Here is a 144179-nt window from a genome sequence, read left to right on the forward strand (position 1 = left end):
CTCTTCTTCTCTGCTTGGTCTAGCAGGCTCCTTCCAGCTCTTCTCCATTGGCCCATTGACAGCATTGTGAAGTCAGGGAGCAGGGAGACAGATGCCTCTCTGCCTGGTTGCAGCTCTCTGTCCCAAAGGTCAGCACCTCTCTCTCGGGAAGATGCGCACCTGGTGGGCCTGGGACTGAAGCAAATAGTGGCAACGGTGGCACCCCCCCACATCTTGGGAATGGTTTGGGGGGGGAGTGTCTATAAGGGGACCCACTGTCGCATCCTTTAACTTACTCCCCCTCCTCTAATAAATCTGTTTGGGTCCATGACTGGTTGGGGCCCCAAATTGCTGTTGGGCCCCATACTGCTGTACCCCTTGATGGCTGCCCTGTCTGTACCAACCACATATTGCTAAATACATCCAATATTATTTTTTCCTAGAAGCTAGATGAGCACCTTATATCAGGTGACTGAATGGGGGAGACCAATGTTTATTTCTCTTATTCATCAATAAAACTAAAATAAGCAACCTGGCCTTTAATAAGCAGTCTGGAATACATTGCTTTAAAATTTTATGGACAGACGTTGCGATGACATTGAGCTGCAGTGCGGAACACTTCTCCAATCTAAATAACTTGTTGTCAGCATGGTGATCCAATCTGAGATCTCTAGTGCCGGGTTCAAGGTAAGTCTGTTTATTTTCCAATCGTTTTTGCTGAAATTTGGATTTTCTTTTTAGGGCTTGTCGATGTCGGCTTACTGGTAATCATGAAAACGATTACCACCGATTGCAACTTACTAAAGTACAGCAAGAACACTTTAACTGATTCCTACTTTATTTATTGCTCTGTCCCTGCAGATCCTAGAGACCACCAGCTTCAGACAGTATGCAATAGACACTGACACTTCAGTGTAATGTACTGACTAATAAATACTGCAATACATGATTTAAATTATAGCAATCAACTATGCTAATTGCAACCGAAAATTGCATGTTCACCAAGTACATAAAAAACATTCCAAACTAATAAATATCACAAGATCATGAACAGCAACTTCATGCACACTACATAAATCTGCCACCACATATTAATTGCATCCTGTAATTTTTTACAATCTGGCATTCAGGAACATTCACTCATCCCCTTGCATTTACCACACCACAACTATCCAACTCTCTGATCCTGTTTCTGTGGCTTGGGCCATAAATGTCAGATACATTTATTTTGTTACTTTCTTTGATAGAATCCCATTGCTACCTAACATTGCAACATTCAAATGTATTTAATTTGCCACATATTAAAAGATGTGTTTTGGTTATACTTCTCCTTACAGTAAAATGTAGTCTTGTTAGAACCTGATTTTTTCTTATGAAGAAACTGCTATAGAAAGGAAATTCAATATATTACTAACAAGACAAACAACAACTGCATAGTATTAAATATCTGTAAAAAAAATGTGTGTATAAGATACATATTTTCAGTTTTTCATATGAATATGGCAAATTTAAAAAGCATATTAAGCATGTTGCTTGCTTAAAAAAATACACACTTTGATTGAAAGAAAAATGTTATGTTATGTAATACAAGAGTATGAAACATATGTTGCTCAAAAGTCACTGAATGATAATGTTATGCAAGACTTGCCATTTGTTCTGATGTTTTGGCTACTGTTTTGCGATCGCTAATTTATCAGGTTACTTTATTTCAGCAATTGGCAACAAGTGGCCCAAAGACCGCCAGCAACCCAGCAGGTACAGTATGATGAAAAAGGGGGGGGAGAGAGGCACAGTATGATGAAAAAGGGGGGGAGAGAGGCACAGTATGATGAAAAAGGGGGGGAGAGAGGCACAGTATGATGAAAAAGGGGGGGAGAGAGGCACAGTATGATGAAAAAGGGGGAGGGAGAGAGGCACAGTATGATTAAAAAGGGGGGGAGAGAGGCACAGTATGATGAAAAAGGGGGGGAGAGAGGCACAGTATGATGAAAAAGGGGGAGGGAGAGAGGCACAGTATGATTTAAAAGGGGGGGAGAGAGGCACAGTATGATTAAAAAGGGGGGGGGAGAACAGAATGCGGTGTCAGCGCTGTAGTGAGCTGTTAAGGGGGTCCGCCCACATGAGTGAAATGGGGTGAAGTTTTTGCCCTGGTGTTCTGGTGGAGGACATTGGCCCAGTGGTGTGGTCCCTCGCTGATGCTGCTAAATCCCACTGAAGGGGCTCCAGACCTGGACACTACTGCCCTGCACCGAGGTTAGTGGTGAGACACACCAAGCGGTGGCCCACTCCCCATACGGTTGGAGCGTTAACTCCTCTGCACACCTCTGCCATAAAGCTGTTATCCCTATCCTGAGGAGCTGCATTATTCATTCTCTACATAGGGGCGGCCTTATTTTCTACCATACACCATCTACCAACAGAGACCCCTAGTGGTCAACCAATACTGGTACAACGCAGACCTCATTTATACAACAGACCTCACCTATTAATCTAGGAGGAACAGTGGCAAAATATATGACCCTTCAACCCATTGACTTTCCAATCCTTTGCTGCACGCAATCTGCTTCTGTATCAATCCTTATGGAGCATGTTTGATTTGTAATGGATCCGCCACCTATGTGGCTCTACATGTGATTATCTCCATTTCTACAGTCATTCTGCTTCAGCGGTCATCTGCCTTGCCCATCTGTTAAAGCTGAACTACTTGTCATCATGCCTACTAAGAAGAATAAGCCCAACATTCTGGCACCTCCAATTCGTTTTCAACCAAAAGTTCCCTCTAAGACCGGATCTTCCCCATCTGGTATGGATTGGCCCCAAAAGGCAGTGACCCCAGAGGCTGCTGCCCTCCCATCTCCTACGCTTCTATCTGCTGCAGACTCGGAGGTTGGGCTGGATGCTCCACTCACCGCCCGTACTTTGCATCAGATGCTGTCTGTACTGAGAACAGACCTGTTTAATGAACTACGGGTGGCGTTGGGTGGAGTAAAAACAGATATTGTGGAGCTGGAAGGCCGCACTGATCACCTGGAGTCTAAAATGGAGGAATTGATTGCTTCACATAATGAACTGCGCACATCTCATGATGAACTACAAAGCGAAGTTTCCTTTTGGAAAGACAAGGCGACTGACCTTGAGGACCGCTCACGTAGGAATAATATCAAAATAAGAGGTATCCCAGAATCTGTTTCGAACCCTGACCTTCAGAATTACGTTATGTCTTTCTTCCGGAAATTACTGCCCTCAGCAGATGATAAAGATCTCCTGATTGATCGCATCCACCGTCTGCCCCATCCTATTTCAGTGGTAGACAACCAACCAAGGGACACTCTCCTTTAAGTTCACTTCTTTACCACCAAGGAGGCTTTCCTCCTAGCTGTATGGAATGACGACAACGCGATCATACTTGGAGATCTACAATTATTCCAGGACCTTTCTTTGATGACCATCAACAAAAGGCGTTTCTTACAACCAATTACAACAGCTTTACGGGCCATTGCCATCTCCTATCGTTGGGGCTTTCCGGTTAAACTGTTGATTCATCGTAACGGATCTACATATGGTTTTTCACAGAACAGTCCTTTTATTAAATGAAATTGTCACAGTGGGAAACAAACCTGGGGAATCAGATGCTTACAAGAACTGCCAATGTCATACAATTAAGTTACAGTTACCTCCAACTGAGCTTTAAGTTGCCGTAAACTTGGCTCCCATAGCCTCCCCCCTGAACTTTTTCTAAATATTGTTCAATGATACAAATTCCAAAAAATTTCTTAATGTACTTTGAGCAACATATTTACATCTTGTGTGAAAACAAATTCAGTGGACACATGCTTTGTGTGGAATTTCTGAATACAATCCCTTTATTACTTCAACATCCAAAAATCTTCTAAACACAGTTCTATTGTCTTGCATATAGGATGTCAAATTTACCACAAATTGTTTTAATATGACACCAATAAGATATTTTCTGTCACACTGCCATTTGTTTCCAATGAGATTTGCTAAAAATTTGTATTCTATTTAGGTATAGTGTATACTACGGCAATAGCTGAAAGCATTCTTTATCTGCCAGATTACAGTTAAAGTAATTTTCATACATCTCTGAAGAATAATATCTTTAATTTTAAAAAAACAGGATAACATAATTGTAGTCATGGAAAGCAGGCACCTTATATAGAGCCTCATACTAAACCTGAAAAAAGACTTAAACTTCGATGAACCCATCTGTGACTGGATCACGGATAGATAACTTTTGGTATAAATTTATTTAAAGGAAATAGCGCAGGGTGTTTATATAAATTGCCAATGCACTTATTTTTAATATTGTGTATATTTTGAGATAGGAAATCTGTATTTCTGAGACCAGGGTAGAAAATGTGTTTTTTCTGTTGAGCCTTCCTAGAGGAAATGCATTATGTCTGATGTATATATCTGATACAATGAGGCTTTGTTTAGAAGGTCTGCTGTGTATTGTGATGTGGGGAAATGACTTGTTAGAAGTTTATACCTTTCGTTGCTAATTTCACAGATAAGTGTAAATATTGTTAGCTTTGTAATGAATGTAAATCTATGTTTTGGTAAACAGGGTTACATCCTTATTCTAAAAATAGCCTGTGTCCAAATCTGTATAACACACCGCTCTCCGGGTATCTCCATATGAGCCTTAGCACACCTACACTCACCTTAATTCTCCTCATTGTGCAGGCTGTCAGCTGCAGTTTTCACCTGTGCTATGCTTCACCTGTGTTCTGGCCTGTCTAGCCATTGGTCGGTACCTCTTTACAAGGCTCACCACCTCACCTTTTCACTGCTGGTTCTATGAGTCCTCACCTGGCCTGAAACAGTTTCCTACTCTCCGTTGTATCTACCCCTGCTATCTACTCTGCATGCACCGCGACCTCCGTTGATCTGTTCCACATCCACGTGGTAATAGCTGTGGCTCACCGTCTGCTGCATAACCTGGATACCACTGATCTCTGCTCACCTGTTTCACTCGTTAGTGGTAATCACTGTGATCAACGCCTGCTACCTAATCTGCATGCTCCGCTGACCTTCGCTGATCTGTTCCACATCCATGTGGTAATGGCTGTGGCTCACCGTCTGCTGTATACCTGGATACCGCTGATCTCTGCTCACCTGTTCCATTCGTTAGTGGCATTTGCTTTTATCTACGCCCGCTATCTATTCTGCATGCACCGCTGACCTCCGCTGATCCATTCCACTCCCCAGTGGCATAGCAATGGTTCATCGTCTGCTGTATACTCTCTACTCCATTAAGCTTTGCATACATGCTCCACTCCTTAGGTGTAATTGCTGTGATCATAGTCTACTATTAGACTTTATATCTCTGAATTCTGCCTAGCCACCTCATCGTGGATTACCCTGTTCAGGCACATCATCTCCTCCTCTCTGGTGTTCTACTAAGACTCTTGTAAGCTGCCCTTCACTGGGTTTACTCCTCAGTGTCAAATTGCCTCTTTAAACCACCTCTCTGTTCTGTCTCACTGGGAACTCCCCTAGAGGGCCTCGACCTGCAGGGTGGAAGCCGCTGAAGCCCAAATCTCCTTGCGCGGATCCTTGGTGAATACCTTCCACTCTGTTAGACTCCGCGCCTCAGGGGAAGTCTAGCCAATACCAGCTGAGACAGCAGTATCTCATTTATCCTTCGTGTACAAATCTGACAATCTGTATAAAATGCACTTGTACACTGAATGTATCTTTCTGATTTCATCTGACCTGAATGCTGGTACCTTGAACCAGTGTTTGAGCAAATAAACATCACTTCCTTCATAGACATGCTTGAAAATATCTTCCATGCTGAAAATCCCCTGTGACCTATAGATTACACCCAAACTCTAATCCGTTCTCCGGCTGATTCTGAGGTTGGACCCAGCTCTCCAGTACAACCTCTCTGCCTACTACCCATGCAGCCCTGGTCAGTGTGATAGGCCAGGGAGTATCCATCCACAGCAACCCTGATCCATAGTAAGAGGTCGGGAGTACCAGCCCAGGTACACCAGCAATGCGGTAGCTAGCAGCGTCAGTTACCCAGAAGGAACGTGGTTCTGAGTGCCATAAAAGGAGCTCAGTGGTGGCAGCAGGCTCCTCCCACTGCGGAAGGAGGAGCATATTCGGAATAACGAAATGGGACGGTGGCAAAGTAAGCCCAACCGGTTCCTAGCAACAACAGACATAGGCAGTATAGGCGGTCCATCCTGTCACACCATCTATATTACAAATGGCTAACCCTATATGCCCTACAATTAAATGTTTATTACAATCATTACTAGTCAATGGTGATGATGATGACGAGCAGATCCAATTCTATTGTATCCAACAGATGTGAAACTCCAATTGACTTGTAATTTCCCCTCAGGTCTAAAAGCAAGACAGAAAGTCACTCTCCCATAATGTTGAATCTCGCAAATATATATATACAAAGTTTATGAAATTCCCTCCATGTGACAGCCATCATTTTCTGTTGGGAAATGCAGTAAAGAACCCAGAGTCTGAAGCACTCTAAGTGAGCAGTAGATAGCAGTAATTAATTACCAAATATTAACTTAATGGGGGTCACAGCTCTATAGTTTGGAAGTGAAAAGTTGTAGATAACAGATTTGTCCCTCTTTCTGTCACTTCAAAGTACAGAAGAAGGTTGTACTGTCTGCCACTGTACAATGAAAAGGGATACCATATAAATAGCTGCTTTTACAAAAAAAGTAATTTTATTTCAGCTGTGGTGTCTGTTAGTATCTTTGACATTTTTAGCCTTTTTCAAACAGCCTATAAAGTTTAATAGTAAATACAGAATATATAATTAATAAGCGCAAGCAGAAAAGAACATTATGGGAGAACAGACTGACGGATAGAGAGTACTTCTGCAGAGCACATAAAAGTGGAATAAACATTTATGATTGTAAGGTTGTCATCTGTTGTGCATTCTGCTTCTTATCAGACCTGGTATGCACTGTGTCTCCCTCCGAGTGCTGATTAAAAGGCTGAACTTTATAAGTTTACACCAGTCCTGCACTCCTTGCCAGTGATAGTGTTACATGCTAGCTTCCTGGTACCTGAATCTATGTTCTCCTGACCTTGCATCAGTAGTTCCTAGCTCTGCATTCATTTGTTTCCTGGTTTCTGATACCTGACTTTGCATCCTATAGTCTGTTGACTCCTGATACCGGGCTATGCACCTGTGAGCTATTAATATAGCTCTACACAGTATTCACAGGCATGGACTGCTGTAACTATCATTTGCTCACTCTGTAGGGCTTAACAGTGAAAAGCCATCAACTCAAATGGCACATGGAACTGTCACTCCTATTTATTTTGCAAATGCTGCTCCTGCCAAATAAAACAAAGTTATAATAAGAATAATAATCCCACTGATGATGACTCTCCATAACACACCCATGTCAAGATTATTATGACATCTATTCAGGCTTAAAATACATGCCCATATATTTTCCTGACTCTACAAAGACCTAATCTGAAGTACTCTATCTTGAATGGTGGAAATTTTTTTTAATGATAATAGAGAAATTAACACCAAAGATTGAACAGTTGAATAACTGGAGGAAAAAAGTATATTTGTAGGCCCTTGTAACGGTTTTGGCTATGGTCAACTCAAGCTCACTGCCCTCTAGTGTGTACTCAGAGTGCTCTGTAAGTGCTCAGCACACTCTTTTGAAAAATATAGACATTCCGGAATTCATCAAAATGAATTACAGCTTGTTTTATGAAAACCATTGACTACAAATTGATAAAGAATCTGTAATGATTAGCTAGTAGCAGCTAGATCGCACATGGGATCTAGCCCATATGAACTATATTAATGCAATGTATTAATTGATAAAATTAATTGAGGTGCTTGTTTTTCTTTATTTTCTTTTTTTATTTAAATCCTACATTTAAATGGCAGTCATATCAATAACGATGATGACAACTGGCCTCTCGACTATATCATGATGCATTTAAAGTGCAGTACATGCTTTAATCATAGAGACACATTTAATATACTATGCTGAGTCCAACATATCTTAAGTTACGGACAACTCAGAATAAGACACATAATTGTGTCTTTTTTTAAACGCATTTTACGCAACAAATGCGACCAACTAAACATCTGGTCCTAAATATCATCACTATAATATATGTAATAAAATAAAAAAAAACACTATATAATTTAGAAACAAAAACAGCTCCAAATAACATGATTTTTTTTTTATTTTTATTTTTTTTAAGAGATTTTCATCATTTACCATCAAGTTCAAATTTTGCGTGGAATCCAAAGCCAAAAAGCAGCCTGGTTTTGCTTAAACCTAAAACTAAATCCAACACCAAACATGATGGTGGTTTTAGAATGTAAGCAAAACAATGGTTTGGTTCACCCTTGTCTACATACTAGATCACTTTAACTTGAGTATATTCCCTGCTTTCTTTGTCCAGTAATTAAATTAAAGCCTATATATCCCTTCTGTTCTGTTCAACCTTATTTCCACCACATTTATAATTTATCTTTTTGAACAAGATATTCAATACAAATAAATATAGATCTTTAACTATCAAATATCTATCTCCACCTGCAACTGGTAAAAATGAGAGGACTTTTGACAGCAGTGATACACGCATCTCTCTATAGCAACAATTGGTGATCCTAAAATAATAATACCTTGGTAGAATATAAATGACCTGCCATGCCCCATGATTTGCCATTACCAAAGCCACAAACATGTTTTAAGCTGTTTAAAGATTTTCGTGAATAGCTTGAATCTCCTAAAATGACAACTGTATACATTTAGGTAATGTAACTTTTATTAAGTTAGATAATTATGAATTTTTTTAAAAGAATGTTTTAATGTAATTTTAGAAATGCAAGTATATTTATACTTAAATGTAATATGTGGCAGCAGGGTATGTTGTGTTGTATTGTTTGTTTATTTATTATAAAAAAAAAATGCTTTATTTTAGGTCACCATTAAATATGTATTAAATTAAACGATCTTTACTAGAGAGGAGTGAAATTTCACAGAAATTGAGTTATGCAGTGGAACAGACCATATCGCACAGGTGGCATTATGCACTGAATTTGTTCATTTTAATTTGGCTAACATTAATTAGAGTTTAAAGTCTACAATGACAATCAATTTATTCTGCTATATGGTGTGGTTGGTGTACAGGGAGCACTTAAGGTCAGAATCCCACTGTGCAAAATGTTTGCAGTCAAGTGAATAATGAGGGGAATATTTAGCGGAACAGTTTTTAACCCTTTGCACATCTTTATTCTCTCATATATATGGCAGCATGTTGAAATATTAACCCCTTCAACACTGAGCTTTTTCTCAGCCCTGTGCTGAGCCTATTTTGGCAATTTCCAATCTGTTTATGGAATGCCCACACTATACATACTGTGTTTATTTAGAAGTCTTTGATTTTTCAGAAAAAAACATAAGTTTGCTTATGCCTCCTGACACGGTAAAGAAAGTCTACCCAATATGGGTTGATAGAAAGTTAACTAGAAGCAATGTGTGCAGCACAGTGGCTTAGTGGTTAGCACTTCTGCCTCACATCGCTGGGATCATGAGTTCAATTCCCGACCATGGCCTTATCTGTGTGGAGTTTGTATGTTCTCCCCGTGTTTGTGTGGGTTTCCTCCCACACTCCAAAAACATACTGGTAGGTTAATTGGATGCTATCAAAATTGACCCTAGTCTCTCTCTGTCTGTGTGTGTGTATATTAGGGAATTTAGACTGTAAGCTCCAATGGGGCAGGTACTGATGTGAATGAGTTCTCTGTACAGCGCTGCGGAATCAGCGGCGCTATATAAATAAATGATGATGTATGTATTTTTTTCCCCAAACACCACCAAGAAATAATTCTTGGTTTTTGCTTTGGCATCTATCCACCATTCCAAAGCAGCAAAAAGCAGTAGGTTTTTATAATAAAATATGCACTTGAAAAAGATATTGCATTTGTATCCAAGCAATGCATACCATTTGGAAAACTACACAACCTACAACAGCAAATTAGGGGTTGCTTACCTTTCTAACCCAAGACTGGAATGCACAGTTTTTTTTCAGAAGGTGGCGCAGTTGTGGAAATATTTGGTGAGATTTTTTTATTTATTTTTTTAAACAGCAGATGAGTGCATTATATAGGTCATAGAGTCATAGATAAATGAAAAAAAGGTTGGCAAAGGCATAATATTTGACAAAATAAGCAATAAACTGCATGAAGTGAGCATACCCTGAGTTTTTTGAAGTCAGGGTGTGGGAGATCTGGATATTATAGTAGGTTAATTGGCTGCTGTCAAAATTGACCCTACTCTGCATGTGTGTTATGGAATTAAGACTGTAAGCTCTATTGGGGGGCGGGGACTGATGTGAGTGTGTTCTCTGTACAGTGCTGCAGAATTAGTGGTGCTATATAAAAAAAATGATGATGATGATGATAATAACTCCAATCCCCATCTCTAGATTCTAAACACTTTCTGTAGTGTAGGGTGTTATTGTCTGGTGATCACCAGACAATAACTACTAAGAGGGCACATCATTTGAAAAAGAGAATTAAACCCTTTCAAGCGAGGACTCCACATAGTTTCTTGGAGTCAGGGGCCGGGAGATCTGAGCATTACAACGCTTCTACCCCTCTCCTGAGCTGTTCAATGTTTCCTGTAGTTTAGGGTGTTATTTTATAGTGATCACATATGATCACCGCAAAATAACTATTAAGGGTCCACATCATTTGAAAGAGAGTATTTGAACTCTTTCAAATGAGTGTGCTCCTGAGTTTATTGAAGCAAGGATAGAGGAGATTTTGATATTATAACCCCTATCATTAGATTTCTTAATGCTTTCTGTAATGTAGAGTGTTCCAGTCTAGTGATTGCCAGAATTTTCATAATTTGAAAGAGGGGAGTGTCTTCTTTTATAGTAGGGGTCCCCTTAGTTTCTTGGAGCTAGGATAGGTGAGATATAGGCAATAAAACACCCTCCCCATCCCTGGGCTACTTAATGTTTTATGTAGATCACAAGTGATCACCAAACAATCCATAATAATGGGTCACATTGTTTGAAAAAGGGGGCTCCTCTCTTTCATATGAGAGTAACTTTGAATTTAATGAAGCCAGAACGATGGGAGATCTGGACATTGTAAGAGTAATCTCCTTCCCCATCCCTGGACGTCTTAATGCTTTCTGTAATAAAGAGTGTTATTGTCTGTTGATGACAAATGTTCACCAGAGAATAACTTATAAGTGGTCAAATTGTTTGAAAGAGTGGACTCCTCATTCAATCACTTGTGCCTCCGAGTCTTTAGATTCCAGTGTAGGAACAATCAGGCACTTTTAATGCCAATTCCCTGGTTCTTCAGATTTTTCGGTAGTGTCCTGGCTGAGCGCCACACACTCTGTGATGTCAGCGCGCACTAGTGTGAACCCCATAACTGCTAAGGATAAGTCTTGCTTTTACCACTTTAAGGGTATATATGGAGAATGAGTCCCACTTGTCCTAAGCACTAAAAGGTTTAATAAACTTTACAAATACTATTCTGGGACAATGACTGGCTTTTAAAAAGTGCAACAGTTTTTGCAGTATTAGTAGGGGAGTGTAAATATGATTTGGATAAGATGCAAAGCAATTGATTTATAAAATAATGTTGGTTTAGAACTGTGTTAAGTAATATATCAGCAAATTATTTGTATTGGATTTAGCCGATTAAAGTATTTCCTGAACAAGGACAAAAATAAAACATCACAACAATAAAATTCTATAGAAGGGAAGAGGTAGCTTCCAAAATCAGCAAAGGAAATTTGTTTTAAGATAAGCTGCAAATCATACAAATGATTGATGAAAAAAATGTATTAACAGTACATTACACATATAATACACTGGAAAAGCCTTTGTAGGTGGTTTTAAAGAGCCCAACTTCCACTGTTCTATGTAGTAGAAGTACAAAGTTATCACTCAAACTCGTATTTCCATTACTAGCCTAAATCACAGCAATAAAAGAAACGGTCATATATCATATCACAGAGCCAATATTTGGCTTTCCATGGTCTATTTATTTATATTCGCTTGAGCAAAATAAGATATAAAAATGATTAATGAATAAAAAAATGTAAATAAAAAATAGTTCTGATTACAATACAGCAACTAACCATCATTCCTTCTCTTCTCTTTTCATCTCCAGGTATGTCCAGCTTCTACTACTCAGAACTACATTAATTTGTGTATCTCATCTCTGCAACTGTATGTTTAAAAAGTATGTGTGTTTATAGGAAATTGTTATCAGTTCTAACTTAGGTTGGCCAGAGTCTTTTATTGATGCCTAATTTATGATAGGTATCTGGCCTCCTCTAGCCTATTCAACAAATGTTTTCTTTTCCTTTGATTAGCTGACCAATTAGCACAGCTGTAATGTATTCCTAAATTAGCCTGACTACATCTTAGCTTCAGTCTATGGGGTGACGTATGTGGAGTGAGACGTTTGTGTGTTTTCTACACTAAGTGGGTTTTCTCACAAAGTGTATGAAAATGCACAGTTAGACAATACAGGTGGACAAACATTGGACTACATTGGATTACTTCCAGGAATAAGTTACATCTGCCAGTCTATTTCTGCAATACTTGTCTCTCTATACGGAACACTGCAAAGAGGTAATTCTTTAAAATCCCCAAACTTTTTGGCTTTTACTCTTTTCTCAACATATTCAACAAATTGCTTTTCTTGGTCTCTTTTCATGGCATTATCTTTAGGACTGTGTCATCTTTCACCCCTCCACCAACACAAACATTTGTCCGCATTGCACCTTCATTACTCCACTCACCTCTAGTTAACACCCATGAACTGTTGTCCTATTTATTATCTCTAACAAGTACAGGCTCCACCTGTCGTCAGAAAATAAAAGGTCACACATCTTACAATCCCCTTACCTATCTTTCTCTCTCTTTGCTTCTATTAGCCGGTGATATATCACCTAATCCAGGTCCCCTACACACATATACATCAGACCACTACCGCTCTATAGCAAACCTCAAACACATCACCTGTTTCCCCTCTCTTCCAAAGTCCTTTAAATGTGCCCTTTGGAATGCACGCTCTGTTTGTAACAAACTTACCTCCATTCATGATCTCTTCCTCTCAAAAAAACTCAACCTTCTGGCAACAGAAACATGGCTCATGTAATCAGACACTGCCTCACCTGCAGCCCTTTCACATGGTGGCCTCCATCTCACCCATACCTCCAGACCTGAAGGCAGACAAAGAGGTGGGGTTGGATTACTTCTCTCCCCACAGTGCATGTTCACAGTTCTACCAAATGTCCCATTACTCACATTCACATATTTTGAAGTACATGCTATTCGCATTTTTAATCCATTTTCTCTACGTGTTGCGGTGATCTATGGTCCCCCTGGAGCACACCAACAATTTATTGAGGATTACCCTGCATGGCTCCCTCACTTCTTATCTTCAGACATCCCCACCCTCATCCTGGGTCATTTCAATATCCCCATTGATAACCCACCTTCCAAAGTTGCTTCCAAACTGCTCTCTCTAACCTCCACACTTGACCTCTCCCAGTGGATTGAATCACCTACTCATCAGGATGGCCATTGCTTTGATCTTGTTTTCTCTAGACTATGCTCAATTTCTAATTTTCTTAACACACCCTTCCCCCTCTTGGATCATTACCTTATCAGCTACACGCTCACCCCCACTGCTCTAACCTCTCTACGGGCTAACGCTACCAAGTCTCCTCATACCCGCAGAAATCTTAATTCTATTAATCTTCAACAATTTTTCACCTCTCTCCAACACCTTCTTTCCCCTATCTCTACATTCTCTTCCCCTGAGATGGCAGTACCTCATTTTCACCAAACCTCAGCAACAGCCCTTGATCAAGTGGCTCCAGCGACACTACATATTACACGTCGACTTCGACGTCAGACATGGCACACTACAAAATCTTCAAAAACTTTCCCGTAAAGCAGAACGTTACTGGCGTAAATCTCGCACCTCTAATGACTTCTTCACATATACTTCTACCGCTCCTATCGAAATGCTCTGGACACTGCAAAACAAACAAACATACTTCAAATCTCTTATCTATGCTCAGACTTCTAACCCCAATCGAATTTTTAACACATTTAAATCTCTTCTCAATCCTCCCACCCCAAACCCTCCGTCTACTATCAGTGCCCAGGATCTTGCTTCCAACTTCAAGGACAAGATTAATAAGATCAGACTAGAAATGGTATCCTCTTCCTCGACAAGCAATCAGCTCAAATCCTTCCCACTACCCTCTGACACTCTCTCTTCATTTGACCCCACAAATGAAGAGGAAATTTCTACTCTCTTCTTATCTTCCTACTCTACCTCCTGTCCTCTTGATCCTATTCCCTCGCAAATTGGTAAATTCCTGTCTCCTGTGCTCATTTCACCTCTAAATAAAATCTGTAATCTCTCGCTCTCTACTGGCATCTTTCCATCACTATACAAACACGCAGTGGTTACTCCTATTCTAAAAAAAACAAGATTCCGACCCAAACTCTCTCTCAAATTACCGTCCCATCTCTCAGCTGCCGTGCCCCTCCAAGCTTCTAGAGAGACTTGCCTACACTCGCCTCACACGATTCCTTTTCGCAAACAACCTGTTTGATCCTCTTCAGTCTGGCTTTCGTTCTGAACACTCCACAGAGATTGCGTTGACTAAGGTTGTCAATGATCTGATCACTGCTAAAACTAAACACCATTATTCTCTCCTAATTCTCCTGGATCTCTCGACTGCATTTGACCGTTGTCCACTCTCTTCTCATACAAACGCTGCAATCCCTAGGTCTTCAAGACACTGTTCTATCCTGGTTCTCATCTTACCTTTCTAATCACTCTTTCACTGTTAATTTCTCTGGGACTACATTTGCTCCGCTTCTTTTATCTGTTGGAGTACCGCAAGGCTCAGTGCTAGGTCCTCTGCTGTTCTCTATCTATACCGCTTCTCTTGGAAATCTAATAAGTTCCTTTGGATTTCAGTATCATCTCTATGCGGATGATACCCAAATTTATCTTTCTTCTCCTGATCTCTCGACATTTGTGTTGTCCCATGTAACTGACTGTCTTTCTGCCATTTCATCTTGGATGTCCTCTCGCCAATTCAAATGTAATCTTTCTAAAACAGAGTTAATAATAGTCCCACCCACCAACAAGAGCATACCTGACATTTCTATCTCTGTTGATAACATAACCATAAATCCCACCCCACAAGCTCGCTGCCTAGGTGTAATCCTTGACTCACACCTATTCTTTGTTCCCCACATTGACTCTATATCTAAATCATGTTACATACATCTCAAAAACATTTCCAGAATTCGCACATATCTCATGCAAGACACTGCAAAAACCTTAATTCATGCACTTATCTCCCGCATTGACTATTGCAATTCCCTCCTTACTGGTCTTCCCCAAAACAAACTCAAACCCCTACAATCTATTTTGCATGCTGCGGCAAGATTGATTTTCCTTGCAAATTGTTATTCCTCTGTTGAATCACTCTGTATGTCTCTACACTGGTTGCCTGTTTTCTACCGAATCCAATATAAAATACTTTTACTAACCTACAAGGCCATCAACAAGGCTGCACCAACATACATCTCCTCTCTTCTCTCAAAATATCTCCCAACTCGGCAACTCCATCTGCAAAAGATCTGCGTCTCTCATCCACACTCATTACGTCCTCTCATTCCTGGTTACAGGACTTTTTTTGGGCTGCACCCACTCTATGGAATTCTCTCCCTCGCACAATAAGACTCTCCTCTGGTCTACAAACTTTCAAGCGTTCTCTGAAAACCCACCTCTTCAGACAAGCTTATAATATTCCTGAACCACCCTCTTAACCTCACTACATTACCCTATTACCATCTGTTACACAATTTCACACAAGACAACTACCCTCTGACCAACATTGTTGTGGGACAGGATCATTTAGCTTATGAGTCACTTTTACCTTTGCAGTCTGGCTGGGCCAAAATGCAAAATGTAGACTTAACCTCATGTGTCAAACTCCCAGTGTCCTATAGATTGTAAGCTTGCGAGCAGGGCCTTCTCACCTCTTTTTCTGTTTTACCCAGTTTGTTTATTAGTTTACTATGTTTGTCCCCAATTGTAAAGCGCTACAGAATATGTTGGCGCTATATAAATAAATGATGATGATAATGATGAATACTAAATTATTAGACACTTTTATAAATCACTATCTATCAAAGGCTACTGCTGTGATGGGGAGACCCCCAGAGGGTAAATTGAGGTTATAATGGTGCAATGTTAGGGATACAGATATTTACATATTGGGCATAGACTATATTGGTCGCAAGCTCATACAATGCAATGAATATACACATCGATGTAATGGATGGCAGAATCAAGGCTCTCACCTCTCCCAATGGTCTGGCAAGTTGATTGTTGGCAGAGACTATTGTTGACCCAGAGGGGTGGGGGGAAAGGTAGCTGGAGAGCAGAGTTAGAAGTGAAGGAAACAGGAGGAGAGATGGCCCTGCTCAAGGGAGCGTACAATCTAAGGGGAGGGGTAGACAGACAGAGAGACACAGGGATGAGAGGGAGAGAAGGGGGAACGGGGGCAGAGTCAGGGGAGGGGGAAGAGGCAGAAAAAGGTAGGAAGTTAAGTGGGAAACTGGAAGGCTTTGAGAAAGAGGTGGGTTTTTAGAGCCCGTTTGAAACTGGACAGATTAGGGGATGTTCTGATGGAGGGAGGGAGCTTGTTCCAGTGGAGGGGGGCAACTTTCTGTTATAATGATCTAATTGAAATATGAAGATATGCCTCCTTGAGGCCTACAGAAGTGAGAAAATTCTCTAATTCACTTTTCCCTCCTGTCTCTATACCTATTCTTTTGCTCCAACTTTACTGTACTAGCTTTGCGAAGTGCTTTTGGAATCTGGGCATTATTCGTATTTTGTTCTGTACTGTCTTACCCTGTATGCTTTACTGTTTGTATTCTGTACAGCGGTGTGGAAATGTTGTGTCACCTTACAAATAAAGGATAATAATAATAATAATAATAATACATAAATCATACTTCCATAATATTTTGAATGGATTCGATCAATTCCATTTTGACAAACATGAACTCTGACAATGACATTCTGATGCACGGTTGTCATTTCTTGTTGGGTATTTTGAAGAGGTGATTTCTTAAAAGCGTTCCTTGTTGCTAATTTCAGGAATTCCAATGCATAATGTATACTGCTATGAAGGAGGAGAAGGAAATCAAATTTTCTTATGATTGACAATAAATATCCCAGTTGTTGAGGTCCGTCGCGCTGAAAAATTGTGCGCCTGCCTCCCAACTTTATGTCCACAGAACAATTAACTGAGAAAACAGCCTGAACTATTTGCTTTTCTGTTACCGGAAAACATGTCTCAAGATGCCTGCTAGACCTTCTTCCAGATCTATATTGTTTTTCTTTCTTTAGTCCTTATGTGGACTAATTCCAATCAGACTTCCTGAGTAGAATCTTCTATTAGATAAGAGAGGAAAAAGCAAAGTTTCTAGAAAATAAGGTGCACAGAAACCTCTAATAGTAATTATATATGTACTGAGGCCATAAACGTAGAATCTTCTATTACCTATATCTTGTGGTAATCAGACCAATCTGCCACCTGATAATTGTGAAATAAGTTTTAGATAGCAATCTATTCTTTGAGTGAGTTCCCGCTATCCGGTGCTATAGCCACAGGGCATGCCAAATTGCAAAATTTGAAGCCATAGCTCTATCTGAAATTACAATACAATCCACTGACACTTCACACAAATTCTGTTGTTCATTGTATGGACTGAACTGTTTTTAACAATTCACTCCTTTTAACAGGTTCTTCTCGAGGTCATTACGCCATGTCTATAATACATACAGTATATCTAAAATAATTTGCTTCTTTTAATAGGCATGTGGTCCTCCAGGACATACTAAAAATAGATGCATCTATTTTTGGAGTATAGCCCACAACTTGGATTCCTCTGAAGGAAATGGCTATATGCAATGTAACCTTGTCATATTAAAGGGATGTCTATTAGGGTCAGGATCTATCATTCTTCTATAACAATATATTTCATTGTTTTATAAAGAGGAAAAGCATAATTATTTTTGCTAGAGCCAATAAACAGCATAACATGTAATGCCTGTTATTTTGCGACCTCTTCAATTCCCATAACTTTATAGCATGATTTAAGTAAACCACCAACTGTTCTGAATCCCAGTGCATTCACGAAGAGCAACGGAAGTGTAAAGCAAAGTGTCTTTATTCAGGTAAATACACAAACAAAGATAACTCAGATCCACTGATAAGAACAGGTTCCTAAGGAGACTGTATAGTATAAATGGCAGGAACAGGTATTATAAAAGTTTTACCCCATATTTTATGTAAGGTTGTCTATACCATATTTTATATTTTACTTTGTCCTAGCTTATGCGATTGTATTATTTTTAATAGAAAGAAATGATAATTTCCAAAGATGCTGAAAATTTGGCCTGGTATTGCTTAGGGAGCTCATACTTTTTTTATGTGATTGTACCTGTCTACACATTATACCCACAAAGATTGTGTCAACTGTGGTGGTGGAAAAATGTTACCCCTGATAATAGGGGATGAGCAGGTCTGGGTCCTCCTTGCTGAATGTGAGCAGGAACATTAACTGATGACTTGTGTGTAAATGTCCCGGAGATCAAGATGCGTCAAGCAGGCATTGTTCATTTGTGTTCTTTCACTCAAGCTGGAACAATTTCCAAACATAGTTATCATGGCACAAATAATATTCTTTGGATCAGCAATGACAGATATCTGCCATGGTCCTGATGTCCTGTGCTGTTGTGTCCTATTCTCCACGCTTTCCCACTGTTTTCTAAAATCTGTTCCTACCCTAGAATCCTGGTTCCTTCCTCTTTTTGTATTCCCTCTAATTCCTATCTACTTATTGCTTTATCTTTGCTTCGTTTTAAATATTATTTATTTGTCTTCTTTCTATATAAACTGTTCACTTTTTCTCTTATTTCTGTCTTCGACACGCTTCTTATCAGTACACACTACTCTCCTATCTATTTTTTACTTTTTCACTTTTTATATAATTCTGTAAAGTACTTTCACTAAACTGGCATCAGGGGTTTATACTGTATCAAATTAACAGACAAGAGCACTAATGTCTATTAAAAGACAATTCGCTCTAGTGCAAATTCTCTGGAGGAGAAAACTAACAAACTTTGCTGAGTGTTAGACAGGGGGGTGAGTGTGATACGCTTGGAATTCCTGAGATCGTGGACAGCTAGCCTCTTCCCAAGTGTCTTAACCTATCCCCAGTCCTCCTGGAAAATGAAATCATTAGGGATAGAGTGCATAAGGCCTTGACAGCGGAGCCCTAACACAATGAAAACCAAAAGCGATGTGATAGTGCATCTACACTATTACAGAAACAAAGATTGAATTAGGACTGTCACGAGAGAGCATCCAACAGTGGGGCTTTCATTTTTTTTTAATAACAGTTTTTTGAAAACTCACTATAACACAATTTCTTAAGTAAAAGATAAAAAGTCACAAAGTATTCATTACATATTTACTACAATTGAGAATCTATTTGCCAAATTTACTCTCGGGTAATACAATAGTTTGTAATTGTAAACAGTTTGAATGTTATGCTTATTATATTAGTTTTAAACGTCATGTAAGCTTGAAACTGTGAGTTTTGATTTTCATGGAAATAAACAAAAAACTTGGCGGATGTCAAATCAGTAATCTTATATCGTACTTGTCCTGTGAAAGCAGGTTTTAATTTGTGACTTGATTGTTCCAGGCAGTGTTTCAACAAAACACTCCCAAATCATAAATAATTCTTCAACTCTTTGTTCTCTATGTAAGGCTGCTTCTAGCCAGTCCAGTTTGAAAATGTAGAATACCTGCTCCTTAAACAATGACAAAGATGTTGATTTTATCTGGATCCATTGTTGAAGAACGTATTTTTTGGCAGCTGCGGATATAATCTCCAATCTGGAGAACAGGGGTACAAAATGTAACAATTCTGCGGTAGTACAAGCTCTAACGTGAAGCCAGATTTATTTCTATTGCAAGCCAGTCCCATAGACAGTGATATAGCAATGCTAATATGTTTGTTCATTTAGTGGTGTCTGATATACCAATGGTTTGACACCTAGATGGAGAGAGGTACCCTCTGTAAAAATGTCTATATACCATCTCTCTATATGCTGTGGCTGTTAGTATTTGAATTTAATGTGGCAACGCTATTATTGAGCTATGTTGGAGTTGGCAGAAATGTTCTTGCCCGTGTTATCCTTGTTTTATTTTCCCTTGAGAATATAGACGTTCATAAAGTTTAATAGAAAAGAGAAAAGGCCTTAAGATAACGTTTTTTTGGAGCTAGAGTCGTCAGCATTCATCAATATGTTAAAGTAATACCCATGAGGTATAACCTTAACATATTGCTGAATGTATCACTAGGTTTAGAGGACTTACCTGATGCGGTACACAATTGGTCTAGTATCCCCAATAGATTGTCTGATATTTACATTTGTATTTCACCTTTGGGTAAATTAAAAAATGGAATTAGATCCAGATTTGGCATATTTTTTTGTTCTATAGCCATATTAGTATATCGGTCTTGTCTGTTAATCCAATTTTTAATACAACAACATATTGCTGCTTGGATGGACAAGTCAATGTTTGGGAAGTTTGTACCCTCTTCCATTCTATTTTTTTTGTAAAAATTTTAAGGCTGATTTAGGTATTGTTGCCGTTCCAGATAATTTGCCTGAAAGCAGCAGTTGAAATTTTTCCATCTCTTTTTGTTAGCATGATTGGGAGCGTTTGTAGTGGGTAAAGAATTTTAGGAAATGTGACCATTTTTATAACGTTGGCCATGCGTAAGTATGACCGTTGTAGAAGATACTATTTTCTGTCATAAATGGTTCTAGAATTGCAGACATATTTAAGAGATACAAGTTAAGCATGTTTTTAGGGATTTTTACCCCTAGACACAGGATGCTTTGTGTAGTCTACTACAGGTCAAATGATTAACACCGTCTGGGTTTTCTCTCGTCTCCCATGGACAGGGCTATAGATTTTCTCATTGTTTATTGTCAAACCTGAAATTTCCCAATATTGCAGTAGCATTATCTGGCCCAGAAATTCTATGCGGGCTGCCAGTGGAATCAACAGCAGAAGAGGGGAGTTTGTAGCTACCATCTGGACTGAGAACAACACACAAACCTATTGGATATGGACTCTTTACGGTTTCACCTGGAAAGCTGCTTTTATAACTTGGCCAAAACAGCGTACTTGACAATCTAGATGTTTACGTTTTGCAGATGCTTGACACTATGGCAACTCTGCTTATAACGAATACATAGCAAATACTGTTTTATGAACACTAGGATGCTGTAAGCCCCATTTGCAATTGTCCTAGTGATTATTTTATTGCATGTTTGTTATTTAAGCTATTGTTTTTACAGTCGGATCTGCATTCTGTAAATAAATATACTATTGTATCTTCCATCTCTCCTTGTCTCTGTGATTCACAGAACCCAAAAGGTACCTGGGAATATCTCGTGAGTCCAGACTTTATCCCCTGGTTTCCTGACAGCATGACTCTTGTTAGGATACCATAAACAGTTCATATTGTATTTGACATACTGTGAGCAGGCGCTATACCCATGTGCCCCAGGATAATTCAGATCAATATACCGGCTCATAAAATAGAGCTCTTTCATCTATTAATTTATCCTTTGCTTATATATGGGAGAGTGACTATAATTCTTTAGTGTGCTTAAATAAATTCATCTCCACTATGAGACCTACCAAGCAGAGAGTAACTGACAGGTCTTCATTAAATATTTTTAAAGCGTTCAAGTCTTTCTTAAAAAAAAAAAAAAAAAAAAAGTACAAATATCTGGGCAACCCCATATATAGTGGAGTAATGTGTCCACTCAGTATTGAGCTTAAGATAATTATTTATTGCTATTAATTTCATTAGTAATTTGCCTCATTTTAAAACAATTAGGATTAAGTTTCCAGAATATGTCTGGTTTAGCCCTGCCCATGTTAAATTTTAGCATTATTAGAGGGCGATCATAAGTCCCTTCAGGAATTTTGTTACCCGTTAGTCTCGGCACTATAGCCAGGTCTATTCTTGGAAGTAAGCAGCACAGACCTGGAGGAGGGGTGGAGGTAAATATCTACAAACATCTAGAAAATCTTAAGATCTCAACACTGGATCTAGAACTCCTTATTTATTTTTTGTACCAGCTTTAAAGAATCTATACAATTGGTCATCTAAAGTAGAGTTAAAGTCACTGGTAATAATAATGGGCAAAGGTAGAAACTATGCTAGTTTTATATACAGTTATGTAATGAATACTATGAATGGTAGAGGGTGGTATATAGTCACCATAAACAAATTCTACAGCTGTATGGCACACTACACAACAATGTATTGCCCATTATACTTGGTCTTCGTCTAACTGAAAAAGCAGGTATGACCAGAACCGATGAGCAGCCCCCCACATAGTTTGAATATGTGGAATAATCCAGTTCTTTTTAAGGTCTAAATAATTCTTGCCAGTTATAGGTGTTTCTTGTAAGATTAGTAAGTTAATGTGATTTATTTATAAAGAAAAAGGAGAAAACAACGGGACTCTTAAAATTATTTTTTAACCTTCTAACATTCCATGAAAAGGAACAGATTATTTACTGTTAATTCATTTCATTTTGAGAGACTCCCTGGAATCCATAAGTATGGGTAGCCTCCTTCCACTGGTTAAAGAATGGTAACAAAAAAACAACACACCCAGATGGTATAGAAGGTAGCTTACTTCTGAAAAAATATAAACACAACAATACAAGCATGGGTGGAAAAATTGAGCTTCCATGGAGTCTCTTGAAGAAAAGGAAGTAACAGGAAATAGTCTGTTCTTTTCTCCTTTGGACTCCATGACAGCCATAACTATAGGTTGTACCAAAAAGATATACAAAAGAGAGTGCTACATAATAAACAAACTCAGCCAAATATGTTGCAATTAAAGATTTATTTGGCAGCTGAACTAAAAACATCTCTTGCAAACTGAACATCTGAAGTGGATAAGATATCCAGATGATAAAGAATGGCTTCTATGATCCAATTGGAGATAGTTTGGGCCCAGAAGAGGACATGTTCCCTCTAAGCAGTTGGCAGCACAAGGAGCTCTTCTGTCTTCTAGATTCCTTCTGTCCTAGACAGAAGTATGGAGATTGTTTTCACTAGATCCATGGAATGTAGTACTCTCTCATTTTCACCATTTGGATGTAGATGAAAAGATGGCAGCACTACTTTTTGATTAATGTGGAATCTAGATGCCAGCCTCGGTATAAATTCTAGATTGGCTCAGAGTACCAATTTATCCAAATACATATTGAGATAAGGATCCTTGCACCCTAATGTTTATAATTCTCCCACTCTGCGAACAGATGTAATTTCTATGTCATTCATCACAAAGACTTTCTGCTGAGGTTCAAAAGACTAAAAAGGTCGAAAGCAGCCACAAAGTGTCTTATGGATGAACAAATCCTCTTTATTGCCAGGAAAAATCTCATAATCAAATCTTATGATGCTAACTTGGTATCCAAAAATATGCTCAAAGCTGATACCTGTAAACTAAGAGTGAATGCTGCCAGGCCTTTGCTGAGTCCATCATGGAGGTGGTTCAGGACCAGCAGAATCATGGCTGCTACTGGATTGAATCTGGTGCTGCACCAGGAAGCAAACTCCTTCAAGAATCTGTAATAGATATCTAAAACAAACCTTCTTTCTTGCCTGTATTAAAGGTACTGATCACCTCTTCTGACGATCCTTTTGTACTGGTTCTGCTCAATCTCCACACCATCAAAGGCTGAAACTGAATGCAGAATTGGATCCTGGCACAATAGATATGGACAAAGATGTATAGGTCAAAGCTATTCTCTGACCTTTTCCCAGGCCATTGGAAACTACGGACAGCGAGGTCAGAATGGAAAATTGCACTAAACTCTGCCTTTACCTTTTGGACTATTCTTAGCATGTGAGTGATCAGTGGAAATGGAGGGAAGACATACCCCATCTGGACTGCACAATTTTCAATTCAGATTGGAATTAAAGTGTTGAACCGCTTTCAAAGGTGCTTTTATTTCCAAAATGTTTAAATGAATACATTTCTCGATTTAAAAACCACTTGCGTTGCACTACTTGGACCTTGAAGGTGAACTACCCAACCTTTATGACTGGCATTTGTTGTTTGAATCATCCATTATGGTTCCAGCAGTGACATTTGTTTTGTTCTTAAGTTTAGGCTTAGTCACTAACTGGGTGACTGTCTGGTGAATCTAGAGAGGACAATAACCTGGTCCAGAGAGACCTTCTTGTAGCTCCATTTCCTTAAGAGCTCCAACTGAAGATCTCTGCTATGCCATTTTGCCCATGCGATTATTCCTATGGTGGATGAGAACATCCCCACCAATTTCACGCTCTTTTTTTTTCATTGAGACTTGCCCTCTTCTGGGCCCAAACTATCTGGACACCCAAGACGCCCAAGTCTTTTGTGATGCGTTAAGATGACCTTTCAGCTTGTTCATAACCCTGCCATGCAGATTGTGAAACTATTACTTGAGCAGTCTTGAAATGGACACTAATTTTTGAACTGCTCAAACCAAAAATGTCTCCAAATAAGACCATATCTTGATCACTTTTTTCCATAGCTCCTTTATAAGAGTTACTATTACCTTGTTGATATCCGCAGATAGGCCAATCAACCAAGACACACCACTCAACAGAGGGGGAAGTGGAGATAAAAGAAAACAACTAAAAGACGGGGGGATCGTAGTGTCCCCCAGATGGACTCAGAGAAAAAGATTTATCGTAAGTATAAATCCCGTTTTCTCTTTCATCCATCTGGGGGACACTCCTTAACCATGGGGGCTTACAAAAGCAATCCCTCTGAAGGGTGGGACCGCTCTGATCTCCTTGCACGTAGAACACTACGGCCAAAGGAGGCGTCCCCAGACGCAAATATATTAAATTGGTAAAATTTTGTAAAGGTATGGACCGAGGACCAGGTGGCTGCCCTGCACAGCTGGTCCGCCGTGGCTCCATTACGAGCCGCCCAAGACGCCCCAACCGACCGGGTAGAATGGGCAACAATACAGTTCGGCACAGGGAGATTAATACGGACATAAGCCTACCTGATAGTCAGGGTAAGCCATCTGGCAATAGTTTGCTTAGATGCTGGCCATCCCCGTTTGGAAAAGTCAAACAATACAAATAGAGAATCTGTCTTCCGTATCTTTGCAGATCTCTTAACATATATACGTAATGCCCTCACTACGTTCAAATATTTATTTGTCTTTGTTCCAGGAGTCTGAGGCTCCTCTCTGAATACTGGAACAACTATATCCTGATTAATATGAAAACCTGAGACCACCTTAGGGAGAAAGGACGGAACAGTCCTTAAAACTGCTCTATCCTCATGAAAAACCAGATAAGGTTCCTTGCAGGATAAAGCTCCCAGCTCCGAGACCCTTCTGGCCGAGGCGATAGCAAGCAGGAAGACTGTCTTCCATGTCAAGAACCGCCACTCTGCTGAGAGTAGAGGTTCAAAAGGGAGGCTCCTGCAACATGCTAAGGACCAGATTAAGATCCCAAGGCTCCGCAGGATGCACGTAGGGCGGCTGGATGTGAAGCACTCCCTGTAGAAAGGTCTTAACATCCGGAAGATCCGCCAGCCGCCTGTGGAAATACACTGACAAAGCAGATACCTGAACTTTTAAGGTTCCAAGTTTAAGCCCCGCCTCTAAACCACACTGTAAGAAGGCGAGAAATCTAGCCAGACTAAAGGTTTTAGAATTGTAAGACTTCTTCTTACACCACACATATACATACATACTAATATATATATATATATATATGCCAAATACAGTGGTAAATTCTGGCTGAAACTGGCTTCCTGGCATTCAGGAGAGTGCCTATTACACCCCCCGAGAACCCTCTCGCTCTCCACAGACTGGATTCTAAGGCCCTGCCATTAAATACAGCTGAGTCAGCCTCTGACGCAAGAACTGTCCCAGGGTCAGCCGATCTCTTCACAGCCTTACTGGCAGTACCAGAAAGACTGGACGATCCTCTGGACTGACTCTCCATGGGACCCTGTGGGGCAGGTTTTACCTGCAGCCCCAAGGCCTTGCTAGGACGTCCACTACCAGTGGATCCCTTGTTCTTGCGCAGAACTCCGGGACTTCCCTGTCTCTTGTTCAGTTTTTGTCCAGCAACCACCAGCTGAGGACCTACCTCCTCCACTGGTACCTCAAACACAGGAATGCTCCTCTGGGGTGGAACCCTGCACAGGGTAAGGTCGCGAAAGATGTCACTATCTTTCCCAGCAACTTCAAAGACCTGGCTACTGACAGCCTCTTGTCTGACAGGATCCTGCCTGTCCACTCCATATAGGACCTCAACTTGTCCTGTGGAGACAACATTCTGCTGCATACTAAGTCCCTCACTAGTCTCAAGAAAGTCATTCTTAGACAAGGGATTCTCTGTGACCCTTTCAGACTCCAGAAGTTCGGTCATAGACTGAACAACCCGTCTGGCCTTAGCACCCCGAATGGGTGTGACAAACCTTTTCCCTTACTGGAAATTCTAAGCCTGTATAGCTTCGTTTAAACGAAGCAAATCGACAGCCCTGAGCTCTTTCTGATTTGACAGAAGCCAGCGAGGTAATTTTTTTCAAAACCTGAGGCGAGCTGGTCCCATGAATTCTATCACGATATTCTGGGCCTACTCGTCTACCAAGGACCCGGTCTGCTGCTGGACACACCCAAGCAGCCGTCCTCCCACCCCACCCTCTATAACCAGAGGTGGGTGGTAGTCATGCTGCTGGTCTATCCGGCAGCTTGGCAGAAGAAGCTCTCCGCTCCACAGGGGCAAAGGATGACCTTCCTCTATGGGACTGTCTCCTGGATTCCACGGCCCCTGGATTGGTAGTCTGGCCTCTGCCAGACCTGCCCCCGTAAGGAGGCTGTCTGAAAGAACTAAACCTAGGCCTAGCCCTAGGTCTTGGAGTATTTACAGGCAAGGACGACTTCTTGCCCCCTGAAGCCTGTAAAATCCAAGAGTCTAATTCTGGACCAAATAGCATCCCACCCGTATACGGGATGGATTCTAATGATCTTTTAGACTCTGAATCCGCATTCCAAGTCCTTAACCATAACGCCCTTCTAGCTACTACAGCTGTAGCTGAAATAAACGAAGCTATGGAGGCCGAATTATGGGCCGCTTCATATACATAGCCTGCTGCCTCCCTTAGCTGCATGGCCAGAGGCAGTAACTCTGAATCCTGCAAGGCAGACTAACTGCCCTGCCCAGACTTCCATGGCCCTAGCTACCCAGGTAGAGGACAATGCTGGCCTGAGGCTAGTACCGGTGGTCAATAAGATCGACTTCAGCAGGGATTCTAATTTCTTGTCAGTCGCGTCCTGTAAGGTCGCTGACCCGGGTACAGGTAGTGTAGTCTGACGAACCAATCTCGCCACAGGTGCATCCACCTTTGCCACCTGTTCCCAACGGGTCATATCCTCCTCCTGAAGGGGATACAATACGCCAAACTTCCTTGGCATAGAGAACCTCTTATCTGGATATTTTCAAGAGGCCTCTACAATATCCCTCAACTCAGCTGAGGGAGGGAACCTGACCACCTGCTTAGAAGCCTTCTTAAAGAGCGAGCGGTCCAAGGACTTAGTCTCCTCTACGTCAGCAAACCCCAGGGTCTGACGAACTGCTCTTACCAGATCGTCCATACCCTGGTGCCTAGTTTCCTTCTGACTCTATAATGGACATCTGAATCGTCCAACAATTCCCCCTCCTCCTCTGAGGAACTCTGAGTCTGACACTGACACTGACCACAGCGCTTTAGCTGTTTGTCTACGTCTTTTAACACTACGCTTGTGTCTGGGGTTCTCCAGTAGATGGGTAAGCCGGTCCAGGCCTTTAGCCACCGCTGACCAACCCACCTCTCCTATCTGGGAAACCCCCGGGAGGGCTGGGGAGGAAAATAAACCGACCCCTGGGGAAAATGACTCATCTGTCATTCCTTCTGTTATACCCTGAGAAGCCACTGATGTAGATGGGATCTCAACTGGTTTAGATAACAGACTTACAAGGGTATTAACTCCCTGTGTTAAGGCAGCCGCCCACTCATCAGGATCTACCGTTATGGTGGAGGTGTCTATAGGCTGTTTCACAGGAGCCACAGTGCAGGCCGCACAGAGCCCCCTCCTGATCCAGGCGTTCACTTGTTAATTTAACATTACATTTTGAACAGACATTATGTTTGGTACGTGTTGTTTTGCTTTTATCTGCCATCACAAGATAAGAAAAACTGAATCACGTTTCAAAATTCACAAACACTTAACCTAATCTGTATTTTCTGATAATTTGGAGATTTAACATATCATAGTATTTCTAAATAAGACAAGGCTTGGAAAACTACAGTTTTCTCATAAACAACAGTTCTCTCAACACATCATTGTCTTATAATATACATGTCTACACATACACAGAAGAAAACAAAGTGATACTTAGCGGGGAAGATATGTGTCAACAGTGCACTTCTCTTCAAATGACTGCTGCAACTGTCCTCCTTTTGAAGCTTGGCGCCAAAAGGGATCTTCCACGCGCTCACTCAGCAGGGGGGGGGGGGGGGAGAAGCGGTGTTCCTCAAACACATTCCCCTTCCACTGGCTCTCCTTCTGTGTTATTTACTTTAACAGCGTTTTGCCCTTTCTGTTATATTAGGGAAAAACCTGTTAAAATGTGTTCCCCGCTAGCGCTATCAATAGCGCGCCATCCTCAAGAATTCATTGCCATCCCATGGGAGGAGGAACTTGGTATACTCCAACTGGCTTCCGGGGAACCTCAGCAGTAAAGGCGCTTCCTGCCTAATGGCAGCGCCCGTCCTGCATCAGCGGGGAGAGTCTCTTGCCAACTGCTTCCCGCTGTGAGAAGCGTTTCACCCTCTCTGTCAGTGGGGCCCCCCCCCCCCCCGACAGACGCTTCTCCCACAAGTCAGCTCCGTTGTGCACGGAGCCTCTCGTCGCTATCAAAAGAAAAAAACTGCCAAAGAAAAGGAAAAACCTATTACCAGTGAACTCTGTTCACTGTCTCTCTGGAGCTCTTCAGGTGCGACCTTCTTCCAAGGGCACCCAATTCTAACTGAGGTATGTGGGGAATTGGCGGGGGTGATATGCTGTCAGCTGAAAAAAGTTAACTCTTTGGGTGCCAGACTCCTCCCCCCGACTCAACCCCCATGGTTAAGGAGTGTCCCCCAAATGGATGAAAGAGAAAGTGCCATTCTACCCCCTAGTGGCATACTGGTATACTTCTTTGGTCTTAAAGACTACCTAGCAGAGGTCTGCATATTCTGTTTCCGATAATGCTACCTGACTTAATTCCTCACATCTCTAAAGCTTTGATTAGACCTTCTATTCTATTGCAAGTGGTTAGACGTAGGCCCAAAAGGACTTTATATAACAGTGTCCAATTTATCACCAATGAGCAGGGCTTCTGTAAATGGTAGACTTGACAGGCTCTTTTTTGATTGAGCATCCGCTGCCCAAGGGGGCAGCAAGAGGGCTCTTCTAGCTACCGATGTTGAGGCCATTGTCCTGGGTGAGAAAACTGTATCCAGATATGCCTCTTTATATAATCTCAATGCTTTTTAACATACGCTGTCTACTTGCTTTCTCTTGGACATCTGTATAAAGTGCCTCACCCCACAATCTAAGAGTTCGGACTACTGAGACCATGGCCACTGCAGACTTCAGTGCAATCCCAGAGGAAACACGAGATTTATTTTTTTTTAAACAACTTTCCATCTTCCTATCCATGGGGGTCTCTAAAAGGGCCCCCATCTTTAATAGGAATCATAGTTCTAGAAAATAAACTTGCCATTGAAGCATCAATCTTTGGTGCTACACAACATTTCTGGAAAAAAAAAAAAAAGGGAAAATACAATCCAAACTATTAAGCTGATGCTTATCCACCTTTATCCATCCCTTCATTACCATATCCTTTATCACATGGAATAATGGAGAAACTCTACCTTTAATATTCCACCATTCAAAGAGGGACTTCCATTCAAGCGCCTTCTGCTGGCAATAACAATCTAGTGTGAAATTCAAATTAATGCAGGGATCTCCAAGAAAGAAAAAAAACACTTACTCACAGGAAAAACAAACAACCTGCACTACCTATGCTAGAGACAGGAAAAGAAAGGGGAAGAGGAAGAGCTACTTTACATACTGGAATGGGGTGTGTTTTTTGTTACCTGTTTCTACCTAACCAAGGAAAGGAAGCTACCCATAGTTATGACTGCCAAGGCTTCTGAAGGAGAAAGATTGATACAGAAGTCATGTTAGGCCACCATTTCAAAGAATGTGTCTCTTTCTCAGACAGGGCCTTTAATAAGCCACATTAACCAGGCCACTGGCCTCTGAGGACGTTTAATATTTCTTTTGCCTTTAGTTTTCTATGGGAACCCCACCACTGGCCAGTATAAAATACAAAAACAAACACTTTCCTGAAATTGCAGTGATATACATGGCACATTCGACAATAAGTTGTTTGATAATTAAGCATAACAATGTGGTTAATAACATTAAGAACCAGTAAACAATTTCCCATTGCAACACCCTTAACCCATCCAGCATCTCTTCACCCAATCTGGAAATAGACTTCTGTAAAGCTACATTTATATCTTCTCACAGATCGCAGTCTGGCTTGGAGCCACCAAGTTAACATGAAAAGTACCTTTTACATGGTTGTATTCAAGTTCATGGTGAGAAATATGGTCACTGCTCACCTTAGTCAGTGTGAGGAAATGAAGGGCTAAACAACATGTTGTTAAAAAGCCCCTGTCATGTACCTTAACCTACATGTGATTGACATATTGCTAGTTGGTACCATGTACCTGCTTATATTCCATGAGGAACATTTATCAGGGAATTATGTATATTTTAAAAAAGAATGTTTAAATTAAGCCCGGTTGGTGAAATGTCCCAAAATACATGTTACTACACTGTACCACTGGGAGTGGGAATTTGTCCAGGATAATGAGATTAGATGGACATTTCAACATACTCTTTGGATTAGGTCAGAGAACTAGCCATTGCTCAATCAAGCACATGTCACCAGGGTGTCCTTTCAACCATTGTGTAAGGGATAGGAAATCCTCCCGCTATCATAGAACTTCTTTGGCCAAATTATGTCTGGCAACATAGCTGGCTGCGTGTCTTGGTGCCGTCTGCTCTGAGGCTTCTCACAGTGCTGTCCAGTCCGAGTGGTTTGCCCAGTCCAGGCTTTCCGTCAGGTGTGCCCAGCTTGCAGTCCCAGCCCAGAAGCCTCTTTCAAGTCATCAGATCCTCCTCCAGTCTTCTTTGATGGAGACATCAAAAAGTTTATTACGGTATTTCAACTTTTCATGAAACAGTTTCAAGAATCTCCAGATTACTTTGCCGACCAATTTAATCAAGTGGGTTCAATAATCATGAGTTATAGAGTGGAGCCACAGAATTGGGCCTTCTCTGTATTCAGAGATGCCAGCACTGACATGTAGCCAAGTCAGTGCTGGCATCTTCAGCCTTAGAAGCTTTATGGTAGCATCACCAGTATCAATAAGTGTATTGTTCTTTATCACAAACGATCAGACCTTTATGTCGTCTAATTGTGGCAGACTTTTATATCGTAAAAAAAAAATGTGGATGATCAAAGCTCTGCGTCAAACCCCATAGTCTGCCCCAGAACCTCCTTTATCAATAACAATTAATCAAGGAAGGTTTGAATCCAGGTTTGGTTATAGTTTTGACTGAATCCCAAGGTTTCTTTTTTTATTCACATATGACTTATAAAAAGTTATGCATTTCAGGAGCTATTATTTCAAATAAGATCTAATAATCACTTAAGTCTGTCTTGTTATACTATAACATGCAAATTGCAGTTCAGTTTTCGATCACTACTCAGTTGATACTTTGAAAGGATTTGTTGCATCCTTATTAAATAAAATGGTAAGTCTTGACTATTAGATACCCAAACTGTTTCTCACTGCCTATGAGCAAAGCAACTGGTGTCAGTTACTCAAACTGTGTAAGTTGTTTTGCTTGCTGCTAGAAAATCGAAACTGAAGCTTCCAAGGTTAAAATCATATCAACTACTATGTCATCATCAGCTATTTATATAGCGTTACTAATTCTGCAGCGCTGTACAGAGAACTCATTCACATCAGTCCTCCCTCATTGGAGCTTACAGTCTAAATTCCCCAACATACACACAGACAGAGGGAGACTAAGGTTGACTTTTAATAGCAGTTAATTAACCTTCTAGCATGTTTATGGAGTGTGGGAAGAAACTGGAGCACCGGGAATCAAACTCATGACACCAGTGCTGTGAGGCAGAAGTGCCCCACTTAGTAGCATATGTATGATGCAAACATTGTAAAACGTTCCACTGAAAGGTCCAAAATCAGTTTTGTGTACCAGGGTCACAAATGTTGGCATTTTCAACATTGGGCTTTATTATATTTTATTGCATAAACCAAAATCTGCTCAAGTTTTGCCCAGCTCAATAAATATGTGTTTCTGGAATTACATTAAACCTAAAAAAAAAATTGCATTGTTTTCTTAACCACTTTGCTGTGATCTTAATACATCATCTTTACCTCGAGGAATAAATACAAGTTTAGTAATTCTCATTTTTTTGGCTGGTTGTATACTGTACTAAGTTATCCATCAATTAATGTAATCGCCAGGTCACCTGCAAATTTTGCAGCAGGATTTTGTGCAGAAAGAACTTTAACCAAGTGGTTCACTACAACCCAGTGAAGCCTTACTGCAACCTCTTGTACTTGCCATGATCAGTTCAGACATTTATTACGTGACAATTAAAATAACAGCAACAAGCACTTATTTAGCCTAATAATGCTTATGCAGTGCCAGGGAAGTTCTGTTGTTGCCCAACTGAAAGGGAAATAACAGGATATCCTCATTGACATTACATACACAGAAACACCTACAAGGCACCTGCAGTTCTTGGGCAATGAACCAAATATGGGCTTCTACCCAACCAGTGAGGTAATGTCTACAAAAGGTGGAATTTAATTTGAGACGAGTTCAGTAGAAAGCACATCTATAGATAGAAGAAAACAAATGGCTATTAAACAATGGGTATTGAATTTAGCAATTTTGGCATTTTTTTTTTATTATTTTTTTTTACAAAACTGTAAATACAAATTAAGTGTTTATTTGATGGAATCACTTTACTAATTATGCTTTTACTACCAAAAGTACATACAATATATATATATATCGTCTAGTTCATTTACTTATACATTTTGAAACAATTTACACCATAAAACATGAGTCTGCATGTCTCAGGAAATTTATGTTAAATGTTATACTGTCAAAACATTTCCAAAGAACCATCAGGAAATCAGGATGTTTTCCTACTGTAACAATTGTACTATTAATCTTTGCATCTTGGCAGCAATGTATGGAAAAATTCCAAATTTATATATTTCCTACTGCATTTTTAAGCCGGGCCTCTCCGTTTTCACTTCATAGGAAACTGGTGAAGGCATTGACGAATGGGGTGTCCATTGGGGGACCCTAAATTCAGTTTAAAAATGCCACAAATAAGATAATTTGGGCCACCTGGCTAATTAACCAAGTTCCTTCAATGTAATATTATTTAGACGGATCCTAAAATTGCAGACTGTTTGGGGAACGGATAAGTGGTTTCACTTCCAGTTATGCTTTACAAGAAGTGTGATGTTAACTTACATATATAACCAAATATGTTGAAGACCATGAATTCTGAGGTCATCATTTAAAAATCGAAGTGTTCTGCGGTCATTACTGCAAGCTTCATTATGAAAATCTGTAGTGTAAATTATTAGATATTCAAGGTCACCTTGAATTTCTGTGACCTTACTGAAGAACTCTACTGTAAATTATAGGCCTAGCACAGGTCAAATGCACAAAGCCTATGTCTATTATGGATATATTCTGTTGCATCTTTGTTATGACCTTTTCGGCATATATTGAATGTGTGTGTGTGTGTCTTCTTTATTGTGTGTGTGTGTGTGTGTCTTCTTTATTGTGTGTGTGTGTGTGTGTGTGTGTGTGTGTGTGTGTGTGTGTGTGTCTTCTTTATTGTGTGTGTGTGTGTGTGTGTGTGTCTTCTTTATTGTGTGTGTGTGTGTGTGTGTGTGTGTGTGTGTGTGTGTGTGTGTCTTCTTTATTGTGTGTGTGTGTGTGTGTGTGTGTGTCTTCTTTATTGTGTGTGTGTGTGTGTGTGTGTGTGTGTGTGTGTGTGTGTGTGTGTGTGTGTGTGTGTGTGTGTGTGTGTGTGTGTGTGTATATCTTCTTTTCAATGTCCCTCCTAGTCCCAGCACCCAATGGTCATACTCACCCCTTTTGCACACTGTTCTTTCAAAAAAGCTGAAATTGTTGAATACAAAACATAGTACTGAAAACACATTACGTAGAACTGAATACATTTTCTGAGAAAACAAGGCAAGGCTATTATTACAGTTAATCCAATTTTAACTAAAGGAAATCAATGCCATGAGGCTGTGTTTTAGCCATCACACCAAAGAGCTGTTGGGAACAATGTTTAGCACTTAAAATATCCTGTCTATCCCAGGTGTGTACATAGCATGAGTAATGCTTTAAGTCTCACATTAGTCTGTAGAATGCGGTATCTAAATTTCACACTCATGAAATTAGATTATGCTTCACAGAATGAATATTAATGGAAGCGTGCCCAAACATACATAGTTTCATAACCAATACCCTGTTTAGGTGTATAATCTTTCAGCACAGATCATCTGCCTGTGGACAGATATTTGTCTTATGAATTTACTTGTGCCTTAAGTTTAGGGAGAATGAGAACATAACTTTCTTAAGAGATACATTTTGTTCCATGGAAGGATTAAAATAGATAGTTGAACATGCTCAAACAAGTTGATTAACATATCAACAAATGTAATAAAAGGCAAATGTACTTCTTATGCTTGTATTACATCAAGCTTCAGGTGGTTTTAGAGTTCATAATTTTAGCTTCCTGGATTTTACACCACTCTTAATGCAATATAGGGGTAGACTCCTGCCAGAAAAATAGTTTGAATGATGGAAACAGTATATATTTTCAAATTTAGAGTAGAGTAGAGATGAGAGAGACTGTCATAATTCAGCGCACGTTGGATTTAATGTCATATAGAATAAAGCTGTGGGTTAGAGTGCAGATATAACTTCTGCAAAACGTGAAATCTTTTGCAGCCAAATATTTCAGTGGACAGTTTTGAAAATTCCACTTAACTCCAATTCAAAATACACATCTCAAAGTATTACTAAACATCAGAAAATGTTTGCAACATTTAAACAGGATTCACAGCAATAGTAATTCCAGGTCATTAAACTAATCTAATAAAACAAAAAAAATCAAAAACATTGTTAAATGAAATGGTTTGCATTTTATTAATATGTACAGTCTTAATTTTTTCGACAAGTCATCCATGCAAAATCATTTAAAATGAATCTATTTACACATTAAAATAAAAAATTCAGGTAACAACTAACATAGAAAAGTTGGAAGCATTCACAAAAAAAGGTTTTCTTTTCCAGAATGAAAACATAGTTCAATATTACTTACATGTTCAGTGTCAGTATTACAAATATTTACATATAAAGAAATAATCAAAATCAACCAGTCAAAATCACTAAAAAGACCAATTAGCAAATAAAACCTAAAAAAAAAAAAAATTATGCAGACACAAATCGCAATGAAACAGGACTGCCTGCTACTCCGTAAGCATGATATGCTCTTATTCTGCAGCATTTAATGTGTATAAAATGACACCTCACTTTTAGGGGCACATTCAATTGGCCATGTTACTGTCAAAAGTAATGCGGCCTCCGCACTATTACTGTTACTACGGTAATAGTGCACATAATTACTGTTACTATGGTAATAGTGCGCATAATTACCGTTAGCACGGTAATTTCAACGCTGGGTTTTTGTTTGCGGCTCCCTGAGCCGCAAGCAGAAATCAATGTTGTAAAGTTTTACTGGCAATGATGCACATAATTTTCCTTCTCTGTTTTATGTTCTCTATCAGTACCTTTATATACCTTATCAGTTTCCCTGTTGCATACTTTGAAGTATATTCAAAGAACCCTGTGTGTGGCTTTTGTATCATGAAAATTATAACAAGCCATATTCATTTTTTTCTTATGTAAACAGCAAATACCAGGAGGGAGAGGGAGAGAGGGAGAGAGGGAGAGAGGGAGAGAGGGAGAGAGGGAGAGAGGGAGAGAGGGAGAGAGGGAGAGAGGGAGAGAGGGAGAGAGGGAGAGAGGGAGAGAGGGAGAGAGGGAGAGAGGGAGAGAGGGAGAGAGGGAGAGAGGGAGAGAGGGAGAGAGGGAGAGAGGGAGAGAGGGAGAGAGGGAGAGAGAGAGAGAGAGAGAGAGAGAGAGAGCTAATTCATTTATATAGCTTCCCTGGTTAAGTTAAACTTTTAAAAGAGCACATGAAGCCACAATAGAATATTAATAAAAAGGATATATATTTTTGAGCTGAATAATATACATGAAATAACTGGAGTGTTTATGCATAACCAAATATTTTCACCCCCTTCTTGTAGATTAAGAAGCGGGTGCTTTTACAAGTACACAGAGCTTGGTTGACCGTTTCCAGAAATGCAGAACGGATGGACTCCTACAGTAAATATTACAGTAACTCATGCTGTTTGGCCTGAATGAGAATCCATCACGATACTGTCCTAAAGGAGTTTCAGTCTGTATTGGAATGGTAATATACATGTAAAGCTATGCATACCTTAGTGATGGGGATTTTCATTGCAGTGCGCTTTTACAATGATAATCTAGTGTACTGGTATTGCATGTTTAAACATGAGAAACAGGTTGTGCCAAGTTCAAAAGTTATAAAAGCAGAGTTAACATCTTAAAATGCAAATGGTGGGAAGGGCACCCTTGACTTCTTTAGCTATTTCAAGGTGCTTTCATGCATTTAATAACACGTGAAAAGCACACAAAGTAGACAGGTGAGAATAGGCCCTTAACATTACATTTGCACCTTAAGAAAAAAAAGTATTGCCTAAAAATGTATTGCTCCATTGACTTGTAGAAATATAGTAGTTCTACAAGTCAATGGAGCAAATTGGACATCAGTCAGAACCTTACTGGCTAATGCAGCAAAAACAAAGAAGTTAGAATTTACAGCACTTAAGCATCAGACAGCGCTTCTGCTTTTGTACAACATAATATAATAAATAGACAACCTTAACAATTGAACGCTTAAAATAATTTATACTTTTACCAGAGATAGGTGGCTAATAGTTATCAGATTATTATGCCTGGGCCAAAGTTGCATATTTCTTTACAATGTAGGTACTACTAATACAACCTATTTATCTGTTCTATGTTTCCTAGGTGGAGAAATGTACACACAGTTAAAAAAAAAAGTGTAAACATTAACATTTATATAACCATAAACATTGCCTTCGGTACTGTAAGGTACTATTCAATTTTAATTGCAATAGATCTTAGTCTATCAAAACATGGTTAAAAGCCATAGCTATTTTAACAACATGCAAATGGTCTGGTCTCTGGTTACTATGGAATACGACTTGTAATTATTGTATGAATTTTGTATCTAACAATTTGCTGAATACCGTGTAGTATTGGAGTATTAAGAGGTAGTAGGAAAAGCTTCAACATTGGACATGTAATTCTTAATATGGCTTTAGTAATATTTTCATCTAAGTACAGAACAATTTAAATACTATAGTATTAATGTGCCATACGAACAAACTGTCAAAACCTCAACATGTTTTCAATGAATAGTATGGTTTCTCTTCTGCCCAAACATACTTCATAACAAATTTAAGCTATACTGATATGGAGTGTTAAAGAAGTGCATCCAGTTTATTTTTCTACAAGAACCTCCACTCTCCAGCCTCAATGTTTAGGGGACTTTTAAATATTCATGCTGCTGACACTATGGCGATGACTGCAGCTGACTGCACAACTGTGATGGAAGGCAGAGTAAATATTTTATGAACAATGATGATTCTGACATGGAACCCCCTAGTTCTGCTAGTAGGCATTATAAAAGGTTAATCTAGAGAATTCATTCTGGGTGGACAGCGCTCAACTTCATCACCTGACATACAAGCCTAAACATTATGGGCCTGATGCATGTTTTTATATATAAAAACGCACATGAAACTTTAGTGTAGTTCTGACCACATTCAATACAAAGCAGATCTCAAGATGCTTTTCAATTCGAACCTGGGTGTAAGTACACTCTGCCTAAACAGTACTTGCCCTACATAGACAGAGAACAGACTGCAGAATACACACAAGTCTACTTGCCATAAAAGGACATAACAATGCAAAAAAATTATATTGTAAAATATATGAATAACTCCTAACTGTATAATCATTCAATAAAAATATGATTTTTTTTAACATTAAATGCATAAACATGCTTTTAAAGCGTAATGTACATACAGTGCCTTTTTATAGTTGCTTACTTGCACACACATGTTCTGTGCTATCTGGTGGAATGAATGAATGTGTGTGGTTTTTGAAACAAAGACTATGCAGTGACAGTCATCAGTATCATTTGGCATTTACAACTGTCCTATAACAGGTGCAAATAATACACCCAAAACCAAGTGTACTTACAAGAAACTCAGGACTTGAATCTGCCCCATCTGCGCTGGAACGCCCTCGGCACGCCCTTACTGTACATGGCCTACGTTAGTCCGGCACCCTCGCCTCCCCCGTTCAGCCCCTTAAGTCGTAGACTGTTGGAAGTGTCAGACATGAATTGCATGCAGTTGTGTTTACTGGTGCATGGTCCAGTTCTAAGCATGCACAGAGCTATTTCACGCAGGATACGCTACGCAAATGGACGTACATCCGAACATGAATCAGGCCCTATGTCACAAAAATAATTTGGTTGACTCAACAGGAAGCTGCTACTTTGTCACTCTTGAATGCAACATTTTAACTACATTTTTCTACTCCTCCTCTTTCAAATAAGTTTATATGGAAGTCTGTTCATGCATCACAATTTCCCGTCCCAGTTTGGCAGGAGCCTTGAATTATTAGTCTGTGCTGTCTGAGGACCCTGCTGCTTCCAGCATGTTGGAGGCCCCCCGATTGCCTTCTTTACCCTTCACACATCATGGCACGGTCCCTGTCATTTGAGCGCTGTCCTCACTAAATCACAAGTGATCAAGTCATTGTCTCCCTCAAGATCAGTAACACTCATCTACCAACATACTTTGTTGGTGTGAACACGCTCATACACATTGAAGGACAGACGATAAATATGGCTTAGAATATGATGATTTGCCAACACAACCTAAAACAGTTGCATATTGGTTTGAACATATATGGTGTCAAAATCTGAACTGGTTGCTTTTGTTAGATTTACAACCCTGCAAACAGAGCAATGGCAGGTTGGCCATTTAAATAGACATATAAAGGAAATTAAGTGTAAAGCAGAGCTGTAATTTGTCGAGATCTTTGCTTGCAATTAAAATGCACCTTTGAAATGTAGCCTGTAATCTTGTGATTATAAGGACAGACATTTGGAGCCGGCAACAATCCAGCATAGACAATAACAAAAAAAAAATAAAAAAAAAAATATCTTAAGACTTTTAAGCCCAGTTTCATAACTCAGTCCAAGTAAAACCATTGGGAATATATTAAAAAAACAAAAACAAAACAAAAAAAAAAACCAACCCCATGAGCTACAGTCAGGTGTTTTTTGGTCAACATAATGAACATTAACGCTCATGTTTATCACATTTATCAATAGAAGGGAGGGTCTTGCAACACTTTAAAAAAAAAAAAAAAAATAGCATTAAATACAAATGCTTCATAGGAATCTCTTTAAAAATACTGTTGTGGACATTGTGACCTTGATTATGATTGAAATCAACAAGAAAAAATTATAGCTTCAAATGCTATTTCAATGTATACACAAACCAGTCTCTCTTCCTGAACTACAATCAAGACAAAAAAATAAAATAAAAATATATCTAGGTCAGTGGTTCCCAAACTGTGCGCCTAGGCTCCCTGGGGTCCCTTGGAGATCTCACAGGGGTGCCTCGCCAGGGCCAGTGGTAAGTAAGGTGGGGGACTACTTGGTAATTATTTTGGTTTAGGGGTGCCTTGAAACATTTTTGGAGACCCTAAGGGTGCCTTGAACTGAAAAAGTTTGGAATCCACTGATCTAGGCATTGTTGCCATCACTTCATCATAATATTGTTGTTATATTACATGAAATAGATTCTGTATTAGATTTAGGTCAATGGCAGAGATTAAACTTTTGCAGTTTAAAGCATGACTTCACATTCACAGCCGCCCTAATCATAATAGAAGTCAGAAAGGAGAGGGAGTGATAGCTTTGTACATTTCTTAGGAACAACTGCATAGATTATTTTCTTCTGACTAATCTGCCAATGCCTGGGAAATAAAAATAAGTTAGGAAATGAATTGTCTGAAGGTGCAATATGGTCAGTATATTATGAAATTAAAACACACATTTTAAAGACACTTGCTCTTTTAAACCTAAAACAGGATAAAAATGAGTAAAACTAAAATCATGCTGTGTGTTTAATGTCTGGGCTAAGGTCAGGCAAACAGAAGCATAATTACAGTTTGAAAAAAAACACCCCATCAGTTACCTTGCAAATATATAATGCAGTACACAAAAGGTGTAATCAGAGGCATTCTACAACATAACTGGAATTCTAAGCGCTGCGATTCTAGCAAAGCAAGAACACAATACTCAGCACCTCAGAACAATGAGTACATATCGAAAGGCAGTTGCACTGAATGTTTTGCCATCACCTTTACCTCGTAATGCAAACCATTCAAACAAACACCCCCCTCACTAACAGCACCACAGGGTTCTTGTGTCTAGGATCACCAGAATTTAGGGGCTTAAAGTGGGTTTGCAGTTGACTTACTACTTTTACCAAATCTGCATTACTGCTCCACCTCGATGCCAAAGGTGCAGCTCCATGCAGACGTTAGTCTTACAGCCTTGGCTGAAAACCAGGTGTGGTGTTTTGGAGGGTGATGATGGGTCGTGTGGAAGGACCAATGAGAAGCCGTAATCATTGACATTTACACTTTTTACTGGTCCTTCTGCGGACACCCTCACTCTACATCCATTTTAAAGTGGTGAGAAAAAGTGTAAAATACTGTTCCTATATTGACTTCATTTAACTTCTGTCCCCCAAATACAAGTTCTACAAGAGAATTTTAACTTCTTAATGTTTTACCTTCCGAATGCATTCCAAGTTCCAGAATCCGTGATGTTATACAAGGAGTTGGTTCGTTTTAAGAACAGACAGATGGAATTTGCTGGCACTATCTAAATAAATGTTGATGATGAGGAGGACGACAGACAACCTGAAGTAGTGCTCACATAGAGTGGTCCTTGCCATCCATCACAAAGCAAAACGTTTTTCAGGTGATTAAATATGTGTTATAAAATGTATTTTTCCCCAGCAAAGATCAAGTCTTTCAATATGCTATTTTAGTTTAAAATTAATCATAAAAACATAAACAAAAACAACTCAGTACTATTTACAAACCCAGTGCTCAGTAAGCAACATAACCACAATAAAAGTAACATAATACAAAGTAAATTACAAATATGTGAAACCCTGTTAATTTGTCGACATTACAAAACTGACATCAAAGCCTCAATTCACTTTGCAGAAATTCTGATTCTAGAAAGGTCAGTTACACAGGCACTTCACATGTAAACAGTCTAAAACTGAAAAAAGGGGTATTTTGGCACCAACTTAGACTATAAAAATAATACTTAAAAAAATTACAAATATATACAAAATATAAAATCCAGAGAAATTAGGCCAGTTTCATTTCATAGCAGTCACTAAAATCACAAAATAAAAATACTGAAGATGCCAAAAGTATACAAATTACCATAAGTGCAATAAATAAGGACCTCAAACTGATCATTATTAAACTGATTTCACTGGTTAAAAATAAACTACAAGCACTAGCATGGATTATGTACACTGTTCCAATACTCTATTACATTGGTAGCTTAAAATTAAAAATATTAAAACGTGGCAGCTGTATCCCTTCCCAAAACAGTGTGTTTAAGAACATATTATATATTTACATAAAACACATATGCAGGAAAAGATACATATGCAGTCTGTGGCATTTTACAGCTACAAATATGTAAAGATTGGTTGAGAAATGGATGGTGGAAAAAAAACAAAACAAAAAACAAAAAAAAAGGTACTGCAATTCACTTCAATTAGTGAAAAAACAGTAGCTGTGCACAGTTCCCTTTTAGGGTTAACAAGACTTTAGAGAAATAAGTCTCAGTGGTGAATTCACTGTTGAGGCTTCAGATTGAGTAGTAACGTCCGTGCTTGCTGTAGGCTTTTCATGGTGGTTTTACACTGAAGAAAGCTGTGAAGCTCTCAGGAAGGGCAATTCTAACAGCGCCTGTATTGTGACACCAACTTTCACCAGCCCCCTCTCTTCTAAGATGTGGTGAGGCAAACAGAGTCTGTCCTGGAAGACAAAAAGGAGGCATGTTGTCATGTTCTAGAACTCCACCATTGAACAATACAATAAAGACAGAAATGTATTAACTAGAAAACGTAAAAAGTAGGCAGACACACTAAGCACAAGGATACAATAAAAAAGCAAAAACAAAATTATTACTGATGTTCTCCATATTTAAAGGTTTCAGTGATCACATAAAGAAGCTGATTGGGGGATGAGAAACGCTGGAGAATGATGTTATTTCAATTCTGCAGAAGACAGATTAGGAGAAAGCCTGACACACTGACTAGAGGACAAGGTGCGAGAGCTGCTGGCCATTAGAGGAGAGGAGATCAAAAAACAGATCACAGGCACTATAAAGGATGCAACAGTGTACTATAATATAGCAAAAATACTAACAGTGTGGGCTAAAGCGCAGCCAGCAACTTGTGGTAAATAAATAAAAGTCACTTCAAAAACAATGCTCCAAAGTGCATGACAACAAGTGGACAGAGTGGTGCTGCCTGTATGGAATGCCAATTTTATGAAAAATGTAACATGGTGTTTGGCAACTCTGCCCTGGCAAATCCCATCGCATGGTGATCATCAAGCTGTCGTGATGCTCAAAGTCCAACAGCTGAAAGCAGTCATTCAAGCGTGCTATCACCGATGTCTAGCGATGATTCACTGGAAGAACATGGTGATTTGGAGTGTTCAAATGTCAACAGGGAAATCATGAATATGTCAGCAAAGGAATTGGCAGACCCAGAACCTTTTGCCAGCTGCACAACCTTCACCAGAAACCAGAGCGTTGTAAGAGACAACTGCTGCCAGCGACACAACCTTCGATATTGACCCCAACATTGTGTTCAAACAGTAAGTTTATTAATTTTAACATTTTTAAAGTAATTGGAAAAAATTTCTGAAAGTTTTAAAATTACATGTGTGTCTAAACTGTATATTTGTATATTTTTTTTTTACATGCTATAATATTCTGACCTTTTGGAAAAAACACGCACTTTGTGATATATATTGGTACATACGGAGTAATATGTACCCTTTAAAAAAGTCTTACACACTTTGAATAAAAATATCTTGTTTTGGTAACCCTTTGTCTGCTCTACTTGATTATTGATGACAGATTGGCGGTACAAATGAGTTCTGCAGAGGTATTTGTATGTTCTCCCTCACAAGTTGTAGAATCCACAGACAGCACATATAGTTCAGAGTCCTGTACGTTCCACTCTGGTAGAAACTCTTTACGGATTTCACAAATATTGTGTAAAATACAACAAGCAGCAACTACATGGGGCACAAGTTTGGTATCAATGTAATTTCTCTTCAAAAAACACCGCCAACGTCCTTTCAATCGTCCAAAGGCATTTTCAACCACCATCCGAGCAGTGCTGAGGGTATGGGTTAAGCAAATTTGTTCCACAGAAAGTTGATGGTTGATGAAGGACTTCACACAGGACCACCACCACAAAGGGTAAGCTGCATCCCCGATGATGTGTACTGGGATCTCCACCCCATTCAAGGTCTTGGATTTCTGCCTCATGTTTTAGCCAATCAAAGCACCTCTTGTGATGGGTGACACTTATTGGCAGGCCAGACCTGGGTTCAGTATGAACGGCGTTGACCTGAGAAATTTCCGGGTCCTAGGTGTAGTGTGAACGGGGTCTCTGAGCGGGGATATTCAGAGAATCTGCAAAAACCCAGCTTGAAAAAACCCGAAATATTGCCAGGACGGCAGTATGAAAGTAGTATCACAGAGAAGCACAGCTCATCAGACCCCGCTCAAACTGCACCTTGGACCCGGGAAACTCCTGGGTCGACTCTGCTCATACTGAACCTGTGTCTGCCCTGGCAATAAGTGTGCGTGATCACAAGAGGAGCTTTGACTGGCTGATCCCCCCCTCCCCCGCCCAATCAGCTCCTTTCTGCGAGACACCCGGGTCAACCCGTTCACACTGGCAGCTAAAAATCCTGGGTCCAATTCCTGTGTCATTAGAACCGGGTAGATGCAGGGACCCCCGTTCACACTGAGCCATGGATCATCAGGGCGAGCCCCAGCAATATCCCGAGTTTTTAGGTCAGTGTGAACGTGGCATCAGTAGGGAATTGACATGAGACATATACATATCTCATAGTTTGTTAAAGGTTACAACACAACATTTACCAGTTATTTTTCCAAGCATTTTGCAAAAAAATTAAATAAAAATGCAAGTATATTGTTCTCTCTTTATAACCCCACTTATTACAGTTTATAATAATGTATGAACGTTAGCTTTGACGGTGTTTTAAGATGGACACAACTTGGTAGACTGCACATTGCCTGAGTTTGAGTAAAGAGCAAAAAACTCACATGTGGAACTCCAAGTTTCTTACACGCCTCAAGGAAGTTTTCAACATTGCGCCTGCATTTTGCCATGCTGAGTTTAGGCTGAAAAACAATGAAGACCACATGAAATGTGTTGGACATGCACGTATGACATTATTTCTGTTAGCAAATGGCTTTCCAGAAAAATTAACATTAAGAGGCGTTCTCTACCTAAAGTGTTTAGTTTACCTATTCTACCTCCTTATACCATCTGTAATTGCCTTATAACAAACTGCAAATCTCTATATAGGACTCCAAAAACTATTCAGCACACAGAGAACAAGCAACTTCAAAAATAAAATATAATATCAATACTACAATGCATTAACTTGCAGTGTTCAGTTTTAAACACACTGAAGATTCAGACAGAGTAGAACATCAGTTTTCTTATACATATGGTTAGAGGATAAAGTCCTATTAGAAAAAAAATTAATAGATGCCAGATCTACTATCTCAAGACGCAAGAAATCAACTGTGTTAAAATATTAAAAATAATTACATGTACAGTTGTGAATGCAAATAAGTTTTATACAACTGACATTCCACTACCTTACACATATCTTTCTACATAGCCTTAATGTTTCGTGCCACGGAATGATGATACTGGTCTGATTCACCAGCGAGGTTTCGGAATCTTTAGCTTACACATTCAGTATTAAAAAGTATAAAAGTGCAGTGAATTCTAGACACACAACTGGAGTCAGGGCACATCCTGTCATACCAGTGGGAAAGGAGAAGAGGGTCACAGGTCAGTCTTGCCAGTTGTTGGAATAAGAGACAGCATTATTATTATTATTATTATTATTATTATTATCATCGTTTATTTGTTAGGCGCCACAAGGTTTCCGCAGCGCCGAACATGGTACAAACAGTAGACTATACAGGGTAAAACAGTACAGGACAATAAACACAAAGTACCAGTACTTCAGAAACTCCAAGCAGGCAGATACAGTAGAGACGGAGCAGAAGAACAGGTATGGAGACAGGAGGGAAGAGGGCCCTGCTCATTCGAGCTTACATCCTAAGGGAGGGTAAACAAAGTCAGGCACAAAAGGGAGCCAGTGAAGCAACGGGGAGAGAGGAAAGGAGCCAGGGGAGAAACAGAAGGGTGAGTGGTTAAGTGGATGGTTGGTAGGCCTTAAGGAACAGGTGAGTTTTAAGTGCCCGCTTGAAGGAGCACAGATTGGGTGAGAGACGAATGGAGCGAGGGAGGTCGTTCCAGTGAAGGGGTGCAGCACGGGAGAAGTCTTGGATTCTAGAGTGGGAAGAGGTGATCAGAGTGGAGGAGAGGCGGCGATCATTGGCCGAGCGCAGGGAGCGGGCAGGAGTGTGAATGGAGAGGAGGCTAGAGATGTAAGGGGCAGTAGACTGAGAGAGAGCCTTGTAAGTGGTGGTGAGGAGTTTGAAAAGGATTCTGTAGGGGAAGGGGAGCCAGTGTAAGGAAAGACAGAGAGGGGAGGCAGAGGAGGAGCGGCGTGAGAGGAAGATGAGTCTTGCAGCCGCATTGAGTATAGAGCGGAGGGGGGAGAGACGGGAGTGGGGGAGGCCAGTAAGGAGGAGGTTGCAGTAGTCGAGACGGGAGATGATGAGGGCATGGATGATAGTTTTGGTGGCATCTTGAGAGAGGAAGGGACGGATGCGGGCAATGTTACGGAGTTGGAAGCGACAGGCTTGGGCAAGGGATTGAATGTGGGGGGCAAAAGAGAGAGAGGAGTCGAGAGTGACACCTAGGCAGCGGAGTTGGGTGACAGAGGAGATAGTGGAGTTGTTAACAACGATAGAGAGGTCATGGTGAGAAGGGAGCCTGGGTGGGGGAAAGACAATGAGTTCGGTTTTGGAGATGTTAATTTTAAGAAAGCGAGAGGACATCCAGGATGAGATGGCTGAGAGGCAGTCAGTTACACGAGAGAGGAGGGAGGAGGAAAGATCAGGAGAAGAGATGTAGAGTTGAATATCATCAGCATATAGGTGATACTGAAGACCGAAAGAGGAGATGAGAGTCCCAAGGGAGGAAGTATAGAGCGAAAAGAGTAAAGGGCCAAGAACAGAGCCCTGAGGGACTCCAACAGGGAGAGGGGAGGGGGTGGAGGAAGAACCAGACGTGGATACGGAGAAGGAGCGATTAGCAAGGTATGAGGTGAACCAGGCATGGATAGAGCCAGAGAGGCCGAGTGATAGAAGAGTTTGCAGTAGGAGGGGATGGTCCACGGTGTCGAAGGCTGCGGAGAGGTCAAGGAGGATGAGTATGGAGTAGTGACCCTTGGATTTGGCTGATAGGAGATCATCGGTAACTTTAGCCAGGGCTGTTTCAGTGGAGTGGAGGGGGCGGTAGCCGGATTGGAGAGGGTCAAGGAGGGAGTTGTCAGAGAGGTGTCTGGTGAGGCGGCTGCAGACAATCCGCTCAAGTAATTTGGAGGCATATGGGAGAAGAGAGATAGGGCGGTAGTTAGCAAGAGAGGTGGGGTCAAGATTGGGTTTCTTAAGGATAGGGGAGATAAGAGCATGTTTGAATGAGGATGGGACAACGCCAGAGGAGAGTGATAGGTTGAAGAGGTGTGCGAGGTAGGAGCAGGCAGTAGGAGAGAGAGAGCGAAGGAGGTGGGAGGGGATGGGATCAAGAGGACAGGTAGAGGGTGGAGAGGAAAGAATAAGGGAGCGAACTTCTTCACCTGATGTGGGGATGAAGGAGGACCACAGCTGGTTAATGGCGGGAGGTGAAGCGGTGATGGGGGGAGAGTGGTGGGAGGAGGAGATGTTGCGTCTGATGGCTTCAATTTTGGAGGAGAAAAAGGAGGCGAAGTCAGACGCAGAGAGGGAAGGCGGGACAGTGGGAGGGGGGGGGAGAGGAGGGAGTTGAATGTGGCAAAGAGGCGGCGGGGGTTGGAGGACTGAGAAGAGATGAGCGACTTGAAGAAGGATTGTTTAGCGAGGGACAGGGCAGAGCAGAAAGAGGAGAGGATGAATTTGAAGTGAAGGAAGTCAGCCAGGGAACGAGATTTCCTCCAGAGGCGTTCAGCTGTACGAGAGCACTTTTGGAGGGAGCGGGTGAGTTTGGAGTGCCAGGGTTGGGGAGTAAGGCGACGACGGCGGATAGAAGAGGCCGGGGCGACGGTGTCCAGGGCAGTAGTGAGGGATTGGTTGTAGAGAGAGGACGCCTGATCTGGGCAGGCCAGAGAGGGAAGGGGTGATAGGAGAGTTTCAAGGGTATACATTATAGGGTATACAAATATTCATAAGCCATCATAAAGACTAGAGAGAATATGGCATAACTGAATTTAAAAATTACAAAATGGGCCCTTAATTAGGTGGTCACCAAGAAGCTTATGGCAACTCTGACATCAGTCACCCATGGTAAGGAAGGGGAGAAACTGTTCATGGGACAACAACAACAACACAAAGCCTGTATCTTATGGAAAGGTGGTAAAAAGAAAACCAAGAGTTTCCCCATGAAGCATTTTTGGAGACTCCCATACCAAGAAGATTCTACAGTTTGATGAGGCCAATATTTTGGCCTCAATACTAGGCACCAGGCTAACACTGTGCATCGTCCAAAGAGGACTATCCCTTCTATTAACTATGGTGGCGGGAGCATAATGCTATAGGGATACTTCTCTGCTTCAGAGGCTGAAAACTTGTCAAAATAGAAGAAAAATGGATGAAACAAGATATAGATACATCTTAGAAGAAAACTTGCTGAAGTCTGCAAGATACCCAAGACATGCAGGAGGACAAAGACCCAAGAGCATACAGCAAAAGCCACATTAGAATGGCTTAAATCCACAAACAAAAATCACAATGTCCCTAAGTGGTCCACTCTAAGTTTAGAAATTATTTGTTTTAAGAATATTACTATTCACCAACAGCCCCCATCCAACCTTATAGAAATTGAGCAACATTGCAAAGAATGAGTAAAAACTGCTGTGTTCAGGAGTACAAAGCTGGTATAGATTTACTCACCGACTCATCGTTAATGCAGCCAAAAGGTGCTTCTACCAAGTATTACAACAAGTTGGACTGAATACTCATGTAATCAAATGATGTGTTTTTTCTATTATTAATAAAGAAATTGGAGTCTGGGGGAAAGTGTGATCAGGTGCCTGCTCCCAGCCTTTCCCTTTGTCAGGGGGGAAACAATTAATTTTCGCTCTTTAAATCTCTTATCTTGGTCAACTTATCCACTCCATCAGCCTCCAATATCACCTGTATGTCGATGACACTCTAATCTACCTTTCCTCCCCTGACCTCTCTCCTCTTCCTCTTGTGTCCAACTGCCTCTCGCCATTTCCACTTGGATAGCTGGACACTACCTCAAGCTCAACATATCAAAAACTGAGCTCATCATCTTTCCACCGCCCAATGTCACATTCCCACCTCCCTTCTCCACTGTTCCCTATGCATGCTGCCTGTGGGACTCCGCCCACACAATAAGCCTCTTGCTCAATCCTGTCACCTACACCATTGCAATATTGTCTAGATTCACCCTTTCATCTTCCTGGATGCCACAAGGCCATCTGCCCAGAGTCTGGTCATCTCCAGTCTTGATTATTGCAATCTCCTCCCCTTTCACTTGCATGTCCCCATTGCATTCTGTCCTGAATGTGACATCACAACTAATTTTTCTCTCCCACTGTGCTTCTCTTCTCCAGAAATAACTCTAGACTTTAAAGCCCTCTTTAACACCTCCCCCTTCTACAACTGCAACCTTGTCAAGAAAATCTTCCCTACTCACTCACTTCCTTCTGTTAATTAGCGTCACCTCTGCTATCACCACCTCACTCTTCCGCCTACAGAACTTTGCCAGCAATGCTACCCACTTTTGGAGCTTCTTGCCCCGCCTGACCAGACTCAACCCAACCACCAATCACTGAAGAGCTCCTGCAAAACTCACCTTTTTACTCTTTCCTACCCCCTGTCCAATCCTTACACAATTCCCTCCTCATGCTCCACCTGCCCCTTCCACTCCATTCCCTCCACTTGTTACAATGCCCCCCATCCTAAACAACTCCCTCCTCTCACTACATCTATTGTTTCCATTGCTTCCCTCTATGTCCCATCTCCTTTTTCTCTTTGTAAGGTGTCCTTCGTTCTTGTTGTAGCTTCTAATTTAGTTCTCTCTTCTGCCCCTTAATTATTTGTATTTTTTTCCTGTTCATAGTTTGTGGGTTGTACAGATATGTGGATTTTGTGGCTCCTTACAGACACACTATTTGACTAGGATAAACCAAATAAGAAAACTGGAGTTTTACAGACAGACACTGTATAAAACAATTTGTTTTAATCATGTCAACATTCTAAACATGCTTTGAAAATTATTATTTTTATTTCTGATACTTGCAATTTCATCTCTCAACCACTTCTCTATGTATAAACACAAGACAACTGAAGATCAACATTTTTTCTCTTTTTTTTTTTGCACTGGAGCATAAATGTGAAAATATTGTGTGTTTTTGTTGTCTGTGTTTTTAATTAAATATAATACATTATTATGGGAATCAGTGAGTTTGCGTACACAAAGCAGGCAGCCATGAGTGGTATCATCTACCTACCCCTCCTCCCCATCTGCAATGGTGTAGATAGAGGTGAAGGTAGGCATGTGAAGGCCTAGAAAAAAATTAAATTATTTTTCCAAATAACTTTAAAGAAAATTTGTGGGGGAAAAACATTAAAAAAAAATAAATAAAAAAAATGGACATATGCTCAATGCAATTTTCACCCATTCTTTGCAATGTTGCCTGAGTTTCATCAGGTTGGATGGGTCTGTTGTTGATTATTATTATTTTGGGTGTAAGCGAGGAAGAAAGTCTTAAGCAATACTCTTTAGAAAAAGAAATACCATTTTTAAGACAAGCTATTCATATATTGCCAACCATTAGTTCCCCAAAATGTTTTCTAAGGAACAATTATGTAACAGCTGTCAGATCTAAAGCCTTACAATTGTGTATGTCTCGCTTCTTTAGAAATTAGAAGCAAGACACTTCTTGTCCCACTGTCTGATGAACAATGTAGCTCCTCACAAATTACTGATACTAATGCCCAAAGGATAGCGAAGACATAAATCTAAAGGCTTTGAAATTAAAACCTCCGACCCCTTGAGCTCGATATCCAGAGGTACAGAAGCATTTACAAAGGAACTGAAACTATATGGCTATATTTAAAGACTAAGACTTTAATTTTCTTTGAATTCAGCATAATAAACTATTTTATTGCACTAATATATATATATATATATTCTCCATCCTATGTAGTTCAGCCTACAATGTCTACATGACTGAAATTTTGAGAAATAATCCAATCTTAGCAGTGATCCAATATCTTCAGGGGAGTGAAGTTATTCATAGATAACATAGGCTTCTACCCTAGTCCAATATGTTAAAGGTCACACACAAAGCAACGATCAATGCGTAAAGTGAGTGGTCTATGAGAAAAGCAATGATACATTTTACAATGTCTAAATATTCCTACACAAGATATGTAGTATTCTTGATATACAGGTCAGTGTACTAAAACTAAAAAGTAATCACCCAAGTGTTCTTGATAAGCCCTGCTGCTTGTACCTTCACTCAATATCAAAGTTCACAGGAGAAATTTATCTAATTCAAACTGTGCAACAGTTCACAAGTAGTGCTTGGAGAACTCCATGCTTCCTCGCCATGTGTCAAATGGATGCAGGGAGAGAGACTGACAGGAGGATTCAGACTCCTTCACCACACGCTCCGGGAGTGAAGCCGAGAACGCCGACCTACATTGTTCTATTTCAAAGGTCTACTAAACAAGCTAATGTGACTACACCAAGTGTGTTTATAACATTAGACGTTTTAGATAATTCAACCATACATACTGTTTCTATGTCACATGTGACTGGCACAAGCTCTGAATGAATGCTACATGGGAGAATTTTTCCCTGTGACCAGGGAACACTTGTTCATCTGACTGTGGGATAGAGAACACCTGCATCAATATGACACATTGCTGAGGAAACAGTGAGTGTCTCTAAGCTCATCTTGTGAACCATTACACATTTCTAACTAGATACATTTCTCCTGTGAACTTTAGGTTAATATTCTAAAGGAAAATCAGAATGAACTGTTTGAAGTATTTCCTTGTAAAGACTGCTGAGACTAAACAGACTGAACAAACACTGGCCAAAGATAAAAACAGCTGGACTTCTTGAGAACAGATGAATGGTGTTCATAGTTTGTGGGTTGCACAGATATGTGGATTTTGTGGCTCTAAACGAATTCTTTAGTTTTAGGACACTGTCACATGTATATCAAGAATACTGTCTGCCTTGTGTAGGAAAAGTTAGACATTTTAAAGATTAGCATTAAGTTTCCCTCACAGACCACTTACTTTATGAATTATTTAGTGTTCTGCATCTGACCTCTAACATATTGAGCTAAGGCTGTATTTAAAGTAGGACACTTCCCGTACACCGGGGTTTATTGGTAACAGTTCAAGGAGTTTTACATCATATAAAAGGACAGAGTTCAGGTCTTTAAACCTGCAGGACAACCATGCATCCAATACCAAGTCTTCACAAGATATAAGTTAGTGTTTATCTATACAAGTTAGCCATCGAATTTTGTTTTTCATACTCCGCAAAATGGTGCGACCAATTTCTTAAATATGGAAACATTTTTACAGTGCAAGTTCCGAGGTTAAAAAACAAACATACATGTGATTTACAGATACTCTCAAATTAAATATTCATACTCAAATGGTACTAGGATGAAAAAAAACCTCATCCTTTATGGGTGCAAGTGAGAGGGTAGATCATGATGGTGAAAATGGAAGCAGAACTGTCCAACACTGATACAAAATTCCTGGTTCCACTACACCAGCATTACAAAGGTTTGCCCCAACAATTTCCTCAAGATACCAAACATTGCAATCAACTGCATACAAGAAATATTGTAAGAAGACACCTAAAAAGGTAAGGGAAAAATTGGCCATGCTCTAGCAATAGCAATTAATTCTTCTGGGGCGCCGCTGTCAACAACTGAAAAGCTTCCCGCCAAAGATCATTTTCAATTATCAAGACCATCATACGGTTTGCCCATCAGATACTCTAAGAGCAAGCCACTTTCAGAGTCAGAATAAGTGTAATCCAATCTGACCAAGAAAAGGAATAATCCCAATGAAGCCATATGTCTTATAGATGGCCAGACAAATGTGCACAGGGAAGGAATAAAACTTTGTAACCCCTGGGCAAGTTTTTTTTATAGAGGAATTGAAGTAGGAGAGAACAAGCATATTGTAAAATATATCAGTAGTAAGTATGTGCAGTCCTAGAGAATATTAAGACTTGTAAAGTGGTAACTGAACGCAAGTAACAAACACAGCATGGCATATTAGCATGAATATCCACATACTGCAACAATAAGATCTGCACCCAATGTACTAAGCCTGCATTTTTAGAGACAAAAAAATGCAAAGAATAAAATCTTAGCCCTCAAAGTCTACTGAAACCAGATGGGGACAGGGAAAGTTTACAAACACAGTTCTTGATGAGGGTATCTTCTGTGTCAGCTGCAAAACTCCCTGAAGATTCTAAAGCCAATTTAATCAGCATTTACTGCATCTGACAGTGTGCTCCTCACAGACATTTCTCATCATATTGCCCAGATAAAATCAGCTGCTGCCCAGTATTTAAGTCTATCTCCACTACAAGTACACAAGGGGACTCTAAATCCTTTATTAACAAAATCTCTCTCATAACATGGCAGCAAGGTCTTTGCCTAACACAGCCAGTCATGTTCTGGAACAGGCCTTGCCAACCTGTAGCCCTCCAGGTGTTGTGAAACTACAAGTCCCAGCATACCTTGAAAGGTACAGGATGGCTATCTGCTGGCAAAGCATGCTGGGGCTTGTGGTTTCACAACACCTGGAGAGCTACAGGTATGTTCTGGAATAATGATCGTCATATATAATTTCAGTTTGCTTTACAGTAGTAGCTCGTATCAATCAGAGCAAACATTACGTTTCCAGACTTCTTAAATCTGGCGATAATGAAGAATAAGAAACAGTAACTAGGTATTACATATTTTTCAATTTCTTCTAAAGTGCACTTTAAAAAATAAAATAAAATGAGTGGCTTTCCAGAAACACTACATCACTACAATAGACAAGGGGTGGGCATTTTGTGGATATCTCACATGATTAAGTTTTAAATGGGTTCAGTATTTCAGAAAATCACACCATATTTGCTAGTGTAAAGACAAACAGGCAGAACATAAATGGACTAAAAAACAAATAAAAACAAAGTTGTAAGTGTTGTTAATTTAAATGGCTAAGGCACAATATGTCTACAACTATTTACAAGGCGGGAGCTACTTCAACGGAGGTCTGCAAAGACATACTTTGTGGGAGATTCAATGGAATGTGCCGCTGGACATCACAGCAATGTCCAGCTGCGCACACTGCCATCTATTACAGTAAGGAATCTTCGCTCATTTTTCTGTGCATCTCTATGGGTAGTGAGGGAAAATGAGCAAAGATTTCATGCAGGACATCGGCTCGATATGTCTGCGTGGACCGTTCTGAAGACACATCGCACTGAATTGAACCTTCTCCTTGATAAATGTGTGTAAGCTGTGATTGCTCTCACTAAACAATAAAGGAAGGAAAACCTACATGGACATGGTAATCTATACCCTGCATATTAATGTTACATTTATCTAATGTAATATAAAATGATAAATGTTGAAAATGATTATATTATAGGTCATTACCTATATTCTATGACCGTGCTATACTCTGCTGGCAGAGCTAACATTTCTGCAGATGTAACATGGCTTTACCCATAATCCTTTTATTCCATGCCAGTCTTATTGAGAGGTGATAATCTTCTCAGAACAAAAAGACTAATGGTAAAGAATGTGTGACCAGTTCCAGAAAAGAATGAAGAAATGTCAGTAAGAAAGAAAGAGGTGTCAGATACAACAGTTTAAACTGCAACTCCTCAGAGAATTACATTTTCCAGGGACTTTCTATTTCTATTTTTGTGACCATTGGGTACAACACAGGCTTAGATCTGTGCATTTGATACTTCTAATTTTATCTACAAATCAGATCAACAGTAGGGCATCCGAATCAACCTCAAAGCTAAAATTCCCTGAACTTGGTAGTTCCCACTTAAATCTGCTCATAGCCTGCACAGAAACAAAGCCTATTTTATATGTCTAATCATCTGTAATTGGCACATCTAGGAAGAGAACATGGGAGGTTACATGGCTTTTAAACATCATGTTCAAGTCTAAATTCTAAAAAACAAAACCCGGAATCAAACCCATCAATTACAATTCCAATGCTGTAAAATGGAGGACGACACATCATTCTATTTCATCATATAAAGTAATGATCCTTCAACCCCACATGCAATATATGTTGCTTGAATCTCACTGTCTGGTGATCAGTAAACTGGAAAAAGCTCATTTATGTGCAGACAAGCATAACATACAGAACCCCAGCAGCGGATAACTAATACACTATGTAGAGCCCTAACATCTCAAAACCAATGATTCATCCACAGCTAATGACCAAAACGCTCCTGCAGAGCAAATGGTCACAATAGTCTTGCTCTCTGCGCACATTAACGACCATTTAAATCATTTCTGGATACACAGTCAAACCCACAGTTTACATTGCCTCAGTAGTTCATCTTTTAGTATGTAAAGTTACACAATATTGTACATACACCATGTAGGATAGAATAGGTTTGCTCAGACAGGGTAAAGACGGATATAGTTTTTTCTTTTCTCATAAGTAAAATGTTATTTTACTGGTCAGATGGGGCATTTCATAAAAAGTTTAAACATTCTGGATCCAATGGTTTCACACGCAAAAAGTATAACTGTGGTCAACTGCAAATTCCCTCCAGTGTTTTCCTTGTGTAACTTGCAGTTCTAAGCAATTTTAGAATGTTGTCTCACTACACTTTCCTGGAACGCACATTAAAATGATACCCGTTCCCCGGAAACCATGCTGCAATCGTTGGAACTGGGGTGCCAGTAGGTCTAAATTGTAAGAAAATATTTTTAGAAACCCAACCCCCTGCAAACTGAGTTCAGTGGCATAGAAACAAAAATAATATCATTAGCAATAAAAATGCTGAAACTAGGGAGTTTTTGCTTTTTATTTAGTTTATTTAGTTTAGCTGCTTAATATAAAACAAAATAAAAAAAAAAATAAAACCTGAAAGATCTCAAAGTTGATTCAGTGTCAACATTTCCAAGAAACAGCTGCAGAAGACAGAGTAAAGGCTAGGTTACTTTACTTGGAAAAAAGCCACACTTAAGACCATTGTTTGATGGAAACAAAATGATTGTGTCTGGTAAAAGGGACAAGTGACTATCTAAAGTCTACATTAAAAATAGTATACTTCTCAATACCATTTGTTCTTATTTCCATTGCAATATGTTTATATATGATTACTGTTTGAATTTCTCTAATTTCAGTGCCTCTCCCCCTCCCCCTTTTATCTTTGACCCTTCTTTTGGTGGCTCTTGTACTTCTCCCCCCAATTCTGTCCCTCCTACTATAAACAACAAAATTCGGAGGAAACTTCTTGGGTATTCATGTTTTACTGTTTATTGTATTCAATGTTCTTGTTTCCTAAAGAATTTAAAAAAAAAAAAAAAAAAAAAAAGTAGTACACTTAAGCCTTAGTTCTTGTTAATGACTACATGCATGCTTTTTTGAGAAATGCTACTGACTTCTCAGAACACTGGGGAGAAGAGGAATTTATAAAATATATTAGGTCTTAGTTTATTAGCACTAAATCTAAACACAGACGTATATTTATACAATCGTACCAAGCAGTACTTGCTTTCATTGTATACAATTACCAGTTTGTGCTGTGCATAGAAAGGTATTAAATCTCAGACAACTAAATACTATTGGATTGCTTTAACCACACATACATGGCAATTTCATACCAGTTCCCTCCTCTTATGGGGGTCAATTAAACTCCACGTTTTCATATGTGAAAATAGAACACATTAACTGTACGCCACACTATTCTTCACCTTTTTGCACTATCGTGATGAAAAAAAAAAAAAAGGGAAGACCAACACCAGGCTAGACAGACTGTGCCGGACACACCAACATGGAAACTCGGAGTGGTGTTCCCATGATAGAACCAGCAACTGCATAGACAGCGTAGGGCTAGAGCCTCTATGGATAGGAGGCAGCAATAAACAGCATGCTCCCTCTCTCCTACAGCCTACCAGCAGTCACAATATAATGGCCCATAGTCCCTAAAACTTTTATCTGTTATACCACAATAAAAAAAAAAAAACAACAACAACCACCAAAACAACCACAACGTAAAAATATACACTTTCAAATCAATTTAAATAAAACATTCCCCAAACACTTGACTACCACTTTTTAATAAATTAAAATCATCGTGAACCACTATTACAAAAACTGAATAATTTCCCATTGTATTAAAGGCTGCTGACTGTGCCCTAGAGTAACCAAGAGTTTAAATAGCCACTCAGCCCATCACAAGTGTTTCTCACATTTGCCACTTGTGGTTGGATAGCTGCTAATGGAAGTCCTAGTCAATGGAAAACTTTTTGACTTTCTTTCTATGGAGGAAATGCTACTAGCTATATTGTGGAACTACATATAGCAGCATGCACTGGTAGCTATGCTGCTGGTTCATGTCAGTCCAGCCAATGTTGAACATGCAGTTCCACAGTAAATAGCAGTTCAGCAATAGTTAAGTAAACAGCTGGTGAATCAGTGCTGCTCACAGTTGGATACCAAACCGAGTTTCTCTTCAAACTTTTCTGTTACTACCTCCCCTACTATCTCCCTATGAGACCTTCAAGCAGGCAATTCCATTGCAATGGAAGAAAAATAAGTGTGACACTTTGAGTGCATATTTAGTGCAAGTTTATATAAATGAAAAAAGTAGATTTTTTTTTTTTTAACTGAACAACAAACTTTGCAGAGGAATTCTTATTTCTTCCACCCAAGTTTGTAATGTTTAAAGTTATTCTAATTCATATTTTAAATCACATCACAATGAATGAAAAGACATTAGTTGGACAGCTTGTAAACTAGACATGCAAATGACATTAGGCTCCTAAAAACGTCCACAATGCATTCACCTCAATGGAAAGGATGTGCTGAGCTGTCCAACTGGTACAACTTGATGAGCCAACAAGGTCTACTCCATCTGTTAACCACCAAGTCCATCATACAAGTTAATCAAATATGTAAATCATTGTGTAACATTCCACACATGTATAAATTATGACAAAATGATACATTGTAATTGAATAACTACACTGTGTTCGGATACCACTTTAGGTTCTTAAAGACTCCCTGTCATGTCCACCTTTGGACATCAGCCCTAGATAGAAACTGTACATAAATGCAGAGTATATTCTAACTCCATGTACAAGATAAAGGGTAAAATGATTCCCCACTAATCTCATTCTAATTTTAGTTGCTATCCCACTCCTTCAAGAAGGTAATTATAGAAACCTCACTGTGATAACAATAACTAGGAAGAACCATAGTAATAATTGCAGAGACAAAAACACCTTACCACTGCTGGTGATGGAACGTGAATGCTGCCAACTGAGCGGGGTCGTATATGATTAGCGAGATGGCATAAAACTACCCCATCCATTAGTGCTGCCCCAATGTCATCTGGCAAAATCACCTTCAGTCTGGACTCAAGATTCTGTGGAAATATTAAATATTGCATTTTCTTTTATTTATTTATTACACAGCACCAGAAAGCAAAATGAATAAGAGGCACTTAAAGATATCTGTTTATAGCCATTACATACTATGAAGATGCATCAGGGGGGAAAAAAAAAAAAATCTCTCATTGATCATTCCAATAATTATACAGAATTTTTTTTTTATGCGATAAATCATAAATATTGCTGTCCAGCAAACACACAAATATTATCTCACTGTAGGCTCTATCAGGGGTCTTTACAAATATGCAGCACCAAGACATTCAGCAGCCCAGTACAATCCAGAAGAATAGAATATATAACAGACAATAACCACAGAACATAAAATGAAACCATGGGGAAGAGGGTATTGCTTGCTACATATTACAATATAGGAGGTAATGGAGCAATAACACACAAATGCTTGATTTGTAAAAATTGACCAGCCAGCATTTGTCGAGTGCTCAGTAGGCTGCATGAAATGGTCATTCAGCTACTTTCTAGGCAAGAGTAAAATGCATTAGAGAAACAAATATGGAGTTAATGGTTTTGGACAGAGTAAAGATGTAGTGAAGAAAAGACAGGAGTTGAAAAAGTGAAATTGCATGTAACCTGTGAAAACAAGTATCAAAGCGAGTGAGGGGTCCTACGTGCAATGAGAAACAGCTGTGCGTGCAAAAGGAGTACAATACATCATAATTTGGGAGCATGCAGTCCTTAAAATGCACTTGCAGAGAGATAAAAAAATAAAATAGGTATGTGACAAGTCTCAATATGCCTTTGAGCTACAGTTTAGCACAACACCAATGTAATGGAAACAAAGAAACACAAATCACAAATTCAGAATATCCAATAATGTGATGTTGACTGAAGTGTGCGTGTGCGTGTGTGTAGGGGGGGGGGGGCACAATTCTGGATGAGGCTCAGTGTTGTTTCGACGCGCTCATTTCCTGACACTACAATCTCAGAACATCCCGAAGTTTCTGGCATTTCTAAGGGATGCAAGGAACAGTTGAAAATTGCCAAAGATACATTGTTGCGAGTGTCTTTGTGGACCGTTCCAAAGGCACTTTGCCACAACTGAATTCCCTCCAACAGTAATAGAAGCTAATATTCCACTTCAATGTACATGGAAACCATTTAAAACAGATGAAAATCTACAGAAAGGTGTAGGTCTACTGAAAATTGTGAAATTGCATTTATGAAAGATAAGCAACAGTAATAATCAACCATTTATTTATATAGTGCCAGCAAATAGCGCTTTACAACTGGAGACAAACACAGTAACAAACAATATTGGGTGATACAAGAGGTAACAAGGCTTTGCTCGCAAACTTACAATCTGTGTGAACATTTCGAGAAAAATAATGAAGTGTAAGAGATTCACGTATAAAAGTATTAAGCAAAACTGTTCTACCTTAAAAAGAAAAGTTTGCATTATTTGAATACAACATATTAAAACAGTCATGAACTAAATGTGTTGATGCAAAATTTGCTGAAACAAGCACAAAATAAGCTGCATTTTCATTAAGTTTCTGTTTATTATAACCTATCAGTCAAGTGTTATTAAAATAATTAGACATTTTTCATTTTAAGATTTCCTTGAAACACATTATACTTGCTTCAGGGCACTGTCATTTAATGCACAGACAGACACGAATTCTGGAGAATTAACAAGTTCCCTTCTCGCCTCTTTTTAATAGTACACGTTTACAGGGTGGGAAGTAAATTCTGAAATAAGGGGATATTATCTGTATAAATGCAGAGCTTCCTCTGTTTGACAGTAAAGCTAAAACTCCTGAAACTAGTAGTAGATTTCACATACCACAGAAAACTTTAGGCCACTTACCCACTGACGCTATAATAGTGAAAACGTGAGAAAGATTGGCATGTCAAATGCAAATGTGCTAATCGCGTTTTCAATAGCATTTGGAGCTCACTGCTGGGATCCACAGCTTCTTACCAGAGATACATGTATGAGGATAGAACAGGACGCTAGTTACAGCAGCAGTGGGTATGGGGATTCTAGAAACAACCTCATGCCCCTTTCCACGCGTTTTACTTGCATTAAAAACACAAGTAAACAGGACTTTGTTAAATGCTAGCGAGTATGAGGCCTTAGGAGCGGTGTGTTTGTTAACAGCTATCTTCTGATAGACTCCAATCTCCTCAGCTGTCACTACTACTATTTTTTTAAAAAGTGGGGAATTATATAATAAAATGTGCATACCATGTATTTTCATTTATTAATTCTTGTTTAAATGAGGAACAGAAAAAAGTTAAGTTAAGTATATCTCTGGAATGGTAGTACTATGTAATTGCTCAGTATAAAAATGATATAGTCTATCATTTATAAAAGGTAGGAACTATAATATACAAATAAATTGGCAAATTAGCCTCAATAATCACTTATTTTCCTTGAAAAACTCTATGACTCCACTAACAAATGGCTTAGTCCTTAATTCACCGAGTAGACACAGGGACAAAAGTGGATATTCCTTTAAAAATGTATATATAGTGCAACTGTTCCTTCATTCATTGTCTGAGCTAATTCTCAAGCGGTTTTTGATCAACAGATAACATGGGAGCGAATATTTGGGCTGTCATATTCAAGGAAATGAAATTATTGTGAGTATAATCTATTTCCTCCTCAGACTCCATGGCTGCCCTAATGAATGGGATTGTACCCAAGCGATAAGCTTGAACGTCAGCCATTTAAGTGAAACTTCATTTAAGGGTTCAAAAGGTTCTGATACTAAACCCTCCAAAACAAGATTAAGATCTCAAAGTGCCACAAAATATTTGACGCAAAGGACATAATAATTTTGTTGTTTTTAAGAATCTCCTCACTGATGTCAATCTTGTGTCCAGAAACACGGATCTGCACCTTTAATGTACTAAAGTTCAGGACCTTCTGTAAGCCTTCTTGAAAGAAATCCAGCACAGAAGGTATGATAGCGATCACCGAATTGGTCAATCTGGATTTGAAGTATAAATGTTTTCCAAACCATGTAATACACTATGGAAGCATTTCTCTTTCTTGCTTGTAATACCACAATCAGCGTGTCAGAGATGACTTTACTCTTGAGCAACAGCTTAATCTTCACCCCATCAAGGAGTGAGTCTCTGGATTCTGGTGAAAAATAGGCCCTTGCTGCAGAAGAAAAAGTAGTAAATACCCTGCTCACAAATTGCAAGAGGTCTGCCGCCTCTTATAGCTTAATAAAAATAAAACCCAGAAATATGCAATTGTGAAATAGCGACCACACAACAGAAGTCAATATAAATGATTAGACCATATTTATTGGCTACTAGAAAATATGACAATGTAAAATCTAAAAAAAAATCCTAAACAGATCACATATGAATCGTAAAATGTGAAGCAAAAAACGTAACATATGTAGAAAATCCCATGAGAAGATCTGTATGTATATCAAAGCGTCAGTCCATAACTGAAATGGCCATGTATAAATCGCTGATTCCAAGCAAAGACAGAATAATAGTAATAATTAATCCGAATGTATGCACACTTCTCAAGTGTTCAAGATGTTCATCAATAGTGTGCTTAATGGAAATGCAGGCGCTTGGGTATAATATCTTTGCCCAATGGATAAAATCACACAGTCATAATCCCAATATACTGAGAGCATCAGCACAATGTGTGGTAGAAAGACACATCCGTTTATGCTCAAGATCTGCTGGTACCTTACTGAATTCCTCTTGAACTGTACCGCTGGAGTACATCGTGTGGAGCTGTAAAGGTCTCTGATGAAATCGCAGTGTGCAATGAAACGCAGCAGACTGGATTTTCTGTGACCCATGTAGTACATCATTCATCATTATCTGGAAGTCAAGGTCATTAGCTTATATTTTGTCATTGTAGAGTGGTTTTTACAGATGGCTGCCACCTTTGATCCAATTGCATTACTGCGAGCCACGGCTCCAAGAAGAAAATGGAACTTCTGTACGTGGGTATACTTACCTGGGGAATTCATTTCACAGTGCACCAACTGCTGATTTGGCGAGGACTGCTTCGTTGTGGTGCTCCACACAGTATACTCCAGCGGGACAGTTTAAAAGGAATTTGGTAAGATACCAGCAGATCTTGGGCATAAACGGATGTGTCTTTCTACCCCACATTGTGCTGGTGCTCTCAGTATATTGGGATTAGGACTGTGATTTTATCCATTGGGCAAAGATATTATACCCAAGCGCCTACATTTCCATTAAGCACACTATTGATGAACATCTTGACCACTTGAGCAGTGTGCATACAATCAGATCAATTATTACTATTCTGTCTTTGCTTGGAATCAGCGATTTATACATGGCCATTTCAGTTATGGACCGACGCTTTGATATACATACAGATCTTCTCATGGGATTTTCTACATATGTTGTTGCATGTTTTGCTTCACATTATACGATTCATATGTAATTTGTTTAGGATTTTTTTTTTAGACTTTACAATTTATCATATTTTCTAGTAACCAAAAAATATGGTCTCATCATTTATATTGACTTCTGCAGTGTGGTCACTGTTACACGATTGCATATTTCTTAGTTTTATTTCTTGTTGCAGAAGATCTGGCCAAAGTGATAGATGAGCAGGTTCTTCTAGGAGCATCTCCTATGCTGCTGTCAACCCCGGCTGGTGAAGCCAGAATGGAAGAACTGCTATTACTTCTACTGACTTGATCTTCAGTGTGCCTAGAATGAGAGGAATAGGAGAGAACACATACCCCCCCCCCCCAGTCTGAAGTTACAAAATTTTGTCCGAGCACCCGTTCCAACTGCTCTAGTCTTTGTGACAGGAGTAGAATCACTGTCTTTGTCATCAAATCTATCGGAGGGGCCACATACTTCTCCATCAACTGTTTAAACAACTTATTGTCTAACGCCCACTCCCCTGGGTGGATTTGATGCCAATTCAGATAAACTGACACTTTGCTGTCCTTGCCTGTTTTACGTGAAGAGCTGAAAGATCACAGATTGTTTTCTGCCCATGATCGGATGGTTGATACCCTTGTTTTACTGTAGGGGTCTCCTTATCGGCTTATGAATGCAACTATCATCCAGTTGTCTGAGAGAATTTTTTTAGAGGTTTGTGTTGTATTTCATGCTACAATGCCCCTGCTTGCATAATATTTGCCTGCAGATTCTTTTAAGTATTATTAATCTGTTTACTCAGAATCTCCAGTATCTTGGAAAAAAAATGTCCTGGCTTCCTCATTAGTTTAACCACCTTCACCATCAGATGATTCATCCCTAATGGAAACAAACATACAGATCTGCATAAAGAAAACTCTTGTATTCTATCCAAGTCTTAACCCTGGTCCTTTTAACCCCCTGATATGCTTGAAGGTCTTCTTTTGAAACAAAATATTTAAATCTTCCAGTTAATCAACTCTTTATATTGCTTTGGGGGACTCACTGAATTTTCTATATGAGGAATACAGTACACACAAAGCTTCTTTATATCATTAGCTAAGTCCTTATCGCATGCTCTACAAATGCGATTAGGAGTCTTGCTAGTCTAGTCCTCTTCACTTCTACAGGCTCTGAAAAAGTACTGGGAAAAGTGAATAAGAAAACGAATTATCCTAATTCCATGAACACCCCCCTAGATAGCAGTTTTAGGTAAACTGGCATCTTTCAGCTTTTTTCGGGGCTAGCTCCAGATCCATGTTGCAGATTGTGTACCAGGACTCAATGATGCACTTGTCAAACTTCACTCATGGTGTACAAGTGCTTAACCAAAAAAGACGTAAGGTGCTTAGGATCACGATACTTGATGACGCACCGGCTAACAGTGTTCTTTTCAATTTCCTCTATATTACACAGAGCTTTAACCACATTTACTACCTAATTATAGTAAAGAGCGAGGAGCCACACCTCCCTTACTGTGCATTGTAAGCATATCAGGAGTTTTGTTACCATATAAAGAGCATGGGAAAACATGCAGAGTACTTTTATACAGGTCACGGAACACCAAAGTTACTTCTATTATCCTAAGATTACATACTATTCTTAACACACGAGTAGTCGTTTTAAACACAAGTAATTATGTTTTTGTATACTTTGTTTTTTGTTTTGTTTTTTTAATTGTGTGTATATTTTGGAACGAGATAAAGGAAAGCAGTCAGCCTGTCACAAAGCTGTGCCCTGTGAGTCGATTGATAGTGAATACATAAATCTTTTATAGAATCTAAGGACGAGGTGTCCGAACTCAGTCCTCAAGGGCTGCCAACAGGTCATGTTTTCTGAATTCCTTTCTGTAGAAACAGGTGGGAGAATTACTGTCCCAGCCAATAATTCACCCGCGCATGATTAAATAAAACCTGAAAACATGACCTGTTGGTATTCCTTGAGGACCGAGTTTGGGACACATCTGAACTAAGGAGTCAGGAGAGTAAATAGGTTAATTTAATTTGTAGAGGCAATAGCTATGGTTATGTCATTGTGACTTGAGCACAAGGCTAAACACAAACTTTTAAACAAGCTTCACAAGCTGTAAAAATAAAGCACAAACTGATTGCTAAAAATCATTGTGTACAGGTGCTGCCCCATGCCATGTTCTCTTTATTTGCTTAATTCATTTTAAATTACTTGTTATACTGACCTTGGGGCGTTATGTAGGTATACAAATGAAGCACAACTCCCAAATCAGTAGAAGAATAATTGCATATGTGTATGTATAACTTTCTTGCCTTCCAGCTTAGCATATGACACGTGCTATTTTGGATATGTTTGGTGCCAAGTCTTCTTGTTGATACTACGTTTCTTCCTCCTAAGGAGAATTGTCCTACTATTTAATACGTGACAGAATGCTGCCTGGGGGGGGGAGCACTGGGGAAAGGTCAGAGCTGATGCTGGGTGTATCTGTGATTGTAAACTTGTCATGACATGGACGAGGTATGCTGCTATACAGCCACCATTGTGAAAATATTGACTTTGACAAACTGCAACAACATAAATAATCAAAAGATAAGCTTGACTTTCACAGCTGTTTATAAATGGATTCTAACAACTCATAACACCAACGCTGGTGCACAATTATAATTTTGAGGGGAAAATTAAAGTCTGAAAGACAGAGTATTTGATAAACGATGGCCTAAGCAGACTCATAGTATAATATGCATACATTTCATTTAACAGGGCAGAAACCATCTTGACAATGTTCTTATAAATCCCACATACATTACGCAGTAGTTTTATCTGCTCTCTTTCTTCTCTCAGATGCTCCATTTTTCTTCTCATTGTGAACCCTGGATCTAATGACCCGTATTCCTGCCGAGAGGAGCGGCTAAAAGCTGTAATGAAAAAGCCAGTTACCACTCTGTTCACCTGGGAAAGCTTTGTAACAAGAATCAACTGATTTTCCAATCTAACTCTCGAAAAGCGCTTATTTTTAAAACAAATTTCAAACACTTCTTTTCTGAATGCAAACGTATGGGTCTTGCATATGCATATACATTGCTGCCAACACTGCTGTTCATGAGCAGAAGCTTATTATATTCTATCCCTGCACCTGTTCTGGGTATGGCTCCAATTATTGTATCTGTCCCTCCTTCAACCTAGCTGAAGAAACCATGTTCAGTGTTTGTGATGGAATTGAAAAAACACTGCCATTTGGACTATGTGATTATTGCCAAACTCCTTGTAGTGCCGTTTGATAATCACAATAATGACACACAGTTGTATAGTCAGGCAATACATTGAGTTATGTTGGTTCTGTCTTATGAACTAGCATTACTCTAAGCCCTACAATATGGATGGAAACATTTACTGCTTTTACCCCCAATTTCTAATTTATGGATCACCATCTGTGATTTAGAATAATGTTTTAAGGGTCTCCATGATAGTCACATGAAGTTAAAATACAAAAACCTAAACTTGATCTCAACATGTTGAATATTTGAATACTTTTTTCAAACTATGTATTCCCCATCTAATAGGAGTGTGCCTAACAATTCTGCTGCTCAAGTCATGGTGCTTTTCTCATGCCGCGGATTTGTACATAAGTTGTGGGCACTTGGCATTTTTACCTTATCAGTAATCTAAAGGACATCAATTCAGACATTTTTAAACTAATAAATATTGATTTTTAAAACCACGACTATCACCCGCAACATCTGGCAAACAGAAAGGATTCTGTATAGCTCTATGGGAGAGGCATGGTAGGATTTCTTCTCCCCACGCTGCAGACTCGCAGCACAATATTTCTTGGCAACGGCTGGCTTTAGGTAATGGGGGAAGTGCTGGCCAATGGAACCCAACAATTTACTATGTGGGAGGGGTAAGTGATTAACAAAAACTTGTCCAAAAGTGAATTTGTCCTCTAATCGGCTAACCAAATGGGAGCATGGATATTATTGAAATCAAGAAGTACTACAGAATTACGAGTACAATGGGTGACCTTCTCGGCTGACTCTTATGTCCAATGGAAAAAAGTCAGCATATTTGAATACATGGGGTAAATGTATTAAGCTCCAGGTTCTTCAACACCCGCGAGAAAGACGTCTTCGGCGTTTAAATTTAAAGCGGCGCTGCCTTGTAAAGGGAAATTTAAATTTAAAGCGGCGCTGCCTTGTAAAGGGAAACTTCCCTTTACAAGGCAGCCCCGCTTTAAATTTAAACGCCGAAGACGCCGAACTCGCGGGTGTTGAAGAACCCGGAGCTTAATACATTTATCCCATGGTGGGGAAAATATTGTATGCATTCCAACACAGAAACAGGGAGCAGCCTCTAGCATAAAACACTAACCTCCCCAGGCAAACACTTTAATGAGAATAGAAGCAGCATGCTATGAATACATTATATGGGCAGCATGGTGGCTTAGTGTTTAGAAGTGATTACTCCTGCCTCACAGCACCAGGATCATGAGTTCAATTCCCGATCTGTGAGGAGATTGTATGTTCTCCCAGTGTTTGCGTGGGTTTCCTGCCACGTTCCAAAAACATACTAGCAAGTTAATTGGCTGCTATTAAATTGTTAGTCGTGTGTGTGTGTGTGTGTGTGTGTGTTAGGAAATTTAGACTGTAGGCTCCAATGGGGAAGGGAGTGATGCGAGTGATTTCTCTGTACAGCAATGCAGAATTAGTGGTACTATATAAATAGCTGATTATTATGATGATGATGATGATGATGATGATGGGGAAACTATCCAAGCAACCAAAAATAAAAAAACATAAAAAAGTAAATGTACACATAAAAGATATAATACAGATACTATACTAGCACAATTTCTAAAGCTATTGGTGAACTGTTCCTGTGAAAGTTTAAATGAATGCAAACCATTGTTGTCTTTCTTTTCTGCTTATGAAGCACAAAGTTATGAGCAATTTACAATTGTAGTTTCACGGACATGTTCACGGATTTCCACTAGGAATTCCTAAGGTCATAATCAAAATTCTTTGTAAAAATGCTTACCTGACCTTGGCTTCAATCCAAATGGTGTTGGAGAATTACTATGTGACCTTTCACAATCCTAATGTTTAAGAAGAAAAAAAAAAAAAAACAGCAAATGAAAGTTTTACAATGGAAACAATTCTTAAACATTGAGATAACAGGGCTTAACAGTTTGACAACATATGTTGTAAACAAAGGGTCTGCCCAAATGGTGGTGTGTGGAAAAGGTGTGAACCTCCGTGGCTTTTGAGCATGGCAAGTGATCTCTGAAGACTTTTACATTACAAGATTGCAGGATGGGTCCCACTGAAAAAGTATTTCAAGCTTACCAATGTTTAATATCACTGAGCTTCAAAATATAAAAGCCTGACAAATACAAGATCAAGTGGAGTGTTCTGACTTATTTGCATATAGGACTCGAGACGTTTGTTATGTCAATCTTTCCATATCGGTTTTAAATGATTTATGCATCACTATGCAGAGAGATAGTGGAAGGAAGAGATTCCCACTAAAGACAGTCAGTGGCTTCCGGCTTGCCATCATTCCTTTTCTCATATCACAATAGAGCCCGTCACATAGAGCCCGGTGTTTGCTAAAATAATCACGCAACATGATCGACTCTGTACCTCCCGCAAGATCAGCAAAGATTTCCTGAAATACTGTATTCTGTTGTGAATAGTTTGATGATCTGGCTACATGTTGCTCAATCCCTGTTCACTTCAAAACTAGGACATTTAATGTCAAATTTATTTTAATATGTTGAGCATTAGTGTATTTGCTGCTGCAGTCCACTCAATGTATGCCAAATGTCCGAGACCAACATAACCATGTGGTTTTATCAGAGCATGATTGATTCTAGTTGGAAACAGTTGTATAGATGGCCCTCCTCAAGTGTATGTGTCACAAATTAGTGTCCTGTCTCTTGCAGTGGCCTCATGACCACAAGTCCAGTGCATGTGACAGTCACTCAGTCCTGACATATGCACCAGAGAAGATTCTGAAAAGAACACGGACTGACATCAACAATTTGGAAACGAAAATAAACCACGGAACATAACATACATTGAAGAGAAATGAAAAGGGAAAAGAAAAAACACGAGATGTACCTCTGATGATACAGGAGATGAGGGTGACACATTTGCACTATCACTGTTTTGCTAAAATGAAATTAGACAAAACACAATTACCACAAGGTAGTAAGTCTATATATTTTACATTTAGAAATCAATAATTTCATAAGGCAAACATTAAAATGCCCCAAATGAATTACCTACTACTCTAGGATAGACCACGTGGTAAAGGTTAAGCATTCACTTGGCCAATTATATTGGAGACCATTACATTACTGCACTGCCTTAAAGAGCAATCCAGAAAATATATCATTTTAACATACAACATTGACCATCCCTATCTACCATATTTTTTGCTATTTTGGGTGAGAGTGTTGTGTCAGATTCTAACATAACCTTTAATGGGACAGCACCCTCTTTAACATTCCCAACTCAGTTACCAACAGTTGGACAAGATCGTCTGAAGCAGAGTTGTGGGGGTGTTCTGCAGAATCGTAAGGGCTCCTAGCAAGGGACCTACACAAATATTCTAGTAGGTGGAAAGTGGGCTTTTGGGGATGGGGCAATTACATTTTAGTTGGAATTACCCTTTCACTAACTCTTAAATTATTATTTATGTGCAGATAAACCAAGCATAAAAGATAAAACTATTTTGTGATTTATTTTTAATGTTTACAAGGGTATTAAAGGAACCAGTTTAAACACATTTGGAGACTTATAAGCACATCCCACAACACTACAAAAATACAAGAGGCAGCTACATAAATATGTATAGGCATATCCTATAAAAAAAGTACACATGAACTACTGTTCCCATAAAGCCACATAGTAAATAGGTAAGCCAGTATTTAGCACATGAATTTAGTATGACTAATACACACTATGGAGGCAGACAATTTGCAGCCTAAACTAGCATGCAGCCTACAATTGGCCAGAACCTGCGACATCATTTAGGCACTGTCTGACTAATATTCATAAGGCTGAAGAATACTCACAAGGTGCTAGTCCCCAATGAATTGATGTGCAAACAAAAAATTAGGATAAAACAAAATAAATACATAAAAAAAACAAAAACAAAACTAGGGTATAAGGACAAACTAATGCCGCTATCAAGCATTGAACTCCATTTTGACCGAAGTTGATGTTTAACACTATGCACTTGTTATGCTTTTATGGCTGCCTATATACAGTCAGATCCAACAGATTGACCCAAACACTAGATTCATAGTCTGCCAGCCGTGTGGCCAAATTAGACACATTCGTTTAAGTACTGCAGGGCCCAATCAATCAATGTGGATGTATGGTAGCTGCAATTGGACATTGTGTTCAGTCATCCCCCAAAATTTTCTCCCACAATGACTTTTAATAGACTGATGATGTTGACTGGTGGCCACTTCTGACTCCTACACACTGTAATCTGAGGCCTAATAGAGCTAAAACTACATAATGTTCCAACAAAACCATTGCATGTATGGGTACCGTACACAAATCTATTATTCACAGAAAACAGACAGACATTCTAAACAAACAGTGGCTCTTTACACTTTAACCCTCAGATCTAATAAGCTCCCTAGACATACATTGGACACATACTATATGTTATACCGAGACCAATCGACTTGATCTGACATGCATGGTAAAATGAACAGATATGGCCAGTAACAGCCGATGTATCTTCAGCCACCAGCGCATTCTGCCATGGCCTATTTTGTTCGTGAGACCCCCCCCCCCCCCCTACCATATGTGCTAATTTAGTCAAAGATGACCAAACTGCACCCATGTAGAAAACTTGTCCTGTGAAAGTTACTAGCAGCTTTTTTACACAAAGCAAACGTTCAGTCCTCCGTTAATCATAGTGATGACACTTGCTACATTTGTACATCTGAATTGGACTAGGTGTACAGCGAATACCACTACAGCAAATCTTTCCTAGTGTCTCACCTCATCATTTTCATTTCCACTTGAGCACTTCCGAGAAGATTTGTTCTGTAAAAATAAAACAAATCATGGAGACAAAATGTCATTTGAAGGTTAAAGAAAATGTTTTCTTCCCGAGAATTAACCACATTTAGGGGGTTTACAAAAACTGATTTACGGAAGCATTTATAAGAAAGAGGTTTTATCCAGGAATTAATGATGCAATTTGACAAAATTTCTATATATAGAATACTGTTGGGATTGCCCTAAGAGGACTGATCCTGCAGAATGATGTGTTTCTGAGTCAAGAAAAACAAGGTTTTAGCATCTTAGCATAGCAGAGCTGCTTCTAATCTGTGAGGTTACACGCATACCTTTTTATAGGATTACTTCTTGCACCGAAAACAAAGCAAATAGGTTGTGTTTGAAGACAGTGCTTAGAAATTATTTATAACACAATTATAAAATGCCCTTGAACAGAAGTATTAACTGCTAAGCAGTTAATCATGAAATTGTTCATGTACACTGTCCAATTGTGATCTTTGCAGCTGATCTACGCTGTACTCTTCAGTGAGCTTGTTTGATAGGGAAGGAGAGGCAATAGTCTGCTTGACATTGCAGAGAAATCTAGGTAAACCCTTAACTCCCAATAATATTACTAGTGTTTATATAACAGTCTGTGTGTTATAGTCAAGGGCTATGAAAATAAATCATCTGTTTATCTTTCATGATCTCTTCTGTGTTTTTCAGAGCCGTTATACCTAGCTCAGAAACTTATTTAGTAAACGTTTGAGGAGGCAGCCAAATACATTAAAACTACCAGAGTATGGAGAACAGCTTTAATACATCTATAAACAATAAAATATGTTGATATTTAAGATTATATTCTTAAATAGGGTGTGTTTTTCTCTACAGTAGGGTTCCTGAGTGAGGCTTTCTATAAATCAGTGTGCATCAGCTATTACAGGCTAATTGTTTCTTCGGAGGGATAATATCTATCTATTCTATCTATAATCTCTCCTCCCAGTGACTACTGTCCTCACACTGAAAAGCCCAGTAACTCAACCAACCCTCTGAGCTGTGTGTGGAGTTCAGAGTAATCAATAAGACTTGAAACCCCTTAAGTGAAATTCTCGCAACCTCTGTGGGAGTTTCCAAACCACACATTCAAGTTTGAAATAAACTTGATTTTAATAAATGACTCCCTAAAATTCTTGTTCCCCACTTTATTAAAACAGAAAACAAAATAATCTTCATTCTTAATGGTCCAATTGGGTAACTTAAACAAAAAAAAAAAAAATACAGAACAACCTACCCACTACCAAATGACCAAAGCGAAAATGAAAACCTGGATTAACCAGAATTTGCCCCCATCACCAGCAGTATTGATTTGCTGAAAGGGAGGCACAATTCAATTGGCTTTGATTATGTATTCTATATTTTTACCATTTTGGTGGCCACTTAGCAGAGCAATATCTTTTTTTTTTTTATTATTATTTTTTTAATGGAAAAATTACAGGTTTTCATTTTTTTCCTCAACATTTGGACTACTACAGACTATTCAAAAATAAAATACATTTTATTTCATACTTAAGTGAACAAGGGTTTTGGAGAGTTCTTTATTGCTTTAGAGATTTATTTTTCTTGTGTTGTTTTTATTCCCCTTTACTCTGTTGGTAGAATGTGAATGGGCTATAGAAACCTCAGTCCACTATATGGGATCAAGGGAATAGCAAAGCTGGCACTTCATGGGTCTGGATCTTGATGATTACCCCGTCGCCCACAGCCCAGAAAGAGTCACATCACTTTTCAGCGCACTGACCAGCCTGGGACTATTTTGCAGTATAGCGGGGGGGGGGGGGAGGGGGGGGGGGGGGGGAGGGGGGGGGGGAGGGGGGGGGGCACACTTGTGATCAAGTAAAACTTATCCATGATTTGGTGCTTCTAGTGAAAACAATCCCAGGCTATCAAGCATCGGGACTAGTTTACTATCTGGGGAGGGGGTATGCTGAGCATATTTTATTTATGTTCATTATCTGAGCAGAGTTAACAGTCAATTACTTGCAGTTTCTCTGCTATTCAGCAAGTGTTTTTTTTTTTTTGTTTCTTTTAGTGTAACCTCTATAGTAACTTAATTTATAAAGCACGAACATATGCAGTAAGTCAAAGCGCTGTATGGTGATAGAACAATGAAACGCACTTGATGCAATGTAATGCGTTTCCTTAAAGCAGCAAATTTTTAACTAAACCACTAGGCATTACAAGAAAATTTTGTGTGCGCTATATCTGTACTAGTAACAAGGTAAGCCCTACTAATGATAATATTTTAAATGAAATGTTAAGTGACCTGTGTTTTACTACCCAACCTGGAGCTTTGTGTCCTTACAAAGTTACAGAACTACATAATTTCCAGTAACTATATTATGGCCTATATCTAATTTACAGAATTCCAATTACAAATGGTCACTATAAAACTAGAGATGTTCACTGAACCCCGTGTTTTGGTTTTGGATCCCTATTTTTTTTTTATAAAATCTTATTTGTTATGCTAAAATTACATAATATTGCTTTTTTCCCCCTACATTATTATTAACCTCAATAACACTAATTTCAAGTCATTTGCAGTCAATTTTGACCACCTCACAGGTCACAATATTATTTTCATACATTTTCAAACAAAGACTGCAGCGACCTGGCTGGATGCTAAGCAACAGAGCAATGACACAAACACACGGCAGTTCATAGCACATCTAGGAAACATTGTCACACAGCAGTGGCAGAAAAGAAAAGCTGTGCAAGATAGAATAGTCCTTGGGCCCTCCCACCCTCCCTTATGTAAGATATTGAAAAGGACACGTACAGTTTAACAAACCAAGCAGTGCCACTTCTGTGGCTGAAGTGCTTGGTTTGCTTTGGCAAACAAGCCAACAATGGACTTAAGGCACCTAAGGTAACAGTGCTGTTAATGAACTATACTGTGGCAAGATGTTGTCGTCATCATCCTCAGCCTCACCCTCATCAGTGTGTACATCATCCTCACACATTATTAATTCATCACCGCTGGCATCCACCATTACAGAAGTCTCAGTATTTTTATGTAATTGGCGGGAAAGGCCTTCCTCATGGAAATTCAAGTTCATTTTAATGAACATCATCTTTTCCACATTTTGAGGAAGTAGCCTCCTACACCGATCGATGACAAGGTTCCCGGTTGTGCTGAAAACGCTTTCCGAGTACACACTGGAGGGTGGGCAGCTTAGGCAGTGCAAGGCGAGTTGGTACATGGATCTCCAAATTCCTGGTTTTTTTCCTCCCACTATGTAAAGGGACTGTCTGATGTGTATTTCTATGCTGTCGTGAAAATAATCCTCCACCATCCTTTGGATGTTGATAGTAGGATCAGGTGGAGTTACGGCAGAGGTGTCACGTTTTTTGGTCAATTCTTTTAGATCAGACCAGATGCCAAAATTTGGTGCCGAGTCACCTGCATCATCCCTGGGTGTCTTGGGAAAGTTACGTTTTTTTCCTAGCAGCAATTGAGTGCGAAACTGAAGGAGGAGACGCCGTCCTGGCTTGTAACACTTGAGCTGTCATCTTGCTCACCAGTAGCTCCTTGCATCTCTTGACATCTGGGTCAGTTGGAAACAAAGAGAAGACATAGCTCTTAAACCTAGGATCAAGCAGTTGCCAAAATGTAGTGATCCGATTTCAAGATTTTGATAACTCTTCGATCCTGGCGAAGCTAATAAAGTACTTGAACTACAAGTGCGACATACTTAGCGTAATTGCTTTGTTTAATTTCCTCCTTCAGTTTCTTAAGCTGCTTTTCCATAAGTCTAATTAAGGGAATCACTTGGCTCAAGCTAGCAGTGTCTGAGCTCACTTTACAGGTGACTACTTCAAATGTCATGGGAAAGGAGGGGGGATATGGAGTAAGCATGGACAGCTTTTCGGTTTTCCTAAATCCTCAGAAGCATGTACAGGGTGGAACCTTGTCACTACCTCTTGCTTCAGTTGGTGGCAGGGCAAATTAAATTGCTGTTGTAGCTGCTGCAATCTCCTACATGCTGTTGCCGAATGCAGGGAATGTCCAGATATTTTACGGGCCACAGAAAGCATCTCCTGCACGTCCCTGTCACTTTTTAAAAAGCTCTGCACCACCAAGTTTATTGTGTGTGCAAAACAGGGAATGTGATGGAATTCACCCAGCTGTAATGCTTACACAATATTGGTGGCGTTATCAGAAATTACATATCCTGAGGAGAGTCCAAGTGGGATAAGCCATGTTGCAATGACATCCCTTAGTTTTTGTAACAGATTGTCAGCTGTATGCCTCTTAGTGAAGCCGGTGACACAGAGTAGCCTGCCTCTGACAAATGTGATGTGCTTGGGTCCATGCTGCTGCTGGTGAAGGCGAATCACCAACCCAGTGATTCGCCTTCACCAGCATGTCACAGTCATATAATCTTTAGTTTGCCCAGTTCCGCTTGTCCACATACATGTGGTTAAGTGTACAGTGGGTAGAATGGCATTTTGTAGCACTATTTACATTTTTACGAACCTTCTGGTAGAGGTAAGGAATAGCTTTTCTAGTACAATAGTGTCGTGATGGAATTCGGTAACGGGGACACAAGACATTAAGTAATGGTCTAAAACCAGCTTCATTAATAGTGGATAATGGACACAGATCTAATACTAGCATAGGCGCCATGGTGTCTGTGATCCGCTTTGCAACTGGGCGACAGCTTTCATACTTTCTTCCTCTTGCAAAGGATTGTTTAGTTAATTGTTGTAAACTACTAGTCTTTATTTTGGTCTTCTTCTGGGATGAAGATCCACCACCAGCAGCAGCAGCACTAACGCTCAAGAATTCTTCTGAGGAATCCAGAATAGTGGAGGAGTCATCTAGCCTTAGCAACTTGGATGCAGGACTAACTCCGATTGCTACTAAGGAAATTGATGAGGACGGTATTTTGGGTGTAGATTGCAGATATCGGAATCTAGAGGGACCTAGCTGATGGACTGCTTGTTGTTATCTTTTTAGCATAAGTATCCGATTTTCCCAACAGCTTGCCATGAACTCTCCTCAAATGGCGTAACATGGATGAGGTTCCTAGATGGTTAAGGTCCCTACCTCTACTAATTGTGGCTTTACAAATCCTACAAATTACTAGACAATTGTTGTCAGGATTTGGGTGAAAAAAATTCCACACAAAAGTGGATTTTTTGGTCTCATGCCTAGGCATGACAATGGCCTTCTTATCACTGGCAAGAACTACTTCCACTGGTGCAGGACTTACACAAGAATCATCATCCTCATTAGCACCCTCGTCGGCTACACAAATATCCCCTTCATCCTGTTGCAATTCCAAAGTGGCATCCTCAATTTTTGTATCACCGACTACACTTGGGCTGTTCATGCACACATCTGCAGAAATGCTGAAAGGGACCTTCTTTATGGGTACACTATCAGAATGGTCATGATTACACATAGCACTCGTGGATAGACTCTCCTCAGGGATTTATATTATTTCTGAATCTGAACACACATTTTCCTCTAATGTCTAACCGTTTTCTTCCAGCTCGGCTTTTACAGGGAAAAGTATTTGGGCACCACTTTTTGAGTCAGAATGACAAGGTCTTGCTTGGTCACGACTGACCTGACAAGAAGATGCCTCAGTGACAGTTGCAGAACTAGCACTCAAAGAAAGGCGAAGGCCTCATTCCTTCCTTGCCACTACGTTTGAAGAATGGCATATTGGCAATTTTATTTTTTTCTGCCGATAACTGCCTGGATTACAGGGTCTTTTTTTTTTTTCTTTATCAAGGTAAAAGGTGTATTTTTTTTACAATTTTTGTTTCCCCGACTTAAAAACACTATGCACTTTTACATAGGCTTTAGCAGATGACGTAGAGGGATTACTATCATCATGACTAGTGCCAGCAGCTGCGTGGTGCTCCTGGTCTTGTGTACTGCTGTGAATCCATTTTGATAACACAGTACATGGTGACTGCAGATTTAGACCAAGACTTCCAGCCCTATGATTTCTATTTCAGCAATGACAATTAGCAATGAACCAATGAAGATCTCTCAAATGTCACTGGAGACTTTGAAGAACACTGCTACCCCTCCTCTTTCTTTTCTAGCTATGACACTGCCCAACTGCACTAGAGACTGCCAAGAACCGTGCTACCCCTTCGGTGTCCCTCTGTGAAATGGCACTGGATCGCCGTGCAGGGTGGTACTTATAGAATCCATAACTTGCGAGATCCAAAGACGTAACAATGCCGTTATGCGCAATTTCCAAATCTGAGGGCGCGCTAAAGTTCGGATGTGCTCGGTTCTCAGGGAACCGATCCTGGGCATCTCTATTTAAAACACAATTTGTGTGTTACAGCAAATTCTGCATGCATTGTACAGACCTAAAACAAAGCCCCTGGTCCTATAAAACGCAATGATTAAAGACTACAAAGATTTCATTACAGGATCTGCAGCTCCATCTAAGCAGAAATGGTGGTAATTAACAATCATAAAAAGGAGTTCTGATAAAATGAATGATTCGTTTTTACGTTAATTTATTACGCTGCAAAACAATATACATTCTACAAAATACTCATCAGTATAGTGTTGGGATATATTGTATGGTACAATACGGTGATTAATTGTATGGTAGAGTTTTGTAGAAAAAAAAAAAAAGTGATAATAAATAATACAAAGCCAGATAAACAGGACATAAACAAAGAGCAGTAAGGACCAAAAAAAAAAGTTTTTAAAATGTGTCATTAGGTGGAACTTTTCTATTGCAGAACAAAAATAGAAAAATAGTAAAATTTACAAGTGCAGAGTTTCCAAGATACTGTCAACACATGAAAAAATTTATGCTCACCATCCAATGTTTCTTCTAACATTAGTTTAAAGAATGACACATGCAGAAAACAACAATTTTTTGAAATGAAGGTAAATGTGTCTTAAGTGAAACCCTGTTTAACAAAACTATAACTGCTTGAGACATGCCATTAGATTAAATTACATTTCGCGCCAGTATGAATGAAAGGTCCAATGTACTGAACTTCTGAATCTATTACACAAGCCTCAACTCGTAGAACTGAAACAGGTATGTAGGGAAAAGGAACAGTTCAGTGAAAGTTCATTTTAAACTGACCAGTAGGAGTGCACGATAGCAATCATGCTCTGAATGTTTTGCTCTGGGCCAGAGCTTATCAGTGTTGCTACCACAAACACAAATCATTACATGTTTATACTTGCCATGTGTTCAAATGCTTGTTCCTAAAAATAAAAAAAGTCAGTGGCTTTGGATGTCAGAGATAAGTGTGAAGTAGATTGTGAAGGATAGCAACCTAAAGCTCTCCTGCTGGACTGATAGGGTATGCTAGGAGTTGGAGGCACAGGGGTTAGCATTGCTGTCGCACAGCACTGGGTCATGAGTTTAGAAAGAAACTCCACACAGATAGGACCATGGTCAGAATCACAGTCCAAAAATATACTGATAGGTGAATTAGCTGCGGACTAAAATGATCTCTAGTGTGTGTTTATTAGGGAATTTAGACTGTAAGCTCCAATGAGGCAGGGTCTGACGTGAATGATAAATAGTGTCGGTATCTGTACAATGATGTGTAACACAGCACTGGGGTCATGGGTTCGATACCTGATCACGGCCTTATCTGTGTGGAGTTTGAATGTTCTCCCCGTGCTTGCGTCGGTTTCCTTCAGGTGCTCCGGTTTCCTCCCACACTCCAAAAATATACTAGTAGGTTAATTGGCTGCTATCAAATTGACATTTGCCTCTCTCGGTCTGTGTATGTGTATATGTTAGAGCTTACAGTCTAAATTCCCTAACGGGGCAGGGACTGACCTGAGCGAGTGCTCTGTACAGCGCTGCGGAATTAGTGGCGCTATATAAATTGATGATGATATGGTGGCGCCAAATAATAAATACTAGTAGCTTTGAAATTTTGTTTCTGGTGGGTCATGATTTAGGTTTGTAAATCTGTCAGTTTGTCATCATTATGTAGCCTGTACTTATGAAACAAGGATAAAATAGATGCCTTTCTGTCATAACGTGAAAACCGTGCTCCCCGAACTTGACCTGTTCCAACAAAATAATGCAATATCCAAAGCTCTGTGTGCTTGGCAATTAAGGTTACATTGCAAAAATCTAGGGAATTGAAATAGAACTGTTTTAAGGCCTGTCTTAATTGTACAAGTGCTTATACAACTACTCTAACTGTTGTTGGAGTACATCTGATTTTTGGAGACAAAAGCATTACTGGCAAAAGCATTACTGGCAAAAGCAGCATGGGCAGTTCTATTCAAACTCGCTGTATAACCATTTGTATAATTATTTTTATGTTTTCAGGGGAGAAATTCACCTTGGAGTAGCAGTGAAGACAAATCCCCCATTTTTCAAAAACCAGAGAACATACAGGTAAATTGCAGTAGCTTACATATAATTAGCAAAAATCCGAGAGCGGCCAATGCTGGCCACACATAGGCCGAGGATACCACAAGGCCAGAGCATCAAGCTATATATTTACATATGACTAGATCCAGCCATTCTGCACAGGAGCTGAGCAGTTACTGAAGACCATTAACGTGGTTGGCGATCACGCCAACGGGATGATAGTAGCAATCTTTTAGCCTCACTTACCATCATGATCAAATATAAGCTGACCAATATTGATTATTAGGCTAGTTCTAGGCCACTCATGCCAACTGTCCGATATCACTGCCATATGTGCCCTTCCTGGGTAGTAGTTCTAACACATTAGACTGTCTTCTCTTACCCTATGCATGTATTAATGGCATGCAGATGTTAATGTGTCCGGAACCAGTAAGTAACCCTCTGCGCTTACTTCCAAGTGTGCCACTTTAAATAAATGCAGCAAATCGAAGCAAGATTTTTCTGTGGGATTTGACTGAATACTAAGGGATTTTAGTGAGATGGGGCTCCGACAAATTGTAAATTGCCTGGGAATTTAATGCCAGGAGCTAAAAATAAAGACATGATTTTTCAATGGGAATCGTGCTTAATTATTATTAATATTAGTATTTAATGAATACATAAACTATGGATTTATTTCTACCCTAGTACATCTAAACTGTGGTAGAAGACAATTCTTGTAACAAGTATACATGGAATGAATGATCATTGAAGCAGGAATTAAAGGGATGTCAGCAAATCAACTTTCCTAGCAAGGCCATTCCAGCCATGTCCAATGTGAGTGTTCAGTCATCGCTACAACCAATAATAGGAACGTTTCATATAGAGGTGTATTTAGAGTGCACAATATACAAACATGGAAAATGAATAGCCCAACACTGCCACCTACTGTCATTATCAGTTATAGGAAACCTTCGTTAAAAAAATAAAATGTAATTTCTTGAATATTTTTTCAGATTCATAAACATTACTAATGATTTGACAATTTATAAATGATACAGGTAGAGCAATAGATTTTCAGTGAAGACAGTACCAACAACAATACCTGTGTATTGTGAGAACAAGTGACTAATTTGTGAAGAAGAAGAATAACTATAAAGATAATAACTGTAAAACATGATATCAAGGAGATCCTGCTGATATGTGGAGTCTCTAGTGCTTGTATTCTGTATTCAGGTATACAGTGTGCTATGGTTATTAGACATGTTTACCAGTGACATTCCTTGTTTTAAGAGATCTGCCCCCAGGAACCCTCTGTCTTTTGAGAAATCCCTGAGAGTTGACCGCCCACTTCACCTCTGCAGGTTTACTGCATTACTATGATGGGGTATATATATATATATAGATCTTAATAAGGTGGCTGCTTTAACTTAAACTTCCGGTGCCTCTGCGTCATTTAAGTTCTTGAGTGAGTAAAGGCTTAATGACCCTGGAAATAGTAGCGACAGTGTGGAAAAGCTGAGAAAATGTTTAGGTGAGTGGCTGGGAGAGTGCGACTTGTCAGGAGAGGCGACGTATCTCTGTGCAATGAAGCACTGAAAGTAGTGAGGGTTACCTCCATGCAACATGACTGGTGGCGGGGGTTACCTCCATGCAACATGACTGGTGGCGGGGGTTACCTCCATGCAACATGACTGGTGGCGGGGGTTACCTCCATGCAACATGACTGGTGGTGGGGGTTTTAGGACTGATAGTGGGGGTTACCTCCATGCAAAATGACTGGAGGTGGGGGTCATAGGACTGGTGGTGGTGGTTACCTCCATGCAACATGACTGGTAATGGGGGTTATAGGACTGGTGGTGGGGGTTAACTCCAAGCAATATATGAATTCACTTTTATGCTTCACCAAGTACATCTTTTTGCAGACTATTCATGTCTGGTATAAACAGGTTCAATGTACAACTACAAATATGATCTTGTGAAACAGATATGACAACTTCTAATTCTGACAGTAATGTTTTTTTTGCAGTGCACTAATTTTTACAAAATACATGCTTTGCTGCACCCCCCTCCCCCACACACTTTCATGGAGCAGGTATGGCCAAAATATTTATTTTGGTCACCCCAAGTTTGTTTTTCAGAATCGATTAACCTTACTGTTTGAGTACTGGCCAGTATGCAGAAACACTATTGCAGCTATTCTGTGACTGAACAGTCTGGTATGCAGAGGAACAAGTACCAGGATTCTACAGGAGTCAGTGGCGGATCCAGGGGGGGGGGGGCGATCGGGGCATTCGCCCCCCCCCTCCCCCTCCCCTAGCAGCAAAAAGCTAGGTCCCAGCCGCTGATCAAAACAGGAGGGGCGGGGCTAAGCGCACGCGGGGCGGGGCTAAATGTGGGCCAGCCAATCAGAGCAAAGGAGGGGCGTTATTATGCAAATTCGCCCCCCCCTAACCATAAAGTCTAGATCCGCCCCTGACAGGAGCACTGGTACGGCTTAATATGTGGGGCACTGGTATATTGTGGCAAGTGGCAGAACTAATATAATAATCGTGAAACAATATCAGGGCACAGGATGGTCTAGTGTTGGACATTAGCATGGATGATAATACAGGATACTCGAGATATTTAATATGTATATTTGGCATAATATGCCTATTTATTTATTTAAAACAAATCGCAAATGTTTTCCTTGCTGGCTCTTAAATTTTGTGCCGGCTCCTAGCTCTTGGATAAATTTGGGCAGATCAGTTATACAGCATTTACAGATCAATGAACCTTGTTACCTTGAAATACTCTTTCCTAGTCTGCTTAGACCTCCGTCTCTCCTCTGTTTGCCAGACTGCATACTCTGCTGCTGACCATCCTTGCTCATTAATCCGATCCTTTTCTCCTTCCTGTACAGGTAGGCAACACAATATGAGCGTGAGAGACTAAGTGACATCTACTTATAGGGCTCATCTGCATCCTTGCAATTTTCATTCCTTTTGCACAAAAGAAAACTGCGTAAAACAAACAAAAACACCACCTAACATCTATGTCCGCAGGTCTCCCTGCACGTAGCGGGTTATTGAGTGTTTCAAAACACAGCATGAGGCCTTCTTATGTACATTACGGTGACCGTCATTTATCCATTTACTCGTAGGAAACGGAGTCCAGGTTAATGATCGATAAAACTTAACAGCTTCCCAATAAGGATTATTATGACCGCAACAAACAGAGAACATGAAAACTGTTAAGTCTAGAATTAGAATACAGTCCTGCCCTCCACAGATTATATATACACACACAATATACCCTGGATCAGATCACAGAATGAAGACACAAGATGAAAGAAGCATAGTTATGTCACCTTGCCTACAGCCTCTCCAAATCATTATCAGGCCTCAAATCTAACCACTCTTAACTTTGCCCCAAAAAAATATGCAGTCTGTAGTGTCTTTGCCCCTACCTTTGGTTACTTGCATTATTTGCCAAACAAGTTTAGCCCATTTAAAAGATACATTAAACTCCATTCCCAAGCCTACACATATTGGGCCAAATTCACAATAAAGTCACGCTAGTAAAAAATATAATAACAAAAGATTTTTTATTTTTACGAGACAGGCATAAAAGAAACAAAAAAAAGAATATAACCAGAAAATGCTGCATTAACAACTCTTATTACCAATAAGGAGTCATTTATTTCGAAATCTTGTTTGGAAATATTCATTGGAGGAGCAGTGATTTTAAGACCATTGTGCTATATCATTATTTATAGTATTGCTCAAAATTGTATCTATTTTTATGAGTATTTCTCTATACATTACTCTGTATGAACCTACTGCTGTAGCTAATATAGGAAAAACATTGCAATACTATATGTCTAGATCCCTGATCATTTCTATTTCTATTTGAGCCTATGCAACAAAATTATAGATTTTAATTATTTTTTTAAGTGTATTTCATGATAGTACAAAGTGATATTTTGTATGTATGTATATATATTTTAATAGCATTAAATTGTTTTGCATTTTTTTCATCTGGTTCCAGTGCTTTCCTGGTTATATTCTTTTGTGTTATAGACATTGGGTACAGATCCCTATTTTCGGAGAGCTGCGGCCCAGAATTGCACTGTTATATATTGGTCCTTAGTGCCCATTTCTATTTAATTCTCCAGAATATCAACAAACATTATGACCAAATGTGTGACTACATAAACAAATCACTTTAAAAGAATCTCTAATAGTTCAGCCACATCTGTCAGTACTTTCTACAGAACAGGCAGGGTGTTCCACCCCTAATGCTACCAGACAGGGAAATTTTAACATTTAATCTGTCAAAAGCTGCAGCACTAATCAAGTGCCTATAATCCCTCTACAGAATCCAACATCTAACGTATACATCACTTGCCCCCAATTCACCATAAAGGATATATTTCTTACCTGCCAATTACAGGTTGACAATTGTGAATGATCTCCTGCAGGTCCACTGAAAGGAGAATACAAACACATTACATATAGAATATGAATGGTTTTATATGAACTCACATTACTGTTTAATATCTGTTCCCTTACACAGCATGGCTATGTACATACACACAAAACTAAAAGTCTTCTAAACAAGTTATATAAAAATTATATAGAGTTATGGGGTGGTTTAATGGTCAGAACAAACAGGGAAAGGGATACTTCTCTATAGGAGTCTCGTCTGATCTCTGGACTGTTTTCTTAAGCTGGTCACACTTGCTGCAAACCAGTCACTTGGAACATTTGGCTCCTGTTGGCCAATGGCAGAACGCAGACGAAGACGTCATCAGTGGGCAGCATTCTGTACTGCCCGACAGAATTCTGTTATGAATTTAGTATCACTGTCAAATTTTTGCCCTGTAGGGTCTAAGACAACCTATCTGGACAATAAAACTGCCAGTTTAGCCTATACAACATGTAAGGTCTCCTATTGGACTCTCATCCACAAGCTGAACAACATGGATTTAAATATTAAACAAAGGTGTGGCGCTAGTGATCCAATTCATCAATCTCAGATAAGAAAATTTCTCAACAATAATCCAAATCAAAGCAAATAAGAGGTTGGAAAACCTCTTCCAAAAGGAGACTTCCAAGTTTTGCATTCCTCCATTGATAGAATACAAAGTTCTGTATTCCTCCGTTGATAGAATAAATGTATAGAGTCTCTACAACAATCTTCTCAATCAAAAGGGGAGCACCTCTTTCTCCCGTAGTATCACGATGTGACATAAAAAAAACCTTATAAATATATGTGGCTTTGTTGATTTTTTGTAAGTCTGCATTATGATCAGTTTTGGGATTTTTTTTAATGTCACATCGTGATACAACGGGAGAAAGAGGTGCTCCACCGTTTGATTGAGAAGATCGTTGTAGACACACTATACATTTATTCTATCAACAGAGGAATACAGAACTTGTAAGTCTCCGGTGGAAGAGGTTGCACTCCCTCTTATTTGCTTTGATATGGATTATTGTTTTCTTTTATCCGAGATTGATGAATTGGATCACTAGCGCCACATCTATGTTTAATATTTAAATCCACAGGTGAAATGTGTGTTTATTGCACAGTACAGAATGGTGAGTTCTGTGTAAGAATACTAGATACTAATGCATATCCTGAGAACTGTTCTTATATTGTGAACCATTACAATCTCTTCCAGATACACTTAATGCAGACTCATGATTGAAAAGCTTTAAGATTCTTGCATAACCTTTAAAAGACAATTATTGCTCACATTCAGGTCACCGCAAGTAGCACAATTATAAAGAGAAATTGATTGGAACAAGAACAGACTACCATGTTTGCAGTCAGTGCAACAGAATAAACATTGTAGAATTCAAAAGAGAAAATTACATGCAAATAGATCCCCTCTACAACTCCTTTGCCACGGAATGTAAATGAGAATGGAGTGCAAGCCAACAGGCATTGCAGTAGTCTAAGAATGGTTCCTGTCCATTGGGGCAGCACGGTGGTTAAGTGGTTAGCACTTCTGCCTCACAGCGCTGGGGTCTTGCGTTCAATTCCCAACCATGGCCTTATCTGTGTGGAGTTTGTATGTTCTCCCCGTGTTTGCGTGGGTTTCCTCCGGGTATTCCGGTTTCCTCCCACACTCTAAAAACATACTGGTATTTAGACTGTAAGCCCCAATGGGGCAGGGACTGATGTGAATGAGTTCTCTGTACAGCTCTGCGGAATCAGTGGCGCTATATAAATAAATGGTGATGAAAGACGAGCTACAAAAGGTTGTTGATTCCCAACTGACCCTCACTTGCATTATCTCCATGTACCGGCCATGTTACTGGACCTTAGGACTTAATTTTGAAAAACTATTTATTTCTGTGGTATTAGAATGAAGGCCCAAACATTTTCTGCAATGGGGCTCTGGGATACCTTACCCCACTTCCAACTTTCAAGGCTAATTTAAGAACCTACTGGTGAAGGTCTCAGATTAGTGCAGTATCACACGTAATACTTTTACTCCTTACTGTACTAATAAACCTATTAAGTATAGTAACCTGAAATGCTGCACCTTGTTACAATTTTGAATGTTTAAATATTTGTTTTCATTAAATTACTTGAAGATTTTCAGTGTGAGGGGAAAAAAAAAAAGTGATAAAAGTACCATTTTTCTGATCCCTTGCTCTGCTTTGGTCGGTCTTTTGTGCTTCCTGAAGTAGCGTGGTTAAGAAATCTGTAAACAAATCAAGAAGCTTATTTTAAAATGCGCCCAGTACACGGAAGATGTTTTATAAAAAGCACGCCCAGAAGCCCCCTCTGAAGTATTATTTCAGAAGTGAATCAAGGGTGGAGCTGTAGCTGGCCTTGGATGTGTATAAAATAAAACAGTTTCCCTAAGTGGACACTCAGAATGGAATTAGGCACCAGGATTTACCATCGGCATTAACTTAATTGCGTCCTAACTAATAATAATTCCAAAGTACACTAGCGCAGTAAGAGTAAGCGACTGACATTGCGATGCAAGACTTGCTTTATGTCCCAGGACTGGAAGGCAAGATTACAGTTTGCTTAATTACGACAGGTAGGATTAAAAAGTATTTTCCATCTTGAAAGAACACTTTAATGAACTGGCAATGTTCTCTTGCAACTTGTACAATCTAATTTGATTTAGGTTTCTGGTTTCCTCCAGTGTTTTTCACTGTGATAGGGAATAGAGATTGTAAACCACACTGGGGCAGGGAGTGATTAAACAATATCTGTAAATCACTACATAAATAACGTAAAAAATAAAATGACAATATTGGTTTGTGGATAAAAATGTATCGAACAGAGCAATTAAAGCACAAAAAAATAAAACTGAGTCCTGGAGAAGAAAAAAAGAAAATTGATGAATAAAAAGATGAGGTGCGGAGTAAATCCATATTTAATGTCAAACAATAAAAGTACATTATAATTTCTCACTGCCAATGTGTGGGTAGTTTCAATATTGTGCTATTAGCAAGGACATGGGAATACAGGTGATGGGGGTTTTTTCTCCTGTAGTATATGCCCTCGATAACGTGCAATGTCAAAGTTGACCAATATAAACGCTAAAGGAGATCAGGGTGTGCTCACCGGAGGTTTTACATCCTCCCCTTGTTCAATGTATGTAAAAGTACCCAGAGGCTGTCTGCCGACAGGGATTACTGAATCCTGCTGTCTACCAGAGACACTGTATACGGACTCCCTAAAGCGCTCTTTAGAACATCGATGGGAAAAAGCGGGACATCCCTACACCATATAAACGAAAAAAAAAGCGTGTCCCTAAACTCATGGCTTAGTTGAAGCAATTATATGAATGTGTCCACAATGTTAATAGAGCTTAACAAAGGGTTCACATCCTAAAGGGTGTTCACAATTCATCATATAGGGGATTTACATTTACTGAGCATCAGAACAAGCTGTAAAAACAGTTTGTGTTAAAACCATATATTTTTAAAGAGGCTGTCAAAGAGAGCAATCCTGTAGTTGTAATTAACAAAAGATGAGTGCAGCTATGTGCATGAATGAGTGCAGCAGCAGGAGACATATGCAATTAAGTCATTTCATTTTTAATACGAATCCAAAAAATACAGTACAGTCATAGTTAGGAAAAAACACACATACAGATCACTATACAATACTGCACTACCTCACACACCTGCTGTTAGAGAGATTATATTTGAATGTAGTGAAACAAATTTGAAATTTAATAGTACAATGAATCTAAATATCTTCATTTTGAAAAAGTTTAACGTATGTGCTTCATTAAGAGGACACTAGATATATGAAAGCTCCTTTGAGATCGACGAGACTGGACAATAGCGTGGATGGTGCAGGCCTGTGCATTAATATTCTAACTGGAAATCACAGAAAGACTAGAACTAGTGGTTCCTAGCCTGCATGTCGCAACTCAAACTCTGGGTCTCCATGCCATATTAAATTATGTGTAGAGCACGTGTATAACAGCAGTGGCTTGACCACAATGACCACACACTGGCACAGGGTTCAAAAGTCCTGATAACGGCTCTATACTTTTAGTGCTCAGATTCCTATCGCATATTGCACTACTGCAATAGTTTTGAACTATGACCTTATTAACGCACCAAATCAAAAATGAATATAATCAACTTGGAGCTAGGGGAAAGCTCGATCAACTCAAAAATGAAAAATGCACTTTAAAGCCGCAGTCAATATTTAATCTGGGTTCAGAGCAATATAAGGGAGCATAATGTACATACTAGCAATGTATGATGTATACAATGCAGTTTGAGTTCAGCCGATCGGTCCACTTTAATACTTTTAGTACACACTGAATGCCAGACTGAATGAGATGTGTAGATCAACACGCATGGTAATGCATATTACTAAAACAAACATTATGGACCAATGAGTGCCATTTTAGATAACATACAATTACATTTAATGTGTTTTATACTAAAATATGCTCGAGGGGAAACACCCACATCGGTTGAACCTATTTTCATGTCAAAAGCCCTAATAAATGTCTGAAACGGGATACCTTGATGCCCGTCCAGCGGCTCTTGTCCTCTGGAAGAGCTTTTCACTGAATGAAGTTCTATAACTTAATGGCCTCCGTCTGTAGACATAATTCAAGCCAACCAACCAAACCCAAAGATGGAAGAAAGAAGTAGAAGATAGACCGGAAAGTGAATAGTTGTTAGTTCGCCAGGAAAGGAAAGAGAAGAGACAGATTAAGATTAAATGTCAGAATGACAATAGAGAGGAAAAATAAAACATAGTCAGGTTAAATAATTAATGTCTTTAAACAGATTTTCAGCACCACATGCTAAGTGCAGCGGACACATGCTCATACAATTGCAGAGTATAAAAGGCAGAAGTGCATCGGTTATGTGCACAATATGCTGCAAATGATGAGAGAAAAGTATAAAATTGTTATTACAGGTTACCCAGACCAATGCCTGTTTTCTCAGCTGCCAGGGACACTTCTGTGACAGGTGCCTAACAAGAATGCTTTAACACATTCGTACTTGATATTACACTGCATAGGTTTAACCAATATGAACATTGTTGATCGAAACTAATGCTGGAAAAATTCCTAAGAGTGGAAAAACGCTAGTGCCAAGGTTGTTAGTGTTATATTAGATCACTCACAAACTCAGTTATAGGAAGGAAAACATAGTAAGTTTAAAGCTCCCCTTCTAGCTCTGTGACCACAGAATAACCGCAGGTCCAGGGCTTTTATATTGGTCAGCAAACTTTATAGTATAGGGCACAGTGAACTATATAAATATGTCTAAGAGAATAGAAGACTGTAAATGATGTTATACTTTAGTTATTTTTGGTATATTACACACAATTACCTGTTGTGCTTTTCTTGCTGTAATAACTGTGCTGCTATTTTCCTCAGATCTGTAACTTCTTTTAGTTCATCCTCTTCTTCCTCTTCCACCAACAGCTGCTCTTTCTGAAGCCTGATATGACAGTTAAAGATCAATAAGGGCATTGCTAAAAGCGCATGTGATTCCTGCATAGTAATAGTCCATAAAAGGAACATCAGCGTATTATTTCCAACAGGTTTTAACATGATTAGCGTTGTCCGATTATAATAGTTGCCATAGTGCTGCGGGTTATGCTACAGATCACATGCCAGCAGAGCTCATCGACTGCTATAATACCGGACATACCGATAAGGGAAGATCACTTAACAGTGTTCTCCTCAGAAAATGTTGCCAGCCGGGTGCCAGTAAGAAGCAGTCAGGTGGGGGCAGATGTTCTACTTGGCAATAATAATGAAAATGTTGGAGGTTATTACCAGCACCTGCCAGGATTGGTCACATTAGTGTCTGTTTTGATAGGAGAAACAATAGTTTATTCTATTATAATAGGACTCTGTTGGGCTTCAAGAGCCGGGTGGCTAGTAAAAACAGCCGGGTGGAACACTCAGCAATAGGTGCCGGGGAGAACACTGCTTACACAATAGGATGACTACATTTAAAGTAGGATACGATACACTAAAGGTACAGAATGCAGTGCATTCTATAATGCTGCAGTTATTTAAAAGGACTGTGCTCTATAAAAGGGCAACTAAATAAATGTTAGAGAATCAAAATAGAAAATATCACATGCATTAACTAGTGAACAACCATCGCAAAATAGAAAACCTCATAGCAACTTTAATCCAGAAAACATTTGTTTTCAATTTGGTCACTGACCGATATCTCAAAAGGAAATATATTAACCAGTAATAATTGACTTGAATTGGGGATACGTGGTGTGAACGTCTAAGTAACTAGATGTGAATGAGCCCTGCAGAAAGCTGGTCTAAACCAAGAATTCCCCCAGCAACAGTACCTTTGCTCCTCTTCCCATTCTTCATGCTCTTCAACCGTCACAGATTTGTCGCTTAGTTTTCCTCGTTCCTTAAAGAAGGACAAAACTTATATACACATTTTACAATGCAGAAAACACAGATGTTTACTTTTGTACTGAGGGTTACCTTAATATAAGAAACAAAGGGACCAGTAAGCAAAACATCACCATGATCAGATAGGACGGTATCATCAGCACTGGGGTCATAGTCATATATCTCCTGATCATGACCTGCTTTGTTAAGAAATAAATAACATATATTATTTCACGCATGCATATGTTCCATTAAACATATTCACCAACTAATACAATAAAAAACAGTCACCTATTTCAAGTTCGATAACCGAAAAAAATATTAATTTGTGATAACACAATCCTGGGAATTAATCCGTATAAATCTCATTATGATATTATAGGAAGTAGTGTTTTGTCACCAAAAATGTTGTATTAATGTGAGTGAATAAAAAAAAGGTTACCTTTATGGGAATCCAATTTATTCCCTACTAAGTGATTGTCATTTTTCAGTGCTTGGTCTCTTGACTCCGATACCTGAGAGTGAAGGCTGATTGTATCGTCATCTGATGGCTGTGAAGGAGAGAGAAGCATGGGTCACTGACAACTCACCGGAGTGCACAAAAACTTGTTACCAAGACAGAGTAAGGTCACTGGGGTAACAGAATCATTAAATATTCATTCATTATATAATCATGGGGGCACTGGTTCCGTATAAAAAGTATATCAGACCACTTACTCATACAAAATCTGATCTCCACCAATTCAGAATACATTTAGTAAGTATGCAGCCCTCACTTAACCTTTTCTATCTCCCATTAAAATCAACAGCTCTTTCAGAGTGTGTATATCTCTAATACTCCTCAAAACATAGAGGACCAGCGTTTCCTCATTCAGTGCAAAATGCGGTTACCATAACTACATATACACTACAATGCTTTGGGCATGGCATATTTTAGAACAAAGCCCAGAAGTGTATGCATACATTCAGAGTAGAGGGCTTCCCTTTAAATGAACCAATGCACTGACATGTGTCATGTACCACCTCCCAACTCTACCCCTGCATCACCACTTTTTCTGGGAGACTGCTCCGTGAATATATCAACTAATGTATCCTCACGTGCCACAGCCTTGATAAAGAACAGGTCTTTGGGCCAAAAGTCGACTGATGTGATTCTTAGGCTTCTTAATGAAATTCAATATAAAAATTTATGTTATACTGGCTTTTTCCTATGTGCTACCTTTCCTTATTTGCTCATTGCTTGGTGTAGGCGAGTCGAGTGACGTCAGACCCGGAAGTAGGTGGAGCCGACCGCTGCGTTCTGCCGCTAATACAGACTAATAAACGGATATTCAGATTCCTCCATAAACATTCCATTAGCGCTATCATATTCGCCATCCCAGTACAGCAGATCAATTAAATACTATATGGGAACATATTATTAGCGACTTAGCGCTTTGATGAGGAGACCAATGGTATAGAGATTACCTATTAAACACGAGTTACCTAGTTACTCTTAGAGCTACTATTCATTAGCCTAAGTAGGTGCATATAAATGAGAATATTAGCCATTAGATACTTGGCAACCTCTTGATATATTAGATAGGGCTCGTGCCTTATGAATCTCTAATACTTGTTAAGATATATGGTAATCTCTATACGTGGGGAATATATTAGGCAAATACTGCCATCTACAGTTTACACTATACACAACACTAAATATTGAGGGTTATATAAGTGACACGCTGTTACTAGGCAGAATATGTTTAACCTCTGCCACTCTATCTTGATACTTATGGACTAATTTGTGTTGTATATTCCCACAAGAGATCCCATATCAGTGATTTTCCTTTTGGAAATATTATAAACTCTGATCCACCACAGGGTCAACTTATTTTTAAACTCTATATTTTTCAACACTACAATCTTTTTTATATTTCGCTTTTTTATCTGTTTGGTACATCTATACGTACCATTTTTAATGCATACCAATAAAAATAATATGTATTAATCCACTACTCATATGTACCTGGAGTGCTTGTTTAGGTCATTATTCTTTTTCTCCTCCTTTGGATTGTATTGTATGTAGGCAAACCTCGACAGGTTTGAACACTTTATCTTACACAAGCTTTCAGTTTGTGCTTACATGAATGCAATATTTCATGGGAAGAAATGCTTCCTCATATTACAGTTCAGTTTTCCCCTCTGTAAATTTGGACATGTGGGCTCTTGTTCAAGAAATCCCCTTTACCTTTATATTTGGTTTCCTTCCTGGGTACTTTTATTGCAGGACAAGTGACAAAAAACAGTCACACAGTAAATTTTCATTAAGTGCGCTAAAAAGTTGTGTCAAATTAAGCTATTGGATGGAGACACCTTTGCAGATCTAGACAGAAAAATAAGCCACTGCAGGCTGCCATTAGTCACTAGGCCTTAATGAGCATTTAAAAAAATAATGTTAAAATTAAGGAATTATAAAAATCAGATATTTTGTTTTGTTCTTTAACGAGTGGCTGTAAATAAAGCATTAACTGCTGAAAGGACATAAACCAACATACAAATAATTTTCTACATAAAATCTAGCACTAACACTAACAAATATGATCAATTCCTAAAGTCTTTACATATATAACTGAACAGATTTTAGATCAAGTTTGGACTGCTGAGAACAGTTTTCCCTATGCATAGAAGAATTCCTGTCTAAGTTTATTTAAGGACACAGAGAGCAGACACAGCTCACTAAGAAAAAGAAAAAAAAGGAAAGGAAGCTAGTTAATAGCTGCACAGTAATTGTAAATACAATATCTGGTATATTAACCTGTCACAGCCTAGGAATAGTGTATGTGAATCTGCTTAGATACACTTTTTATAGTATAAAATAAATTGCATTGAGGTTTAGGGGCCTTGATGTCATATACTATAGAAGCTCACTTCAGTCGTTGACAGACGTTTATCTCCATTGTCACTGCCAATCCCAGAGTCAGGGCCATGATTTTTACTTGGATAAAAATCTTCAATGCTGCAACGAAACCAAAAAAAAAAGCATTAAATCACGGAAATGATTGTGACAGATAAAGAGACAAAAGGTCCAACTGCCGGGAAACGTCTACCGGAGTTGAAGGACAGACAGACAGGTCAGGCACTTTACTACTTGCTAATAAACAATAGAAATATACAAGCTTTTGTCCACAATTCAACTGACCAGACTTTTGCAGTGTACCCATCCCTTAGATTCAACAATACATAGAAAATACACCTTCTTCTATAATGATATTTAATACAAAAAAGTGTTTTTGTTTTTTTAACTATTTTCCAAGACTGAATTTGTTTTCACCTTTTCCTAATGATATCAGTCATCCAAGGCCTGTAGCTTCCATGCAGATATTAAAAAAGACGACAACAGACTCAACATGCTAGAAGTCATGAAGTTGAATGTATGAACTCTGACATGGGAAATGCACCTCTATGAAACCATGTGACAGGAGCCTCATATCACTACTATGGCCTGTTTGTAGACTCCGCTTTCCCACTCCCCAAACTGCCAGTCTGTAGCTTCTGGTCAGCCTCGATTCTCGTGCTCATATCAAGCCCTGTCCTCACTAACATAATTCTACAGGTGAACTGGTCCCACAGCCTCCACAAGATCTGCCGATTTGTGCTATGATTTCCAACATGTTGTAATGTTCCCACTGGGTTTAAAACATAAGAAAACCTCTAGAAAAAAAACCACTATTGATACGATAACAATCTCCAATTCAGTAAACATAAGACAGCAGCACAGATTGACAAGTTCAATATTGAAACCATTCACATCTTAGTTGCATGTTTCCATACGCTCAGCACTTTCCTCAGAAATCATTTAGTCACATGGTTGACCTGCCCATTCTTATGTGAATCATATATATGTAAAAAGAAAAATTCCTCAATCACAGTGAATGTCGGTGCAATTATGCTCGGTTTAAAAAGTATCTTTTCATCCATGTCATCTTTTGCCATCAACACACTTTAAATATTGATCAAAGTAAACGTGAAAGTAATTTTTTATTTTTTTTTTAGCAGCTACACTTAGTTGTTTTTTTTTTTACATATTTCTAGCAATTCATTAGGTTTGCTTTGTAGTGCTAATGCATTATAACAGGACAATAACTTGTGCTACATAGTTCTGCTCACTGTTGTACAGAATACATACGTGATTGTTTTGATCTTGTGGGAGGCTGTGACCAGTCCCCTCATACGATTATGTAAGTGAAGACAGAGCTGGATGTGGCCGAGCCATAATCATGATGTGAGGTAAGCATGAAGCCACAGACTAAATTAGAGATGGGAAGAAACAGGCTTCCCCAAAAGCAGAGCAGTTATGTGAGGCTCCAGATGCAGAAATGCTCTTTTGTAAAATGCACCTATATATGAAATGAAGTTAACACATCCAACTTATTTAGAACAGTCCCCTAGACACATTTTGGGTTTGTGTGAATGAATGAAGGGATTTAATAACCATGACTCCAACACCACATTAAGATACTGTATCCATGCACTTTCCAACACCAAGACAGAAACTATGATTCTAGCAGATGAGGTTTATTAAGAAGGACAGATCTGAATTACGACTCATCTTCTATTAGTACTTTAATAGCACTGGTGTTTAAGAAGACTGAACAGAACATTAATGCAAACATAGATGTGGCAATTTGTATGCTTCAAGCTACAATTATTTCGGCAGATATGTATGTTCTGGTCATGAATGTAGACACTGGCATTGTAATGGCTGACAGGATACCAATGTCTTGTTAAAGTATCCGATTTAGGTAAAATTATCTGTATCTGCGATGTTCACCAACATGTAAAACCATATATCATGAAATACCTGTCTGTGAGAGGTTGGGAAGGGATTCTTTTCACTAATGAGGGCAAGTCGAGAGAATCTGGCTTCTTCTCTGTCCTGCAGCAAGCATGAATATTCAGAAACTTAAATATGTGCACCTTCCCCTTCAGGCAAATCTGTATCAAATAAAGGGGGAGGATGGGGGCACGCTGGTAAATGAATACTAAACAAATACACAAACCATATTTGACTTATAGCTTTAATTATAATCTATGTACATTTTATATACAGTGCATATAATGTCATTTATCAGATACTGCTTCCCTGCCCATTCAAGCATACAATTTAATTTTGGTGCCTGGGACAGACGCCCAGAGTGACTTCTCAAAGGTCACAAAGCGCTTTGGTAAGTCCGACCAGACATTTGTATGCAGTCAGCAAACGCAAACATTGTGTTGCCCCTTGTATACAGCAGCATGGTTTGAAAGAGGCAGTTTGAATTTAGTGTATTTTATGCTTTGTGCTCAGTTAACATTTTCTCAGAGAAAAGTTAATGATAAACAGCGACTGCAGGTGCGTTATTATATATAAAGAACGTTTACATTTGTCCATCTTCTTGGGGGAGCTCTCAAAACAATCATGGGACCCTATAAGCTGTTAAAACCCATAGGAAGATGACCGGTCCAGAGGCTCCCCTTCTACTGCATTAAAGAAACCATCCCATGTTTATCAAGCAGACATCATATACAGCACAACATTTTAGAGTGCAACTTTGCCCTTTTTCAGACGTAAGTGACCAAATTATATGCTATGTATGCCTAATAAATATGGAATAGTTTCCCCTTCTGTCCTTTTCTTATATAAAGAAAGCATATCTGCAAGCAGAAGCATTGGAAACAATTCATAAGAGCTGTGTATATTCTAATCAGCAAAATTAAATAGTCAATATGATCTAACATTTTACTATTCAATAATGCACAAACTTCGTACACCAAGCTACCCACTAAAACCTAAAACGCGTATCCTTTAATGTTCCAAGTGCCATAAACATAAAAATGCATATGTCTGTAGGCCCCTTCTTTCAGATCACAGCAATTGTACATTTCACATGCCTACAGCGCTCTCAGAGCAGGCTCTTAATCATGGACACTGACAGACAAGCCCGGCTCAGATACTGATAACTTCCTGAGCACAAAGACAGAGCAATCTCTGAAATCACTCTGTTCCAGGGACTGCCAGACCCAGGTGATGATGCTGAGGTCATCATTGGTGGTTCCCTACAGGAAGCAAAGTTCACAGGGCCTATAGTCAATGGTTTCCATGATATCCAAGATCATCTTATAGCATGTCAACAGACTAAAATTGGGAAACAAATTATATTTACTTTATTATCACTAACATACACTATCTCAATTTCGTAATTCCAACAAAAAAACATTTTGTATTTCTGTAATCATAGAATACTATACTTTGTAATCTGTGGGTTTAATTTTATAATTGCTGCTAAGTGACAGGAAATTGTTTTCCATATATTATAACCAAAGATATTTATCAATTATGACAGCAAATAGTAACATAGTTGAAGAGGTTGAAAAAAAAAGTCCACCAAGATCAGCCTATTTTAGATCTCCTGTGATCCCTCGCTTATATTTGAAATTGATCCAGATAAAGCAGCTGCCAATCTATTTCAATCGGGAAAAATCCCTCCTGACCCAATATCGCAGTCCTAGTTCTCCCTGGATTCACTACTGTCCTTCATTTTAACTAGCGGTCGTAACCCTGGATACCCTTTACCGCTAAAATATGTCTAACCCTTTCTTAAACATATCGATTGAATCTGCCCTCACAACCTTCCCTGGCAGTGAATCCCATACCTTGACTGCCCTTACTGTAAAGAACCCCTTCCTTTGCTGGTTGGGAAATTTCCTCTCCTCTAACCATAGGGGGTGACCGCATGTACTGTGTACAGTGCTTGGGGTAAAAATTTTCCATGAAAAGTTCTCTGTATTAACCCTTAATGTATTTGTACATAGTAATCATAACCTCTCTTAGATGCCTCTTTTCTAAAGTACACATGCCTAAATTGAATAACCTTTCCTCATAACTCCTTACTCTATTGATTTTGTCGCCCTTCTCTGAACCCTTTCCAGTTATAAAATGTCTTTTTTTATATAGTGGTGCCCAGAACTGTACTCTGTATTCAAGATGGTCTTACCAACAATTTATATAGTGGCAAAATTACACCGTCTTCTCCTGCACCTATGCCCCTTTTTATGCATGCCAATAATTTACTGGCCCCTGCAGCTGCTGCTTGACATTGAGCACTATTGCCAAATCTACTGTCTACGAGCACTCCCAAATCCTTTTCCATTTTAGATTCCCCTAAATTTGTCCCATTTAATTTGTAGACTGCATGCTTGTTTTTGATCCCTAAATGTATAACCTTACATTTATCTATGTTAAACTTCATCTTACATTTGGCTGCACACTCCTCCAGTTTACTCAAGTGCCTCTGTAGAAAAACTACGTCTTGATCTGAATTATCTTACAAAGTTTGGTGTCATCGACAAAAACGGAAACTTTGCTCTCTATTAATGACCTTTGTGATGGTTTAAAATATATTAAAAATAAATAAAATAAAAAAAAGAAAGTGGCCCTAGCGCGGACCAATAACAAAATGTTCCATATATCACAACTCTCGTCTCCTATTCTCCAACCAGTTTTTAATCCAAGTACAAATGTTTCCTAGACCCAGTTCCCTTATTTTGTAAACCAACCTTGTGTGGCACTGTATCAAAGGCCTTTGCAAAATCTAAGTACACCACATCTACTGTACTACCATGGTTTAAGTTACCACCAACTTCCTCACATAAACTAGTTAGATTAGTTTAACATGACCTATCCCTCACAATTCCATGCCGATTCCCACTAATAATCTTATTGCGCATCAAGTAATCCTGAATACTATCCCTTAATGTACCTTCCAGTAGTTTCCCTACTATTGATGTCAGGCTTACAGGTCTATAATTCCCTGGTTGTGATCTTATTCCCTTTTTAAACAAAGGCACCTGCTATACGGCAATCCCTCGGTACCAAGCCAGATGAAATGGAATATATAATTAAAAGCCCCATTAGGTCTAGAAAAAAAGCCCAAACATTTTCAAATAGTTATTCCCAACAAAACACAGTGTCTTGACCGATCACATTGATGGAAACCGCCAATATGGAAATGGTTAAGGTTTCCAAACTCCTTTCAATTCAGTTGGTCATTTAGGTCCAAACAAAAAAAACAAAGATAAAAACACATTCATATGGCTGCTCTGCCGCGGAGAACAGATCTGGTTGTATTTGGGCCTAATTCCAAATGCATTTGTATACAAATGGGATCGAGTAAACAAACTTAGCAGGTATTTTATAGTGTAAAAAAACATATGGTACTGGAAAAGACTATTGCAAAAAAATGTAGTCTATTAAAAATAGGCTTGATTTTACTCGCCTACAGATAGCGAAGGAATGGAAGTCCCTTCATTCACCCAGCCTCCAAAGTGTAGTCTCTCGTGTGTGGTACATGGCCTCTATGGAATACATCAGCAGCCTTCTCCACAACAAAATTATAAATTTCAACAAGGTGTGGAATTTTTGCTACTCTTTTCATCAAGCAAATTTGCCCGCTACCTAAAAGGCTATTTCTTCAGAAGCTCTTACCAGGTCCTACCCCCCCCCCCCCCTTCCTCCTCTTTTTCTCCTCTATTTCTCTCTCTAAAAAATAAAAGCAGCATCAACATAGAGTTACATGGCTACATGGCAGTTGAGTCTTCCAACATCCTTGGTTGGGTCAGCCTATTTCCTTTCCATGGGTTAACTTACTGCTTCTTCTTATGTTTAGGAATTTGTGTAACAATATGTCATTTTCTTGATTTTCTTCTCATTTCTCAATTGACATGTTTTGGCCCTTATGTTCAAATGTTTTTCTTTTCTGTTATTATCTGCTATGTGGAACTTCTGTTTTTTGCATAAATAAAAAGAGTTTAAAAAAAAAAAAAGAGGCTTGATTTTTATACCAATAAAATAAAACAGTGGCACAAACAGCAAACACATAAAAGGAAAAAAATAAATGCAAACAAATAAAAGAGAAATTAATTACCGTACTTCCTTTGCTGTGTGAAACAGACAAGTTGGATATAGGAACTTTGTTGTTTCAAAGAGAGAGTATGTTACACACGCCTCAGTATGCAAAGGTGGTCAAAGGAAGAGTTGCAGGACTTCAGTCAATCCAATTAAAAGAAGCTTTCTCAGCACACCAAACACATATGAAAAGCATATCAGAAGAGTATATGGCCTTTTCATGTATTCAGTATCATTATCGCACAACAAGCGTAGAAGTGCTGAGCAGGATCCTACTCATAAAATCACATGGGTTCTGTGCATGCACGGTTACAATAAAAATATCACATTTCCAATGTTAATTCTATGCTGAAATGAGTGCTATTTTATAAAGTAATCCATTTCCGCTTGCTCACCTACCTGTGCTGGAGGTAACTGCATAGGATTATTATCCAGTACTAATGCTTCAAGACTGCGCAGCTTCCTATAACTTACTGGGATCTCCGTAATTTTATTACATGAAAAATCCAATTTTACCAAAGGAAGTGAAGACAACGCTAGAGAGGGAAAAAAAAAAGCAGATGTATAGATCTTTTCAAAGTTCAATAAGAAGCAATTCAGCAAAAGACACAAGCCACAAAATGTACCCATCCATTTTTCAGTTCACAAAAAACACCCTGTTGCAAAGGGAATTCCTTAACGGATGCAAACGAAAGTACCGTTTAATTCAACCATGTTATACAACCACCTTAATTTACATATTCTCTGCACAAAACCACATTAAAAATTGTATTAATTCCATTATATGACTCTTAAAAACACCACCCATGTTAAATTTGGCAAGCATGTTAAAATCTACCATCCGTGAAGGTTTTTTTTATTTTTTTGCTTTATTTTTTAATTAATCACTTTAATCATCATCACACACATACCACCCCTGAAAAAATAGATCTAAACTGCAATAAAGCCTTAATTATTGAAATTGCACATTGTGTGAGCTGAAGATCATGTGACACTGTCATGTGACCTTTAGGGAGCCTGTGCGGAAACCTAGCACACTACAGTGTAATAGTCACAGGGCTTTTCCCTGGAGACCAGTGAGAGACTCCTTACTACTCATCAATATTTATGTTTCCCACAAAAAAATGGCTAATCCTATACAAACATGTGAAAGGGTGGATACAGAGGAAATCATATAGCTGTAACACACTGTAGCATTTTAAGAACCAAAAGACAGAATACCAGCAGAGCCACTACTTATAAATATCCCCAATTTTTCCAGCTTCCGATGATCATATCCAAAACCTCTCTACCTAGGCTTTGCTTAAAATTTATGTCCCTGGAACATTGGATATTTTCTAAACCACTTATTTTTGGCTACACTATGTCGAGAGTCAATAAAATGCCTGTCCTATATTTTTGAAGTTGGGTGTCTGATCTGGTTTGCATGTTATATTATTATTTACATGGCTACATTAGTTTCCCCCTTGGGGTTATTAATACACTACTCACTAAATGGAAACGGTTCTGAAATATAAGCATTATTCTAAGTCCCACCATATTTTTATGCAATTAAAAAACAAAATATTGTGGACAAGGTTTCATCCCCTCCAACGCCGGTGAAGTTCAGGATTTTGAAAAGTACTTTGCTGTAGGAGTTACTAAACATCATTAACTATTGATATAGTCCGTTCACTGAGAGGTCACGGAACATAACTTACAGGAAATGCTCTTATATCACATGGAAACTTACCATCTGGCAAGACCTGGAGATTATTTCTTCTCAAATTAATTTCTCTAAGTGAATGGAGTTTTCCTACTTGTGAAGGAAGAACTTGTATTTCATTGCAGCTAACATCCTAAGAATGGAGAATTTAAAAAAAAAAAAAAAAAAAATGGAAAATAAAAATAAAAATATATAAAGATACAAAAAGTTTCATGCAAAAACAAATAAATTGCATAAAAATAGTTGACATACCAATTCCATTAAATGTCTTAATTTTCCAACCTCTTCAGGAATGGAAACCAGTTTATTGTTACTAACGACCAACACTTTCAGGGGCAAGTCAAAAAGATATTTTGGCAATGTTGATAGAAGATTTCGACTGAAAAGAGGAAATATGAAACAAGTGTTATTATCGTGGCCAAGTCTTAAGATCTCTCAGCCCACACACAGATTTTTCAAGCCAATCTGATTTCAGCATTTATAGAATACTTGAAAGAGAACTATAGAACTTCATATACATTAACAATTACAGAAGTATAAACACAAACATCTGTAAGGGTTGATTTTTAAAAACTTTTCAATAGTTTTTTATATGTTGTGTTTTGCAAAAGAAACATGAGTTTCTTGTGCCCACATCCACCTTTCACATGTGCTCAATAAGTAGGAACTGCCCGATTCTGCAACATTTCAATAAGGTTCCATTATAAAATGCATGGGGAGTACCTGGCTCAAACAAACTGCTTAGATTTTTGGGACACAATGTTGTAGTACAGTCCCTGGCAGCACACACACACACACACACACACACTAAATGTCATTTTGTTTCAAGCAGCTTCCACAACCACCAGACCTCTAATGGAGCACAGGTTAGGAACCCTAAAACCTGGTTTATTATGATGTGCACAGTTTGTTATACACACTCATAGAACAAGGTCTTCTACAAACTATGCTACAGCATACAATACAAATAACTTTTCAACTAATGCCTGTTAATAGCTAAGGATTTAAATGGGTTGAGAACATTTTAATTGACAAATGACTCCACTGCACTGCAGTTCTCAATAGAATTGTTTCACCCCAGACTGAATGTATCACAGCGGTAGACAGACTAGAACAATTCCTATTTGCAAACGGTCATAGCAATTTGGCAATCAGGAACTGTGTAAAGTTACAGGTGAATACATGCCCTCAGTGGTTAATACCGCAGATTGCTGCTCCTTCAGTGAAATAAGGCAACTAATCAGAAATCACTTAAGAAGGGCCCAAATAACCAATAATAATGTACTTTGTTTGCTCTGACTTCTCTGGGCCTAAATTTGCCTGATCTCCAGCAGTGTGACAGCAGTACTGGATATGAAGCTGTGTACTGCTGCACATATCACTACCGCAACAAAATCCATCACAGTTTATGCTGCATCTAAATGAGGCATCAATACTATAGGAGATTTATACCCCTTTCTGCTTTGTTTAGGTACACTGCTAAATACTCTTTCAATACTAAAATCAAGCTGTGCAATAGGCAGGGCTTAATAAATTTCTCCAACAGTTAGGAGTCAGAATCACAACTTAGGCATCTGCAATTTTCAAGAAAAATGACCCATCTGCCTGTGAGATGGCTCCCAGAGGCAGCAGAAACAAGCCTGCTGTGGTGTTAAGCTATGATCAGGTCACACTCATGAAACTAAGAACTCTGCAGTTCTGTATGTGATTGACAGTCTATCAGAGAGCAGCTGATTAATTCTGATTTGGTGCCTTACAGCTTCATCAGTGACCTCAACACCATATTGAGACACCCCCCCCCCCTCTCCCAGGCAAAACAGAAGAGGTACAGGGTGACCCTGAACGGCTGGGCGCTACCCGCAGCCCAGAACCAAGGGTCCATGGATTTTGGGGAGTTCTGTAATAGGTTACAAGAAAAGTAAAATAAAACTGAAAAGCAAACCTTTTACATTCTGGTAAAAAAAAAAAAAAAAAAAAAAAGCCCAACATACCTGATATTTAAATATGTTAACATTTGAAGATGTTTAATTGTCTCTGGAATGCACTTAATGCAGTTGTGATATAAATTTAAGGTTTCAAGTGGTGCAAACAGGCAAACATCGTGTGGGATCTCTGTAAAACTGTTTTTGGAGAGGTCTATAAAAAAACAAAACAAAAAAAGATAATAAAAATATATTAAATTACAATGCTTACAAAAAAGGTAATTATTAGATATGACAAGAAATCCCCATTGTGCCTACATTCGTACACTGCTAATATCAATGTTTTAATAAATTCTGCGTTACCCTTTTCATGATGAAAACCATGTTTTTCCCCAATTATCACAAGGCGGTGGTATAAAGAGGGAATAGAGTACATCATAGTTGTTAAGATTGTTTTGGTGTAGTAAAACACATATTTGTATGCCGATATAAAAAAAAAAAAAAAAAAAAAAAATGGTCACAAGGGAAAGTGTTTTATAATTGTTGTTTTTTCCTATTAGTGTATTTGTGCTACTTAAAAAAAAAAAATTTTAAAAAATGAACTTTTTACGAAAGGCAGCTCTCTTCTTCTGAATTCCCTGTCAATGCAAGACTAGAATAGCTATCACCCTATCGCAGCTTATTTTCTGAAAGTAGTTGTTAAACTTACTCTGGTTTAGTCTATAGTCACCATTGTTTCCTTTATAATGCATTGATCGGTTTTCATTTATCTCTAAAACACCCAGAATATACATCCATGAGAAATGGGTTTACTTAGGAATTGTAAACACAAGCAGACATGATCTACTACGACAGTGGTGTCAGAAATGCGGTGTGCAGTAAATATTTGTGTAATACGAGGTGTTATTACAGACATGAACCATACAACCTTAAATCCTGAGAGATCAAAAAATGACCGAGCTGAACCAGTATGTTATAAACTAGCAATCAACAAAAAAAACAAAACTATATTTTATTATGCAACATACTTAAGTGTTTTCTTCACACAAACACATTCTTGAGGCACATTAACCTTTTTCCCTTTGGATAGGTTTAGTCAAGACATTATGAGATGAATATGTAATAAATGCTTACACAATCCTGTATACAAAAGTGTTACAAACTGTGCTTGTAGTGCTCCCCATGCTGTGGCAAGGCAGAATCCCTCATCTCCTATCAAACATACTACAAACGCTTAGGTACCAGCAATGAATATTATGGCATCCCATCTATACATCCGGTCCCGCTTAAGAAGTCTTTAATCAACTTCTCTTCCAGGTAGGATTTCAATACACTATAGAAACAGGGATGTTCAACCAATCAAACAAGACCTAAAATCCCAGTTTTGTAAAATATAAACAATTAACATGATTATGCAACACAACTGTGCTATTAAAACGGATAACCCATTAATTGAGAGCAAGTCCCATGAGTAACTTCTATAAACGTCATTGGATGAACATCTTCTTAGGCCCCTAGATTTCACTGACTGGCTCCAGAATTCAAGTATAAAGAACAATCTTTAATATGCTGGAAGTTTCAAAATAGTTTTAGTCATACTTCTCTTCTAATATGAAGCATTACCTAGTACAGTGTTGGCTAACCTGTGACACTCCAGGTGTTGTGAAACTACAAGTCCCAGCATGCTTTTGCCAATACATAGCAGCTTATTGCTGGAAGGGTATGCTGGGACTTGTAGTTTCACAACACCTGGAGTATCACAGGTTAGCAAACACTGACCTAGTACATGAAAGTGTTCTTATACAGAAATAGAAGAATGGATGTACAACGTTTTCTAGTCTTCATATACTTCAATTGCTACAGATCCTGACATTGCTATAAAGATGCCAGCCTGAGTCTTCTAACCTTGTGCTAATGTTCCTTAAACTGATCAGATCACAGACAGCAGTAATCTCAAGTAGGAGAAGGCTGGTAAATTATAGCCCTGGTGGGAAAGAGTCGACTCAGCAGCAGACTACAAACATTTTAAAGGAAAAATAATGCAGGAGGCCTAGAGACCAGCCCAGAGGAGAGATGCCACCCTGCACCCCAGCACAGTCTGCCCCTGCTTTTACGCTTCAACATGAGCCAAACCACTGAAGACATTACCAGTAATATTCTAGACTACCCCAAAAAAATAAACGGAGTTACACTAATAAAACAGAAAGTTTATACATACAACATAATATTTACAAACTGATGTACAGGGTGATTCAAAAGTCGCAGTACACCCTTTTATTTCAAAAATTCTACAGGAAATTGGGAAACCTGAATACTCCAGTAAGGTATGGGTGACGTGGTCTATCTTTTACGGTATGTACCAAACATGGGCGCCATCTTGAAATCAGCCAATCGGCCCAATTCCTGTAGAGTTTTTGACATAAAAGGGTGTACTGCGACTTTTGAATCGCCCTGTAGTTCGCTTCGGTCTTGAATTTGAAAGTATTGGAACATTTGTTCCAAGGGGGGGAAATTCAATTTTCAGCCTTATTTTTTATTTTTTTTGACCACCACGGTAAGTGATTTTAACGCGGTTTTTACTCATTCTGGAGCGTGTTAACTTTACCCGTTATTTAAATCTATTTATAACGACCGTTTTGTTAGCGAAGACGGTCCCATCACGGACAAGTAGATGATCCATCGAAAGTATAGGGAGGGAGAAGCGCTATAAGCTATTCAATTATTTTTTAACGTGGCGCGGTAAACTGTCACATCAGCAGTTTTATCTCGCACCTCTCACGGCTGTGCAAAAAATTTAACAAATAAGAAAACTATTGAAATCATGTAATGTAAAGAAAATTAAAAATGTTTAAAAAATTAATACAATTACCACTTACATATATGCATGTACTAATATGTATGTACCAATGTGTTTTGTGATGGTATTGATAACAGTATAGTAATAAAAGGTAATAGTACAAAAAATTGCTGTATGCAGATATTATAAAGTAGAAGGTTGTGTAGTACAATACAAATCTATGCCAATGCATTTTTTTTTATTCTAGATGACCACGTTAAACCCTCCCCTCAACTCCTCTAAAAATTTGCTTACACCTACGGATAACGCCGGTGCCGGCGTTATCGGATTTCAAATCGAATACCACGATTGTTAAATGCTGCATTAAGTAGAAATGGCCGCGATTGCATGTTGAAATCCATGCAAATCGTTTCAATTTTTTAAACGCAGCGTTAAAAACAATTACAGCTGAGAACAGAATATGCCCCTAAAATGGGAAAAAGAGATATATGGTACAAAAAAAATACATAAAGTCTGCTAGCAAAATATATTGCACAGTAAAAACAGAACTTACTTGGAGAAGCAATGTAGTATATTTTGTTATCAATAGAGCAGCATTAAAACATGAACTTTTACATCCTCTGAACAGAAAGATAACTAGCACTGTTATACATGAAACCTCCGAGAGGAACAAAGGAACGCTGAGCAGGAACAGCAGTATCTCTTTAACTATTCATACACAATGCTTGATCCAGGTTTCTAAAACTGTGAATACCTTGAGGACATGGGGAACGAGCAATTAGTGGAGTTACAGACCAGCTTCACAGAGCGCTAATTAGATCTGAATGTGTAAAAGGAATAGGGTTTGTGTATACATGGTATGTGTAGGCCTAATCATCAAATACCATAGGCAAATTATAATCTAGAACAAATTCATAAATATGAAATTAGTATTCAATACACTATAATTCACATATCTGCACTTATACGTTGCTTTAGAAGAGAGCAAATGTTTAGATGCACATAGAAAACAACTCCTAGAAACACACTGAAAGTTCCGTAATTATGATTGTAAAAAATGCGTAAAATAAAGACAAGTTTAGGCAATCACTGGATCTACCAAACAACATGCTGTGGCTGGCCAAGCCTGCCCAGGACCTGGACAGCCACATGCTGCCACAGTACTATACATACTTAATTTATTGATACAGGGTCCAAAAACAAGTTTTCATGATCTTGTTCTTTACCTGCCATGGGAAAAATGAAAGAGGAGAAGGTCACCACTCCTAAAGCTCATTCACAAGTCACTCACCTAAACAGATAACATTTGGATATGTAATTACTGCAGGAAATAAACCAATGCCAAAATTACAACATGAAATATTTATAAGTCTCTGCCCACAGATAAACAGAGGGAATTAACTCCACGGGTTATCCACTGATAATTAGAAGTCAATGAACGTGAATGGACCCCTCACTGCACAATCTGATAAAGAAAATGATGCCTACTTGTCATTGCTAAAAGAAACTAGGCAGCAGAGTGTAACATCAGGCATTGTAATCATGGCATTATTACTATCCAGCTTGTAATGTCATTTCTATTCCTGCAAGATTAAAAACAAGTTCAAATGAAGTAGCTTTCCATGCATTGCGCAGAGTACATCTGTTTCAGCATAACGATAAAAATATCAAATTCTGTTTCAATTTTAAACCCAGGAATGGATAAAATAATGCAAAAGTCCAGGAACCAGTGAGACAGAGGCCCTTGTAAAGGAGCCAGGAAGAAATGAAGGTATCAGCAGTAAATGTCTAAGAGCGGTGCCTACCTGGTTCACATGGTATGTCTAACCCTATCTATAGCTGGCGAAATACAGTACAGGTTTCATCCATGACTTGCAGTATTAAAAAAATACCTTATAACTGAGCATGTTCCTAAATTAAAATTGCTGTGTGTAAAAATTGTGGTGTATAAAATGAATAACATGGGAAAAATATGATTGTTGTATTTATGGTGAAATATATTCTCATTACTTTGTCATCAAAACACTTGCTCTAAAAATATGTGTGTGGCCAACTTTGACATATAAATTTTCTTGGCCAATCTGGAAAACCAAAATGATCAGACACCTCTCAGTGTGGAAACAAACAGCACATCTATTCCACAAGTAGCAGATTGCCTTTATGAACTCTAAAAACAGCCACAGATGTTTAAATACAAAGAGGTGGGGGCACAACTTGACATAAGCTGAAATGTGAAAACCAGCAATTATTTGAAACCCATCAAAACTTATTAAATGACTAGGAATAGACAAAATTACAATACTGAAAGGAGAAATAAACACAAAAACTAAAACAAATTAAGAATAAACTTAAAAAAACAACCAAAAACTAAGAATACTGCAGTGCATAGTTAAACTATCAGAGTATTTTAAAATTTCCAATCAATTTATATTAGACAAATACACGAAGCATGGTTAAATACTGCACGTGGGTCAATCCACATCAAATCAACACAGGGTTTCAAACTGACAGTTTTAGATTGTAATGAAATTTGGTATAATAAGTGCTGTCATGGGTGTAAAACAAAAATCCAAATCTTCGTCAGTTATTCCATTTTTAAATTACAGTAACATTACAGACTATGGGGCAAATGTATTAATCAATGGTTACTTAAAAAGGTAAATTCTCGGTTGTTAGCCGTCATTAATTAAAACAGCTATTTCATTAAAGGCAAAGTCCATCCGTTTGGGTAAGTTGTCTATCTCTGTAGAGATCAATGCTCTATGTGAACACTGGTTCCCCCTTTCATCTGTCAAGAATAGAACATATGGAATTCAGATTAAATTACAATGAAGAAATACAAAGAAGATGAATTGAAGTTAACAGACATAATATACTGTAATATCTTGTGTTCTAATCAGTTTGTTTGCTTTTAAATGACAGCTTCCTGCTAGAGTGTTACATTTAATGTTGTTTTGTTTTTTTTATAAACACAAACAGGCAACATGACAAAGAAGAATGTTCATTTGTCAGCTGTGCAGAATCACAGAGATGTGATTTCACAAAACATCTTCTCCGATATGAAAGCTGTCCCCACTAATCTGCACAATGTTTAAATGGACACATTTCACAAATACGAACAATGATCTTAGTTTGTAGAACTAATTTGAGTGCTACAAGGGTACATGCTCCACAAATTACATTTAAATTAAACAGTCTGTAAACATTTATGAATTCTGCTTAATCTGTCCTGGGTATAGAAAACAATACATACTCCTCTGCACACAAAAATAAGGCTACCTGGTACCATAAGCACATGCTTAATATTTAGTCCGTTAACCGTGATAAACTAGGATGAGTAAAAAATTAGTGAGATAATTCAACATATGAGTCAATGATCTAAAACTAAGATGAGGTTAGTGGAGAAGGTGACCCTGAGCAACTCCAAACATGAAGCTCTCAGAAGCTTGTAGGTCACTGAAAGTTTGGGTCAGTGAAAAGTAAAAGATGTATTTATTGTGACTGTTCCACACATTATAGCCCTAGAGAACCAAATTCAGCAGATTCCAATGGACTGAAAGGAACATGTTCACCTCAGTGAAAATATATCCAGCATTGGGAGAAAACCAGAAAGGTTGCACAGTCATAGATGATTAAAATCTGAATAATAATCACTCAGAGCTGACTAGACCATCTACATGCCCAATCTAAGTTTTTCAGTGATAATAGGCGCTCAGTATTAAGCTCCACATAACCAAACACCGTTATTCAGAAAACCCCAAGTACCAAGCATCCCAGATAACAGATCAAATATCTATCTAACCAATTTGTAACTTCTGAGGAACATTTATTGGTTTGTGCATTGGTATTTTTTATTTTTTTTAAAGTATATTGAGAAAACTGCAAACTAGCAGACACAAAAAAGTGCAAAGTGATAGTTAATAACATATGGAATAAAAAGAAGCATGCAACCCCCATCAGAATTGCACCATGGATTAATACAAATGTTTGTGTATAAGACATAGCATACAAAAACATAACTATTGGGAAAAATTACACACACTTAACTGTCCGAGCTTTTTTTTTTTTTTCTATCCCTGTCGCTGCCACATATGTAACTTATGTCCATATTACCACCACTAGGCAGCTCTGGTAATGCAACCATCTATTGCAGCTGACCAATAACAGCAGATATTACACCCTTCAGAAACAAGCAGATGGCATGGTGCGGCAGTGCAATCTTGTTCATGTTCAACTCTATCCATGCTCATTCTGTTTTCACAGAACTCAAAACCTAAATACTCATGCCATTATGCACCCCCCCCCCCCCCCTAAAAAAAAACCTACACATACACAAAACCTATAATATAGTTCACATACAAAAGGACAAACAAACCCAGGTGGTTTGCAACAAGGGCATATGCTCTGGCTCTCCTCCAATTCCACTCCCCCCCCCCCCCCCCATCTACAGAAAATAGACAGATCCAGAGACTGAGAACTCCTAGGACAACAGGTACACACTATGAGGAAAATTGGTACATCCATTATTTACATTCTAACATCCACCTACACCCTCTACCCATGACATAAATCATACCTACTGCACAGGATAAGCAGATCCAGGTCTCCTACACCCCCCCCCCCCCTCCCTTGACACCTGTTCTTACTGTATACAGATTAGCAAAACAATGCTTCATCTTGAGCTATTGGAACCCCAAATAGGAACTACAAATAACTACAAAGTAGTAGGACCTGGAACCTCCTGCCTCTACCATATGCAGCACCCCACTACACCACCAAGTACAGGCAGTCCCAAATACTCTTTCATTTCTGTGTATGGTACACAAAATATACCTTGGTTTTTTGTTTTTTTTTTTCAGAAGACTTTGATTAGAAAATACCATTACTTTGCTTATACTATATCTAAAATGGCCCAAAAAAATAAAAAATTAAAAATTAAAAAAAATTATGTTTTTATTTTTAAATTGAAAATGCAACCATCGATTTATAGTGTTTTCTTTTAAACAACCAAACACAGAGCATTCCTGGGTCACTGGCAGCCAACGCAAACTGTGAGTTGCACCCACACAAATATAAATGAATAAACACACAGAATGAGAAGAGTAATGGCGCTAGTGTCTCGAACAAATTGGAAAACCAGAAGGAAGAAATGTTAAACAGTCCAAAAATCTGTAATAATCCTTGTGTTGCAAGTTCCCAATAATAAGTCACAATTCTTTCTCTTTTTGTAGATTGTCTCAACAGTCAAATATTTCTCAGAATAAAAGGATAATCTAAATTAGTGGCAGGATCAAAAAAAAATGGCGATTTAAATATCTGTAAACTCCTATTGCAATGCGGGCAAAAATAATCTATGTGTTAAAGTGAATAAAGCCCACACCCAGGTGAAAACCCTGATGCAGTGACTCAACATACACATGCAGCAATAATTTAAACCGATATATGGTTATCAGGATAATCAAATGTAGATTGAAGTTAAGTAACCCTCAGGAAAAAAGGAAAATTATAATTGTGTAACAATCATTTGTTAGGGATATGAATTTATGCCAATTTTGCATCCGCATATAAAAAATAGGGGGAGGTAGTGGAAAGAGAAAATCCAGAGGATAGGTCCTTTATGTTGCAAACCACCTGGGTTTGTTTGTCCTTTCGTACAGGACACTGTATACAGATCCACAAACACAGAACTTCATCTTGCACCACAGGACACCTAAGCACCATACCAAAGATTACCGATATTGATGCTGGAATGCGACCAACCCAAAAAGCGCCACAATAGGCTCAGCGGCAACAGGGTTAATCAGATCCAGGTCATGTTACCAAGAGATTATATTTCTGCCTTAGATAATACTATCCCACCATTTCATAAGACCTGAGGACCCTGGCTCCAATGCAATAACTCTTATGCCTGGTATGGTCTACATCTACATATATTAACTACACCATGTCAGATATATTATCCTGTGTGTCATTTCATCCCCATCCTAGGGCAGCACGGTGGCTAAGTGGTTAGCACTTCTGCCTTACAGCACTGGGGTTATGAGTTCAATTCCCAACCATGGCCTTATCTGTGAGGAGTTTGTATGTTCTCCCCGTGTTTGCGTGGGTTTCCTCCGGGTGCTCCAGTTTCCACCCACACTTCAAAAACATACTGGTAGGTTAATTGGCTGCTAACTAATTGACCGGTGTGTGGCTCTGTCTGTCTCAGGGAATTTAAACTGTAAGCCCCAATGGGGCAAGGACTGATGTGAGTGAGCTCTCTGTACAGCGCTGCGGAATTAGTGGCGCTATATAAATAAATGGAAATAATAATAATAATAATCCTCCCTCCGCCTTCACTTCCATCCTTACCTTCCTATAAATATTAAAATATAAAAAGAAAAATTAAAAAAAAAAAAAAAAGAAAAAGTTATAGGAAAATACTTGTCCAACAATAGTCTTTCATCTTCAAGGTTATTGTACAAGTCCAGACAAAGTATAGGACAAGTGTGGCTTAGCATGTGTAAAAGCTTTTCATGGTATAACATTTTCCAGTGTGCAGATGTACAATAGGGATCTCTCAGTCATACTACTACCTTTAACACAAAACCTACACATGTAGCATGCGTCAAATAGTATAACGCCAGGTGATTTTGTTAATGGTGCTGTGGAATATAATACATCAGATGCAGCAAGTGCATTTCCCTGCAATACATTTTGTTACGACATGTTCTTTGTGACCTGCAGCATTTTAGGTCGAAGGTAACTGGCAGTCACTTGCAGAAAAAACAGAAGTGATTGAATAGCGGAGAAAGAGAAGTGACAAAGTTACCTCCGCTCAGATGACAAATGCTGTACTGTGTATGGGGGGAAAAAAAAATATACAAAAAAATACAAAAAACAAAACAAATGGGAAACGTCCCCAAATAGTCAACTAGCCCAAGCAGTAGAAAGCTTGAAATGGGTTTCAATACAATGAAGATGAGCATAAGTCTGGGATCCCCTTGTTATAGAGAAAATCAGCCCCAAGGGTCCAAACAACGAACCTGATAACAGCATTGTAGCCCCCTTGTCAAAGGTTCCGTTGTTCCAACAATTGTAAAGCTAAGGCTCCAGGTTCGCCTCTAACTTGAACTCATGGTGGAGCTGCCCTGCTGCAGCATATACTATCTGCCTATATAAACCAGCTGGGCCCGACACCTATACACAGATCATTGATAATTGTTATGAGGGACTCCAGTGAATTCCTGATACTGTCTGTTTGACTACCTGCTTGTGTACTCGCCTTGCTATTATTCTGAGGATATGCAATGTTTACGAGTTGAATTTTATATGACCACATACTACTGAAGTCCATACTAATGTCTGGAGATTCACTTGACATAGCGCACAGTTTATGCTGCCACAATCAGAAGAGAAGTTTAGTACTGCACCTTCTTTCTGTATGTTCCCTTTGTGTGTATGAGGTACAGTGCAGAACTTAGAGGGGCGCTTAACACCTTAATTAGTACAAGGCTGGTGCCTCTATGGGGAGTTTGGAGTCTGCATAAAAATGGCGTGCCCCCCTCCCCTCCAGAGAGAAGGACAGGACTGTGGTTGCCAGGGTAATTAACAAGATTGGGATGTCAGAAGAGGAAGCTTTGCCATCCCAGTAGTACTAGTATTATTAGACACGATCCCTAAACCCCTGCCCATAGATAAACGTATAATTTTTTTTTTTTAATTAAAGAGGGGGAGGGGCATTGAATATTCCATACACAAACTGATAGGGCATAGCTTACAGGCTATGAATAGGATTACAGATAAGCAAAACTAAAAAAACTGTACAATACATTTCAAGATTTTTGGGGATTTATAATCGATAGCGTCAAGATACAATAGTTAATTTACGGGTGTAAAACTTTCCATTGCGGAGCTGGGCTGATGACAGCTGTAATAACATATTTTTGTAATCCATAATATTACCCAGAAATTAATCTTGAAAAACAAATAATGCTTTGCCCAGATCACTGCACTGTGCATACTAAAGTGTGCACTGTTTGGGTGCTCTTCAAGCTCTACCCCAACCTCCATACATATCAAAGATAAGATATAGATTAAAACAACACATCTGCATGTTACAGCAGCGCTTGTCGCACAAGATCGGAGGACCTGCTGGATCGCATGAATGCTAGACCTCTGGTAAGTAGTCTTCATGTTTAGCTTTAATCTCTTGACTGCGGATTACGATCGGTACTCCCGCCCACAAACTTCACCCCCCTTCCCAAACTGCTTTTCAGACAGGGCTGTAAGAGGAGCGATGCAGCCCTGGGACAATAACTGCAAGGAGCAGCCACCACGTAAGGGGAAATTTAGTGAAATCTTTCACTAGGTGGGAGTGCAGCCTTACTGAGCGACAACTAAAAAATAAACCACTGAATGCATGTTGTCAATCAGTCATTAGATGTGGCAGAAATCCTTCAGAAAAGTCATACAGCATGGGGGTCATGCTAACCTATCGTCCCATCCTGAAGTATAAAGGGAAAGGCGGTAGGGCCTCCAGAGTTTCACTTTTGAACTTTAATTTTAGGTCATGCAATTGGATATATTCTGATTAAAAACTGCCAGCAGTTACATTTGCTTAAAGATTATAAAAAACTATAAACTAATGTATCTCTGGTACTCAGGAAATCACACTAGATTTACCATACCTAATCAGACGAAGTTGGAGGATGCACTCGGTTAGGATTCTTTTTACATATCTGGTGAGAATTATCCTAAATTTGCAGGCTTCTGGAGAGGAATAAGAGACCTCATCAATTCTGTGTTGCAGGTGGACGTTCCTCTGCTCCTAAAGTTCTTCTTCCTCCTGGCCCTATCATACTGGCCTCCCAACACCAAGACAAACTAATCAGTTATATCATCGCAGCTGCCTCCTGTCAGCTTGCAGGCAACTGGAAGACCTCCACCATAATCAATAGGCTGTGTTATACATACATGGAATATATGACTTACTTTACTAATAATTCTACAAACTTTGGAATCTTGGGTATCGCATGATAACTTAAGGCTCCTAGGGGTAAATTTATGAAGCTGCAGGTTTGAAGAAGTGGAGATGGTGCCTATAGCAGCCAATCAGATTCTAGCTGTCATTTTGTACAATGTACTAAATAAATGATATCTAGAATCTGATTGGTTGCTATAGGCAACGTCTCCACTTTTTCAAACCCACCACTTGATATCTTTATCCCCTAGTCTCACATTAGTAAAGTGTATTCAAGGCCACAATAAAGACTTGACTGACCAGCTTTGTACATCCCACGACTGTACTGGTGACAAAGAAGCAGGGTTTTCCCTGCCAACATAGATAGAGATGATCACTGTGAGGGTAGTTAAACTGTGTAACTTACTGCAAAAGAGATGTATCAATGATAGACTCACAGGATGAAGTTAAGAATGGATTGAATGAGTTATATTTGATTTGTGCTTTGCTAGACTTAATGAATAAATCAACATGAAGCTCATACCAGCAAAAAGCTTCTTCCCTCACCAATCTCCCAATTCCTAGACACACAAGAAAATAACAGGAGAGGAAGAGCGACAACCAAGAGAACCCTACAGTATTTTACCATGTATGCTACAAGTTTGATTGGAAAGTGACCAATATAACAGATCTTAAGGTTTACTTTTCTTAGAATGAAAAAAATAAATAAATAAAAATTTGTTGCTTAGACAAGTGACCTATATATGTATAAGTCTATCATGTGTGCTGGTCTTTGGAACTTGGATAAAGGGAATCCCAGATAATAAATCCTGTGCATATAATGTGTACATACATATATGCAACATAGTTAACAGTGTTTAATAAAGAAAATAACATTTTTAAACGATAAGGCATTAAAATATAATTCATGTAATTCGCATATACTGCTAAAAAAAATTATGCAAATATTGTTTAAGAAAAAAGAAAAAAAGATAATGCACATTTCAAAATGTTACCTCGCTAATCAGAACAATTCTGTATTTGAAAATCCACAGCTCAGCACTGGGAAACGCACCTCATTGGAATTCCATATCGAGAGATCACAAAGACCATAAATAAGTCCATGCCTCAAGCAACAAAGCACCACTCACAGGCCAGGAAATATGATAAAAAGACTGCAGAAACCAATGGATAATAATCACTCTTTTCGGCAAACAATACGGAAAACTAGTCAACCCCATAATAGCATAAGTAACATTATCAAATAAAAGGTTTCACATTTTAAATGGAAGCATCCTTTTAGGTGATCATAACTACAGATCTTATAATCTGTAAGAAAAATAAGGAGGTAACAGAAAGCTCAAAACAAGAAATGTTTTAATCATGTTACAATAATGATGCAGAATAATAATTCAAAATAAAGACAGTGTGATCTTTTGTTAGCCATCTAATCACAAATGATAATACTAGCACAGAACAACATTTATGATCACTTTGTTCTTGGCTTCTGTTATCAGTCATTCATACGTTTCCAGTGATCCAATGAGAACAGCATGTCGGTCTTTATAGAACTGTACTATGTGAAATTAGGAGCCTACAATACATCATATACACACTATCAGTTCCTTATTTGTCAAAGGAGTGGTGCAGTGGAGAAGTTCATCAGGATCACCCATATGATTTACAAGGTTAAACTGCACAGAAACTAGTAGCCCCTTGTTTTCTAACACCGAGAACCATCACAGATTGCTGGAAATGAATTAAAGGGGCAGACGATTATTCAACAGCACACCACCTGCCTACACACCAAAGCAGGGAACACAGCAGTGATTATTGTGAAATGCATAGCCAGATGCTAGAGGAAGGAATGATTGCCAAAACTATACTGATTTATCCATTTGCCCAACTCAAATAATGGAAATAAAACATTTGTTAAAGGCAGATTAGCACATGAATACAGGATACAACTATTACTGTGTGGTCTTATATAATGGAAGCTGAAGGTTAAATATGAAGATGTAAATTAGCTACTGCTTTGGGGGGGGGGGGTTCAGGTAAACAGATTACATTGATGTAAATACTTGGGTAAGAGTTGGGATTAGCAAGTGTAAGAAAAGGTATCTGGCTGATCAAAAGGGGTCACATGTGATCTTGAATCTTACACTATTACACAGAGAGAGTTAAAGGAGGAAATATAGGCTTATTCCTGTAAGTTATTACTGATGCTTAAATAATGTAGGAGAAAACTAAACTGTAACAATGGTGAGCAAACAGATAGGTGGGGCCCTTCAGTGGGAGCTCTTGGAAAATTAGTAAATATATCTTTGGAAATATGAATACCAAATGTCAGTAACCCTTTTTCTTATATTCAATTTACCCAGATCAGTTGACATACATCTGACGCCTGGTATTTAAATGCAATATTGCCGAGTTTGTTTTACTGTTATAATAATGAAAGACAGGTTTTAAAATAAAAATGTGCTAGCTAAAGAGCATGAATTACATTATAAACTACTTTTGTAAGTAAATAAAAAAAATACAATTGACACCTGTCTGTGCAACAACATTTTCCCCCCAAATCAGGTGTGGCCCAATTATTTGCCAATCAGTTACCAAACGTAAACTAATGTTTTGCCTGATGTTACTTATACATCAGCTATACTGACTTTTCAGGTAGAACACGTATCAGAGACCAAACTAAGGAAATATTCCCTGAAATATGGTAACTGTGCATTGTGTGCAGGGTTACATGTGGAGACGTGCTGCGAATGTATATAACAATCAGGAAGAGGACTGCCTGAGGCAGAACACCTCAATATGTAGTAAATTAAGGAGATACCCTGAAACAGAACTCATGTACAAGTAGTAAATGGAGTGGGATTTATTAAATATATACACACACACATATACATTAAGGGGCTTCCCTGGACCAGACTACCTGTACTAAATGGAGGGGCTTCTCTGGGACAAGCTACCTGTACATGCAATAAATGGAGGGGCTTCCCTGGGACAAGCTACCTGTACATGCAATAAATTGAGGGGCTTCCCTGGAACAGACTACCTGTACATGCAATAAATGAAGGGGGCTTCCCTGGGACAGACTACCTGTACTAAATGGAGGGGCTTCCCTGGACCAGACTACCTGTACTAAATGGAGGGGCTTCCCTGGGACAGACTACCTGTACTAAATGGAGGGGCTTCCCTGGGACAGACTACCTGTACTAAATGGAGGGGCATCCCTGGGACAGACTACCTGTACTAAATGGAGGGGCATCCCTGGGACAGACTACCTGTACTAAATGGAGGGGCATCCCTGGGACAGACTACCTGTACTAAATGGAGGGGCTTCCCTGGACCAGACTACCTGTACTAAATGGAGGGTCTTCCCTAGGACAGACTACGTGTACATGCAATAAATTGAGGGGCTTCCCTGGGACAAAATACCTGTACATGCAATAAATGAATGGGGCTTCCCTGGGACAGAATACCTGTACATGCAATAAATGAATGGGGCTTCCCTGGGACAGACTACCTGTACATGCAATAAATGAATGGGGCTTCCCTGGGACAGACTACCTGTACATGCAATAAATAAAGGGGGCTTCCCTGGACCAGACTACCTGCACATGCAACAAATGAAGGGGGCTTCCCTGGGACAGACTACCTGAACATGCAATAAATGAAGGGGGCTTCCCTGGGACAGACTACCTGAACATGCAATAAATGGAGGGGCTTCCCTGGGACAGATTATGTGCACTAGACTGAATAGATTGCATTGGCACATAAAATATCTCTATGTATCTCTATGTGCACTAAATAACGTGGAAGAGGGGCTGGGCAAGTAGAATACTATGGGGGAGATTGAATTCAACGTGATGTGTCCCACAAGACAACACCTCAATGTCCAGCTGCGCACACTGCTGCCTATTATGGTAAAGAATCTCAGCTCTTTTTCTGTGCACCTCTATGGGGAGCAAGGAAAAAGGAGTAGAGATTTAGCCTGAACATTGCCTCGGTGTGTCTCTGAAGTCAGTTCTGGAGACACTTCGCATTGAATCTCCCCATAAATGTATATTAGTTGTAAATTGTGACTGGAAATGTTTCTACATGTGCACTAAACTCAATTTCAGCAGTAGGAGAGTTCCACAAGAAGTGTTAAGCACCCCTCAGGTAGGAGGGTGTCACTGGTAAGAACACAGAAGAGTTGCCTGAAACACCAAATTCTTCTAGTTACTGTTTAAGTGTCATTAATGTTTACTCTACAAACATGACTCACACAGAAAAAAAACTTCATGTTTATTATACACAAGCATCCTTACCACAGCAAGAACAGATACTAACAATATAGCTGAGAATATTGAAAGTGGTGCAAAACAAAAAAGCCACTCAACATTGGATTTCCAAATGGGTTACTGTTTTATAGGGCCTCAGTGATTTAAGTTCATAGCAGCTACCAGGAATAATACTAACTGCATTGGATTGTACTTTTCCCTAAAAATTATATGTAATTGTACATAATAGACTACCTTCGGATACAGCGGTACAAGCGGAAAAGCTGTATGGGGTTACTCTAATTGTGCTGCAGAAGGTTGTGGTACAGGGCAAACATTAACTATATTGCATAGTGTTCCTAATGAAATATTGCATGAGATTCTACATCCAAGACAACTATCATTGGACAGGTTACTTAAGATGACTGAAAATGTGACTGTTTTTAATAAAAGGAGGGCAACAAAAAGTGTGCTGCATACGGTCCTGCATATGAGAGGGGTAACAATGAGTGTACCTGGAGGGGGTTATTGGGATGTACCAATCTGTATATCTAGAGCAGGCCTGTCCAACCTGCGGCCCTCCAGATGTTGTGAAACTACAAGTCCCAGCATGCCCTTCCAGCTATCAACAGGTTGTCTACTGGCAAAGCATGCTGGGGATTGTAGTTTTACAACACCTGGAGGGCCGCAGGTTGCACAGACCTGATCTAGAGCTATTGGGGAGTACCACCCCTGACTACTGTATAGCATGATGGACTTCCATAATCCTTTTAATATGCCTTCCTTCAGTTAAAAATCAACCAAGAGAGGAGTGTCACTGATTATAGCATGATGGGGATCCCCATGACAGGGGTGTCACTGACTCTACCTGGAGGGGGTTATTGGGGTGTACTGACCACTATATCTAGTTATACAGGTGAGTACCACCCCTGACTATAGCATGATGGTGATCCCCATAACAGGGCTGTCACTGACTGCTGGGTGACACAAAGGTAATAACTGTGGTGCTGTGGGCTGCTCAGCACTACTTACTGATGGATGTGGATAGTAACACTATGGGACAATGCTCTGCCCCGGAATGAGGACTCTATAGAACAGACATTGACAATGGGCCCACCTGCTTGTGTGGTGTCCGTCAGGTCATAGCCGCTGCCCGGGAAGTCCCTGAGCTTACGGCCGCTCAAGTTAAGGATGCCCGAGCTGACCGCCTCCTCCAGGGCCCGGTCCAGGCTTCGCACCGTATGCTGGTGCAGGGTCCCTGTGCTCCAGTGAGGTCCAATGGGGAAGCTGGGGAACATGGAGAGCGAGCCCGGGCACACAGTGGGCGCAGTACTGATAACACCCCCTCCTCCGCCGCTACCGAGACCACCTCCTCCTCCACCCTGCCCACCGGTGCCCCCCACAACGGCCGCAGCCGCTGTCTGACTCGCCGCCATTTCTGCCAAGGAATAGCCCTGCTATAATGACACCGTTAGCAAGTGCTGGGCTCTGTGCGCATGCGCGCTCACCGCTGCTAAAGGGGCTGTACCAAGAGCGGAGCGGGGGGGGGGGGGAGTGGACGTCTCAGGGACCCCGGCGAAACCAAAATAATAATACTGCTGCTCTGAGGGGGGAGTGTCACATTTATCTCATCACATCTCATCTCCAGTCTTATAGGAAGAGAGAGGAAACAATAATTCTGTTGCTATGACCAGTGGAGGAGACACTTGGTTTTTTTTGTTAATATTTGGGAGAGTGTACCACTTACTGTGAATTATAAGCATATAACAGGTCACAGAGCATGATAAAACCATAATATAGCTTTCATACAAGTCATGGAACTCCTAGGTATCCCCTAATATCTGTAATAATTTACTGCAAGGAGTACAGTATTCTTATAATAAATACATTGTTTGTTGTTGTTTGTATTTTAAACAGAAAGTGAAACACAAATTTACAACACTGAAATACACAATAATGTTTTATTTATTTTCATTAGCACACACACTGGTGTTTGGAAGGTCTATGGGGTCTTGTTATGACCCCCTTTAATTTTCTATACATTAACTATCATTTCTTATCACAGTGAAAAGAAATTAGTATTTATTAAAATTCTTCAGCCGGTATAGTGGCTCGGATAGGGGCCTGTCCCGTAGAGTTTTCTATAGTAAAGTGATCACAATTACTTTATCTACAGGATCTTATGACCTTTATACACTTAGCGATAGGAAGGAGGGGAGGAGCACAAAGCCTGCAGGGGAGACATCCGTAGATCCCTCTCCTACGATGCTCTCCCCATAGGATAGAACAGCTAACACAATCTTCAGATGTTGGGGTCAAGCCCCAATTTTCAGAGATTAATAAATTAGGCATTTTCGCAGGCCCCATAGACCCCTATGGTACTGCATCTGCAACTGAACAGACTGGAACTTCAGCAGATATCTCCTCTATCTACTGCAATCCTCTAATAATAAATATCCTTATTACTTTAAAATGCTGTAATCCCCCGAAAACTGCAGTTTTCAGGGGATTTACTGTTGTTAAAACCTCTTAGGAGGATAATACATAGGCCCCTATGCCATTTACTACATTTGTTGCTACCAATAACATGAACTACTTTGACACATGCAGCATAGAACGTTTCCATTTATTTCAACAGTCATTTTAATGGAGATTCCAGCATGAAGAAAATCAGTGGGCTATAGAAATGAATTGGTGAAGCCCGCTAGTAAATCAATAAATTACCAGCCCATTCTGCAAAGCAATGGGACTCTTCCCTGCACCAATGGGCTAGTGTTACCACAGTAGCCAATATACATTAAAGGCGCTCACGTGCAGCCACCTCCAAGTCGAACTCAGGCGCACACAGAAGTACGCTGGTTTTCTGCCGTATCGTTTGCTCCAACTGGTCGGCTAGTTTAGTTTCCAAATACTAGTACTGACGGCTGAGAATGTATGCAAAAACATGTGTTTTTAATCAGGAGCAACTGTAAAAATGTATTGTATGTACAGTAGACATTAAGGACAGCCTAATAAATGTTTTTTTTTAAAAAAAAAAAAAATTCCATTTATATTCATAAATTACTATATTATTGACAGGTAACATTAATTGCTTAATAATTCTTTTTCTGTGCACTGTTTTGAGATTTTATATTCCACATGGGTATGGTACGTATCCTGCAGTGTCTGGTCTAGTAGAACAGAGTAAGACTACACCAGTAGTCAACACCACACGTATCTTTAGATTAATTCCTTGTTTACTTCGGAAGTATGGGGAGCCGATTTATGTGCAATTTAAAACAAACGCACAACGCGCTCAGTATGTCTTAATCATACTTGCCAACATTTGCTTTTCTTCTTCCGGGAGATGCCGGCTGGGACGTGGCCGTGCAGGGGGCGGGGCGCCGATATCGCGTCATTTTGGCCCCGCCCCCGCTGTAAAATGACGCGATTTGCGTCATTACGTCATGGGGGTGGGGCCAAAATGACACGATTTCGGGTGAATCGCGGCGTTTAAACCGAATTCTGCCCGAAGTGGGCAGATCAGGGAGATTGCCACACTCTCCCGGGAGTCCGGGAGACTATCGCAAAATGCGGGAGTCTCCCGGACGTTCCGGGAGAGTTGGCAAGTATGGTCTTAATGACTCAGGCCCTGACTGTGGATCTATACCTAGGGATTGCTGTGGGACCGTGAATCCCCATAAAAGGGACTGTTAATGCCTTCAGATTTATCTTGTGGAGAACCTGTCCTTTAAGAGTTAATGAATGTATTTACTGCACTGTATGATTAAGAATTGGTTTAGCAATAGCACAGCTTATGGTTTCGTCTAGTTTACAAATTATTTGTAATTGATTTATTTTATTGTGTCAGTGAATGTTCTTTTTTTCCATATAATATTTTATTCATTACATATTTTTTAATTTTAAGATCATTTTATATAAACTTTTTGATATCTTTGTGCTCCTTTTCTAGTTTTATGTTTTGAGTATTAAATAGACCTGAACATTCACCTGCATGAATGTTTTTTTGCTTTTTTATCAGGCACTTGGAAACTCCCTAGAAACCTTGTGTTTGCTGAGGCAGGTAGGGATTTCATTTGTATTTTTAGACACAAAATTTATACCAATACATATTAAGTAATTTAGTAGTAGCAAAAGTAAATGAGAGAGAATACATCTTTTAGAAATAATTGGCAGTGGATAGAATTTGGGCACCACAATTTGGCAGAAAATAAAGAACTTTGTTGTTTAATTTGGTGAACAACATCACATCTATTGTTGCCTACTCTCCCGGAATGGCCAGGAGACTCCTGAATTTCTTGGAGTCCTTCGCACTCCCGGGAAAGCAGGAAAACCTCCCAGTTGCTGGCCCTTTATCAAGCTAAGCTGCGGGGGGCTGGGCTTATGACGCAATATGCGCGTCATCGTGGTCCCGCCCCCTTCTGTAATAGGCTGTACAGTGTGATATCAGTGTATGGGACGGGGCCAGTTACGTGAATCGCTGAGCCCCACCCACACACACCCACCTCCCGCACCAATCTCCCGGACAGCAAGTGGCCAAAGTTGGCAAGTATGATCTATTACCTGGATCCCTCATCCTTTCACAATTTGTTTGACGCAATGGATGTTCAAGACCCTCTTTTTCCTGTTTGGGAACCTCTTGCTGAATTGATCCACAATATAATTCTCTCTCCCCTGAAGATAGATTGCAAGCAAATGTTGTAGACTCTGTTCTGTCAATTTTATAACCAACTTGTCTAGCATACAGTATTTCTGCTCCTGATACCACTATAACTTCTGGTGCACTGGGCTGTTACTGCATTGTTACTGCATTGTCCATCTGGAGATTTACAGAATGACCCAGAAACAATAGATAATATGTCTTTCGTGGCTGAAAAGCTCTGCTCTCATTTCCATTACATTTGAAGGAAACATTGGCCAACGCAATAGCCACCAGCCTTTCATTGTCCATCTTATAACATTGAGCTTTCCAGCCCTTTGCACTGACATCTAATGTAACCAAAATTCATTCCCTGTTAGCAAACTATCTGTTATTATGCAAATAGGATGACTTCCTCGTCTCTCTCCTTGCTTTTACTGCTACTGGGAAAATCTAAAAATGAGACAAATCAGCTTTTCCATAAACTAAAATAAATATAATTTATTTATATGGGCACCACTAAATGTTTCATTGCTATCTGCTCAATTGATCACAAGCTTTCGCTGAGAGGTAGTCTAGGAATGCCAAACATTACCTTGATGAATTCCATAACCTCCCCTGGACTAATTCTTTCCTGTATAAGGCAACATTTTAGGGTAAATGTATCAATCTGTGAATTTCCCACAGGTTTGAAAAGTGGAGATCAGATTCTAGTTATCATTTATTTAGTACATTCTACAAAATGACAGCTAGAATCTGATTGGTTGCCATGTTGCTGTGATGCATATTTGGAACATGTCTGTTTCTAGTATTCCCAGGAAAACATCCCTCCATCACCTCTGTAGTAACACATTTCTCCCTGCACCTCTGTAATTTCCCCTCTTCTCTATGTAGCAACACCCCCTCATGATAACACATCCCTGGAGGTTTTTTACATGGTCACTGGAGTGGATATTTAAATGCTCTTTTCCCACCACCACACTGCATACCTCCCAAACAGTGGAACAGTTACGATTCTAGTGGACTATTCCACCAATCAGAACTTTAGTCCTGACTGGCAGCAATGCAGAGGTATCATCAGGGAAGACCTGGCACCACCCCTAATGATGTCACACTTATCTCTTACCACTTGCCAGCTATTGAGAGGATATCTAAAACTAATAGAAGGAGATAAAGGGATTATAAAGGAGGAAAGAGAAACAATGGCAACTCAACTGAATTGTGAGTTCTGCAAGCAGAATTGCACCATCATAGAAACTAGACAAAGTCCTATAACAATATTTTTATACATTTACAATTACTATTTACATTAGACAATTACTATTTACATAAGACAGATACAACAGAGACATATTTTTAAAAAAATCATCAGCCCTTGTTTAAAAATCTCACAGAAGCTCCCATTGATTTCAATGCGGAAAATTCCATTGAAATAACCAAAACAAAGCCCTGTCTGTGTATTTTCCCTTACAAGCCAAACAAGCTAGTTATAAAATGGGCTGGCATTTGAAAACCCTTCTGAAGTTCCCAGGTGACTTCCTAATGATTCTGATTCTTTCATGTCCCCAGAGTGTTAGTTGTTTTATTACCCCATATATAGAGATTCTGGATTGTTTAAATGCTTAATTCAAGTATTAACACATTGATTATACTGAATATTGAAGGCTTCCACTCCAGTTATATTATTGAAATAGCAGTAAGCTTTCAATATTGAGCATCATCATCATCATCATCTATTTATATAGCACCACTAATTCTGTAGCGCTGTACAGAGATCTCACATCAGGGCTCATACACATACAGACTAGGGTCAATTTAAAAGACGCCAATTAACCTACTGGTATGTTTTTGGAGTGTGGGAGGAAACCCACGCAAACACGGGGAGAACATACAAACTCCACACAGATAAGGTCATGGTCGGGAATCAAACTCATGACCCCAGTGCTGTAAGGCAGAAGTGCTAACCACTAAGCCACTGAGCATAACCTGTTGTGCAGCCACTTGTCACAGGAAAGAAGAAAAGTAGATAAGCATTTTCAAAGGCCTATAATGTGTTTGGGGGAACTCTCATCTTTCATAATTAACCATAATTAACTTATTTTACACCCTAGCCAGTCCTTCCTTATGTCTCACATACATATATATATATATATATATATATATATATATATATATATATATATATATATGAAGAAGGGGAGAATTATACTTATAGAACAGTGTTGGCTAACCTGTGACACTCCAGGTGTTTGTGAAACTACAAGTCCCAGCATGCTTTGCCAATATATAGCAGCTTATTGCTGGAAGGGTATGCTGGGACGTGTAGTTTCACAACACCTGGCTTGTCACAGGTTAGCCTGTTCTAGAACATAGGCAAGAACTTGTTTTGTTGACATCATTCCAGCAATTACACTACATACATTTTCTCATGTAATATATGGCATATGGTGTTGCCATGCCAACACAGTTATACTCGGTGCTAGCTTATCATTTCCATGTTTATGTTGTTTAATCAATATTCATAATAAATCAAGATAACTATTTCTCCAAAGTGCAATGTATTTTAAAGTGTAATTTCTGTAGGCAGGTTACTTGTGTGTGTTTAGTACATTACACTGATTCCTCTTCATTTGCTGTCTTCTACTTCTATTTTTTTTCTTTTAAACTAACACACTTTCAACCAGCCTATCACTCACAAAGACCACAGTTTTTATTCTCCTAATACATTGTAAGCTCCTATAAGAAAGGGCTTTTGCTGCTGCCACCACTCCTTCACCGGCACCTAGGACCGCTTCCTTCTGGGTAACTCTCACTGCTAGGGTACCCCCTTGCTGGGCACCTGACTTCTTGCTTTCAGATCAGGGTTGCTGTTGATGGTTCTCCCTGGCCTATCACACTGGTCAGAGCTGCAGGTAGCGGGCAGAGCGTTGGTACTGCATGCTGGGTTCCAACCTCAGAACAGCCGGATAATTGATTAGATTGGTCTGTAACACCCCCTTCGGTGTTATGCGTTGTGAGGGTGTATATACATTGAGTGATGTAGGTGCTTCTCACCTCTGTGCTTGGTTTTCAGTGCCTCCACCCAAATCACCACTTTCTTCTTCTGGGGGTGTTCTTGAAATACACTCAGGGGCGGGCTGGCCCGGGGGGCAGGGGGGCGCACTCAGTCAGACCGCTATTAGGGCCGCCCCCCAGATGCGATATACCACCTTTTCACCGGCGGCCGCATCTGATGACATGAGATCCCGTTTCATGTGATGCGGCCGCCTGTGTGCCCCCGGGGCTTCCCACTCCCAGCCCGCGCCTGAATACACTAGGAGGAGATTCGGGAAACCCCCTGCCCAATACTAACACACTGTGACACACTATGTGTTGCAGAAGCTACTCCAGCACATTAAGTGAACTGGAACCACTGAATGCAGCTTTTGTGATTTTCTGGAAAAGTAGACTTTGGTATATCTTGAAATAAAATGTGAACAATACAGTGTGGATGGAAGTAGAGCACTGACTCTTACTATGAACAGCAGGTTAACACAATTGCTCCCAATAAATCAATAATATCAACAGTATAAGACATAAACATTAATTGTCACAACCTTATACATCTGACCAATATATCATATGTTAACCTTACTGGCTCCTGATACTGGAATTATCTCAAGGGGTAATTGCATATATATTGACTTATATTTTTACCATATACTGCCAAACATACACACTGGCAGCACTCAAACACACCACACAGATGGAGCAGTGCACTGCAAGTTGGGGCCCTTCTTTATGGAGGCCAGCATGACATGGAAACAGCATGTGTCCAGTTTCCAGCTAAGGTACAGCAGTCACAGTATGCAAACCATCCTGTAGCAACAACTGTAATATCCTCAGCTTGTATCCTTACTTATTTGTATCCTGGGACTTGTAGTTCCACAACTCAGACCATCAATCCAGTGCCCTTATGCTTCAAGTCGTCTTACCTGGACTTGTCACACAGCTCAGTCTCTCCCAGGATCCTCCTCCCTCTCCCTTCTCCCTTACCCTTGGGTTTCTCAGTCCTGTTAGGCTCCACCCCCTTTTTCACAGTAGCCTTTTGGGAGATGTCTTTCTGGACTGGCAAATGCCAATGTCCATCTTTTTTCTTACTGATGCAATTGTGATTACTAGCCCCTGGTTGCTCAAGTCCAACTGCAGCCTCCCCAGGGGTTACAGGTCTAATCTGTAGATCACCAGAATTGCAGCAGGTAAGTAGACGTCGATACAGGATCTTGAAGCAGTGATGTTTATTAGCTCACGTGTCCTAATAAGGACAGTTACTTACACTAGTTTAAAATACTAGTGATCTCCATAAGTACAGATGCAATAATACTTTTCGTGGTAAAACAGGGCTCTTTAAATACAATTTTGGGACATTATCTTGGCAGGAGTTAATCCAGCCTCCTGCCCCTTTAAGCAATCCAGACTAATTCATGCAGCCTGCATGTTAATCAGTCTGGAGGGGTTAACACCTTGCTACATTGAAGCTTGTGCCAGGGGGGAGAGTGTACGTTTCCCCTGTCCATGAGCTGCCAGGACGATGGGGGCTCAGCCCACTCTCCTCCCTGGTGTCAGTCTCTCTGAGGCGGGAGAATTATCTCTTAAATCTCCCGCATAAACTACTTCTGGGGACCCTGCACCTGGGTCTGGCTCTCCCTCCTGGCCGAAAACAGTGCCAGGGGGAAAACAGTCAGATCCCGGGGCAGCAGTCCCTCCCCTCCCGCTACCTTAATCTCTTTGAGCTCCAGCATGTGGCTTAGCCTTATTGGACCCCCAGGAGGCGTTGCACTTCCTGGATCTATTTGCATCCAGGAGGCTACTGTGGAAGTCCCTCCAGCAGCCACTGAAGCTGGCTGCGAGGGGGTTGAAGGATCCTGCAGTCCCCGCTGGACCACCAGGACAGGGTAAGTACTTTTTATTCATTATATACGTACACATTTTAAAAACACATTTTGCATTCACATAGTTACACTCCTGGTGCCTAATGCTGTGTGATAACCCTTAACGCTGGACGTTAACTACTGGTGCTGCAGCTCCTATACACTAAATATACCCATAACTTACATTTAACCATAAAACTATACCCTTTTGCACATATAAACATGTTTTACCCTCCCCGGCGCCTAGCGCTGGTTTAACCATTTCACCGCTGTGGCACTGGGTCTTACTTCCCCAGTGCCGCAGTGCATATTCACATTTTTATTTAATAAAAACATTAAAGCCTTTATCACACTCCCTAGCGTTCCGCACCGGTGTTAAAAACTCCATTGCTGCTGAGCTGGTTATTACATCCCCAGCACCACAGTGTACATCTAACACACATTTTTATTACAATAAATACATTTAAAACAGTTGCTTATGCACGTGGCACTTAGCACCGGTGCATTTACCTTTCCGGAGACCCGGCCACAGTATTAAATGTGTATTTGCATTACATGTACGTTAATTGTATCTTCTATGTGCAATTGTCTCAATAGATCCCAGTGAACCATTAGAGTTGCACTCTAAACTACTGAGACTGGTCTGTGCCCGCCAATCAAAATGTTATTTCGCAATTTTTAAATGTAGGGTTACTTTATTTTTTTCTGATTATAACATTTTAACAAATCTACGCTTACCCTAGATTTGTACCAATAACATAAAATATTAGTTTTAGTGGTAAAATGACAGGGACTGAGTCATTAAGGAGAGCAAAGTAAGAAAAAAAGAGTAATTTTGTACCTTGGCAAAACCATGTTTCATATAGTTATGATAGGGCATGTCCTAGATCAACTTTACATTTCAGTGTAAAAATAAAGTTATCAAGTATTTGTCTGCTACATGACAAAAAAGAGCCAGTATTTTCTTTATGTGCAAAATAATATATGAAATTGCACCCCTTGCATTGTAACATGGTTTTGTACAGGAGCAAACTTACTCCTTTTTTGCCTTACTCTCCTTAATGACTCAGGCCCAGTAAGTGCAACATTCTGATGATGCCCTGTGCAGTCACCCAGAGCACTGGGTTGTGTCCTTTGGATTTATATCAAAGTCAATCCTATGCAAGACATATTTTGGCTATAATAATTGTTTCTCATAATACTTTGAGGAAGTGCTATTATAAATTGTGTTACACTGTTTCATTGCATTGTGCAGTAGTTGGCTAAATGTCAAATGTATGAGACACAAAATGAATGTCCTTCTTTGTCCAGCTTGCTGCTGTTGTATTCACTTTACACATAGGCACATTTGTAAGACCAATACCGAATAAGGCAAAATAAACAACCTTTGACATTAACAGTAAATTCCATAGAAATCCAAACAGAACCACACAGCTCAATACTGCGCTAAACTGCGACAAATGTATATATGCAACCCTTAGTACAGAAATACAGGAGGACTCTGCAAATAAGATGGAACTCCACAATGCATGTATTGCAAAAGTGAATCACAATTGCCCTGCCCCATCATTAACCAAAGCTTTTACATTTTTCTCCCAATATACTATTCTATGGGCCCTCGTTGACTTTTCATATAACTCCTGCCACTTGCAGAGGTTTCTGGAAACTTTTGGTGGCTTAATAGTCCTACAATGTCACATTATATTACAACACTGTCATATATGCACAGCCTCCGAACTGCCAGCTCATTCAAATATCTTGTTCCACAAAACAGTTATTTGTTTTTATTGATTTTGTGCATATGATGATACATCACAATGTGTAACCTGCACCAGAGGATTTTTATTAATCTTGTGTACAGGCTCAGTATAGGTATTCTCTGTGTCACCATTACTGAACAATATTTCTATTATGCTTAAGATCACACTCAGCAGGTAGAAAAAACTCAATCTACCACATGCCACGTGGATACCCCTTTCTGGAACACAAAAGGGGGTGCTCAACTGCTGCTGTCACTCAATCTGGGTTTCCCTCCCCTCACCACATGTTCTAAGACGATGAGTACATTAATAGTGCCAAAACTTCGCTGAGTGTAATAGGACTTATCTATAGCAACTTCAATAAAGTAATGTTGGAATGGAAAGGCTGATTTGAACATTGTTTTGTGGTCCCTCATGACTCCGACAAGTTCCTTGAGCAGTAGTTTTTCCACTTTAAATAACCCCACAACAAAATCCCTCTTTTCCCGATAGCAGTAGGTTGCTGGGGATTGTGCTTCCCTGAGACCCCAACATTGTATTATTATTATTATTATTATTATTATTATTATTATTATTATTTTATTTATGAGACACCAAAGGGTCTACAGCGAGGTACATAAAGCATGGGACAAAACAGTACACAGAATACAGAGCAGTACAAAAACAGAGTACAATAACAAATGGAGCCCGATTTTTAACAAGAATAGTGCTTGTCTTGAGTATTAAGGTGGACTATTGTGATTTATAGTTATTTCATGCTCAATATATGTATTTTTATTTTTTATTGGGTGTTAATGTAGTAATATAATAATTTGCTTTTAATTACATTTTGGTTAATTGATCCTTGACATAGGTAAGAAGAAAAGCCTCTTTTTTTTTTTTTTAGTTAGGTAAATTATAGTATGGTTAGAGAAAAAGAATAGTGAAGAGGGATAGAGGAGGGCAGGGATAGAGAGAGGAAGGGTAGGTTTACCTGAACAGATTGGTTATAAGGTAGCATTGACGATTGGCAGGCTAGGAAGAACCTGATAGAACAATGGAGATTGTTCCAGGGAAGGGGGCAGTACAGGAGAAATCTTGAGTACAGGACTGAGAAGTAGTGACCAGATGGGAGGTGAGCTGGCAGTCATTTGAAGACCATAGAGGGTGAAAAGGAGTGTGAGTGGAGATGAGGTTGGAGAGATAAGGAGCAGTGGAGTTAGAGAGGGGTTTATAAGTGAGGGTGAAGAGTTTGAAGAGGATTCTGTAACGGGAATGGGGGGGAGCCAGTGTAGAGGTTGACAGAGAGGGGAGGCAGATGAATACTGGTGGAAGAGGAAGAAAATTCAGGCTGCAGCGTTGGAGTAAGGACTGAGGTGGAGCAAGATGGGTACGGGGAAGGCCAGTGTGGAGGAGGTTGCAGTAATCAAGGCAGGAGATGATCAGAGAGTGGATGAGAGTTTTGGTGGCATCAGAGGAAGGGACTGATCTGGGCTATATTGTGGAGATGGAAGTGGCAGGATTTGACAAGGGATTGTATGTGGGGAGGAGTGAAGGAAAAGGGGGAGTCAAAGGTGAACCTCAGGCAATGAACTTAGGAAAAAGAGGAGATGATGGTTTTACCAATAGTGATGGAGAAGATGGGTGGGGACGAGTCTCTTGATAGAGGAAGATAATAAGTTCAGATTTTAAGTTTAAGGAGATGTTAGGACATTCAGGAGGAAATGGCAGAGAGACAGCAGGTCAGTTTAGTGAGGAGGTAAGGTTAGAGGACAGGAGAAGTAAGATAGATTTGGGTGTCAGCATAAAGGTGGTATTGGAGGCCGAAGGAACTGATAAGATTACCCAGTGAAAAGATATACAAAGAAAAGAGCAGAGGGCCAAGGACACAACCCTGAGGGACTCCTGCGAGAAGTGGGGAAGAAGGGGAAGAGAAGCCAGAGATAGTAGACAGAGAACAAGTGATTAGAGAGATAGAAGGTGTGCCAAGAGAGGACAGTGTCAGAAAGGTCAATAGAGCGAAAGGTGTGCAGCAAGAGAGGGTGAGCGAGTGTGTCGAAGGCTGCAGATAGGTTCAGGAATGCTTGGTTCTCTCTGTAGCATGGGAAATCTGACATAGAAGCTCTAAGGCAGTGTTGGCTAACCTGTGACACTCCAGGAGTTTTTGAAACTACAAGTTCCAGCATACCCTTCCAGCCATAAGCTGCTATATATTGGCAAAGCATGCTGGGACTTGTAGTTTCACAACACCTGGAGTGTGACAGGTTAGCCAACACTGCTCTAAGGCTTCCGATTACTAAAGTTGCATTGGACCTCTCATGACACAGAAAGATCCAAGCAGTGGCAAAAGTAGTCTGCAGTGTCCCAGCTATATGTGTCAAGATGCTGGTAAATACAGATGGATTGAAGGTCTCAGTAGAGAGTTCCCAACCAAACTATTACAGGGGAGTCAGGGTATTTAATTTAGTGGGGAAAAAACCCCTTTAAAATATCTAGTGTAACAAAAATGGATATAATACTCCTGTGGTATAGCAAATAGGGGAATCTCGGAGGAAGTCTCTATGTTGATTAAAGCCAAAAGTTTGTTCTTGCCATGGCTCAGTGCGCTGAAGGAATTGATACTTCCATACCTCCTAAATAGAGCTGCATCAATAGAGACCCATGAAGCTCTATTGAAGAGCTATGGACAGCTTCTAGCACAAATTACCAGGCTGCTGTGCGAACCAGGTGCCAAATGTAGGAATAGAGTAAGTTTCCCCTTATTTGCTATGGGAGGGGCCAAGTTATGCTAAGCAGGAGTTATCCAAATGTAGACACCTCTTTAATGGGTACTGCTTTAAGGACAATTACTTTCATTTATATCTGTCCTTCCTCCAGCATCTTCAATACTGATATTCACAAGTGGAGTATTTAAGGTGGCAACAATTCCAGAAGTCCTCTGCATCTAGCTCTGCTTCCTCCTTCTGATCTCTCTTCCCCCACATGCATTAGAGAAATACAGTAATGATTATCCTGTAGGATAACATACAGACATAAAGAAGGTTACAGCCAAAATATTTGGAGCCCTCATCTGAGATTAACCGAGAGTTGATCTTATTTTATTTTTTTAAGGCATAGCTTCAATACAAAACAAAGATCTACACATACATAAAACCAAGTAAAGTAAAAAAGAAGCATATAATATTGTGATTGCTGCAAATATCTCAAATTACAAAGAGCAGCACAATATGGAGCCCACCAGGAGGGTCCCTTTGAGGCTTGAGCTTGTCCTAAAATACAAAAAAAAACGTCCCAATCTATAGCTTGTTTTAATAAGATGTACAGTAGCTGCAACCCAGCTGTAAAATAAGATAAACATAACACTATTTACTGCTGTTGTCTCAGTGGCTCTGCTCCAACATGATAAAGTCTTAGGAAGTTTTAAAAACAACACATTCTAATCTGGATTATAGTCTTGCTCTCAATATGCATATTTGTGGTATGACAATGCTCCCACTTTATAATGGAGCTAAACACTCAGGCTAAAACTGGCATTAAAGTAAGGGTTGCGTTAAAGGGAGTGTCATATAATAGAAATAAGGGATAATTCAACTCAAAATTATGTAAATTAGCTCATGGGGGAGGCTAGGTATGGGAGGATTTTCTGATCGGACCATTCCAGTCATAGAGTGACCAGAGGGACAGAGGGATGGAGGTAACTAAATATTTGCAACTAAGTCATGTTTAATTCCTATTAATGTACTTTTGTGTTGAGAACGTATTTGGTAGTAAGTGTGCATGGCATGGTGACGTGAAAATGGAACACTGTATTAAAATAAAACAATTTAATTTATAAAAGTAATAAAAAAATGTTTGTTTCTAAGTTGTTAATAAAGAAATGTTTAAACAAGACATGAATTCTCACTGAACAGGCTTAAGCAAAATGCTGCATGCATGGTATCTGTTGCAGAATTATACTATTCAGCAGCCAGAGTGTGGCAGGACACGCTAGTATTTGTAGTTCAGCAACAGTTTAAGCGTCACAGGTGGTCACTCTCCAAGAACATAATGCAAATGCGAATTTTCAAGCATGTTTTATTGCGCCACCTACTGGTAATTTATAGTATACTAAAACGCTTTAAATCCTTCGCTGAACTTTCCCTTTGAAATTAATCATAGTTGTGTTCAGCTGCGTTGTATTTCAGTTTCCAAATCGATTATCACCTACTTGATCGATACACAAATGACTCTACTACTGATTCAGTGCCTGGTGGTCAGTGATGTACCCAGCCTATGTCCCTATTTGGAAGCCTCCATAGATGGTTTTGACCCAGGACATGCGCCTGACACATCAGGCAGGAGAGAACAGAACCGTGTGACAGCCAGGATTTAGCCCTTACTTTTACACTCGTGTTTCATTACCCGGAGTTCCAGTGTCAGCCATGGAAGAGGAACAGAGCCAGACAGAAGTCGAGTTCCAAGAGGGCAATAAGAAAATTGACATGTCTTTGGGTAGGTCACCATCATCAAAACTTCGTTGTGTCCCGTAAACACTTAGAATTAATATTAATATACCTGTATTGTAATCCGTATTTCAAGAGCAGCACTTAATAAAGTTTCTTTAGTATACCCAGAGTTTGAGAAATACTTATGGGTATGAACAGCACACTCTTCCTATTCCAGTTCAGATTTAAGCAACCTAAGGCTCTCCTGCCTTAATTGAACTTGCAAAACCTGCCACCTCTGCCATCTTGTTTTACTGACAAAGTTGTAGGCACAGTGGTTAGTATTGCTGCCTCACAGTACGTTGAGATTCCGACCATGACACTAATTGTGTGGAGTTTTGTATATTTTCCCTGTGTTTATGTGGTTTTCCTTCAGTTGCTCCAGTTACCTCCCACAGTCTAAAAACATACTGGGAGGTTAACTGACTTCTGGCGAAAGTAACACGTGTGTGTTCATGAGAACTTAGACTGTAAGCTCCAACGGTTAGGGACTGATGCAGATGATTAAATATTCTCTATAAAGTGCTGCATCACATATAGGCACTATATATAAGTAAAGGATAACTAATAATTCCACAGCACCTGGATAACAACTGGTTATATAACCCTGCGTTACTCATAGCTGGGATTTTATCTAGAGCAGTCAGTCACTAAAGGAGTAATAAGGGTATAGTATGAGGTTCTCTTCTTGGCAGTGCCAGTCACAATGAGGGACATTATTTTTAGCAAGATGAGTTAACGCAGACTATTCATGACTGATGACTATTCATGACCTATTCACGTCTCCTCTAGGGTATTGTAACTATGAGACTCTCGGAGGCCTATAGACATTGGGACTCATTTAAAATTTACGTCTGTTTATTTTATCCATAAGATACACATTTCAATACCACACCATAAATGCACATGTCCGGAGATATGTTTCTGCCTATCTTGTGTCTCCTTACTCTTGTATAGGTAGAATGAGGGTGAGGAAAGGAAGGTAAGCATAGGCTAACTACAGTAAGGATGCATTCACACAATTGTGACACAGACAAGGATGCAGGTACGGGTAAATCTTATAGGAGCCATATCTTTTGAGGGTACTAGACGTCTGGTGCAAAGATATGCACTTAGGATGACTGTTTCTAAATAGCTGGTTGCATAATGACACCTCCAGCTGTACTTAAATAATCAGCTGTATTATATAAGTTGCATCTGTTTGTTCACATTAATTAATTGATATTTTTATTTGAACTGCTGCATTAATGAAGATTCCTATTTCTTTTTTTAAAGAACAAAACAACAGATGATATCTAATGTAACCTAATTTTTTTTTTAATGTAATTTAGTCGGGGTGGGCAGGAAAGGAGACAGTAGGTCAGGACAGGTGGGCTGCCTAACTTGGAGCAATTCTTCAAAGGAGGCTACACCTTCATTTCTTCAGAGGAAGCGAATAAAAGGAGGATAGGAATAGAAGGGAGGTAGACAAGGAGGCCAGAACACACATGCGCACAGAGGCTGCTTTGACCCACTCGCTGACTCTCTAAGGAGGCAGGCAGTGTGCAGCCCAGCCTGTACAGATACTGGCCCAAATAATTGAGCATGGGACAGGCCCTGCCCCTCAAGTAGCCCCATAACGTCAAGGGGGCAATTGCTTAGCTTTGTGGATCTTAACTCTGATGACTAATACCATCTGAAGATGGCGTTAGCCATTCAATCCTATGGGCAGAGCATTGCAGGAGAGAGATGTTCGGATTCCTTTCTGGCAGCGTTGCTGCTCTCCCCTGCGCAGTTTACGACAACAGCGCATGCGCAGTAAAGAGTCCGTGTCAGAACCAGGAGTCTTCATTTATAAAAACTCATCGCCAGGACAGCCTCTTATCGGATGCGCTGTCCCAACATGACTTTTATATTAAATTGAGCCGAAAAGTCATCTGTCATTGTTGCGATGACAGATAATACTTAACAGGGTAAATACCTGTTAATTATTAAATAGGCCCCTTAGTGTAATAAACCGACTTAAGACCAAATAGGCTCCAACTGGCTGCTTGTCTGGGCTCGAAGAAAGTAAACCCCTTCACTAGTGGCAGTTATAACATTTTTTTGTGTGAAATGTGACAGTGTTACATTGTAACTTTATATACTGTTATTCCTAAGAGAACACAACTTTCAGTTAGTCCACAAATCTTTGTCCCACAAGCTTTCAATCCTTTATGTGTTAGTAGGAGCCTGCTCTAAAGATGTTGTTGCTGTATAACCGTAAATATTAATTTATCCTGCTTATATCACAATACAGACAACCCACCAGCTCCCCATAAGGGATCCCTAAATCAGAATTAATGTATAAATTCTAGAATCACAGTACATCCGCCAAAATACAAACATTACATTTGCATAATTAGTTACCTTTCCTAGTTAACAATTAATTGTGTCTGTGTTATCAGTCATGTTCTGAACTTTTTTTTTTCTATGTGGATTGGTGTAATGCCGTGTTAGTATGGAATATCTTAATTTTTGATCAAAGCAAATCCTGGGAATATAATGTGAAGTCTGCGTTTGGATATTTTGTATTCATTGTGTTACAGTTTTATAGTGTTTTCCTGTAAAGCCTATATTTAAGTCATGTTCAAAGAGATGAAAAGCTCTGATATATTATTTACAGATACATGTGTTTAGTTCTAAAATATTGGGTTTGCTACAATGTGTCAACTTTGGATGTCAACAAGAAAATCAGTAATTCAGATCCTTGTGTTGGATCCTATATATAATCTGTAGAAAAGATGACCAGAATGTCAAATGCAAACACAGCAGCATCCCATCATGTGTCAGGACAAACGGAATGTCAATTGTAGAATCTTTGTAATGATTTTATTATTGTATCTCCAGTATTATTTTTATGTGATACCTCTGTCTGTATTTTTAGTTATTTTAAATTTGTGTGCTAACTGAAATGGCAATGTGATGGGAATCAAAGCAGTTAACAATCATTACCTTTATTTTGACACTACTCTTGTTATCATTTATTTCTATAGTGCCAGTCGTATCACGCACCGCTGTACAGAAAATATGTAATCATTCACATCTCCACTAGGATGACCCAACACTCCTCAAACTTTACATGTCCAAATCATCTCCCCCCCCCCTGCTAACACCCCTCACTGCATCGCCCTCACCTTTGACAACATCACTCTCTCCCCATACAAACTGCCTCAGTATGATTCTTGATTTTATCTTTAGCTTTACTCCTCACATCCCGTCACTCTCGCATTACTGCCACCTCAACCTCCACAACAATAACAAAAAAACGCCCCTTCCTCACTCAGTAAGTAGCTAAAACCCTGGTCAACTGACTCATTTCCCGCCTTGACTACTGTAACCTCCTCCTCACTGGCGCCCCCCAAACTGTTCTTTCCCCTCTTTAATCCTTCCTAAATGATGTGGCTAGACTTCTCTGCCTTACCTTCTGCTCCTCTTCTGCTTCCTCTCTCTGGAAAACCCTTCAGTTGCTCACCAATTGCTCAAAAATTTAATTAAGTTTAAACTGCTCACACACATCTACAAGGCCCTTACCAATGCTTTCCCTCAATATATCTCTGACCTCATCATAAGATACACTGCAGCATGTCCACTCAGCTCCGCTTCTGAACTTCAACTCTCTTCCCCCTCATTACCTCTATGCATTTCCATCTCCAAGACTTCTGCCACGTGCTCCCTTTCTATGGAATTCCTTGCCTCATCCTGCCAGACTTTGACCAACTTTCAATCTTTTAAACAATCCCTCAAAACTCAGCTCTTCATGCTTACCTACCCTACCCCATATATCCTCACGTCCACTTCCTCTACCTCATCCATTCACTACATTCACTCTTGAGCCATTGGCACCTACTGTCTCTCATTACCTCCTCCCTCTAGAATGTAAGATCTCATTGACAGGTCCTCTCCTACTTATGTCTCATGTCCATCTCCCTTGGACGACCTTGTTATTATGTCTTAAGATAAATCCTCTGATATCTCATGCTATTATTGCTAGATCATGATTATACAGGGAGGCGTTATTACAATTAATTGTCTCAGTTATGTTATCATGTTTGTCATATCTTTTGAGTTCTCTGCAATGCTGCGGAATCAGTGACGCTATATAAATAAATGGTTATGATGATGATGATATCTTTAAGATGATTATCCAGTGCTATAGAATCTTCAGCACCTTATAATTAGTGATAATAATGATCAGTCCTTGCCGCATTGGAGCTTACAAACTAAATTCCCTAGAACAGGGTTTCCCAAACCCAGTCCTCAGGGCTCCCTAACAGTGCAGGTTTTCCATATCTCCTTGCTGGAGCACAGGTGTTTTCATTACTGACTGACACATTGTAACAGATCCACAGGTGGTCCTAATTATGTCACATGTGATCCGGAAAACCTGCACTGTCGGGGAGCCCTGAGGACTGGGTTTGGGTAACCCCGCACTAGAATACACAAATATAAATATATATATATACATATATATATATATATATATATATAAGCATTTTGTCATTTAGAAGTCTATCAATGGGATATAAGTCCTTTCTCCAGCAAAAACAAGATTGCGCTGTAGGGAGGGTGGGGGGCAGAGATGCTTTTCGTGCTGAATTGCATCTTCTATGCCCTGTCCCACCCACTTTACTAGGAAGTGGGAAGAATACAGGCCTGCTCATCGGGGGTACGGGAAAGCTTCCCGGAATTTGGGAGTCTCCCAGATATTCTGGAAGATTTGTAAGTATGGCTCAGAGTTGGTAACATTTTGCACCATGATGTTGCTCTTCAAATGAAGAGCCTACGAGGTGCAAGTCAGGTGAAAGCATGTTACACACACACAAAAGTGCCACCTCTAACAAACACACTCTTATCATTAATATAAGCCATGTATGAGGCTATACTGAGCAGTATTTTAATAGTAAAAGTGACAGTTATTGGATTGAAAGGGGTGGTACTATAGGGTAGGTGGCTGGGCTCTAATTACATTACCACTAAAGCTTCTTCCACCTCTACGCACATCATGGTGCCCTTCTAAAGAGCAGAGAGTAGAGGTAAGCTGATGAGATCATTAAGTCACACTGGTGCAACACCAAAGTGGTGCACATCGGATGCGCTTTGTACGTGACCTCCTATGTATCTATGCATACTAGCTAGTTAAACTACCGTACTTATACAACTGCCAGGCTGTTTTACTGTGGTTACATGATGAGCAAATAATATCCCACACTGTACTTGTAGTGCATCCCCTGTATGTTTGCACAGTCACGCTTTCAAACTCTGGCCTTATGGTAAAGTCTGCAATTTACAACCCAGAGTTTGCAATCCTACATTTGCTAATTATGAATTCTGTGACCGCTATAACATTTCTGTATGTGAAAATCCAATCTAGTGGGACTTCTCCTTCTCCTGCACGGTACATTTACTAATGCAGCAAATGTTTGTTGACAGAGCATCACTTTCACCTAAACCCATCAAAGACTCAAAAAAATGTCATGGAATCACATCAGCAAAGATTACAGGATTAGGTATGACAAACCAGAGCCGTGCAGACACAGAGTAAGGTAGAAATATAAGAAAGTCCAAGCTGTGATATGTTTTTATATATCGCTACTATGTTCTATTTGTAAAGTCCAGATAAACTGTCCTTTTTTCAATGTTTACGTAACCTGGTGGCTATAAAATACAGTGGATTGTGTGAGCAGCGGCTGCATTGTTGATCAGTATTGTTTACGCTGTCACATAGCATTACCACTTGTCCAGGCACACAGTCACAGTGTCTAGTTCTTTCAGAGATCGTCTTCTTTGTACTTCATAAGAGGACTCAGATTATATTCACCCTTGGGGCACTCTTTCAATTTCTAAGAAGAGGGAGCTAGAGAGAGGAAGGGAGCGAGAAATACATTATCAAAGAAATTCAGGACAGCAATTGTTGAAAAGTGGAGCACACAGATGCCTATACAGCCAGGCACTCCTTCTAATGGGCCTGGTCTTCCATGTCTTTATTAGTTAGGAGAAAGATATAAGGCACTGGGGTTATTGTTATTGTTCAAATTAAATATTGGAAACATTGTTCCACACTTTATAAAAGCTTTTATTTTTTTGTGGATATTTCTAGCCAGTTCAAGAGACCCATCATGATTATTGTTACAATAAATATGAGAGACTCCAAATCCTATTGTGTAAGTCATTTTTAGAACAAGTAAGGATTTCAAGGCTTGACATGTATGACAGCTGTATGGGACGGGAACAGTAATGTCCATGATGGAGGGTCTGTGTGCTTGACTCCGCTAAGGAGCAGTTCTTGGGCTTTCTCCCAAACAGGTACTGTTAGGTTATTTGATTTGTCACTGAAGTCACCAGGTGTGTGTTTGTTTATATGGTTTATATAGATTGTAAGCAGCACTGGGGTGGGCACTATTGTTCATTAATAATGGTCTCCATACAGTACTGCAGAGTATGATGGTGCTACATAAATAAAAGGTTAATAATACAGAAACAAAATAATACACAGGTGACGTTAACATATGTATAAGCATCTGTAATTAGCTGAATAAACAGAGGGTTCTAATATCATTGCATATAACCGGGGAGTTCTGATGTTGTTACTTTGGTATTTGCTAGGAAAACCTCTAAACATGTGTATTTTAAGGAATAATGCACCCCCTACTCTAAATTATTACGGATGTTTGAAGTCACCTTGTTTTTCTGTGACTTGTATGAAAGCACTTGTCCTACAGCCTTGTGCTTTTATATGGCTATATGTTCACAGAACTTGTGAGTGACTCTAATATCCATATAATTTACTAATTATATATATATATATATATATATATATATATATATATATATATATATATATATATATATATATTACACACACATACAGACGAGAGCAGTGATAGTTTTTCTGCATGGTGTACATATCACATTAGCTTCCTCTTCACACAGAGTTAAGTCTTGTCATTCAGGGCTGGATCATGAAGATGACACACAGTGCAGCAAACGTACAGGGAGGTGCAGCTGTGTCCCCCACTCATTTGGGTGTCACAGGACTTGTCTGACAGTAGCAGTTGCTGGGAGGAAAATCTGCATCTGCTTTCACTTATTGATGGTCATTTTGAGAGGAGACCTGTCACCCGTGCAGATAATTGCACAACTGTCATCATGATGGAGGAAATAACAAGGACGCATATTCATTATTCATTCACTGCCTTCTAAGAGCTACCCCTCCCACAAGATTATTAAGAATGGCAGTGTGAATCAAAGTGTATTGGAAGCTAGTCCCATCAGCAGGGCTAGAATACACTTTTCTAGATGTGGAATGTGTTCTCTTTCTACTTTGATTATGAAGATATGTGATTTTATCTTCTGAAATATTAAACACATTGTTATGTTTAATATAAGTTATATATAAGACTAAACTAAATTTAATACACTAGTACCAGTGGTCTTGTAAATTTATTAGTTTTAAGCATTTCCATATTAACCTTATTCTGACAGATGTCAATAGTAATACAGTAGCAAATAGTCAAGTTATCTTTTATCATTTAGGAGAGACAAAGATACCCTCAAATGACAGCCTTTAGGCTGGGCCTACACTATAATGCTAACAGTACTCACCAATCGGGGTCTGGTCTAAGGTCAGCTGCTGCTGGTTGGAGGTAGAAGAATTATTAATTCCTGAGTGTGACATTTTTTAATGGTATTGAGTGCACTAAGTGGGGGATGGCCAAGCAGGTATCTAAACAAAGCTACTGTCACAAGATGCCGGAGCCCTGTAATTCAAGTGTTCCAACCTCTTCTGGCAGCAGAGTGTACTATTAGGCACTGGAAGGGGGCTTTTGAGTATCTCACGAATAGCAAAGAATCTGGGGCCTGATTCATTAAGGATCTTAAATGAAGAGGATCCTTATTTCAGTCTCCTGGACAAAACCATGTTACAATGGAAGTGGTGCAAATGAGTTTTCTGTTTTGCACATAAGTTAAATACTGACTGTTTTTTAATGTAACACACAAATACTTGATAGCTTATTTGTACACTGAAATTTAAAGTTGATATTTGTGTGTTACATGAAAAAACACTCTGTGGAGTGGAAATGTGCTCTCCATCTGCCCACTTGCTGCACAACAAGGAGGGCCTGTAAAAATGCACCCTATATACCCCTATCTATTTCTATATTTTTACCAGTTAAAATCTTGTTTCCGCACTTGTCACACATTGCACCAGCTAACCTGCATTCTGTTCCCTGTTCTTACCTGTTTCCCTTGGTTCTCACTCCCTGTATTCACTTGCTAGTCTGAACTGAACATCCGCAAACCTGGTCTTTTCAAAACTTCCTGCATTCTCTTGATTGGCTAATTGCCTGTCAGCTCTGTTTATTTAAAGCACCTGCTTCTCTACTAAGGTGCCAGATCTTCAGATCTCCATACCTGTTACGACGCTGTTCTCTCTGGCTCCCGTCTGCACATCGGTATCATGTGTTACCTGTTCCATGATCAAGACCTGTGGTATTATTGCAAGAACCTTGTGCCTCATCATCAGTCCTGTCCTCAAGTTATTGGCTTTCTAAAGATCTCAACGCTTCAGTTCACTGCTGTTCACCTGAACCTCTGCATTTATCGTCCAGCGGTCCTGCTCCACTCCATGGTTCCAACTCACCCTGCTCTAATCCCCCTTAGAGGACCGTGACCTGCGGCTAGAGAGAAGCTAAGTCCATATTCCCTTGCGGGGATCCCTGGTGAATACCTCTCTACCGTTAGACTTACCCCCAGAGAGGTGCAGAATCTATCTAGAACGGGGCTTCGAGGCCTATTCCAAACTCAGGCTCCGTGACAGCATTGTTGAGGAAAACTAGATCCAGAGGTGCAACGACTCCATACTCTGCAACGAGCACCCTCACTTGACCCAACCCCTTCCATCTGCTGGTGAAAACTCCTGCTCATCCAAATACACTGCCATCTACCTTTGTAACACCATGTGCATTATAGAGAAAACTAGACACATTTGTGCAAATCAATGAGCACAGCACATCCAAAGGGGTTTTACTCTGTCTGAGCCATTTGCCTTCATTAAGTAAGATCCATTAGCTTTTTTTACAATTGTCTTTGCCATGGGATGTAATTTAACTCTGCAATTGAATCCAAAGAGCACCTTTATACTATATCCCGAGTCAAAAGAGGAAAAAAAGATATAGTTAATGGTTGGAAAGAGAAGCAATGCATTTAGTAAATGTTACGACTCTGCTTATACTTTGTATGTGGCAACAGCACCTCAAATCCACCAGAGGAGCTGCTGTTTTGCCCCTGAACTTAACACCATGCCTGTAGGAATTAATCTCCTTACCTGATTAGAACTGCACCTGTCTCACAGCTTCAAATACCTGCCTCAATCTGTGCTCTGTGC

At 39.4% G+C, this 144179-nt stretch overlaps 2 protein-coding genes across 8 annotated transcripts in view; one reads left to right on the top strand and one right to left on the bottom strand.

Annotated features, from left to right (window-relative positions):
* Positions 1 to 40742: 40742 nt before the first annotated feature.
* Positions 40743 to 120454, bottom strand: LRCH2 (leucine rich repeats and calponin homology domain containing 2). 6 transcript variants are annotated; one of them, XM_075187209.1, is made up of 22 exons: positions 120119 to 120454; positions 103062 to 103206; positions 101323 to 101449; positions 101098 to 101203; positions 99765 to 99901; positions 95283 to 95416; positions 93350 to 93437; positions 90882 to 90990; positions 90533 to 90636; positions 90388 to 90455; positions 89397 to 89507; positions 88574 to 88651; positions 86198 to 86266; positions 83991 to 84036; positions 82353 to 82463; positions 71189 to 71233; positions 69284 to 69334; positions 68199 to 68256; positions 65967 to 66079; positions 58628 to 58765; positions 45049 to 45126; positions 40743 to 42710 (listed from the first exon to the last, which is right to left on the bottom strand). In XM_075187209.1, exons 1-22 carry the CDS (start codon positions 120435 to 120437, stop codon positions 42591 to 42593), a joined length of 2355 nt encoding a protein of 784 aa, XP_075043310.1. In that variant the 5' UTR covers positions 120438 to 120454; the 3' UTR covers positions 40743 to 42590. The 6 variants fall into 6 exon arrangements, with proteins under 6 accessions (XP_075043310.1, XP_075043309.1, XP_075043313.1 ...); XM_075187208.1 differs by having other exon boundaries at positions 90533 to 90639; XM_075187212.1 differs by lacking the exon at positions 88574 to 88651.
* A 14113-nt stretch (positions 120455 to 134567) lies between these two features.
* The window catches only part of LOC142102372 (UAP56-interacting factor-like), an 18488-nt gene continuing 8876 nt past the window's right edge, over positions 134568 to 144179 (top strand). The window contains exon 1 of one of the 2 annotated variants that reach the window (XM_075187216.1): positions 134568 to 134780. In XM_075187216.1, the coding sequence (XP_075043317.1) occupies positions 134711 to 134780 (70 nt within the window). In that variant the 5' untranslated portion in view covers positions 134568 to 134710. The remainder of the gene's footprint in view (positions 134781 to 144179) is intronic. The other variant, XM_075187215.1, reaches the window with a different exon arrangement.

The sequence above is a fragment of the Mixophyes fleayi genome, chromosome 9 (genome assembly GCF_038048845.1).
Source record: "Mixophyes fleayi isolate aMixFle1 chromosome 9, aMixFle1.hap1, whole genome shotgun sequence".
Lineage (NCBI taxonomy): Eukaryota > Metazoa > Chordata > Amphibia > Anura > Limnodynastidae > Mixophyes > Mixophyes fleayi.

What these genes read in the sequence shown, in the direction of transcription:
- LRCH2 (XM_075187208.1), bottom strand. Translation starts at nt 120,437, where the DNA reads ATGGCGGCGAGTCAGACAGCGGCTGCGGCCGTTGTGGGGGGCACCGGT. An exon ending in CCTTTGTTTCTTATATTAAG is followed by an intron (nt 90,456 to 90,532) that starts GTAACCCTCAGT and finishes TCCTTCTTTAAG; the next exon opens with GAACGAGGAAAACTAAGCGA. An exon ending in GAATGGGAAGAGGAGCAAAG is followed by an intron (nt 89,508 to 90,387) that starts GTACTGTTGCTG and finishes CTGTCATATCAG; the next exon opens with GCTTCAGAAAGAGCAGCTGT.